Source organism: Nilaparvata lugens, chromosome 3 (assembly GCF_014356525.2).
Source record: "Nilaparvata lugens isolate BPH chromosome 3, ASM1435652v1, whole genome shotgun sequence".
Taxonomy (NCBI): domain Eukaryota; kingdom Metazoa; phylum Arthropoda; class Insecta; order Hemiptera; family Delphacidae; genus Nilaparvata; species Nilaparvata lugens.
The window spans coordinates 82,260,788-82,368,494 of record NC_052506.1 but is presented as its reverse complement, the minus strand read 5'-3'; the positions used below and the strand labels follow the sequence as shown (position 1 = coordinate 82,368,494).

The 107,707-nt window shown below is 34.9% G+C and overlaps 3 protein-coding genes and 1 long non-coding RNA gene across 4 annotated transcripts in view; 2 read left to right on the top strand and 2 right to left on the bottom strand.

The window, feature by feature from the left end:
• The first annotated feature begins 12,626 nt into the window (after positions 1–12,626).
• Positions 12,627–31,813, top strand: LOC111053223. Its single transcript, XR_002606220.2, has 3 exons — positions 12,627–12,956; positions 30,061–30,213; positions 31,713–31,813. It is a non-coding gene; the product is annotated as an uncharacterized LOC111053223 (long non-coding RNA).
• Positions 31,814–33,536: 1,723 nt separating this feature from the next.
• On the top strand, positions 33,537–85,730 carry LOC111055118 (calpain-5-like). Its single transcript, XM_039424795.1, has 13 exons — positions 33,537–33,764; positions 36,002–36,133; positions 39,431–39,639; positions 43,177–43,369; positions 57,965–58,086; positions 59,321–59,395; positions 64,721–64,867; positions 68,408–68,609; positions 69,959–70,084; positions 75,569–75,774; positions 81,106–81,242; positions 83,025–83,161; positions 85,148–85,730. The coding sequence occupies exons 1-13, from the start codon at positions 33,558–33,560 to the stop codon at positions 85,367–85,369; spliced, it is 2,115 nt and encodes a 704-aa protein (XP_039280729.1). The 5' UTR covers positions 33,537–33,557; the 3' UTR covers positions 85,370–85,730.
• LOC111055109 lies at positions 49,941–56,644 on the bottom strand. Its single transcript, XM_039424796.1, has 4 exons — positions 55,827–56,644; positions 54,370–55,054; positions 52,585–52,784; positions 49,941–50,735 (listed from the first exon to the last, which is right to left on the bottom strand). The coding sequence occupies exons 2-4, from the start codon at positions 54,723–54,725 to the stop codon at positions 50,068–50,070; spliced, it is 1,224 nt and encodes a 407-aa protein (XP_039280730.1). The 5' UTR covers positions 54,726–55,054; positions 55,827–56,644; the 3' UTR covers positions 49,941–50,067.
• A 13,021-nt stretch (positions 85,731–98,751) lies between the features above and the next one.
• The window catches only part of LOC111055111, a 9,818-nt gene continuing 862 nt past the window's right edge, over positions 98,752–107,707 (bottom strand). The window contains exon 2 of the mRNA XM_022342282.2: positions 98,752–100,266. Within this exon, the coding sequence (XP_022197974.2) occupies positions 98,937–100,253 (1,317 nt within the window). The 5' untranslated portion in view covers positions 100,254–100,266 and the 3' untranslated portion in view covers positions 98,752–98,936. The remainder of the gene's footprint in view (positions 100,267–107,707) is intronic.

The window sequence follows — 107,707 nt, the reverse complement described above, 5'->3', positions numbered from 1 at the left end:
TCTGAGGCCACTGTCGCCTATTAATCGTTCTAATTGATGTCTATCTTGACACTCAATTCATTGAGGCCACCGATGCCTATTAATTCATTGTATTTAACAGCTACCCTAGGCTTTACAAGTGATTTTCTGAGGCCACTGACGCCTATATAATTGTATTCAATAGTAGCAACTATTCATTGGATTTGACAGCTACCCTTGGCTTTACAAGTGATTTTCTGAGGCCACTGTCGCCTATTAATCGTTCTAATTGATGTCTGTCTTGACATTCAATTCATTGAAGGCCTATGCCTCATATATTTTTATGTATTTTTCTTGTTGAGCATTATTTACAGCTTATTGTCATTTTTTAATCATTAATATTGAACCTTACAGCAATAACTTCCATTATAGCACTCAATTTATATTCATTTCAGGTATCATTAATATTACCTTTTCGTTTATTGTCAGACTTCAATGGTCATTAATGTCATTGACCTAATTTCATTTAAATTTTGTATTTCTCTAACGTTTTTTCACTTGTTGTAATTTACCCAAGATATTTAACTTAATCTACTTACAATTGTTTTTGTATGTTGGCCATTTGCCTATTATTATTTTATTGATCCCAAGATATTTGACTCAATGTTTTTTGTATGTGGCCATCTGCCTATTATTATCTTATTATTATTAAATCTTATGTTGTTGATTCATTTAGTCTTTTATTGGCGTACTTACCACACTTCAAGCTATCAGTATTTTTATGCACAGAATTCAAAGATTTATTTGTAGGTATTTATACCAACTATCATTCACAGTCCACTGCCCTGCCCTTGGATTCTGTCAGTACTACATGAACTTTTTGAAAGTGATTTGAAAACAAAATGTTAAAACAACAGATGAACTGAAAGTTTTCAACCTTATAATAATTCTACCTCCATTTAGAGAGGCTTTTGTTTGACCCGAATGAAATCTTCTATATATATATGGTATAGTTGAGTTCAGTCACTCGAGCTGGATGGTCAGAGATAAGATAGCTCGTGCCGGCCTGCCGTTTCCATAATATACAAGTTGCCTACTGCATAATGTAATTGCTTTCAATACAACCAAACTTTTTGGTTAGTTTAAATAGTGTATTTTGCGAAGTTTTGTGAATTATTGCGGTGAAACTATGTAAAGACTATACTGTGAAACATATTCTTCGAAAATAAACTGTACGTAAGTAAATTGCTCTGAGGAATACTATAAACTTATGATCCTATATAGACTTATGAAACTAAACGATAAACTTAGTAAAAGTATTGCGAATTATACTTGAATTTCTGAAAAAAAAAGTGTCTGAACGTACTGTAGTGTGGTTTCTTATCGATTCGAGGACTATTGTTTCACTATTAATAAAATCAGTACTAATAATTCATCCAAAACTTTGTGCTCTCCCGTGTCGTTTGTTCCTTATTGATTAAATTTTTGATTTACTACTGGACAATATGGATTGCAAAAGCTGTCAGCAGCCTATTAATAATGCCAAAGAAGCTGCAAAATGCGTTAAGTGTGCTAATAAATTCCACCCAGCGTGTTGCCGGATACACACAGCTGCTAAACTGAATGCTATGATCGCCGGCGGAACATTATTGACGTGGAGGTGCGATGAATGCACTGAGAAAACACCATCACAAGCCAACAATGACATTAACGACAACAATGAAGTTATGGAAATGCTAATGACTATCCAGAGTCAGATGGCGGAGAACAAAACAGAGTCGAATGCTAATTTTGCATCTCTTCAATCAACCTTAGCGACTTTAAAAACCTCATTCGACGGCCTTGAAAAGAAATTGATGCGGGTTGAGAACGACAATTCAGAGCTGAAGTCGCGTTGCAGCCAGTTGGAGGAGGCGAACTTGAAGCTGACTAAAGAAATTTGCGAGTTAAAGTGGGTGACTATGGAATCCGAACAGTATTCAAAGTTGCGTAGTATCGAGATACAAGGAATCCCTGAAAAGGAGGGGGAGGACATTTACCAATTACTCAGTGCTATCGCCAAAATTCTCAAAGTGACATATCAACACTGTGAAATTTCGATTGCGCATCGACTGGCGCCCTCGAGAAACAATTTCCCTTCAGCAATAGTGGTGTCGTTTGTACGTCGATCAGTAAGAGCAGAATGGCTTAAAGCAGCTAGAATGATCAAAATAAAAGCGTCTGACGTGATGACCTCATTCCAGCGACTCCAGTGTACGTAAACAAACACCTAACCAAGCGAAACAAGGACCTTCTGAAGCAGGCGAAAAACAGCGTCAAGGCTGGAGACGAGAAATATGCATGGGTGAGAGAGGGCAAGGTGTACGTGAGGAAGACGGCTGACGCGGGGGCGCGACGATTGTACTGGCCGAACGACGACCAGCCCCCGACCGCAGCCGCCCCCGCCGCCGCTCGCAAATCCACACAGTGAAATGTGATTAAAAGCTGCTAAACCTTCTACTCGAGGTACTGTGAAGTTTCTCTTTTTGTTTTTACTTCTTGTCTCAGATTTTTTCAGTATTTCGGACATTATTTTTTTGTGACCTGTGTGTGGTCGGTTACTCTATTCTTTTTATTTTCATTCCTGTGTATTCCTTTATCATGTTATCAACTTGAGAAACTAAAAAATAAGTTGAAGGTTTGTTCTCACCCTCCCCTATTTCTTGATCGAATAATAAGCACGCTCACTTGATAGTCAAATAAAGAATAAATAGCCTATTATGTAAGGAACTATTGCATACCTTCTCTGCTTTTACTACATCATATTATATTATTATATTAATATTCAATATTATAATAATTGGTTTATAATTCTTAATAGTGATGTTCAATTAGTAAACTTACAGAGTTAAACAAAACTATAATTAACTTAGTAGTCTTTTAGCAACGATACATCTCCTTTACTCATTTATTGAATGTCCATTACTAATTTTCGTTCCAATAAGAAACAATGGAAGGAGATTCAGAGAGCTTGCAAACTACTGCCAACTACTTCACCAAAATGTATTTTTTTTATTTATTTTTTTTTAAATCGTAGATAGTACAATAATACTACAAATGTGACTTGGTTGCATGGTTTCTAAAGACATATTTCCTGAAATAACTAAAAACATCCTAATGACTTGCTATTTGATATTTTTCTATTAAAAAATCTTAACTCTATATCATTTATTCAAATATCAACCAATTTTTTATTTTAATTTTTTTTTCTCGAATAGCATACTTGTTGTGTGCATAATAACATCCAGAATAGGCATTAAAATTCCAACAAATTGCATTACATTAACTGATTTGCATATGCATTTCTTCCAGACTGCCCATTACAAACCACATCTAGAATAATGCAATTTTTTGTTAAAATACTATGTATATAATAATATGGAGAGCTTTTAGCAAAATTTTATTTAATTATTTTCTATTATTTATTCATTTATTATTATATTATACTAGAAGAATTTTAGTGAATACTATGAAACTTAAAAAAACCCATTATCATTGTGGGGTTAGAAAAGTGCAATTTACGTATTGTTATGTTTAAAAAAATAGCATACTTTGGAACTTCTATAATATTGTCCTTTCACGCCTATTGTACAAACGATTGATATTGATACTGTATTCATAATCATACTTCATTTTTAGTCTTGTCCTATTATTTTCAATATTAATATGTTGTTTAAATCCAAATCACTGGTGAGTCTCTACTATTGTTGATAAAAATTGTCGTATTAATTTTATAATCAGTTAAAGGCATTTCCAAATTCGATGACATAGATTGCAACTGAGTTGCCAATCAAACGCAAATTGCTTACTTTTCAGTAGTTATCATTCCACTCTCAATGGTCGTAATCGGCTTCAGGATTATCTCTACCTGAAAATTCATTTAATCTTTCAGAGAATATCAAGTAAATGTTTGCCTTCTTAGAAATTATTATGTTCGATATCTGATTAGATGAACTAGGATTTTAAACTATATCTGGAATAAGTTATATAAACTAGAGCCTGCTCTATTAACACATTATATTATATATAAACTAAGATCTGCATCTCCATTAACTATATCTATACATGTTTATTTTTAATTAGGTATGCTAACGTTTTTAAATAATCTGAATGTGAACTACAGTAGGTAGGCTATCTATTTTTTTTGTTATGTACCCACCCTTAACTTCGGTAGGCTGGCATGTCAGTACTGCTTTCTCTTTCTGAAAACGATATGAAAGATATTTTCTCTTTCTGTTTATTACGAAATGATTCCTTAATCTATGAGTACTCGAACAATTCTCTTTTCTTTAATCTTTTTTATTTTCTTTGTATGAATGTTGTACGAATGTGTGCCATTATAATTGATTCCGTATTACATTTTAGCATTGAGCATTTACCTTCTCCATAATATATTGGTTGAAAATAAAATTCTAAATGATTAATGCATGTGAATTAGTGGAGGATATCACCAGGGTTAACTCATGTTTTCTAACATGCGGTGATAATATTACAATTTTGCATCAAAATATTCGTAGTCTGAACAGAAACTTTGATTCCTTTTTACTGTACATAAACTGTTGGAAAGTGAAGCCTGATATAATTGTCCTATCAGAAACATGGTTCCAACCGATAAATGATGCGAACCCTTATATTATTGATGGATATGATAATTACTCCACTGGCAGTGATATAAGTAGAGCATCAGGTATCATGATATTTGTTTCGTCTAGCAGAGGTTTTGATTGTTCGCGAGATGAATCACGGATTGATGGAGCCGATTCTATTTTACTCACTCTGAAAAAATCCAACTTCAAATTTAGATTATTGAGTTTGTACAGATGGCACTCTGTTGGATTAGATGTTTTCCTGAATAGTTTGAGCCATTTTCTGGAGAATCTAGGATGTGAAGGTGACTCAATGGTTCTTGGAGACATTAACATTAATATAAATGACTTGAGTAGTGCTGGTGCTTTTGATTACATGGAAATCATGCATTTCAATGGCTACCAATCACTGATAGATGTAGATACTCGTGTAACAAACCTTAGCTCAAGCTGCATTGATCACATCTTTTATAAATCCAAGTTTAACAGGAAAATAATTCAGAGTTCAGTCATTGAATCGCTGATTACTGATCATAGAGCTATATCGGCTTCATTGTCTGTGTCTGGAGACCGGACCGGTCATGCTACTCCCATAGTTAAAGATATCATCGACGTCAAAAAATTGACGGACTTGTTGATGGAGCATAATTGGTGTGACTTATATGCTTGCGACAGTGTTGATGATAAGTTTTCTGTGTTCATGGATGGACTGCTGGCGTATATAAAGCAGTGCACTCGTTCAAGCCAGAGGCTTGTCAAAAATGTTAAGCGTCTAAATCCGTGGATGACAGATGGGCTCTGCCTAGCAATTAAGCATAGGGATAAACTCTATAAAGCGCATAGAAAATCTCCCCAAAATGAGAGATTAAAAGCTAAGTACTTAGCTGCAAAAAATAACATAAATAAATTAATAAAAAATCAAAAGATTAAATTTTATTCCAACTTCAATACCTTTCCTGTTAAAAAACAATGGGAAATTATAAATAATCATTGCAGTAAATCAGTTTCCAAACGAAGGTCGATCCATCTGCATTGTGGAGATAATCTAATAACAGATGGAAACGTTCTGGCTAACAAATTCAATGAATACTTCATAAATATATCTGATGAAATAGTTTCTTCAATACATGACCCAGATGAATCCATGAGAGAAAATCATGATAGAAAATTTAAAAGTGATTTTATCCAAAATTCTTTTTTCTTAAATCCTATTAGCTATCAAGAACTACTAACTGAAATAAATAAATTGAAAAATGGAAAATCTCCAGGTCCTGATAATATTTCCTCCAGTTTAATAAAATCTATAGCTTATACTATTGTTCCTGTTCTTTGTCACATTTTTAATGCCAGCTTTTTGAATGGCCATTTCCCATCAAATCTAAAAACAGCTAAGGTAATACCTATTTTTAAGAGTGGATCGAGTAGAGAAATTTCAAATTATAGACCCATCTCACTGCTTTCAGTGTTCTCAAAAATTCTAGAGAAACTTTTTAAGAAATAAAGATTAATGAGCTTTTTCAATAAAGTGAACTATTTTAATAGAAACCAATTTGGATTTCAGGAGGGCTTGAACACAGAACAGGCATTATATAAGTTTATGTCAGATATTTATCACAGCATCAACACACCATATAAAAATAGAACATCTGGTCTATTCTTGGACATCTGAAAGGCTTTCGACACAGTTGAACACAGCACCTTGTTGAATAAGCTTCATGCTGCTGGTGTCCGTGGTGTTACCAACATGTGGTTAAAATCATACTTGATGGATAGAAAGCAGTATGTGTCTATTTCGGGTTGTGATAGTGAGCTGACAACAGTTAAATATGGCGTTCCACAAGGATCCGTTTTGGGCCCTATATTGTTTTTAGTCTACATAAATGATTTGTTTTCCCACACATTTTTTGGATCAATTACATCTTTTGCCGATGACACAGCCCTAGCATATTCTGCTAAAAATGAAGAAGAACTGCATGAAATGATGCGGCTGGATTTGTTTGATTTGCGATGCTGGTTCAACTGTAACAAACTAGCACTAAATGCGAGCAAGACTTCCTATATAAACTTTCCATTATCATCACCATTTAGTTTCACTGATCCTGTCAGGTATCATCAGGTCGGTTGCAGATCTGTGAGCTGTGACTGTGAGGTAATTCAACAATCTGACTCTATTAAATATCTTGGGCTAATATTATTGGATCAAAGTCTAAATTGGGATTTGCATGTGAATAAAGTAAAAGGGTACCTCTTATACTTGGTTAGGACTTTCTATCAACTGCGTCAATTCTTCCCTGTAAATATTCTTCGTGTAATGTATTTCTCTTTCTTCAATAGGCTGGAATACGGAATCTCATGTTATGCATCTACCTTCATGTCTCATTTTCAAAAACTTATAGTCCTACAAAAAACAATTGTTAGAATAATGTTTGGAGCTAATAGACGAACGCATACTTTCCCAATATTCAGGTTTTTTGGAATTCTACCTTTCAGATACATGTATGTACTGAAAGTTTTATCTTTGTTTTATAAAATGAGTGGGGATAGGAATCAAATGGGGAATCTTGAACAAAATCAGCAGATAACTAGGCAAACTACAAGGATGCTAATCAGACTCCCCAAACCAAACAGCACTACCTTCCAGAGATGCTTTTTATTCCTTGGACCTAAATTCTTCAATATTCTCCCAGATGAGATTAGAAAGCTACAGAATCTCAAGAAATTCCTAAAACAAACGAAGAGTTGGCTATGGCTTCATTCACCATTAGAAGTAGAAGACTTATTCAAAGTAGTAAGCTGAGAAACACATGGTGCTAATATCTAATCCATTATTGAATATGAATTTCAGTGTAGTATGGTCTTTTTACTGTAGTTACTTCTGTATCCTTTAAAGTTTAACCTTTGCTTTGAGCTTTATTGCCAGTAATTTTTTATTTGAGATTTTATTTGCCATAACATTTTACAATCAGTACTTACATTAAAAATATGATAGATACTATAAGTAATATTATAAATAAGTGAATTTATATAAAAGGCACTACCGGCATAAGTGGAACTTGTTCGCCAGCAGTGAGTGCGATTGAAAATTACAAATATTATATCCTAACATTAATCAAGACTAAAAGTGGATATATACTATAATATCCATAGTAGAGAATCAAGAAAAACGTACTATAACAGACGTATTATACACTATGATCTTATAGTTATTACAAAATTATCATTTCATACACTTATCTTAAAATAAACTCTAGATTTTACCCACTCTTCTATTTCACTACTTAGTTTTTTTGTTATTCTATTGTTTATAAAGTGATATGGGACTATATTAGCAAAGTATTCCATGAAGTATGTGAATTGATGTTTATTTATAGTTAATCTTGTAAAGTTTCGAGTATAAGGATTGAGTACAGACGGATGAAGGTTGTGTAAATGTGTATTCAAAGTAAGATGCTGCTTATTTCTATTGGCATGTGTAATGATTTTCCCTACAAAGACCTGTCGTAGCGTTGGAACCCCAAATTCAACAAACAAATTCCTGCTTGGATACAGTCTAGGCCGTTTTAGAGCGGCTCTAATTAAATGCTTTTGCAGGGTAAAAATTCTATTAAAGTGTGTGTCAAAGGTACCCCCCCATAATTCTATTCCATATTGGAACAAGGAGTGAGCGTATGCATGATATATGGTTCTTATGATTCTGATATCCTTTAGAGTATTAATTTTATAGAAAATGTATATTAGGTATTTTAATTTAGATATTATGTGTTGTACATGAAAGTTCCATTTCAAGTGACTGTCAACTATTATTCCAAGATATTTTAGAAAATTGACTTTTTCGATTGTTCCACAGATACAATTATTGGGTCTAGAGACGATATGAGAGTCATGGTTGTGAATTTTTATATCTAATTCAATAGGTGGTTCACCAGTTTTTGTTGGAGTAAAAGCAATAAATTTTGTCTTATTTGAATTTGATTTTAATTTTAATTTTATTTGAATTTAGCTTTGATCTGCAAACATTGTTTTATTTATCGCTGTTATGTCTCATCTTTTATTTTTCATTTTTCCCCTCTCTTGTCATGAATTATGTTGAAAAAAATTATACTGGTGATTCTTCCTCCCATTTTTTCGCAGTTTTAACTACATTTCATAATATAAGTATATTTAAAGAGAGGAAATGCTACAATCAATCAATAAAATTACTTGATGATGGTGATTGAATGTGTGTGTGTTTGTGTTTGTGTGTGTGTGTATGTGTGTGTGTAGGCTTTTTTCTCCTCCTATATCCGATTAAACCTCAACTCTTGCTCACGGACAAGTGCTTCATGAAGCACTTTGTGAGCAGTTATTGTTCACATTAATATTATATTATATATTATTATATTATATACTATTACTTACAATCTATTATTAAATTTTAGATGGATTATTGTTGTATTTGTCAAGCTAGACTCTATTTGGTTTCTGTATATGTATTTATGAGTGTGAATAAATTTGAATTTGAATTTGAATATTTGAATATTATATATAAAAATGAATGTCTGTTTGTGTGTTTGTTCCTTATGACTTGAAAAATACTTGACATAATTGCATGAAACTTTGGGAATATGTTGTGTGAGTATTGAGGATGGTTTCAGACCAGAAATTTCAATAGGGTGGCTGATAATGATTATTTGATAATCCATTTTACAGAACTAAGTTTTCGAAATTGTCGGCCTAGCGGCTACCCAAGAACGGAAAGATGATCATGATTCAAGATCATATTGGGATAATTGGCCTATGATTTAGCATCTAAAGTTACCAGCTGTAATAAACACGTCACCCTATGATAAATTGTATAGGTTGCTGGTATTACAACGGTAGTTTGGAGTTGAAGTGTAGTTGATTGATACCAGCTGTAGATAATGGTTCCTTAGAAGACCTATACAAATAATTATCACTCCCCTATCAATGAGTAATAGGAAAATGTTGGAAAAAATTATTCACCTCATGAAAAAGAGTTGTTCATATTGCATTCATGGCAGAATATTTTTTTTTTAATTTAGCTTAGCTTATATTCATCGAAAAATGGAAGATGGAAAGAATATGTAATTCTGTGTGTTTAATTGTACATCGCATATTTCCTGGACCATCTATTGACAATCAACAACTATAAGATTAAATGCTTTTGACTGTATAGTGAGGTCCACGTTATAATGGCAGTGTATGATTGATAATAGTGTTGTTATCCTTGTCTAACATGCAACAAAACAGATGGCACTATCTCTCTCTCTAGCTTTGCAATGTTGTCAGTTGGCCAGAAATATTTTATTTCACTTTTGACAGTGACTGTACAGAAGTAGACAAACAATACTCAGCCGCCATGTTTTATTTTAATTTATAACAAAATTATAAAGTAGAGGAGTTGTATAATTGATTTGAAATGTATTTTTGAATGAATGAAATTATTTTTAGATATTACTGTAAGAGAAACACAACTTATACTTGAAATGCAACTTTAGATCAGTTAGAAGGATTATGAAATTTTTTTGGCAAATCGATTCCAGATTTGCCAATTGATTATAAATGTTGATTATGTATGATTATATAAATGTTGTATAAATGTATGATTATAAAAGTTGAGTTCAGTGTGAAACTGCCCCAGTATTCAGGAAGGGTGATCACGAGAGCTACTCTGATGCTTGATCGATTGCTCCTGTGAGGTCACTTGGCAGAGGCTGCTGATGTCCTGAGGCTGCAAAAAAGGGCTGTAAAGTAAAAACCATAACAGGCGAAAACCTTCTTGCCCATACTGTGAGCCCATCTTTGCTCATCTTGGTGTACTGACAGTCATCAGCCATTACATCCTCCTGCGCTTGGTGTATGACAAGAGATACCATATCACTCTCAGCAGTTGCAGCAGAAACAGGGATGTATGAAAAGTCATCAAGAGTGGTACACTGATAATCCTGCCAGACTGAAGGGACATTATGCTTCAAATCAAATCAAATCAAATTTATTTGTTTCCAACATTTACAGTATAAACAATATATAAAAAGATATAATTGAAACAACACTCACATGGACACGCAGGTCTGTTTGTGAGTTGTTTGAGTTCGTAATTACATTATTTAAATTATTATAACTTGAGAGAAATTCCTGGAAATTAGATTTGGCTAGGTACATTGTATTGAAATGAAAAGAATAACTTAAATAAAGAAGTAAATTGAATTATGATATGTTAGATAATAGAAATTATTATGCAATCATAGAAATATTGTAGCAGAACTACACACATACAACTCACACATACAGGGAGGGGGAAGACAGCCACACACACACCACACACATACACACACACCAACATTCTAAAATGGCTGTTAAATGCATTTAAATTCATTGGTTGATTACTGATGGAGGTAGAGAAGATGAAAATTGGAAGCTCAAAATAATAAATATATAGAGGAATAAAATTTGTATAGAATATAGGTCTACAGTAGATAATAGTATACAGTAGTAGTATAATTTGAAGCGAAAGCCTGTAGTTTAACCAACCGCGTTTGCGCGCAGCGGGGCTAGACGTACGCAGATCTCAAAATCAGATCACATTCGTTGTTATTTAAGGCAGATAACCACCCCGCAATACTCTTTTGTATTGGTATATTGAGCATTCCCCCGGCTGACTAACAAACAAAGGTGCATTCCGCAGAACTACGTGAACCAGATATGTCACATTTCTGTCGCAGACAGATCTCATATTACGTGAAATACCAGAATGATGGAGATATGAGCCGCGGGTCAGGTAATTGTGTTGAGAGGAATTATTGAAAACAATCTTATTTTTAAATGCATAGGTCATAACAGATTTGATGAAAAGTTTTTTTATAGTGAGAACATTGAAAAAATTGAACAAGAGATCTGATGAATAAGTCCTTTCAAGACCTGAAGGTTAGATGGGAGCATGACAAGAGAATGATAACAGGTTGAGATACCAACGTGCCAAATCCATTTACAAAAAGCACATCGAGAAGGGCTAGGAAGCTGGCAACTGCTGCAAAGATTGAGAATGCGCGCACCAAATCTCTGTAAAGCAGCATGGGATGTGATTATGTTAGTTAGGCAAACCAATACCTGTGTCCTTTACAAGAACCAGGAGTTTTTCACTATACTAACATCCCATTCATCACCTGGTTGCTTGTCACAATCCAGTGTGATATGCTTGGCAGTCTCTTCAGACTGATTCGTCCTCGTGACCTACGTGAGTTCCACTACTGGCCTTCTTTGAAGGTCCTTCCGCTAAGGAAGGGGTGGCCAAGTTGCCTCTAGGGCGCCCGGCCACCCTTGACTCAGCCTCTTGACCCACATTTATTCATCGAGTTTCACCCATCTCTGTTCTCTTGGGTTTTTCTTGCCCCTTCGAAACTGCCCTGACCCGGGCCCTGAAACGGGCAGATCCCGTGGGTTTGAAGGCAAGGCAACTTCTGGAGTTGCCTTGGGGTCCCTTTTAGCCGCCTCCTACAACAAGCAGAAATACTGTGTGTGAATTCTGGTTTCAACACATTCTTAAGTACGATGTTCGTCTCAAAGCTCCCCCAACCCACAGGGGGCCATCAATGAGCCTTACGATTGTCATACTTCAGCAGGGACCGGCAGTTCAACGTGCCAAGCCAAATAACTTGGGAGTAACCTAGTCAAAAACTATTGGTAATGAGCTGGTTTTACCCGGGGATCTCTAGGCTGCTATGCAAGTACTCTTCCCACTAGATCTCATATCACACCAGCAACACTGATGTTAATCAAATACTGCTATTATAGCCTAATGCGAACACATCTCTTATCGATGAACTGAAAAATTGAACAATTATTGTTGAAGACTACAGAGAAAGAAATTCTTTCGTTTGTGGGGCTGGCAAGAATCGGATTCAATGAAAATTACTCCAAAGAGAAGCTTATCCGTTGTCATAGTAACTCTATACAGCTGGTCAACACAAAATCAAAGCACGCCACTGGTTGAAGTTTGTGGTGGGGATCAAAACATATGTTTGGCAGACGAAGACGGGCTTTGTTTACTGTTATGTGAAATCTGAATCTGAAATGCCAAACTAGCTGGATTCACTTCTTGTTCATTGTTCTTTGTTCTCACAGTATTATCCGTAAAGACTAGATTAGACTTCCATCAACATCTTTCTACTATGAATATGTTCTGAATTTTTCAAATCATGTATTTTATGCAGCTAGAAACGTCGTCTAGTTTTCTAGAATGCGAGGTTAAAAGAACTTGGCTTTCAGTCGGTGGAAGAAGGTTGAGCTATTTCTGGTCAACACGGTGCCTTCTCAAATTAGTTTCTTTGCATTTGATTGCCAATAATCATTTATGATGACTGTTCTGCTATTCAAGTAAGTAATGTAAACGTAATTGCAGTACCTATTTTACAAATGAATCCTGTTATATGTGAATTGAATTTTTGTTGTGACATCTTTATTTTCTAGCTATGTACAGTGTATATTATGGTGATAGATTTTCAATATAAAAGATCATATCTCTAGCCGTTCAGATTGAATTCTGATTTAACTTTTTAAATTTTGAGGCAACAAGCTGATGAATAACCTAAACTATAAGAAATGCAATTTATGAAGTTATCAAGTTACATCGCCACTTCTCTTTGTTTTGCAGTATTGTAGAGATGATGTTGTGATGTATCCTGGGTCTCCGTAAAAGTATAAGATTATCGTGAGGTCCAGGTCCACCTTATAATGGAAGTAGAGAAAAATAGAAGAACAGTGTTGTTGATTCTCTGCCATGCCAATGCTCTATATAGAAGATAGCTGATTCCTGTGTATCCAATGTAATATCAAATGCTCATCCCTTTTAATATAATCAATTACATATGTATTATAGTCAAGAAATATTCAATTAAACATTCTAAAATATCTTTTTCAATTGTCGAAATATTTTGTATATGAATTATATGTCCACATTGTTTAAAAACAATCTGGCAACATTGCAAAGTAAGGTAAGGATAGCGCTATCTGCTGTGACGAATGATATATAATAATAGCAACACCATTATAGTTGAATATATTTATTATAATGTAGACCTCACTATAGAGTCTTGACTGTATTCATCAGAATAATTTGATAGATTGAATTGTGAGAGAAATTATCTAATTATTGTAACTTCTTCAATCACAATATTAACGTGGATTAGCTATCACAACTGAATCTTTACCCGGTTTTGGGTAAACTCGGGCGTCTCGAAGTGCAATTACTATTTGACGACTCTAGCCGTCGTCGGCTAGTGTCGTTATGGGCGAGACCATATTAAGCGTTTTTCCAGGCGTTTTCGGAGTCAGCAAGGTAGGTACCTCTCCAATCCTCTCTAAGGATCTCTAAGCTCCTGAAAAAACGCCCAATATGGTCTTGTTATAAAAACGCCTCAAGTATGGGGGCGACCGGACACGTTCACTTAGAGCGAGGCCACACAAGCCTTTTTTTTCAGACGAGTTGGCAGTGCAGGAAGCTCCCCGATTGGTTGATTATCATCTGATTCCCAAATACAAACTCAATCAAACCTTAAAAATCCTCTTAAAGCCTCATCCTAAGGACCAGAACATAGTAAGCGTTTTTAGGCGCCAACCCAATCAGCCAATCGAAGAGCTTTCTGCCCTGCCGACTTGTAAAAAATGCTTGAAAAAGCTTACTTGTGGCTTGGACCTTATTGTTTTGGGAGCTGTACAAATTGAATATCACAATTGCTTGGAAGCCAAACTGAACTCAAAGTACTAAAATTAACTAGATTGAAGTACCCATAAGTCCAAAAAAACTGTAGTGAGTCCAAGTTTCAAGGGTAATATTGGTGTTGCTATCATTCGACAAAGCGGATAGCGTTATCCTTTTCCATCTTCGTAATTACATCAGATATACATACCGGTATCAGCTATCCTCTATAGATGGCAGTGGCAAGGCAGAGAATCGGCAACTCTGTTCTCCAACTCTCCACTGCCATCATAACGTGGACTGAACTATATAGTTCAATTTGGCGTCCTGAACAAAATATATGGAATACAGTACTTTTCAATTTCTAAGTACTTTCGACTCAAATATTTACAATACATTTTTGCTGTATAATCATTCTCAATTATTTTTCCATTCAGAAAATTTCAATTTAACCACTTCAGAATAGGTTTGCTTCTCTGACGAATAAATTATCTTGCTGAATTCTCTGACAAATACTTTGTGGGCTACATGAGTATATTATTTTAATATAATAAAACAGTTTTCAATTTAGATCAACATGATTATGATTCAAAATAACTCAAAATATGAAAAAAATTTCACATGTTTTTGCTTTTATAATACTGTTTTGACACATCAATGATAATTTATGATATTTTACAATACAATGATAACAATGATAATTTAGATTAATATGATTATGATTCCAAACCTCTCAAAATATGATAAAAATTGTACATGTTTTTGCTTTTATAATACTGTCTTGACACATCAATGATAATTTATGCACAAATGGTGATTATGTTTGGAACAAAGTCAATAGTTTTTCACTACATAAAGAACAAAATACAGACTGTAAATATGTTTTCCAGATTGAGAAATAAAAAGATATTTGTTGAGTTCTCAAATACAAATTAATGTTTGTTCAGTTATCAAAATGAATAAATAATCACATATCTATGAATAGGTAACATTAATGGTAATATTTAGTATTGTAGAAACCTGAAAATAAATTGAGTTTTAAATCTATTGAAAAAATATTAGCAAGTCTTTATGAAAGATTTTGAGTCATATTATGTATGTTTTCTGTTCTGTTATTTCATCTCATAACTCGTGTTGTAAGCATACACCTGTGGATAAATAAAGGTCTCTTGACAAAGATTTGAGAATGTTTAGAATTAGATATCTAAAGCTGTGTTTTCGTAACGGGCAGAAGCAGAATCGATTGCAGCGCACCCAGGCGGGCAGAAACAGTAACATTCAAAGAACTAGTTCTTTGACATGAATTTTGCTTTATGTGTTATGCGTAATGAACTTTTTGGGTTGTCCAAAAGGTAATTCTGAAATGATTATTGGAGATTTAATTCAATAAAGTGAATTAATTGCTTTTTAAAACTCAGATAACTTTTCCACAATTATTAGTTACTTCAATAATTATGCAAAATTCTATGCTTTATAGGCATGTCAATCTATAAGAGTTAACTTTTCATTTCCTATGCTTGAAATTTGTAAGGGTAAATTATTTGAAGTAACTGATTGTATTTCATTATTAATAAGATATTATTTTATTAACTGGAAGCATTCCATTATTAATAAGATATTATTATAATTATTTTATTAACTAGAATCAATTGCCTTCAGAGTCAATGCATGTTCTTTGAATCACATCGTTTATAGGTAGGCCTACCTACTATGAGTACCGTATTCAACTTCAAGGCCTATTGAAGCTCTATCGAAAAGAAAATCAATAAATAAATAACAAATAAGTGCTTTAATTTTGGCATTTTTGGAATCTATGGGATATATTACACCAAGGGATATCAATATTGTAAACGTTTTTTAGGCAATTTTATTTTAGCAGTCCCCTTTTTGATCATTGGATGGGTACGGTCCCGGCTGATATACAATCATGTATAAGAATCGTGAGGCCAATTGACTGCCTAAATCAATATGCCTTCTCAGGCAATGTTCAATTAGGGACTCCTCACCAGTAAAAACTATACGAATATTGGAAATTATTATTATTATTATAGATTAACACATATGACATGTACAAAGTGTATTCAAACAGGCGAACTAATTCTAATAATTATTGTTGAGATAACTATATCTTGCTTTAATAAACGAGTTCTGTTATGGTACTTTAAATAACACATAGCCTATTTTAAAATGGATGAATATTTATTAATTATAGAAGGTAACTAGTACCCTTGTGATATTCCAAAATGAAACATGATTAGTTTCGACATTTTCAATAAGGACTCTCTCGACAATGACATAATTAGAAACTGGTCATGCTTATTTTGAATATTTTAGGGTAGGCCTACTAGTTATTTTCTACAATTAACCATTAAAGTTGCCCTATTAAAATTAATACTTTATTAGGGTATTAATTAGAATTAGAGTAGCCTTTCAAACTCCTTATTCACTATAATGTTCTAAAAGCTTATCAATTTTAATCAAAACCTTGGAAATATAGCCTAAAAGGTAGAATTGAAAGTGATTATATTTGATGTGGCTTGGAACATCATATTTTCAACTTTTGCGTAAGTTATTTTTCATATCCTCTACACGTGTATACGTCTTTAAGCCAGTTCTTTCCTCTATTATAGTATAGAAGATGATAGATAGATGGATATATCATCCATTTATCTATATTCTTCTATACTATAATAAAGGAAATGAATGAGAATAAATTCTCACCATACCTTTTCTCTGGAAATCCTATCATATGACCACCTTTCAATTAAAAAAAGAAGTTGAATTCAAAGTGGTGGTTCCAAAATGGCGGAAAAAATTTGGGTGTGACGGAAAACCTGTTTTTATCATTCGAAAAGGATCCCTAATCTTACCTATCTTCTAATTACCCTTTTAAGAGAATGTTCTGAACTGAAAACTTGATGTAATCAAATATTGAAGAATTTAAAATAGGTTTGTAACCATCCCCGGTTAAACAAGAATCTATATGCAAAATTTCAAGTTAATCAGTCCAGTAGTTCAGACGTGATGATGCGTCAAACATAATTTTCCTATACTACTTTACACCTATATACCTGTATAATAATATTTTTTAATTCCACCATATGATTTGGTGATTTTTAATGAAATCGAATGTACCATTAATGAAATTTAAACATTAATTCTGAAAAATCTAAAAGGAAAATCAAAATTTGGGCTTCCAGGTGCACGAGATTGATATTTTAGAATCTATGTGAAAATTTGGAGATCTAAATCATTCCCGTTTTTCCGGTATGCAATCCACAAGTTGACATGTTTTGATGCGAACAAACGAACACACGAACAAACACAACCCTACTCTCTCTTCTATATATATAAAAGCGAAATGGCACTCACTGACTGACTGACTGACTGACTCACTCACTCACTCACTCACTCACTCACTCACTCACTCACTCACTCACTCACTCACTCACTCGCATAACTAAAAATCTACCGGACGAAAATCGTTCAAATTTGGTAGGTATGTTCAGTTGGCCCTTTAGAGGCGCACTAAGAAATCTTTTGGCAATATTTTAACTCTAAGGGTTGTTTTTAAGGGTTTAAAGTTCACCTTTTAGCATGTATATTCTTCTTCTCCCAATCTCTTAATTATAATTGAAATTTCCATATCATATGTTACTATAGAACTATAATCTAGATAGAGTACCTCTTCGAAACAGTTGTTAACTGGCAACTAAATTAATAATTTTGTCAGCTTGGCATTAAGTTGAGTTGACTTTGTTAGGTTGGCACCAAGTTGAAGATTTAAATGCATTCATCGCGGAAAATTGATTGGGCACTGCTACTTCAATCCTGGGAATATTATATTACTAGCCGTCAGGCTCGCTTCGCTTGCCATATCCGTTTAGCTAGACGTTTAGTCTGAACCCCTGACTGGATTGTCCTAACATGATAAAAATGCAGGCGAGCGAAGCGAGCCTGCTAATCTCATTCTTGGACGATCCAGTCGGGGGTCCAGGGGGCGGAGCCCCCTGGCTAGACGGATATGGCGAGCGAAGCGAGCCTGACGGCTAGTATTATATAGATGTTGCTATAATTTCGAATGAGACGGAAGTTATGGTTTGTATTAAGTGGGCTAGAATGTGATTGATTTTCTTACCTGCCTATATAGTAGCAGCATATGGAAGGAAGTTTGCTAATAGAATATTTATAAAGTTTTAGCGTGACTGCAATTTCAGCAAACTTCCTCTTGTTTTGTGAGTAAATGTTTTCCCAACTTTTCCGAAATACTTCCTTATTTTCTTCTCTGTGTGGAAATATGAAATATTCAACTGTTCATGAATAGCTAAATTGTTAGCATTTGTTGAAATTGTTCAATATTCTTGCCGGTGTATACTTTAGAAGTGCCGGTTACACAAAAGTCGGTTAAAATTTAACCGTCTTTTGTGCAACTAGGCCTAAGGATTTTTACCAAGGGAGAAGCTGAATATTGTCAAGTGGACTCAACATTATCAAAAATACTACTCTTAAAGAATGATTAAACACGTAGCTTTGAAAAGCCCATACAATAGAAGTTCAAAGCATTACTTGTAGTTAATATATTATTAAATTTAGATAACAGTTTAGACAAAGGTTTTTACACAATCTTTGATGTATAGATTGGACAAAAATTCACTACCCTACTATTAACAAAGCTTCATGATTTATAGTGACTTTTGGGTCCCTCGGTATCTACAGTAAACATTTTTTATAAAATTTTATAGTTAGGAATTATCATTATTTTATAAAAGCTTCACTTTATAGTCTTTGATAGTGTAATATCCATTTCTTATAGCATATTTTATTTTATTCGACTATTTCTAAATCCATCATGCCATTATTATATCTTGTATAAGTTGAGGAAAAGTGAATATCTGGTAATGAATAGAGTATGTGCCTTTCTTGAATATCTCTTTCAAAAAAGGTACATACTCTACTCATTACCAGATATTAACTTTTCCTCAACTTATACAAGATATAATAATGGCATGATGGATTTATAAATAGTTGAATAAAATAAAATCTGTGAATTACCAGTCAGAATGTTTTAAAGAAGAATCACTCTTCAAATCTTTCATAAATTATGGACAATGACGTTATTATAATATGGGTTATATCTAAATTTGCACATTGGGTAACGCTAAATGGACTAGCAAATAATGGCGGTCAGACAAATTTAAGTTCTCCTGACCGAAAACTACACAACATCTCAAAAAATTTGGAAATATACAGTGTATATGTAAGCATTTGAGGCTTATGAGCTATATAGGCTATTTGTTGTGTATCTGCCATACGCTAAATAAATATAAATAAATTTTATTTTTAGTAACGAAAGTTAATAGGCTTAAAACAGGTTAAATTGAAAATTGTTCTATTGAAAATGTTCTAGTATAGTATAAACTGATGATTGAATGTAGTTGAAAAAATGGTATTAAATCAAGATCTACTGTCAAATTTTGTAATTTTTCCACCTACTGTTGGGTACTGTATTGATGATGTGGATGTAAATTTATTAATTTTGGAAGAGAAGTAACTCCAGATGCTACCCAGCAATTTATAGCCATCAAAGATATACCAATTTCCAGAGTGAATTTGAACGAGTACAAATTGTACTCATTCCACAAATTTATTCAGAATTATTATTTATGAAAATGTGTGAGGTGACTCTTGAAGTCTTGATTGATTGTATTCATATACTCAAATTATTTAATCAAGAAATAAAAAACAAATGTAAATACCCTTTTGAAAAAATTTAAGTCACAACATTTTTTAACCTCTCATTTTTAAGTGAGTTACAATTTTATGTGACACTAGCCTATCTAGTGTTTGTACATTCTTTGTTGATTAAAGATGATTCAATCAGTTATTGTGATTTTAATTCAAAATAGTCATTTTATTATATAAAAAGTTATAGGCTCACAACTCAACACATCTAAAGGAAGAGAGACAAAGGGAGACTTGATGTTTCTCCTTTTCTAGATCATTTTTATTAGTGTGTAAAGATTTGATGCTATTCCCGCTAGCAAATCAGCTTATTAGCCATCAGGCAGACGACAAAAATCTATGATGATGGCTGATCTAAATTTAAAATTGGTAAAGGAGATGATTCTCCTTTACTAGATCATTTATTAGTGTGTAAAGATTTGATGCTATCTCGACTAGCGAATCAGCTTATTAGCCATCAGACAGACGACAAAAATTTATGATGATGGCTGATCTTAATTTAAAATTTCGTCATGCTCCTAGTTGATTTAAATTACAGTAGTGTTATTATAGTTTCTTTCGCCTTTTATGTTTTCATCAACACGCCACAGTCAGCTAGGGTTACACACAATAGGAGTGCAAAGATGGTCGCCAATTGAATGAATGAGATTCATTGCAAACTGTCAGCATTTTTTGAATGGGTAGCCCCAATGCTAGCCCATTCATAAAGAATGCTAAGAGTTTGAATGGAATCTTACAAACTAGAGTAATTTGATGAATGAATGTGATTCCTGCTAATTTACTACATTCATTCACACATCAACCTTTATCCGGATTTGTCTGAAAGGGATTGAACGATCATCTTGAATGATGATGGGCCATATTCATCAAGGTCCTCAATCCCATTCAATATATAGCCCAGTCAATGAAGGTCCAAAAAAGCAGTTTCGATCCGAAAATTAAATAAAAGCTGAATTTCCCACCATCGATAGAACCCTCCTAGAGGGTCTTTCTCCCAAAAGTCCCAAGAAATCCCCTTGGAGCTTTCCGCCCCAGCCCCCTAAAACATGAAAAATGCAGGTAAACACGGGAAATCAATTATCTCTGTAACCATTGATCGGAAACAGTTCTATTATAAGTCATTCGATTCGTTACATTATAGACTAAAATATTAGTCGTATTAATTTCCTCAATAAATCAAACAGTTAAAATTTAGGGGTTTTTCGATTTGATTTTTGTTTTCTCCGATTAACTTCGAAGCAAATAATCTAAAGGAAATTAGACAAATAATTAATGTAGCCACATTCATTGCGAATCCATTGATGTATATTGTTATTTATTTGCGATTCGATTTGACGCTGTGGAAGGGGAAACAGTCGACGCGGTACGGCGTGGCTGACTCTCTTCACCATAGTAAACAGTAAAATACAGTAGTAGGCCTACTGCTTTCTAAGTTGCATCTTATTCACACTATGGCGCTCCAAACAATCAATTTTGTCTATTGTTTTGACATGTGATGAAACTAGTTTTTCACATTTTAATTCTCTAAAATCATTTTGTTGTTATATATGTGCTAAATCATGCATTCTATGACAGACAAAGATATTGTTTGCAACCGATAAAATATTCATACTATTACATAATATAGTACATATTTAAAATATGTGTGTATGATCATAATTCTATGCTAAAATTTATCATAAGTTATGAATGTCAAAAACTGAGATAAATCATAGATTACAATAGTGTTAACAGTGGCAATTTCCTGAAAAATCATAGCGTGCAGTTTTTGCTGTTTTCTACAGTTAATATTCTCCAAGCCAGGTTGATAATATACCTTCAGTTGAGCCAAATATATATGACGGCTGAGGCATAAAAAATATACATTGGGCTTGTTGAGTTGAAAATTTCTATGATTCTCTCTGTAAAGTAGCTTATCTTCCGTTCTTACTAGTTGAATCTACATTATTTAGACAGTCCAATATGAAAATTCAGTAGATTCTAAAGATGAAAGCCATGCAAACATACAAATTAAGGAAGAGTAAGCATGCATAAAAGGTAGGAAAATCATGTAAGTGTTTCACATTTAACCACAAAGTACCCTACCGTATAAGAATAATTGAAAGATGATTCATCATCTTCTATTAATTTTGTTAGCATATAGATTTTTCACCTCCACTCGCATCTTGTCATTCATTACACAAGGTTGGCAGAAGCTTTTCTTTATGTCGATTAATGTTGATTGAAATTGATTTTGATTAAGGCACCAAAAGAATAGATCATTTTCTATTTGAAGTATTCAAATTAAATCTATTGAACATGATTTCTTATGACTTAGCATTTACAAATTCAGTTGGGTGAAGCTATTTGAAAATTGTACCTGATTATCAATTTCATGGTTTTTATACCATTCTAGTTCATTGTGATCATTGAAGGGTTGAAGTGATAAGTTAGTTCAAGTGAATTCTAGTACACAAGTATATTGTGCTTATAATGGGCTCTTCTTTATTTTCTATCGATGTTTTGCAACAGTAGAGAAAATTTAAAATGTTGGTTTACATTTTATAAGCTTTATGAATAATATAAATTAACGGTAATATAAATTTGATAAGTCCAGTATTAAATTAATCTATGTTGATTTTCATTGTATCGCTTTGTATCAATGTTACTTGCACTGTTTGCAATTTATCACTATTCTCTCAAGAATTAGTTTTTTATGAATTTCATGATCTGAAAATTGAAATTCAATTGCTATTTGGATGACGTTCACATTCCACTGGTTTTTTTACAATAATTGTTACGTAGAAGAGTGAGGCAATTCAATCCATTTGGAAGTAAAAGGAAATCACAGTGCGATTTGAACAGTGAATAGTAACTTTGAAATTCAGTTGTTCAATTCATTTCGGCTCGATACTATCATTTGTAATTATAGTTGATCAGAAATATGCATTGTTTATAATGTTTATATTTCAGTTTGACTAATCTTCTATCACAGTCTCGCTTTCATTCATAAACACGATAATCTAAATACGTTGATTACCTTAAAGATGTAGCTTATCTTACGTTGAACAATGTACAATACAAACAATTCTCATTAAATTACTATTATGATGATCATTGGAACTTCTGCCTGTGAATGAGAAAGAGTCATTTTATGAGCCTTGAAATTCGTACCTAGAAAAAGTTGCATTTTAACTAGAAATTTTGTTATTTTTACTATTTATTATAGGTACTGTACATTGATTTTTGTGATTAAAGAGATCAACTACTTTATTCTGAATCAGGATAAGGATAAATAGGGAAATTGTGAGATGGGGATAACATCCTTAGTTACATAGCATCAATTTGAAAGCTCTGATAATAATGATTTGAACGGAACTGCGATTCTGACTTGGTATTGTCTCTTCATGTTCAGTGAGAATAGAAAGCTTCAGAGTAATTCGTTCTCACTATATGTGATAATATTGGTAATATTTGGTAACATTTGTTAATATTTGAACCGAATGTCCAACAAATTAATCTACTTTCAGCTTGAAAATTTCCAACTTATCAGGAGTACAGTGTTATCATTTATAGTATCTCAGGTAGGCCCACCCTTTTATTTATTTTTTTTTTTACGTGATCTGATGATATTCATTCCATTATCAAGTGTTTAAATTATAAAGAGTGATGAAACAAGATAAAACACAAGAAAAGCTATGAAAAGAAATTTTGAATCTTCATTTTTCACAAAATAAGGATAAGATGAAGGAGTCGGACACATAATATATCATGAAACTTCGTTGAAAAACATCAATATCTAAAACTAGAGTTATCAAATTGTGTTACCTCTGACTCGTATGGAGAAGGCACACTTCAAATTAATATAATAAATTCTGTGAGCAAACATCGAAATCCTGATTTTTATCATGAGCATGGTAAAATCAAGAAAATTGTAATATTTTTTTAGAATATTAAAAAGTGAAAATCTATATACAGCGCATGTCAAAACAATAGACAAAATTAATTGTTTCGAGCGCCATAGTGTAAATGAGATGCAATGTAGACGGCAGTATTATTCTGTTTACTATGGTGAAGGGAGTCAGCCGTGTCAGCTGTTTCCCCTCCCACAGCGTCAACTTGAATCGCAAATACATAACAATATACATCAATGGATTTGCAATGAATGTTGCTGCAATAATTATTCGTCACATTGTTCATTAAAATTACTTGCTTCGAAGTTAATCGGAGAAAACAAAAAAATCAAATCAATAAACCCCTAAATTTTTACATTGTATAATTTTATCAAGGAAACTGTTCGATTTATTGAGGAAATGAATCCGACTATTATTGTAGTCCTTAATTTAACGAATCGAATGACATATGATAGATTTTTTTCCAATCAATGGTTACAGAGATAATTGATTTCCAGTTTGCTGTTTACTATGGCTAAGAGAGTCAGCCGCGCCGTTCTGCGTCAACTGTTTCCCCTTCCACAGCGTCAAATGGAATCGCAAATACATAACAATATACATCAATGGATTTGCAATGACAGTGGCTACATTAATTATTCGGCTCATTTTCCTTTAAAACTACTTGTTTCGAAGTTATTCGAAGAAAACAAAAAAATCAAATCACAAACCCCCTAAATTTTTACATACATATTATTTTATCAAGACAACTGTCAATTTTATTGGAAAAATGAATATAACTAATATTGTAGTCCATAATGTAACGAATCGAATGGCATATAATAGAACTGTTTCCGATCAATGGTTACAGAGATAATTGATTTCCCGTGATTACCTGCATTTTTCAACTTTGAGGGTGGCTAGGGGGGAAAGCTCCAAGGGGATTTCTTGGGACTTTTGGGGAGAATGACCCTCTGGGAGGGTTCTATCGATGGTAAAAGATTCAGCTTTTATTTAATTTTCGGATCGAAAAAACCTTTATTGACTGGGCTAATATTTCTTGAAAGTTTGAAGTTCTATCTGTTCACATTGAATGACTGTGAATCTTTTTTGAGGATTGTACATTAGTATAAATATTAGGCAGTATAATCTTATTCTTAAGTCAGTGGTTTTTCCCTGTCTTTCTGTTTTCATAATTTAATTCGCTGTCCACTGAGAACATTTTTGAATAATTTTATTTATTCTACTATATTATTTTTTTAACTTAATTTTTTCCATAAAAATCAATGGAAAATCAATCAATAACATTACAATTGTTATAATAGATTATGAAGACCTGTATAATACGCATTATGAAGACCGTAACACTGGTAAATTTATAATTATTAATTTTCACATAAATAAAGTTTATTCCATGTGTAGAGCGTAGCGGTCCTACTACTCTAGTCTTTAAATTTATTTTATTTTAAGAGAAGTGCACTCCAATAGGGCTTATGCCTAGGTGTGCTCATATTTATTTCGCTTTATGTTTTTGTCATCTGAAGCAAAACATATAATTTTCATTAGTATTTTTTGTATTGTTAGATGGTACAATGTTTTGTAATAATATTATGTTGTGGGGAATAAATTATTTTTTAAATTGAAATTGAATTGAATTGAGGTTGATCTATAATACAGAGTGAGTCATATGTATGGGAACCGTTCAATAAATTGGATACTGTTGTGGGTATAATACTGCAACTTTCAGGATAAGTTATTGGTCGAATACTCTACCTTTTGACGTACAACTGAATTTCAACCCCTCATAAGGTGGTGACTTAGGGATTGTTAGTAGAATATTTTAAATGTAAACACTCATTGTGTGGTACATCATTTTAAAGGCCTTTTCAAACCAAGAAGGTGGCATCAATTAAAATGTTCTATGATACTTGTATCCAAAATGGCGGCTGATTGAAGTTTTAGTTTTCAAGGAAATGAGGGGTTGTAACATAAATATTTTGAATGTTAACACCCATTGGGTGATACATCATTTCAAAGGCCATTTCAAAACGAGATAGATGACATCAATAAGAATGTTCTATGATACTGTTATCAAATATGGCGGCTGATTGAACTTTATCAATTATTTCTTTGAAAACTAAAACTTCAATCAGCTGCCATTTTGGATAAAAGTGTCATAGAACATTTTTATTGATGTCATCTTTCTCGTTTTGAAAAGGCCTTTGAAATGATGTATCACACATAAATAACCAGATATGTACAGAAATTGCTCGCTTAATATAATAATAGGATAAATAAAATGCCGTTTCGCGCCTCCTCAGGTTTGCATCCAGCTAAAGTTTGTCATGAGATGCATTAAACTATTTGGCGGTACGAAGTTCGCCGGGCCAGCTAGTATTAAACAAAATTCGAAATTAAAATTGAAATTTATTCTTCCAAAAAATACATTAAATTACAATATATTACAATGTATAACTGAAAATAGTGGAAATATATTGCTTTAAACAACCCCTGAGTTACTACAGTGTGGGGTTGTTCATGTTCCATATGCATTTTTTATTCTCTTGATTAGTATGGTTACAGTGTTAAACAAATATAAGAATTAAACAAAAATAAAACAGCAGAGCTCTGCATGAATAGAAACGTAAATATAAACTATAAATATAATGCCTTCAATATGAATAGTAAATATGATCGGATCCAGTACTAGAAACTATCAAGTTAAAATCTGAACAATAATGAGAGAGAATGCTAAATAAAACTGAATAAGATAAAGCTATGAAATATAAGAAATAAATTTAGCTGAATTGAAATCTTGAGCTTAAATAATGCAATCTGGTAATTTGAGCGTGTTGAAATGCCATACATACTTAATAAAATTACTAAATTAATCTACTGAGATAAAATTTATTGAAACAATGTTTCCACTTCATTCCTCTCCAATAGCCAACTCGTGGTCAAGTGTCTGAATCTATTCAAGCGTAATGCATCCTTTATTTCACTAGGCAAAAGGTTGAAAATAGGAGGAGCGACATATAGAAAGAATCTCCTGAATTTTTCCTTTCTTGGACGAGGCGGAATAAAGTATCCTCCTGTACGTAGCACAGGAAATGTGCTACGTATACCATTGTAAATATTTTACCATTGGTAAAATACCATTGAAAAAGAGCCACAAATTTAAATCTGTGGCTTTTGACAATTTCTAAGTGTTTTTTATTCAAGACTTTACTTTTTTTCAACTGTCAGCATCTTAAAAGGTGAAACATTGATGATTTTTATAAAAAATCCTGAAAGTTGAAAGTGAATTTCACTGTAGTAGTATGTTTCTGAGATACAGTATTGTTGAATGTCGTGTAAACGATGTGCTAAATATTCCTTTGTCGTAACATAACAATGGTGCGCACTTTCAACTCGTGTTTTGTCCCCATCATATAGCATTGATTGAATATCGGGAGGTCAAAGCGAGGTCAGAGTTTACACACGTCTTGCAACTCTAGTGGATTCACTCTAAGATATCACCATTGGTTGATGTTAGCTATAGTAAGGTCCACGTTATAATGTCAGTATTTGATTAACTTTGATGTTGCTATCCTTGTCTATCATTCGACAAAGTAGTTAGTACTATCATTTTCTAACTTCGCAACGATGCCAAATCTGTTTTTGACAGTGTTGAAACATAATTAATTAAGGCAGAGAATCGACAACGCTGTTCTCCTATCTTTATCCACTGTCATTATAAAGTGGACCTCACTATATAAGGAATGTTGACAGTTTATAAGATATACAGGGTGTTTCAGAAGTAGTGTCGAACATTTTAGGGTATTGTTCCTGGATGATAGGAACTACAAATGTCGTATTTGAAGTGTCCAAAACTCAGCGGTTATCCTTATAATTTTGAAAATTTACACAGGTAGAATTTTTTTGTTTTTTTAAAGTTTATTATTTATAGCGTAAATATTCATACCAAATTTCAGATCTATACAACTTTCCATTCTTGAGATAAAAATTCCTAAGTGAAAAAACAAAATGGCAGCTACAAGGATAACCGCTGAGTTATGGACACTTCAAAAATACGACATTTGTAGACTCCTATCATCCAGGAACAATACCCTATTAAACATACCTAACAATACCCTGTATATTAAATTTATTTATAAGGAATTCTGAGATTGACAGAAATTCAATCTCACTATCTAATTATATTTTCAACTGTGTCAGCATTGGTTGGAAGGGGAAACGTTGATGTTATTTATAAGGGTTGCTGACAGATTGAAGTGAATCAAATTCATTCTACCTCTGTAACTGAGTAGTGAAAAATTCTACCAATAAATCATATAAATCGGTTTTTGCAATTATTGGGTCACTGTTGAGGCCAGCAAATTGAATAATAAAACAGCAATCATATATCCTCCACTTATCTTTCTTCTTCTTCTTCTCTTCTTCTTCTTCTTCTTCTTCTCTTCTTCTTCTTCTCTTCTTCTTCTTCTTCTTCTTCTTCTTCTTCTTCTTCTTCTTCTTCTTCTTTTTCTTCTTCTTCTCCTTCTCCTTCTTCTTCTTCTTCTTCTTCTTCTTCTTCTTCTTCTTCTTCTTCTTCTTCTCCTCCTGTCTCCTTCTCCTTCTCCTTCTCCTTTTGGACATTGATATGTCCAAAGCTCCGCCAATTTATGTAGATGCATAACAATATAATTATTATCTATAGTTATTATATTACAAATTGCTTTTTCATATCATATACAGTTCAATAATTATTTTCTTAGTCTATATCATGTAAATTCATCTATAATTTTGCTGTATTGTAAGCTATTGTATATAAGTGTATAAGACAGTATATATTGTAATCTACATAAATAAAGTACTCAATCAATCAATCAATCTCCTGTCTTCTTTTTCTTCTCCTACTCCTTCTCCTTCTCCTGTCTTTTTTCTTCTCCTACTCTTTTTTTTCTTCTCCTATCTTCTTCTTCTTCTTCTTCTTCTTCTTCTTCTTCTTCTTCTTCTTCTTCTTCTTCTTCTTCTTCTTCTTCTTCTTCTTCTCCTGTCTCCTTCTCCTTCTCCTGTCTTTTTTCTTCTCCTATCTTCTTCTTCTTCTCCTCCTGTCTCCTTCTCCTTCTCCTTCTCCTGTCTTTTTTCTTCTCCTATCTTCTTCTTCTTCTTCTTCCTTCTTCTTCTTCTTCTTCTTCTTCTTCCTTCTTCTTCTTCTTCTTCTCCTTCTCCTTCTCCTGTCTTTTTTCTTCTCCTATCTTCTTCTTCATTCTATTCTTCTCTTCCTCCTCCTTTTTCTTCTCCTCTTTCTCCTCCTTCTCACTCTCCTAATCCTTACTCTGCCCCTCTTCCAACTCCTTCTTCTTCCCTGCTCTCCCCTTTTCCGTCTCCTCTTTCACCTCCTCCTCCTCCTCCTTCTTCTCCTTCACCTTCTTCCCCTTCTCCTTCTCCTTCACCTCCTCCTTCACCTTCAACTCCTCCTTCTCCTTCACCTCCTCCTTCACCTCCTCCTTCACCTCCTTCTTCACCTCCTCCTTCTCCTCCACCTCCTCCTTGTCCTTTACTTCCTCCTCCTCCTCCTCCACCTTCTCCTACTTCACCTCCTCATTCTCCTTCACCTCCTACTTCTCCTTCACCTCCTGCTTCTCCTTCACCTCCTCCTTCACCGCCTCCTCCTCCTTCACCTCCTCCTTCTCCTTCACCTCCTGCTTCTCCTCCACCTTCTCCTTCACCACCTCCTCCTCCTCCTCCTTCTCCGTCTCCTCTTTCACCTCCTCTTTCTTCTCCTCCTCTTCCTCCTCCTCCTCCTCCTCATCCTTTTCCTTCACCTCCTGCTTCTCCTTCACCTTCAACTCCTTCTCCTTCAACACCTCCTTCTCCTTCACCTCCTTCTCCCTCACCTCCTCCTTCTCCTTCACCACCTCCTTGTCCTTCACCTCCTCCTTCTCCTTCACCTCCTGCTTCTCCCTCACCTCCTCCTTCTCACCCCCGTTTCTAGGTTAGCTTTGATGTTAGAAATGAATCGAATTGGGTTAAGGGGATGCCTGTGAACGCGACTGGAGCAGCGAAAGTTACATTGTATTCTTGTAATAGCCTTTACCTGTTACAAATGTCAAACATTCTTTGTGCTTTGCATTATTGTATTTTGTGAATAAATGATCAGCTGTTTGTGTGGCCTCCATTTTTGCAGGGAGGTGAAGCTCAACTGTGTGCCCAGTGTGGCAGTCCTGATGCATTGATACATGTGACGTCACTAATGTGTCACTTCAACCTAGTTTGGCTGCTACAGTCAGCGACGCACAGTGACGCGGTCAGCATTCAACGTCACTGAGATGTGTTGAAGGTAACTTAAACATTAGATAATTCAACTTTTAAAGATCTCTAACATCGCGGGGATGTGTTGAAGGTAACTTGAACATTTGATAATTCAATTTTTGAAGATTCAACGTCACTGAGATGTTATTTATCACATTGTGTACAAATACTTGAACATTAAATAATCAAAATTTTATGAATGAATTACAGTATATTAATTTTATAAATAGAAAGAATTTTACGGCCATCGAATACATTGAACAAAGGCATCGTCAAGTTTATAAAGCTAAATAGATTATACACAAAATATTACATTACAGAAAGTCGAAAATGAAATTTTCAGTCGAATAACATTATTAGAAGTCTAAAACAACATCGGTTTATTGGTTTTATTCATTGATTTAGGTTACAATAATATTATAATAAATATTGTGAATTATGATAATATGGCCAGAGGAATAGTTTTGTTCAGTAGTATTCATCATATAATTTCCTCAAACTATTTTTTTTCCAAAATTTGCTGTATAGAAGTCCTCAGAGTATTAATTTATCTGGATTGTTTTAATTAAATTGAACAATCTTCTTAAATGGTTTTTACCTTCACTTAGTCAGTGTATTTCAACATTAAATTGTAATTAAATTACTTATTGTGAGCAATTCAACTTCAAAACTAATTAGAATGGAACTAATTAATTAGCATATAATCCTCTCTCCTAAAATGAAATGCATAAATAATTCAATAAACAGTCAATATCCGTTTAATAATTAATTATAGAATACATTACAAAATCTTGAAGTGTCAAAGTTTGGGAATGTGATAAAATATTAATTTTTCAATTGTTTTCTAAGGGTGCATCAAACTTTGTGACTAAAATCAAAGCAAAGCATGGCTTTTGTTAGGTAATAAATGGTACATGTCTGAGTAGGCATCCAAGAGTTATCAGTACCATGTTTAATACAAGTATTTTAAAACTTCACTTTGTAATTTCTATTCAAATAAAAATAATATAAATGTAATATTACAAATAAATAATATTCTGATATTTGATGACAAGGTTATTTAGAGGTATGATGTGAGGACCCCTGTATTTCAAAGTTTTGACGAACTGTGTATAATTTATACAAGTTATCCAACTGTGTATGATTTGTGCTACTCATATGCAATTGAGTGTAGGCTACTCATATGCTATATTAAATTATAACTTACTTATAATAATTACTTTTATTACTTACTTAATAATTACATATTATTACAAACTTATAATATGCAACTCTGGTTTGCGCACAGGCATTTTTTGCCCATGCAGACCATTTTCTAAAGATTTACTTGGCTTACTGTATTCATGAGGTTGATTTTATTCTTTGTTGTTGTTTTATATTGATAATGAGTACATAAGATTATTACTTTGTATGTAAAGTGCATTTTTTTTTTTTTGAAATAAATATCTTTTGTCTGTCTGTCTGAAATATATGCTGAAATACATACTTGAAATGTCGTGAATATGTAATTATTATTTTTTTTTCTAGAAAGCGTCTCAATATCAGTACCTTCCTCTGGTCCACAATGACTGTGCATCAATATAGGAAGCCACCGCAATATATCCTACAAATGGATTCATAATGAAAATTATTATTATTTAAAAATTTTAAATATTGCAATTATTACTCAAATGCTAATGAATTAATTATTATTATTAAACGAAAATCCAAATTAAATGCTGTAATTCACCCCGAAGACTTCTGCTACTGCAAATATTGACAACAGGGTAAACAGCTAGATGGAAATTCAATGAGCGCTACTATTCAAAAATTATTTGTCTGCCCGGGAATCGAACCCAGTACCTCCTAATTGCCGGGCAGGAATGCTTACTCTTATACAAAACTGACAAGCTGGATAGCTGCGCTAAAATGAGTTCGTACTCCGGAAAATGTGGTTCCATTGACGTAAAAGACATTGCACTGTGACTACAGATTCATTGATTTTAAAAAACTGCTCGACAGCGAACACACGATGTTGTAGGATCCAACGCTCCATAGCGACTGGAAGTTAAAAACAGCTACAGCCTGATTGAATGAAGACAGTAAAGGTTTAATGATTAAGAAAACCATTAAAGAATAGACAGGAAAGGTTTAGGTGAAAGCAGGCTATACACACATAATATTATGTGCCTACAACTTTAAATTCAATACATACAACCCAAAAACCACTCTGTACGCAATTTAAAATTATCTATTAATGACTAGCTGGCCCGGCGAACTTCGTACCGCCAAATAGTTAATGTATCTCATGACAAACTTTAGCTGGATGCAAACCTGAGGAGGCGCGATGCGGCATTTTGCATCCAGGTGCTTCTTGCTTTGAATGGAAGCACTCATACATACACACACACACACACACACACACACACACTGAATCGGGCATGGCGTGGAACAGTGTGATAAGGCAATCTCCATAACATCAACACTTTGTATCACCAAGCCGCGCCTCCTCAGGTGTGTTTAGCCTTGGCTTAATCTGATGCATCATCACTATATTTTTATGAAAATTATCCAACAATCAGTATTTACATTCATATCTTAATATGTGATTAGTTATATATTTATCCAGTAATAATTTACTAAAAAACAATTCTAAACAACGAAGACAGCACAATTATTCGAAACAAAGCAATGTCTTTAGAGCATGTAAGTCTTTAACCTCAGGCCGCACTGCTGGATGGTTATACACAGAACAGTCATTTTGTTTTTAGTCGGGGCGTTTAGAATAAAATACATGGGCGGTTATGGAGCAGCACTCACTCTTGTCTACTATCTACCGACGGCTGTTGGATGACGCAATGATTATAACAGCTGATTTTTATTTCTGTGTATGGCCAGCTCACAAATCTTCTCCCATAAGGATTATAATATGTAAACTTTGAAGGACTTTAGGAAAGAGTCCTGAAGTCGGATTATAAATTTGATATGCCATAAACCTGGTCCTGAACATAACTAAAAAATCATCAAATTCGGTGTACACATAAAAAAGTTATTGAATGTAAAAATTTGAGGCTTGATTTTTATTTATATAGATTATCAATTTATCTATTCTAGTCGATAATTTCAACATTTTTAAAATTTCAAGTTGATTTTTTTGAATTAATCTAGTTTCTGAAATGGCATATTTTGGGCTGTCTGCCAACATATTTTGTTCCAGGTGAATATCCCCTCCCGTCGCCGAGTACTAGCGGTTCGAGAAACATGCGTCTCCTCTGCACCACTCTGTATTTTATGTAAATCTCAAGAAAATTACATGGATATGATTGTATTGTAATGTTTTTGGAATAATAATATTTTTTTTGTCGCAGTTTGATGTGAGTCGGCGCATGCACAATGGATGCGCTGAGCAGCGTGGTGGAGCGGGTGAGCGGAGGGGTAGGGGGTGGCGGTTGGGTGGCCTACAAGAAGCAGGACTTTGCGGAGTTGAAACGCCACCATCGCGAGGAGGCCACGCTCTTCATTGATCCCACTTTCCCGGCCATTGACTCTGTGATAGGCACATCCAGTATTCCGCCCAACATCCAGTGGAAGAGGCCTGGGGTGCGTATGAACTTGTTGATATTCTATAATCTATAATAATATTATAAATAAAATTATACATTGTCTTTTTTATTAAGGACCACTTTAAATGTAAATAAAAATATAAATGTCCGAAACATGTTGTGATAAAATAATTTAAAAGGGTAGTGAGATTTATGTTTTTATTTTTTTGTTTTTTAAAGCTTCCCAGAGACTAATCAGAGTACAGGAATTGTCAAAAATTTATAATACATACAGTAATACAAAAAAGAAAAAATCACACAAAGGAACCCTCTCTACACACAAACTCTTCTGTGGTAAAGAATACTCCAAGCATCAAAAATCTATTCAACTCCTTCTCAAAAACATCCACATCTTCACAATTTTCAAATGAGTAGGAAGCTGTCTAATAAATTTAAGACCCTTAAATGTTTTTTTTCTAAAAAAGATCTGTTCTGTGATACAGTGAAGCATAGTCTCCTCTATGTCATGTATTGTGTATTCAAGCGAATCAGCATTTCTAGTCATAGTCTTTCTTCTAACATGCATAGATATAAATAGAGGGAACGGTTTAAAATTATACACGTACGGGATAGGTAATTCACGATTGATGCATCATGACGTCTGAACTACTCTACTGATAAACTTGAAATTTTGCAAAATGATTCCTAATTTACCCAGGATGGTTATTTCAAACTCTCCAAGATTCTACTCCGTCAAGTTTCCAGTTTGTGAAGTTTTAAAATATACCCTTGCGGAGCACGGGTTAACTGCTAGTATATAACATTATAAAGAAAAGAATTGGCTTATACATGTACGGGATAGGAAATATACGATTGACGCATCATCACATCTGAACTACTAGACTGATTATCTTGAAATTTTGCATAAAGATTTTGAATTTACCCAGGATATAAAGGCCTATTTTCAGTTCGTCAAGATTTTAATACGTCGAATTTCAGTTTTCAAGTTCCCAGTTTATGATACTTTGCTTGAGTGGTCACCTATCTGTCTATCTATCTATGATATTATAAAGGGAGGAATTGATTACATATGTACGGGATAGGAAATACACAATTGACGCATCATCACTCTTATGAAATAATAAACTAATCAACTTGCAATTTTACTATAGGATTCTGAATTTAACGAGGATGGTTATAGGTCTTTTTTCATTCGTATTAATCGATCAGTCCCAATTTAATAATCAAATCTAATTTATTCAATATGTATTTCAAAGTTTATGTAACATTAAAAGCCTAACCAAACAGAGCTGTCTCTCAAATAGAGCTTTGGTGTAATTGGTACACCAGACTGTGAGATCTCTCTTTACATGATTGAATAAATGATAAATTTATGCATCAACTCAACCACATGCACTCAACACCATCAAAATCCATCTACTAAATTGCGATAATGATAACTTTTTGTGTAGTTGAGAAGTTGATTTTGTGGTAATTATTCATATTGAATGAAAAAGACTAAGAAATAAGACATAATGATAACTTATGTTCTTGTCCAAAAATGAATAAAAAATTTATTGATTTGATTTGAAATATAGTATATTTCGCACCTAGGGCCGAAAATTAGACTTTTCCGGCTCGAAATCGGTTTTCAAGACCGAGGCCGTAGGCCGAGGACTAGAAAAGATTGAGAGCCGGAAAAACATTTTTGCCCGTGGTTCGAACGCTATTTTTCGCCACACAGAAAAATAAACTATATATATATATAATATATATATATATATATATATATATATATATATATAATATATATATATATAATAATAATTGTTTACTAAGCACTTCTGAAAGCAGAAGTGGAAGGTCATAGCTCTAGCAAATCTGAGGTAATCTGAATATCAGGAAATTGTCCAAGTATTTTTATTTTTTATTCTGATTTGTCCAAATAACCTAAAAGATTATGTTCAATTATGTGGGAGGTTAAGTTTATACTTTTTTATTCTTTCAAATGACAATAAGATGATATTATTATAAATATTTTAATTATTGAATAATGAACACAAATAATGAAAAGTTTTTTGATCAGCTGTTTTTTAATTACCTTTCTTAGTTCCATGTTAGCGGCTGGAAAGGGTACTCTTTCCGGCCTAGGCCGGGAAGAAACCTGTTCTGACGTTAGACGAGAGTCGTCTGCAAACAATGACTTTCATATCTATGTAGGGACTGGAAAACAGCTGATTTCTGTGCAGTGTGGCGAAAAATAATTGATATCTTATTTTGTGATTTGTTTCACAGGACCTGTGCGCGAATCCTCGTCTGTTTAGTGACATTGAGAAGCCACAAGTAGTGAGGCCGGGCGAGTTCAGTTGCAACTGGATTGTTTCTGCATGCGCCGTTCTGTCCGGTGTACATGAGATCCGCAATAAGGTACCCAAAACGTTGCAAATAATCTACTATCCAATTTATCCAAAACTGGAAAATAAAGCCTTCAGAAACTCGATGATGTACAGTCCGGATCCTATAGCTTTGCCTGTCGGCGGAAGGCCACTAGACTACAATACTACCCGTTCAAAAATATAGAACATTTTGAAAATGTATCTTTCCATAAGCAACAGATGCTCTTTTGTATCTTCTCAAAAGCAACGTGTTGCATCCGAAGAGATACACAAGGAGCTTTAATGTATCAATCCATAAGCAACAGATGCTCTTTTGTATCTTCTCAAAAGCAACGTGTTGCATCCGAAGAGATACACAAGGAGCTTTAATGTATCAATCCATAAGCAACAGATGCTCTTTTGTATCTTCTCAAAAGCAACGTGTTGCATCCGAAGAGGTACACAAGGAGCTTTAATGTATCTTTCCATAAGCAACATTAGAGCTGTCCCTTCTCAAATTCATACTACAGTCCAAATCAAAATGTAGGTTAAGGCTGTGCAAAGGCTAAAAATTAACTTTCTACTGGTCATATTTTTTAATTTTTTTTTCGATTTGTATATCATGAAGCTATCAAAATAAAAAAGATTTCTCAGGAAAACATTTTTTCCGATCATTTTACTTTTTGAGATTTGATCGCCTAAAGTTTAAATTTTTGGGACAGAACATTTCAAGTTCGGTAAGAGATAAGTCAATGAGATTTGGAGGATAGATTCTTAATGGTATTGTTAGTTCAATAAAACAAAAATTTTCTAAAAATATCAATTTTTGAGAAAATTATTCAATTTACTAAAACTGACCAAAATTAACTTTTAGTTGAGTTATTTTTGGTAAATTGAATAACTTTCCCAAAAATCAATATTTTCAGAAGAATTTTGTTTTACTAGATCAACAATACCATGAAGAATCTATCCTCTAAATCTGATGGAGTTATCTCTTACCGAATTTGAAATGTTCTGTCCCAAAAATGTAAACTTTAGGCGCTCATATCTCAAAAAGTAATGATCGGAAAAAAGTTTTCCCCAAGAAAACTTTTTCATTTTGATAGCTTCATGATATACAAATTGAAAAACTTTGAAAAATATCACCAATAGAAAGTTTATTTTTAGCCTTTGCACAGCCTTAAGCAAATACTATAGTGAGGTCCACGTTTATAACAGCAGTGTTGGATAATCAATGATACTGCTATCCTTGTCTGTCATTCAACAGAGCGGATAGCGCTATCTCTCTCTCGCTTTGATCTGTTGCCAGATCGTCTTTTAACAATGTAGAATTGATAATTAATAAACAAAATTATTTATAATGGACATTATATTTATTCTAGCAGCAATGCTACTTTCTTATTAATAAACTATAAGTATATAGCTACATTTAGCATCAACTTGCTAATGCAATTAGTAAGTACCCTTATTGTTTTTCGTTTTCTTTGTTTGTAATGTTTTTTGGAAAATAAAGTTCAAAGTAAGTTCAAATATATAATATATATATATATATATATATATATATATATATTATATATATATATATATATTTCATCATAATTTATTATGTAAATTCATGAAATTTTTGAAAAAATTCCTGCTTAATAAAATATAATTGCTTCATGAAGCACTTTAGGAGCAGTAATTGTTTACAATATCAGGGACCGAGCTTCGCTCTGGAATACAGAAGCATAAAAAATTTATAATGCGAAAGAAGAAATTATAATAATATGCATAGTTCATACAGAAATGTTCTATCTAATCACAGTGAATTAAGATTAATTTCCAGAGGAATGCAAAAATTTCCCTCACAAATGCCCGGTTGCACAAAAGCCGGTTAAATTTTAATCCTGAATAATTTCACGTGAACCAAATCACAGAAGACCATTTTAAAAAGATGGATCTACTGGAATAGATCAGGATTGAAAATAATCCGGCTTTTTTGCAACCGGCACTAAGTACCTGATTGAATGATTATAAAATTTCAACAGCTGAGTCATAATTTTGACACAGTCCCACACACATATGAACTCGCTCACTCACTTCCTTCATGTCAACAGACGTCGAAATAATTATTATCAGATGTTTTTCCAAGGTTGAATAATAATTATCCTTTTAATGTCATTCAGCGAGTTTTCCCAGGGATGAGACCTAGTGCAATCGAATTTTTATATTATAAACCTACTATGTTCTGAATTTCGTGTGATTCGTTAGAGCGGTTTTCGAGATTCGGTAAAATACAAACATATAAACATCTAAACATATAAACAGAAATTGCTCGTTTAATAGTATAGGATTATTATTTTCTATCATACATGATGGTATATTCTCTCAATGTTTCATTTTGTATTTTGCTATTTTCAATGTAGTCTATAATTATTTGATGTGTACCGATGTGAACAATAAAGCTTGATTTGATTTGATTGATTATTTTAAACGAGAATGAACAGTTAGTATTACATCAATAAACCTGTATCGGCTACCGTCTATAGAAGGAATTGACAAGACAGAGGATCGGCAACGTTTTCTCCTATCTTTCTCCACTGCCATTATAACGTGGACCTCACTATAGCAAATACTACTTAGCAATAACTATGTAGGTGTAGCATAGGCCTAATACTGCTATGTCGTCAAATAGTGTTCAAATTGATACTATTATGATTTTCTGCAGAAGATAATTGGATGAATCCAATATTGAATACGACAAATACAGAAATTTTGGTAAAGAACTCCCTAGTTATGATGTGTCATTGAATCATCTGTAAAAAGTGATATACACTATTCTAGTTTGTGGTGTTTGATTCTGCAACTTTTCAAGTTTCGCCCCCCTGCAGTTGGCTGACCTGCTTGACCTTAAGACGGCGCCAGGGAACAGTTCCTTCAGTTCAGACTCGCTTTCCGGGAAGGTGGATAGGGAGAGCTCGCCCAAATGCTTGGCCACCACGAAGCCCGGACTAAACCCCTCTGGACTTTTTCTTTTGGAGAAACATAAAAAATGTTGTGTACAGTGAAAAAATCCATTACATTACAGACATACTCCATTCACGGGAAAGAATCTTCACGGCGGTTGGGACAGTTACACCTGATATGTTGGTTAATATATGGCAAGAACTTGAATATCGTCTCGACGCAGGCCTTTGTGCGCAGGGCAACAAATGGATCCCATGTTGAAGTTGTCTGATGTTGAACAAAACTTTCTCTCTTTTATTGTATGCACTTGTTGGTGAAGTTTTCCATTAATTTACACATTAAATTTATACCTAAAACTAGGGAGCTCTTTTTCAAACACTCTGTATTTTGATGTTTGCAGGTGATACCGGATTACTGGGAACAGGAATGGGACCCGGCACGACCGGAAGTGTACTGCGGCCTGTTTCACTTCCGGTTGTGGCGCTTCGGCCAGTGGGTGGATGTGGTGGTCGACGACCTCCTCCCCACCCTCGACAACACCCTCCTCACCCTGCAAGGCCAGCACGAGAACGAGTTCTGGCCTGCGTTGGTCGAGAAGGCTTATGCCAAGTAAGACTTAGTCCAACATATCATATTTTATAATCTCTAATATATTTAATCTAGTGATGCAGAGTGAGCATAAATTATTGAACAAATTTCATAATTCAGTATGGTATATCCGTATGGGGGGGCTGTTATAATTCTCACTTAGAAGAGCTTTTCATAATTCAAAAATCAATAATCAAAACAATTTTAAATAAACCCAGACTTTACCCAACCGACTTGACTTTCAAAGAGTTTAATGTGTTAACAGTTAGGCAGTTGTACGTAATAAATGTAGCGAAATATATAATCAAACATAAAGCTAATTTTCCTTGCACAAATAACACAATCAATAACCTGTACAATCTGAGACCCTCCTCAAATAAGTATCTTATGTACAATACAAACATTGAAACCATCAGAAGACAACTTATATATTTAAGCACTAAATTGATAAATAAAATTCCTGAAGAATATATCTGCTGCGCAAAATTGACTAAAAAAATAAAACATGATATTAGTATTTGGATAAAACGAACTATTTTTCTACCTGTAAATTAAACAAAGTAAAAGAGGAACTTAGTGTTTTTGTGTGCTCACTTACCAATCTAGTGTGGACCTTTTTATTTATTTTTCTTTATTAAATTAACTATCCTATCATCCCACCTCACCTTTTTTCCTAATCCTTTATTTTCCCTCTCAAGGATTGAAAGCATTCCTAGTACATGGGTAACCATAGTTGAAAGAGCTTCAATCCCACCCCTTTACACCAAATTCTGAATTAGCATCTTGTACGGACATTTTTGTTTTTTTTTTGTACTAATTTTGCTAGTTGTTTATTCTTGTTGTAATTTAATATTACTTGTATTTTATGTATGTGTGTAAAGGAAAATACATTGAAATTGAAAATTGAAATTGAAATTGAATTGAATAAAAAAATTTGGTGTGGCGCACTCACACAACTTTCATTGCCGTTATGAAAATTTATCACCTGACGCTAGTGTTCCCGCGCAATTCAAGTCTACTATTCAAATATCTAAGCCAGCTGGTGACAGAACTATAACGCTGGAGACACACGAGGTCTGCTATCTCTTCTTAGTGAATGATTTAATAGAATCAACAGTTGCCAACAGTTTGCAATTGAAATAATAACATTTTCTCGAATTTCGAGCTTATTTTAAATTTTAGGTGAAAATGTTACTGAACATTAATTGTAGAGATTTTCATGCTCAATCTTTTCCATTTGGAATTTTTTGTTTAAATTGTATCTGAAGCCTGATAATTGGGAATCTAAAATCAAACTTTACCTGGATGGGGCGGAGCTCCTGAAATTTTTACTGATATGGGACTTTTGGCAGTTGATAGAGCTTAACAATGACTATTCTAGGTATGAATTTGATCGAAATCGTTGGAGCCATTTTTGAGAAAATCGCGAAAAACCCTGTTTTTGACAACATTTTCGCCATTTTAGCCGCCATCTTGAATTGTATTCGATCGAAATTGTTCGTTTCGGATCCTTATAGGGGAGGGACCTTAAGTTCCAAATTTCAAGTCAAATTTCAAGATGAGATATCGTGTACACAGACGCACATTCACTCATACATACACACACACACACACACACACACACACACACACACACAACACACACACACACACACACACACACACACACACACACACACACACACACACACACACACACCACACACACACACACACACACACACACACACACACACACACACACACACACACACACACACACACACACCACACACACACACACACACACACACACACACACACACACACACACACACACACACACACACACACACACACACACACACACACACACACACACACACACACACACACACACACACACACACACACACACACACACACACACACACACCACACACACACACACACACACACACACACACACACACACACACACACACACACACACACACACACACACACACACACACACACACACACACACCACACACACACACACACACACACACACACACACACACACACACACACACACACACAACACACACACACACACACACACACACACCACACACACACACACCACACACACACACACACACACACACACACACACACACACACACACACACACACACACACACACACACACACACCACACACACACAGAGACCAATACTCAAAAACAACTTTTTTGGACTCAGGGGACCTCAAAACGTATAGAAATTTACAAATTGGAGTACCTTAATTTTTTTCGGAAAGCAATACTTTCCTTACCTATGGTAAGAGGGCAAGGAAAGTGAAAAATAATGAATAAGTGTACTGTACTTTCATGGATATTAATTCATTGAAAAGCCAATTTCAAATAGTTTTATCTATAACACATGACAAGTTCGACAAATTTCTACGTGAGCACTTTTTGTTGCACATAAAATATCTAGACGATATTCAATTTCACACCATACATTGTCGATCTGGAGTAATGTACCGAGATGGTTTTTAGTGACTTTAAGGTAATGACAATACGACAATTATATATTAAAACCGTAATCGAATACTTGATAAAATATAAATCCCTTTTTCCTCGCACTTTAAATTCAATTGTAAATAATTATAATTCAAGGCCCACTGCAAATAGATATGTCACATATCACACCAATATTGAATTTTTAAGGAAACAGTTGTTGATCTATATAAGCACTAAAATTATAAACCTTATTCCGGACCACTTCCTCATAGACTCTAAGATTATTAGAAAAACTAAACTAGAAATAAAAACCTGAACATACAGTAACTTTTTCTTCCATATCAACGTATGAATCTCGATATTTCTGCTCAAACTACTGTTTGCAAGGCTAATTCTTTTAGATACATTTTTGTTAACCGCCAAATAGTTTAATGCATCTTATGACAAACTTTATCTGTATTCACTTCTGAGGAGACACAATGCGGCATTTAATTTATATAGATAGTTTTCCCTCTGCTAAATAAATAATTTACTAAAAATCAATTAATTCTGAATACCGAAGACAACACAATTATTCGAAACAAAGCAATGTCTTTAAAGCATGTGAGTCTTCAACCTGAGGCGGCACTGCTGGATGGTTACACACAGAACAGTCATTTTGTTTTTAGTCTGGGAGTTTAGAATAAAATACATGGGCGGTTATGGAGCAGCAAACACTCTTTTCTACTATCTACCGACGGCTGTTGTATGACGCAATGATTATAACAGCTGATTTTTATTTCTGTGTGTGGCCAGCTCACAAATCTTCTCCCATAAGGATTACATGTAAACTTTGAAGGACCGTAGGAAAGAGTCCTGAAGTCTGTTTATAAATTTTATAGGCCATAAACCTGGTCCTGAACATAACGAACATAACTAAAAAAAATGATCAAATTTGGTGCAAACATAAAAAAGTTATTGAATGTCAAAATTTGAGGCTCGATTTTAATTCATTAGCATCTGAATAAATGCAATAAATCAGTAATTTCCATCAATAAAAAGCATTCGATTTGATTTGTTTTGTGGAGGTTGCACGGTTCATACGACGCTCTGCGTGAGGGTCACCTGAGCGATGCACTGGTGGACTTCACAGGGGGCGTGTCCGAGGTCATTGACCTTCAGGCCGAGGAGTACTCCAGTCACGAGGACAAGCGACGCGAGTTCTTTGAGATTCTGCTCAACGAGATGGCGCATCACTCGCTCATGTGCTTCTCTGTACTTGTGAGTATCCATTTTGGTTCGGAGTGCCCTTAAATTTTAGGTAACCGCAACATGGTCGATATGCATTGAAGTCCCTAGACGACACTAGTGATCTCGTTTTTCCATAGAGAAAAAAAATTCAAAATTTGTCTCATTGACCGAGCGAAGTGAGGTCTAAGATTCAAGTCGACGGTATTTGCATTACTCTTCATGTTTAAATGTTTATTTGTTGCGCATTTAAGGCGAAACGCAGCAATAGATTTTCATGAAATATGACAGGTATGTTCCTTTTTAAATTGCGCGTCGACGTATATACAAGGTTTTTGGAAATTTTGAATTTCAAGGATAATATAAATGGAAAAAGGAGCCTCCTTCATACGCCAATATTAGAGTAAAAATCAGACTATAGAATTATTCATCATAAATCAGCTGACAAGTGATTACACAGATGTGTGGAGAAGCCAGTCTATTACTGTATTTGTATAAGGTCCAGTTTCAATCAAAGAGGTATGCATATTCAAGCTGGGTTCACACCAAATTTACTAGTAGTTCTGTGAACAGTAGACCTCGCGCTCAGTAAGTTACATTGACCTGAAGTCGGATTATAAATTTGATAGGCCATAAACCTGGTCCTTAACATAACGAACAAAACTAGAAAAAACATCAAATTCGGTGCACACATAAAAAAGTTATTGAATGCCAAAATTTGAGGCTCGATTTTTATTTATTGACCGAGCGAAGTGAGGTCTAAGATTCAAGTCGACGGTTTGGCATTTCTCTTAATCTTTAAATGTTTAAATGTTTATATGTTGCGCATTTGCGGCGAAACGCGGTAATAGATTTTCATGAAATTTGACAGGTATGTTCCTTTTTTAATCGCGCGTCGACGTATATACAAGGTTTTTGGAAATTTTGCATTTCAAGGATAATATAAAAGGAAAAAGGAGCCTCCTTCATACGCCAATATTGGAGTAAAAATTAGACTATAGAATTATCATAAATCAGCTGTTGAGTGGATTATAAATTGCATGCCATGACGCATGCGATTCAATATATCTCAATGTAACATGGTGAAAACTCAGCTGCTGTGTGGACTATTAATTGTATGCCTCATTGGATGCAATTTTCATGCACTATTAAATGAGCGCATGCAATATTAATAACCAAAATAACATAGTATTGTCTCTCGACCTTTCTCTGCTTTGAACTTGGGCTGTTCTGTTGCCAGTATGTCTTGATGGAGATCAGCTTTTGATGTTAACATTTTTGATACAACAACCCCAACAGCCATTAGCCGTTTCCACACCGATATCTCGCCGACACGACATACAGACAGGATTTACTCTGATGGACAGTATAATAGAAGGCTGTGGTTTATAACTGCGCGAGGTCTACTGTTCACTGAACTACTAGTCTATGAGACACTAGGACGACACTATAGTGAGGTCCACGTTATAATGACAGTATTTGATTTAAATTCATATTCATTTATTTCGCCTTAAAATTATACATATTATTCCATCTTACAAAATGGCACTACCGGCAAAGAACAACTTTTGCCCCGGCAGTGAGTTCGAACAACTAGGTACAGCAAACATGTCAATAACCTTGATTAACCTTGGTGTTGCTTGCTATCCTTGTCTATCATGTAGACTGTGTACGGCGAGATATCGGTGTGAAAACGGCTAATGGCTGTTAGGGTTGGTGTATCAAAAATGCTAACATCAAAAGCTAATCTCTTCAAGACATACTGGCAACAGGACAGCCCAAGTTCAAAGCAGAGGAAGTTCGAGAGACAATACTATGTTATTAATGGCATGCGTTATTGCACGCAATCAATAGTTCACTTATTTATTCACAATGGAGACAACGGGTTTCCCCAAATATGTTTCCTTAACAATAAAAATTGTACGGATACAAATGAAAAAAGAAAAATAATGATAAAAATAATACGAATTTATACAATAATAAATAATACAAACAACAAAAATACCACCTGATTCAAAATGGAAAATACAAAGATTTCAAATACTTATGAAAAAAGTAAAGATAAAACAAATTGAGAATTCAAAATTCCAAAACTTATATAAAATTATAGAATAATATAATAACAAATAATGAACAAAAATTTTATCAATAAATAACATTTATAACTGAACGACGTCCATGCTTACACAATCATGCTCACACAATATTTAATTATTATCATATAACGCTTTCCGGAATTTAGCGCGAAAAAACCAGAAGACATCTAGGCGCCCAGACAAGCTGTTATAAGTTCTTTGCATCCTATTATTTTAATAGTGCATAAAAATTGCATTCAATGAGGTATGCAATGAGGCATGAAATTTATAGTCTACACAGCTGTTGATGTTTTACCAAGTTACATTGAGATATTGAATTGCATGCGTCATGGCATGCGATTTATAATCCACTGGACAGCTGATTTATGATGAATAATTCTATAGTCTGATTTTTACTCTAATATTGGCGTATGAAGGAGACTCCTTTTACCTTTTATATTATCCTTGAAATGCAAAATTTCCAAAAAAAACCTTGTATATACGTCGACGCGCAATTTAAAAAGGAACATACCTGTCAAATTTCATGAAATTCTATTCCCGCGTTTCGCCGTAAATGCGCAACATATAAAAATTTAAACATAAAGAGAAATGCCAAACCGTCGTCGAAGTGAATCTTAGACCTCACTTCGCTCGGTCAACAAGTAGAAATATGATTAACTACCAAAATATTTATTCTCAACTTCAGGAGCGATTGGTGACGTGGTCGCACTGAAAGCTATCGATAAGATAAGTTGAGCTTAATGCGCTTGCTACTCCCGTTGCAAGGGTGATGAATTAAAGAGCCAAACTGTTCTATATACCTAAAGCTATAGATCCACTCACATCACTCTTCATCATTACATAATCTTCTTTCTGGGCTTGTGTATGTATAAAAATTCGAGGAAGGAGCAGTTTTGAGCACTACATTGTTTATCCTCCCTCAATATTATTTTAATGAATTGAATGAGCGAAGCGAATTCTATGTTTTAAGTCAATCGGCTTTTGTCTGTTTGTTTGTACCGCAGTTACAGTAGCAGTTATGGTCCGATTTGGATGAAATTTGGTATACAAGTACTTTGAAACAAGGCGCAGAAATGTATATATTTAAAATTTTTAAATTCATCCCCGTTTCAAGATGGCGGCCCATTATTCAGAAATTTCACCCCAAAAATCAGCCTAACTTTTCAATACTTTATCGGAGCAGGTTCAAATTAGGCTCATTCTTCTCAGTGCTACAAAGCGGTATTACTTCATGTGTCACATGTTCAAAATTTTTAAACTATCATCATACTCTGAATTCTATTTGTATGTGTGTTTGTGTGTGAATAGGTGGGAGTGTGTGAGTAGTGATGTTAGTGAGTGTAGCGAGTTCTACTGGTCTCTGAACTACTAGTGATAAGTATCTTGAATCAATTGAATCAAGAAATTTCGGAGGAGACGATAAAACGTCGGTCCCGACTACCTAAAAAAGTAGTCGTTATCTCTCATCATCAAATCCCTCTCATTCATTACCCACGCACGCGCCTAAGAGCTTATGTGCGCTCCACCCTCAGTATTATTAAATTAATTATGAATTATTACTAATAGACTATTATTACCCACGCACAAGCCTAAGTGCTTATGTGCGCTTTACCCTCAGTATTATTATTATTATTGAATGAATTTTGAATTATTACTATTATACTATTATTAACCACGCTTAAGCCTAGAACTAATGTGGGCATCATCCTCAGGAAATAAACAATTTTAATTAAACAAATTATATGAAAATTTATTATCAAATCATTGTAAATATATTTTCTTGACAAATAAAATACAATTGATCATTATTTACAAGAATCAACAATTAATAATATTATATCAGATATACTTTAAACATGCTGTCCACTCTGGAAGGTGGTGGAAATCTGTGACTTGGCAACCCTGTAGTCCTAAAATTTTACTGACTTAATAAAGCGAATAGATTGACGTCATACTGTCAGCATTGATTGTATGCTAAGCGGTTCATATTGAATCTCACATACTATTTTTGGATTGATACCTCAAACAAGAATATTTGGTCAATGCTTCTCTACAGTTTTATCATCTACCTTCTCCAAAATACAACCTAACCTAACCTAACCTAAACACATAGTACTATTTTTTTCTTTATTCTTACAAACAATAAAATTATAATTAAAAACAATTCATTCGAAGAGGAAAAATGACGAACCATGAGCAAGTAAATTGTGCAAAATAAGATTAGGTTTTCACTTTCAAATAATTGTATGAATTGGCAACTAGGTGATCGTAGCCTTATGTACTACTGTATCGCCAGGCTAAATAAATTGATTGATTGATTGATTGATTGATCTTGTGAAGGGAGAAACAAGTTTCAAGAAACCTATCCAACGATAGTTAACATTTTAGCTTCAACCACTCGAGCTTCACTCTACTTTTGCTACTGACTATGTTTTCACTCTAAAAAAGGGCCGGTTACAGAGTCGTTACATAAAATCAATCATAGCTATGTGAGACATAGTTTAAAATCACTGACATAAATGGTTGGTCGTTGCACAGACGTTTGCTGAAGCCCATTTAGCTATATCTAGAATTAGCATCACACTGTAGCTCTATTCACTTTTTTCCGTACATGCTTCTATCCAACCAATGTCTTGGCATCGGCGAAAGTTTCAATCGACATCACTGTGAACAGAACTGAAAGACCTCACATAAAATTGATGAACAATATGGTGACTCTTGGCTTTTGGCGAGATTTCTTACCATATTTAGCGATTTGGAGGTTATAAACAATTTAAAAAAACAGGAAGAGAAATAGTTATTTGTGCAACTAGTGCGCAAAGTGACAGTTTGCTGCACCGAAAGAAACGTTTACTTGGAGTGGTTTGTTGAGTGCAGCAGAGGAACTTTGCGCACGTATTTCACATTAAATTTTTCCTACAGTTAATATGAATATGAAAAGTGAGTAATTATGGGTAAAATTGCCTGAAATGCATCAAATGATTTTCTGTGTAATTTTATTATTAATAAATAAAATTGAATAATGTAGTAGTGTTTGAATTCCCCGGTCAATTGACTGTGGCGAAGAACTGAAACTGAACTGAACTGAACTGAACTGAATGAAGGGATGGGTGTCACTGATGTGGAGGCTGTCCTCGAACTCGGTGTCCTTGACATTATTATAACGTGCAGTGAGGTATACCACAGTCACTGTTACCAACTTAATTTTGATTTTGCTGCACTGGTGCTCCATATAACCCACCAACTATTTTGCGTTGCCATGTTGCAAATCTGGAGTGCAGAAAAAATTTTCCCGCACTAGAGCGGAAAAGTGATTCTTTGCGTTCTGTAATCAGTGCAGCAATGGCCACTTTTCAACGTAACTGTAGGAAAAAATAATTTACTTATATACAGATGGTTTCTCGTAAACATCTTTCAAAAAAAAGCTATCACAACCTCTAAAATGCATTTGGTGGGAGTAGATATTGAATTTAACTGCACGACTTCGGGCCCATTTCTCCAGCTGTTGGAGACATAAATAAGCTCTTTCTGATGACTGTGCAACAAAATCATGTGTCTAATTGGGCGTTTTTTGTTTTATGGGAGCTATAGTTTACTTTGACAACTGTGCAACGAAAAGTTGAGTTATGGCTTCATAAATAATAAGTTAAATGCCTGATTTCAACTTTATGTGACGATTCTGCAACCGGGCATAAGGGCCGGTTTCAGAGCTCGTGATTTAGTTACGTTCCAGCAGAGAAAACTCCTATAATATTGTATTCTGTGGTTCTAGACTTTAAACAGCTGGAGTCAGAAAATTGGCTTTCCGAAACGGGCCGGTGTAGCACAGCCACCTCTAATACAAGGCCCCGGCCTACGATACTGCAATGTCGTACTGTAGGCCTAGAATCTAATACATGATTGATGAAAAAGATTTTAAAAAAATACCAGCTGATCTTTTATGCCTACGATATTGCAACGTCGTAGTGTAGGCCTAGAATCTAATACATGATTGATGAAAAAGATTTATAAAAAAATACCAGCTGATCTTTTTCAACAATCATGTATTAGATTCTAGGCCTACACTGCGACGTTTCAATATCGTTGGCCGGGGCCTTGTATTAGAGGTGGCTATGGGAATAGTCGCAGTTTTTATGATAATCTTTATTTTCTAATGTAATTGGAAACGTTTTTCTTTGACGAAATGAAACATTCTTAAATAATTCAAAATAACTAAAACTTTACACTATTTTCTCTTTGTGTTCAATTTTCTAGTTTTTCGAAATTGAATTTAAACGTGGACTGCGGCTACGCCCCGTTTCGGAAAGCCAATTTTCTGACTCCAGCTGTTTTAGGTCTAGAGCTCGGGAACCGGCCCTAAGGAATGTTCTTTAATCTTCGCTTCACTCCACATCTGCTGCTCCACATCTATTCACCTCTGGAATTCACTCAGAACAGTTCTTAAATCTCCGCTTCACTTTACTTCTGCTATTTTAAGGTCTAGAACTTGGTTAAATCCTGAGCTCGGGAACCGGCACTAAGGAATGTTCTTCAATCTTCGCTTCACTCCACATCTGCTGCTCCACTCACCTCTGGAATTCACTCAGAACTGTTCCTCAATCTCCGCTTCTGCTATTTATTCACCTCCGGAAGTGTTCAACTAGCATTCAAATTGTTGCGTACATGAACAGTCCTCGGCTGTTTAAAGGCCATATAGTATGCGAACACTATTAGAGCGAACAGGTGACAGTTGATGGCAGCGTAGGCGGCATAGTTGAACCACCTCCCCCGCCAACCCCCCCACACATACCACATTATCGTGAACCCCACATTTTCAACCACACTCGACACTATGAACAACATGTATAGATAAACAGTGCGGTTAAAGTTTATCCCCACCTCGAGTATCATCACCGTTGACGTGCAGGCTAGAAATATCTTGTTGAAAATATTCACTGATGAGTATGTCGAATAATATAGGTAGAAAATGATCACATGTAGGTTTAAAACTAGTATACAGATTTTCGGGTAAAATCTGAACATAATCCCCACAGCTAATGCACGTCCCAACAAGAACAAAAACCAAAACAATGTCAGGAAACATTTCCCGACGGCAGTATCCTCTTCCAGTCCTTTTTTCCAACTCTGTTGGGTTGGTACCAGTGGTTGCGACTGGCAGCCGGATAGGTTGTGGTTTTTGGTTTGTGTGGTTGGCCACACTGGTGGTCGGCCCCCCACCACTTGGCTCTCGTAGCGGTGGTAGGCGGCTACGCCCACACTGCCAGCTACAAGTGAAACGAAGGCGCAGATGCATTGTGCCGTGTCTGGAAAGTGTTGAAAGTGTGTATTAGTTGTGAGGTATGGTTGGCAGTAAGCAGTTGTGGATTTACAGTACTTGAAATTGTAACAAAGTGTATTAGTCGTACATAAATTAAACTAATAATATTGAATTGAAGGCTTGAAATAGTTTCAATCACTTCTTAGTTGAAATAACGAGGAACTTGTTTTGATTGTTACAACGTTGTCAATCGCTCATCCGCAAATTTATTAACAAACCTTACTCTCCTGTTGATAGATCGGTGATGATTGACAGAAACTAGTTCCCATTTGATAACTTGTCTTTTCTACTAAGAAGGTTTTATTCTTCAAAAAGCCAAACCATGAAAAAACAACAAGAAGACAAGATAAATAAAAATGAAAAGTACAAATATTACTAATAAATAATACAATAATTCGCCTTGAATTAGAAGAAGAAGAAGAAGAAGAAGAAGAAGAAGAAGAAGAAGAAGAAGAGGATGAAGAGGAAGAGGAGGAAAAAGAAAATGCCCTCAATACATGCAAACCTTTCAATGAAATTGACAATACCAACTTAATTACTAGAATTACATTAACCTTGAAATTCGATTATCCACAATCACTTTTTGTAACTGGTACTTTGGTAAAATCTTTCTTTAAAAATTTGATAGTACTATCACTATCAGGCAGCTTTCCGACCCTACTCACGTCCGATATCTCTTTGGGATGGAGGGGTGACGGACATGTATGGCATGCAGTGTCCTAGGCCGTTGTCATCCAACATCGGGGATCGAAGTGGGATCTGAACGCTGCATGACAGTTGTGTCCCCAGCTTAACACAGGTCTAATAGGTAATCCTTGACTAAATTTGATCTAAAGGTGCATACAGATATACGCGCCTCGAACACGCTCCGCACTCGCTCCGATCATGAACGTTACGCCAGATGTTACGCAAGAGTTCGATTGAGGTTCGAAGTATGTTCGAAGGATGATCGATCCGCTCTTTTCTTATTGTTGACTTCGCTACAACCTAACCTCACAAATATGTGAAACGTTCAATCCAGCTGATCGGATGAAAAACTAAATAAAATATTCTGACACGGGGATAGCTGGGTAGCCTAATAATACATTATGTTTATATAATAAATTTATAATAAATATTATGAATATTGCATTTATTTTAATGTTTTATTATGAAAGGTAATGTCTGTCAATGTTTCAAAAGGTGAAAAAGGCTTGATTGGGAGTTCGGCTTCTTTCTTCCAAATGCTAATATGCCGGAACCTATTATAAATGCTTTTATAACTTTATATTATTTAATTCAATAATTATTTAAATTTGATAATTTTATTTGCCAACACAGAGATCGTAACTATTAACAAACATTACAAACAAAACCGTTGACCACGCATGCGCAACTATTAGGTAGTTCGACCTAGGAGCTTGCCAAGCTCGACCTCTGTTACACACTTTTCTCGCGTTCCACTCTTGCTCCACCTTCGATCATCAATCGCTCTGCTCGAGTGACGTTCGATTGCGGAGCAGAGCGAAAGTCTGTACGCACCTTAAGAAAGATCATAAGATCATAATAATTATCATTTCTAAGAAAGATCATAAGGTGCGTACAGACTTTCGCTCTGCTCCGCAATCGAACGTCACTCGAGCAGATCGATTGATGATCGACCGGGGAGCAAGAGTGGAACGCGAGAAGAGCTAACATATCCCGTAACGTTCATGATCGGAGCGATCGGGGAGCGAGTGCGGAGCGTGCTGGAGGCGCGTATATCTGTACGCACCTTAAGATATATTTTAGAGAATATTTAGTCGTTTAGTTGGTCGCTCTTATATAACTACCGTACTTTCAAATAACCAACTCACTTATTGCAGTGCTGTTGGCTGTTCCTCTCGCCAGCAGATAGATTTGTAGAATTGCCTGAGGAATGTTTTGGAGAAATATCATGGCAAACATGTAGGTCAGTGCTGGTTCAGTGCTACTTGCTTCATAGTTGCGCAGGTTTTCCTCGTTGTTTTCAACATCCCTGAGTATCTCTATCACCCAGAATAGTTTTGTTGTCCAGCTGTGAACAAGGGTGGATAGGTCGTTTTTAGGAATTGAAATTGAATATTTTATTACAAAAAATCTATATAAATAAAAATCGAGCCTCAAATTTTGACAATAACTTTTTTATGTGTGCACCTAATTTGATGATTTTTTTAGTTCTGTTTGTTATATTCAGGAGCAGGTTTATAGCCTATCAAATTTATGATCCGACTTCAGGACTCTTTCCTACGGTCCTTCAAAGTTTACATGTAATCCTTATGGGAGACTAAACACAAAAATAAAAATCAGCTGATCATTGCGTCATCCAACAGCCGTCGGTAGATTTGTTTTTCTATTTTCTTTTTACTGATTCACAAAATTTTAATTCTTAATAATGCCGCGGTAAGAACGACGTCCAAACTTGGGTCGTAGAACTCAAGATGCTGTAAATTTAGAATATGCACGGGAAAATCAGCAGCAAGGAGATATACCATCCAATTCCCAGCAAGCTGCATTCAACTATATCTAAAAATACTAATCGCTGCACAACTAACGGAATTCCATATTGAGATATTAAAGTAAATACTGATTGTTGGATAATTTTCATAAAAATATAGTGCATCAGATTAATCAGACTAACGGAAGTCCATATTGAGATATTAAAGTAAATACTGATTGTTGGATAATTTTCATAAAAATATAGTGCATCAGATTAATCAGACTAACGGAAGTCCATATTGAGATATTAAAGTAAATACTGATTATTGGATAATTTTCATAAAAATATACCGTAGTGCATCAGATTAAGCTAAGGCTAAGCACACCTGAGGAGGCGCGGCTTGGTGATACAAATTGTTGATCTTATGGAGATTGCTTTATCACACCGTTCCACGCCATGCCCGATTCAGTGGGTGTGAGTTCTTCCATTCAAACCCATAAGCAAGAAGCACCTGGATGCACCTCCTCAGGTGTGCTTCCAGCTAAAGTTTTCCATGAGATGCATTAACAATTTGGTGATATGAAGTTCGCCGGGCCAGCTAGTACATAAATAGAATGATATCCTAACTTAAACAGTAAACTAGGAGAAATTTTTTTTTCGTGAAACTGGGAGTTGAAGAAATTGAAAAGGAGTAGTATTATGTGGTCTGAGGATGATTAATAGGGTATAGGGTTAATAGAAATTGGAAAAAAGAAAACTGAAAGGAATAAATTAGGAATCTATATGCAAAATTCAAGTCAATCAGTTCAGTAGTTCAGACGTAATGATGCATCATTCGTGAATTTCCTATCCCGTACGTTTATAAGGCAATTATTTCCTTTATTATATAAATTATTGTTTGATCAAATCTTTCTCAAATATGTATTCTACTCGTAGAGGAAAAATTTTACTTTATGATTTAATAATACATTTTTTTATCATTGAGATGAAATAATTTGGTAGTTTATTATGAACTTCTTTAAAGCCCAAAAATGATTTGTCAACAGTGCAGAGCTAGAAAAGGAACGAGCTATCTGCTTAGTCTGACGTCAGATAGCAAACCAATGTTAATCGAGTGCTGACTTTTTAACTTGAATGTCACTATAATTTATACTTAATTTATATATTATTATTATATACTTACTGGCGCACCAGTCTCAACGGGAACACAACAAGGTAACCAGTTTCGGCCGTTATCCATTTCGCTCGTGTTTTGAAACTGTTGTCGGCGGGAGGCTCGGAAATCTGTCTCAAATACAAAACGGCGGCCGGGAGGTACATGAGGGTGAGTGTTGCTAGACCACCGGCGAAGAGCTTCCGGTGGTTTAGGAGCATCAGTGCCACGCCCAGGTCGCAACCTAGGTTTAGGGTGCAGATGGTGCTGGCAGTAAGTGCGGGTAGGATGTAGTGCAACCAGATCTGTTGTCTGATGGTTAGCGGGTAGTTGAAAAGTCGGTTAACCTTGTTGTCGAGCAATGAGGTTTGGCCACTTACTGGCATATCACTGTGTTTAAACAGAGACAAATAATCTAGGTTTAAACGGTATCTTCACTCTATGGTTTAAGCTTGTTCACTCATGGTTATCGGGTAGTTGAATAAACGGTTCACTTTGTTGTCGAGCAATGAGGTTTGGCCACTTACTGGCATATCACTGTGTTTAAACAAAGACAAATAATCTAGGTTTAAACGGTATTTTTACTCTATGGTTTAAGCTTATTCACTCATGGTTATCGGGTAGTTGAATAATCGGTTCACTTTGTTGTCGAGCAATGAGGTTTGGCACTTTCTGGCATATCACTGTGTTTCAACTTGTTCACTCCCTCATTTATCTACAAACGCTTATCATTAAATTAATTGGTAGTAAAAAATGAATTGTAAAAATATTTAATGTGGAATTTCTTTCTTATCTCAAATTCCAATAATTACTAGAGTTTGGTTCTATCAGTTCTCACATATCTTATGAACTGTGTAACATTATTGTCTATTTTTCTTTGAGTTGTTCAACATTGTATTGTGATTGTGTTGAATAAAATTCATTTAAATTTATAAAATGTGTTGGATAAAATTTATTTAAATTTATAAAATCTAATAATTTAATATTAGTAGCCCCTCAGCTCAGAACCTAAGTCCAGTCAATTTATTTGGCTGCATGTAACTAAAAAAATGAATAGCTCAGTTAACAGTCCTTCAAATTCATGTAATCAAAGGAATCTTTAATATTTTTCTACCTTGTTTTGTTATCTTGTTTTCAAATTCATTCATTAATTTGCCATGAAAATAATTACAAATGATGAAATCAATATTATGATTGCAAGAACTTACTGTACTTGTTAAGTATTCTATTGTAGTACACAATATTCTCAATTATTATTTAATCCATTATGATGTGTTGAAAGGGAAATAGTGTGATGTCTTTATTGTGCTCTCATATCGATAATTTTATTACCCAGACTTGAACTTGGTTCAACTAATAATTAGATGGATTTGTGGAGCCGAGTATAGTATATAGTAATTTGCTAGTTATTCTAGCAATTAGCGTTCTAGTATACTATAGTTTTAATCATCTAGTATAAAAATAGTTTTGAATGAATTTATTCAGACCTTGTCAAACATGTTGTTTTATGGCTGTTCATATGATAATTTGTTAGCAGCGAACAAAAACATTGTTATTTATCATTCGTTTCATTTTTTGTGTACGAGTTATTTGTGTCTACAAACTCAATAATTTATAATGGTCAATATCTATTGAAGAAACAACAGAACGAAATCACCCTATGAGTCACATTATTTTAACAAAGTAAACTTCATGGTCCATATTCTTCAGAATTAAGAACTCAGTAGAGGCTGAATGTTTTCTCAAATCTGTATCATAGTACAATCCATATTAACATTAATATTGCACTTTTTATATCAATTTGAAGCCATCTAACATGTCATATCAATGTTTTATAAATGATAATTTGTGTCAACAATCAAGCACTCGCACTATGTGTTTGGTAATATTAACAAATAAAACAGAAGAAGGTTCTGACAATTAAAATTATTCAAAGCATGTGAACAGAACCCAACAATCTTTCAATTGATTTTATGAAAATATCCCAGAATTATGAATAATGTCTATAAATCGGGGAGCAGAACCACAATAGAACTATATGTTTAGTATTCTACAGAACTGAGTTCTCAGTTTAACTGTATTCTGCAAATCTGTATCACACTACACTTCAACTGTTTTTCTTGCTGACTGAAAAATTCAACCTAGGACTCTATTTCGAAGAAAAACTGAGTTTTATGTTAGAAACGTAACACATAATAACTAACTGCACCATGAAAACCATCTTAACTGGTTTGATCAGCACTGTTTCAGTCTCAAAATAGAAAACAATGATATCAGTTTCTGATAATGATAGTAGGTGTGTCATTAAAATGACGAAATAATGCCTCTGTATTGGAATTTTCAAGTGTAAACAATAAATGAGTTACCTTAAAACGGGAATTATTTATCTTATCTAACTTGTGTACTTGAGATAAGTGGTTATTTTTCATTAATCATCATACTGAACTTAGCTATCCTATTTTATTGAGCGATGAATTTTTGTATATATTTTTATATCTGGTTATGTGGTTATTTATGTCCAACGGATCTCGAAAACGGCTCTAACGATTTTCACGAAATTTGGAACATAGTAGGTTTATGATATAAAAATTCGATTGCACTAGGTCTCATCCCTGGGAAAACTCGCTGAAGAACATTAAAAGGATAAATTCATCCTTGGAAAAACAGCTGAGACTTTCGTCGTCTGTGGATAATAAAAGTGAGTGATCGAGTCTGTGGAAAATCAAAATATCTCATCCCCGAAATTCATAAACTGACGTATAGCCAGCTGTAAAATAGAAACATGACCTTCCCTATAATAAAAAATATTAGTCCTTCTCTCCAATCAATTTAAAGAATTGTGTTTTGTTTATCAATAAATAAATATCGAGCGAAGCAAAGTGCCCCGATATTATAGTTTATGAGAGAAAAATAAATACTGCAAAACTTTTAAATCTGAAAGATCTTTTAACTTTTCTTTCAGTTGCAACTTCACCTTTCCAAGTGGTTTCCAAAACACCTATTAAATGACAAAAGCTTAAATTGAAATGTATTTATTCATTTTCAAAGGCAACTTTGTACAAGTAGTTTAAGCCTACTGATTATGATAAGGGGATGACTGATAATATTCAAATTGACTCAAATCAATTCAAGTGGATAGCATAACCTATAATTTTTATTTATTCATAACTCTTCCTTCATTGTATTATCATTCATCCCATCATCATCACCTAGGCTTAAAATACTTTTAGAAAGTCGCCTTTGTAAAATAATGAATAAATAAATACAAACCTTTCTATGTATGATGATTTCATGAATGAACAAATTAAACAGAAGAGATGATGAGGAAAAATGAGTTGAAGCTCATTTACCTCTATCTTAAAATATACCTGTAGTAAACATTTTATTAGAATAAAGTGGATTTTTTGACATTACAAGTCTCTTCAATCACCTGTAGTAAGATTTATTTCTAACTATAAGCATTTCTTCTATAATAATATTATACTTCATACTTTCTTTTTCATCCAATGCTGACATTATAAAGCAAATGTAACTATAGCAGTTGTTCTTGTATTGTGTGTTTTTAGGAAATACCTATTTCCTAATTTTGACCTATTTCAATTTGAACCAAATTTTCAATTTTCAGGCTCCTCTACCGAGTGATATTGGAACTAGGACTTCGCTGGGTATCAACAAGGGTCATGCCTACCATGTAACCGATGTCAGAAGAATACATTTGGCTGAAACTAATCTACGCAATTTATTCAAGTAAGTTTGTCGAGGTTTGGTTTTTATATTAGCACCGGCTGATGCGTTGCACCCTTCATGCCCGGTTGCAGAGTCGTCATTTAAAGATAAAAACAGGCAGTTAACTTATCTACGAAGTCATAAATTCACTTTCCGTTGCATAGATGTCAAAGTAAACTATAGCTCCCATAAAACTAAAAACGCCCAATTAGACAAATGATTTCGTTGTACAGTCGTCAGAAAGAGCTTATTCATGTCTCCAATAGCTAAAAACGGTCAGTTAAGTTATGGGCCCGAAATCGTGCTGTTAAATCCAATATCTACTCCCGCCAAATGCATCTTAGAGGTTGTGATAGCTTTTTTTTGAAAGATGTTTACGAAAAACCATCTGTATATAAGTAAATTATTTTTTCTCTCCATATGTTTTTTTTAGTTGTTAATTCCCTCCAAATATGGTGAGAAATCTCGCCAAAAGCCTAGAGTCGCCATATTGTTTATCAATTATATATGAGGTCTTTTAGGTCTGTTGACAGTGATGTCGATTGAAACTTTGCCCGATGCCAAGACATTGGTTGGATAGAAGCATGTACGGAAAAAGTGAATAGAGCTGCAGTGTGACTTATGTGTGATGCTAATTCGAGATATAGCTAAATGGGCTTCGAAAAACGACTGTGCAACGACCAACCATTTATGTCAGTGATTTTAAACTATGTCTCACATAGCTATGTTTGATTTTATGTAACTACTCTGCAACCGGGCATTAGTCTGCTAGCGCTACCTAGTCGCGGGTTCGAATCCCGCCGGTATGCATGGGAATTTGATCAGCCCCTCAAATCACCCTCGTACTTTCCATTAACTAGCGAAAAGCTCATGTGGCATAATCCGCAATAAAAAATACACAATCGTTAAAATTGTTGGACAAACCTAGCAGACATGGCCAAATTTTCAGGCATTTTCCTATCCCGCCTCTTGTCAACTCTGAATCGCCTGTTTCCAATCCAATGATAATTCAATAAATGTATCAATCCAATAATACGCATTCGTTAATTATGTTTGGGTTAATTGTTTAACAACGGATACAGTATAGCCTAGTTTGAAAAAGTCCTATCTGTTCAATAAGACTTTCGCTCAGATTTTCAACTATTGTATCTTCACTAGATAGTGTGAACTATTGGTGACGAATCTCTATTTTCTTCACTCACATAGAGTTCAATTGATTATGTTTTCTCAATTTTTAAGTATTTTTTTTTTGCAGAGGACGGCACAAGGCAGCCATGGTGAGATTGCGTGACCCCCGTGACGAAGGTCGACGCCCTGCATCAGCTGATAGGTAAAGGTGTGCATTTCTCTCTTTCTTTTCTCGTCTCTCTCTCTCTCTCTATCTCTTTTCTGTTTCCCTTCATAATTGTTTTCCTCTCTGTCAATCCATAAACATTAAAGTAATATTTACTTTTTAAAACCAGTGGAAATTATAGGTAAGGTACCCATTATTATTATTATTTTATTGATTCAATGATACAAAATTATCATGTAAAATAATTTGGGGAGGATCAACAGGCACAGCCCAGAACTGTTCCTCCTCCGAATTTTGATTTATTAAAATAGTCCAGAAAATAGAAAATAGGTTATGTTTTCTTCTCTTTATGAAATTATGTCTAATTTTTTCACCAAACACTTGAAACAATTAATTTCGAATTTAGAAAGATTATGATCTGAATTGATAACAAAATTCCTTCTACTTCGCACTCAAAACTGTAAAATAAATATTAATTTGAAATATGTTGTTCCTTACTCTATATCATAGAGTTTAGAAGTTCAGAAGTTCTCAAGTTTCGAATACTTTATGCAAGGTGCACAAGCTCAATATTCACAAAATTTTATTAATCTATGAAGTTGTACCACTCCATGTGGTATTTTGAAGTAGACTAATAAATTCATTTATTTACTATTAATAAAATAGTAAAAATAGAATTACAGAGGGCACACTCCTCTCCTCTCCTCAACTCCTCACACACACTTTTAAAAATAGAATTTATAAAATAGATTATAGAAATCATTATACTCTCAAATCTTCAAAAATGTTTGTTTTTATTAATCAACCTTTTTTGTCTAGATAATCAAAATATTTCGTTGCCCTAGACTCCTGTAAGATACCTTTTTTTGAACTTTGAACTTTATTTTCCAAAAAAACATTACAAACAAAGAAAACGAAAAACAATAAGGGTACTTACTTATTGCATTAGCAAGTTGATGCTAAATGTAGCTATATATTTATAGTTTATTAATAAGAAAGTAACATTGCTGCTAGATTCAACCCACATCCTTTACAGATAATGCCTACCAATTTATAATAGGATAAAATACATCTTTTAAAAAGCATGATCTATTACACTACCTTCAAAGATGTCTGTCAAAGATCTTCTATTAAATATTTGATAGTCGGTCAATATTATCTACAGAGTCTTATCAATATTTTATGTCTCAATATGTCTTATCGTCCAATGGCTGCTTTACACTCACCGATTGTCGACTGACACTCAGCATTCATTCTCCTCTGATTGGCTGATTCTCTGCCACTCTGATAACAATAATAATTAATACTATACAACTATAGTATTATTAAATTATATATTTGGAATAGTTGTAGTAATTTTGTATTGTATGTATTGTTAAATGGATAGTAAATTAAACTTTGAATTCGAATTCTGAGTGTCGGGCGATAAATTTCAACCGACAATTGGTAATTGTTTACACTATCAATGGTTCCTCAGGTTTGAATATCATGATATGTATACGTACGTACAGTGTCAAAAATACTCTCATCAACCATATATAATTGGTCTAATTTCAATTTAAATTACAATAAATCACTTAACTTTAAAGCGACATTATCGATTTGGAACTGGACAACAGACAGAAAGCTAAGCGTGTGGAGAAAAAGTCGGCGCCATTCAAACAGCAAGCTAGCAACGAGGCAGCTGACAGTGTGACTAGCTCCACGGCCACCCAGACCGAACGGCCTCGACGCAATTCCAAGACCAACTTGAGTAGCCGTTCGCCTCCTACTACCGTCAAAGGCGCCCTAAGTAACCGATCACCTCCTACCGACCGACCTAGACGCAATTCCAAGACCAACTTGAGTAGCCGTTCGCCTCCTACCGACCGACATCGACGCAATTCCAAGACCAACTTGAGTAGCCGCTCGCCTCCTACCGCCGCAAAGTCCAACTTGAGTCACCGTTCGCCTCCCACCGCCGCTAAGTCCACCGCGAGTAGCCGGGCCGCCGCTAAAGTCCCACCAACTCCGCGAAGTCCACCTCGAAGCAAGTCCACCACGACCTCAGCCATTGCTACGGCGCAACAAATGGCGTCCAAAATGGCGGCGGCGGGCAAAAGGGAGCTGGTGACGATGCAGTACGTGGAGACCAGTTTGCCGGGTCAGCAAAACGTGGCCAGCGCTGTTGAGACTGTGGTGTCCGTCACCGCGCCAGCTAGGAGGCCCAAGAAGTAATTCAGTGTTGTTTACTTCACTCAGTTGCATCTATGTAAAAATATGGGATTAACTTTGAACTGTTGGCATTGATTGAAAGGGAAGAATTAATTATTTAAAGACAGAATGCTGACTGTTTAAAGTCAATTTGAATTCACTTGAGACTGTCGGCACTGGTTGAATACGAAGCATTTGAGAATAATTGACGATAGTATCAAATGAGTTTGGATTCACTTTAGACTTTCAGTATTTGTTGTATGAAAAGCATTGATGCTATATGTAGGAAATGTTGACAGTTTGAAGTGATCTCAGCATCTCACTATATATGTAATCATTAGAGGAAAGCATAAAAAGATATCCCATGCTATAGGCGTTTATGTTCCGAATTCCACTGTCAACTCAAGCCGATGGTCATATTAGTTCTTTTTCGTGGAAAGCATAAAAAGATATCCCTTGGTACAGGGCGTTTATGTTTCAAATTCCACTGTAAACTCAAGCCAATGGTCATAGTAGTTCTTTTTCGCGAAAAGCAAAAAAGACATACCTTGGTACAGGGCGTAATGTTCCAAATTCCACTGTTAACTCAAGCCGATGGTCATAGTAGTTTTTTTTCGTGGAAAACATGAAAATATATCCATTGGTACAGGGCGTTTATGTTCCAAATTTCACTGTTAACTCAAGCCGATGGTCATATTAGTTCTTTTTCGTGGAAAGCATAAAAAGATATCCCTTGGTACAGGGCGTTTATGTTTCAAATTCCACTGTAAACTCAACCCGATGGTCATAGTAGTTCTTTTTCTTGAAAAGCATAGAAATATATCCCTTGGTACAGGGCGTTAATGTTCCAAATTCCACTGTAAACTCAACCCGATTGTCATAGTAGTTCTTTTTCGCGAAAAGCATAAAAAGATATCCCTTAGGACGTCTTATGTTCGATAGACGTACAGGACGTCTATGTTCCAATTTCCACTGTTAACTCAAGCCGATGGTCCTAGTAGTTCATTTCGTGAAGCTATGTGACGCCGGTAGTCTCTCATACTTTGCCGTTTTTACACTCTCACCCCAACAACACAGTAATAACAGACAGTAGTCGGCTTGAGTTAACAAAAAATCAGCTTGAAATTTGTAACATAAACTACCTATACCATGGGATATCTACTCATGCTATCTTTTCTCTATGATGTAACCTCATAGATGGAGATTTTAAAAATGTATCTGACCATCCAATCTCATACTAGCTTCACGTTAAGCTGGACACGTTAAGTCGTCGCTCCCGGCTGCCTACAACCAGTCAGGTCATATCAGAGGCCCTAGAATTGAACTGGTGCTACCTGTAAACTTTGACACCAGTTTCAATTTTTCCACAATTTATTTCTTATCTATCAACTTACTTAATTTGTATATCTTTGTCACAATATAATTTTTTTCTTTAGTTGGAAATTGAATGGTGATTGATTGACCATAGAACATCTTACGAAGTTTAATCTTATTTCATGTTTTTCTTTCAATTTTCCAGTTATCTTTTATGTCTTACCACTTTTTGTTTCTTATTATCTTTTCTGAATGTAGCACCTCCCAATAAACTACTGATCAAATCAAGCAATTTTCTATTTTTACAAAATAAAAATCCATTTTACAAAAAGAAAAAGTGTGAACTAAATCAAATTTATCGTTGTCACCTAAGTCTTAGTTACAATATTATTGTAGTCACAGCAGTCACATGTTTCCATGTATGCAAATATTTTTTATCTCAAACCTTTATTATAAATCACAATTTTTTGGATGTAATTTTGTACATAGATGCTTTCTTTGTAGAACACTGAATTACTTCTGATATGTGGCCAATTCAACGGTGCTGCAGCGGCACTTCAACTTTGACTTGTGCAATAGCACATTTGTATTCTTACTCACTTAATAATATATATTATAAGTTAATAGTACGAAATATATATTATGTCATTACTTTACCTACAATAGATCTGTGAATTTTTAATGATGTGATAGTGGATTGATATATGACTACAGTTCTAAACTTTATGTATTTCATTCATTCAATCGTACGGTTGGTCTCTATTTGATACTTACATCGGAATATCTTCCATTTTCAATAAAATTGAAAGGGGGTTTTAAATAATTGAGATAATTGATTGTATTGTAAATTCCTCCTCATTTAGTATTGTAGGTTCTTCTTTGTTATATTACTATAGGATCCCTATGATACTTTTTTATTACACATCTATTTCACTATCTATGACGAACTGATACTTCATAATTCGTTTTTAACTATTTTTGACAACACTACAATCAATTTTTTTAATAATAATTTTATTAAAAACTAGTACTTACGCGACACTACAGTCAAATGTTTTGAATGATAGTTATTAAAAACTATTTTTCATCCATTTTTATCACTCAAGTGTGCTCAAAAACTAAATATTTCATTTTTGACCCATGTATTATATCTTTGATCCTTTGATCCTTCGTTTTCCATTTGTCATATTTACTCCAATATGTTTACCTATTTATTTATTTATCATTTACAATCAACTTAAGGACAAAGAAACAGACTACAGTCCAAAACTTCTTTTCATCCCAATTTCATAAAATAAAATGTCCAAATAAAGGTTATGTGACACTTTGCAATTCTTCACTAATCTCCACATTGAAACAAAACACAAACACTTGAAACAATTAATTTTGAATTTAGAAAAGCTACTTACCTTGTTTAGAAGTATATAAATGTTTCTCTTATTCAAATCCTTTTATTCTATCCGATACACAAGTGGAGCATTTTTTGTTTTATCTATGCTGGAGTTTGATCTCCTTCTTTTATTTATTTTCACTTTTTTAATAATAATATTTGAACTCACTACTCACAAACAAACCTTAATGTTCATGTGAGCGTAGTTTGAATAATTGTGAACTTATACTTATTCTATTAGGTATGCTGTGTATAATAATGTCCATTGCATACTTTCATTTTGTTGGAAACAAATAAATTCAATTCAAACAATAACATTGTCAGAGATTAATCACAATCTGTATTTTCAAAAATAATGTATTCAATATTTTTAGTAGACAATCTAAATACCGACGATAATGATCTAGTATACTTTTTAATTGTTGCAGTTTGTATTTTATAGTGGATTTCTGTGATTGTTTTAGCGGGACAAGGAGTGCTTCAGAGGGCGAGTATGCCTACTCGACGTCAGCAATCACTCGAATGCTATCTGCCAACGGTGAATGGTCCAAACTCAAGGAGCACGAACGAACGAGGCTCGGTCTGCATTTGCGTGACAAATCTGAGTTCTGGTCAGTTGATTTCATTCTATTCTTTGGTCGAGATACCGATGTGCTTAGATAGTTTTTCTATCAAATTGAATGTACCATACTTCCAATTTACCGAGGATGGTTAGGCCCGCCGCAAAGTAGACCCACGCTAATCCACGCCACTCCAACCCACGCCGTGGGAAGTTTTTTAAAAGCATTGCTAGCAATGGCGCGCCGCAAACTGCACCCAGCCGAGAATTTTCCACTAAATTGATATCCACAAGTGGGTCGGTTTGTGATTTGTTCACAGTTTTCGTGGAATGTGGGTAACTCGTTCGTTGTACTGCGCATGCCTACAACTATCGCATGCGCCGTCAACTACATCTCTAATAAATCATAATATCGGGGCTCCGAGCTCTGCTCTGTGGTACAAAAGCATATAAAATTTATAAGAAAGAAGAGTATAATAGGCCTATATTTTATAGTTCATACAGAAAGGTTCTATCTAATCACAGTGGATTGAGATTAATTCCCAGAGGAATGCAAAAATTTCTCTCACAAAAGCATGTTAAATTTTAATTCAAATCAGAGAAGACCATTTCTAAAAGATAGTTTATCAGATTGGTTCTACTGGAATTAATCAGGATTAAAATTTAACCGGCTCTTGTACAACCGGCACTAAGTACCTGATTGAATGATTACAAAAGTTCAACAGCTGAGTCATAATTTTGTCTCAGTTCCATACACATGCTCGCTAACTCACTTCCATCATCAGCAGACGACGAAATTATCAGCTGTTTTTCCAAGGATGAATAAATCCTTTTAATATCTTCCAGCGAGTTTTCCCAGGGATGAGACCTAGTGCAATCGAATATTATAAAACTATATGTTCTGAATTTCGTGAGAATCGTGAGAGCCGTTTTCTAGATCCGGTGAAATACAAACATATAAACATCTAAACAGAAATTGCTCGTTTAATAGTATAGGATGTACACCAATAGGCTACACTACATATTTCTAGCATGTCGAAAATTTCATGTTTTCTGCTCGAAATGTTTCGACATTAATAAACATAATCATTAATTAAAAAATAACTTTGGGTCGGATAAAAATGATTCAGACACCAAAATAGTAAGAAGACATTCTTATATTGTCTAACAATATGTCCAAACTATTTTATACCTACAAACTATACTCTGCCGGCTTTTGGCGGATTTTTTCGGCTGTACTCGGCTTTTGTAGAGGTAGCCATGTTCCACGCTACCGTGGGTTCACGTTCACTTTGCTTTGACAGACCCAGCCTAGCGTGTGTGTTTGCTTGACCTTGAACGTGGATAAGCGTGGTTCGTGGATTGCGTGGGTCTTCTTTGCGGCGGGCCTTATAGGAATATTATTATTATCATATTGACTAATCCATCCAATCCAACATTATGTTTTCTATCTTCATCTTCACTGATTCTTAGTTTTTCTATTAGCTTGCTGAAGTTCGCTGCCTCCTTCCCCAAGCTCTAGCTTGCTCTTTTGGGGAAGCAGTCCCTAATAAGATATTTTGTAGATTAGTTTCATTATTGCAGTGTATATTGTTCAGTTTATTGACTTATTTTGTAATTTATGAGGAATATATGAATAAATATACTTGAGTCAACAAAACTTGGATAAGGGTCTACATTGGTATAGTGAATTCAAGTTTGTAAAATACATTCATTCTACACAAAATTTTTATTAAAAACAACGACTAGCAGTCAGATTTTACTGCAGTCATAATCTGACTGCTAGTTGTTGTTTTTAATAGCAAAAATTGATTTAATAATAAGCAGTTCGTGATGGAAAACAACATTGAAGAATTCTACACAAAACTTGAAAGTAAACCCAACTATTGTAAACACCCCCCTAGGCTGGCCACTAATGTTAGGACACATGTATGTTTATCATGCACACTCACACAGTTTCATCATGCATGTTTTGTCATCTGTGAGAGGCTTCTAACATAAAATTAAAAATAAATAAACCACTGGGAATTTAGAAATTATAATGATAGAGAAATAATTCGACCTAAAATGGAGCAACGAACAAAGTAAAGAACAAAAAATCGAAACTAACATTTTGAAGAGCGAGTTGCCACTGCTCAAATCCTACCATTTGCTTAAAAATTACTGAAGACTGATTCACACGGTGCCAGTCGGCTTGCTAGTCACTGGATGCCAACCACTGGCACTGTGTAAACGGCTCACGCCAGTAACTGGAGCAGCCAGCAAGCCAAGGACGCGCCAGCAGCTGGCAGTTCCAGCACAACAAATATTTTTGTTTTACTGGCGCGCCAGCTTCATGTCAGCCTCATCACAGCTTCATACTGTTGCGGGTCATTAGCATGAAGCTCTCTTATAATTGTCTCTGATGCCCTCAAAGTCTTGTTGTCCATCCACTTTCGTATCCACGTTTCTCGCGTTCTTTACGCTGTAACTCGTGGGTACATATTTCCAAAAGCTCTTCACACAAAACCATAGATATTCGACGCACACACTTTTGAACGGCAACTCTGTGTGGCGTTTCTGCCATTTGTTTAAAAACCAAGATCTGCACTACTATCACATAAACCACGCTCTCTGTGGAACCACACCATCACATACGACTTGTTCCAGTAGCTGGCAACGTGTAAACAGGGTACCGCTTAAAGCTGGCATGCCAGTCGCCGCTTGCCTTTGACCCTCCAGTCAATATCAACCCAGAATCTATTACTACTACTAACACCTACTCTAGCACATGGGTTTCCCATAGTTGAGTACGTTAATTTCCAATAGAATCAAATTCCATATTTTTTCATAAACAACAATGAATCGGCCTGAGGAGAAAGGAAACATGTCAAAATTTTTTATTTTTTTATGGTTGAAATGAGTTGTTTACTGTGGGATACGTCGATTGGCGTTGAAAGGGAATATGTCAGCATTCTCTTTATACGAGAAACAGATATCGTATTTTTGCTGTACTGGAGTGAAAGGAAACTAGTCATGACATACATGTTTCCTTTCAACGCCGAACATTCGAAATTAGCTGTTTGTCAGTTGTGATTTTAATGCTATTGTTAGGTTACCTTTGATTCACGCGTTGCTTTGAGGTTAGATTGCTTTCGGTTGAGGTGTTTATTGTAAAAGTTGATGAGTGATAATTTATAATATCATCATGAGTAAAAGGAAGTTAACAAAAACTCAATTTTTAGGGGTGAATCTTATATAAGTGCTTATACTGGATTAAAATTGTTGTCTTCAAAGAGTTTGCACCCTAATGACAAAAAACAATCTTGAAATTATCAATACTTTCATCTGTATTCAGTTTTTTCTTTTACCTGATTTTTGAAATGTTCCCTTTCTCTTCAGACTACCAGTATTGTAGATATTTTGTACTTTTTAGTTTTAATTGCTTGATTGTATTTTCAAAGGAAATAAATTTATTTATTATTATTAATATCCAAACTGGCATGCCAGCCACTGTCACCGTGTAAATCAGCCTTTAGAATTGCTAGCTTTTTATCAATTACTTAGTGAACGGGGTTTTCTATTCTATTTTATGTGTTTGATTTGATTGCAGGATGCCTCTGGAGGACGTTGTGCGCGAATTCACGGAGCTGACAGTGTGTCGCATGCTGTCGCGCAACGTGTTTGCGGGCGCAGGCGCCGGGCGCGGTTGGCGTGAACAGGCAAGTGTGGGCGCATGGCAACAGGGTGTCCTGGGCACTAGCCAAGACAGGGCCGGGGGCGCGTCTCAGGACACCATGCTACGTAATCCACAGGTAAGCTAACACTGATGCACTCACTTTACAATGTTAATCTCATTATACAGAGTGTTTCAGAAGTAGTGTCGAACATTTTAGGGTATTGTTCCTAGATAAAAAGTAAATTCGTATGGCTTTTATTGGTGGTGAGTCCCTTGCGGGAAGGTCCCACCGCCTGAATATATCATTTAAGCCGTCAATGGGCCTTACGACTGTCATACTTCAGCCGGGACCGACAATTTAACGTGCCCATCCGATAACACGGGAGTGATCTGGTTAAAAAACTTATTGTTCCTAGATGATAGGAGACTACAAATGTCATATTTTAAGTGTTCAAAACTCAGATAGATAGATAGATAGATAAATGACTTTTATTTACACTTTACAATAAAAGTGATGTGGGCGAAATTGAGGCAATAGAAGCCCCCTCTTCCATTTAACCCACGATGATGAGTACAAAAAAATAATAATATACATTACAATTTGAAATTAAATGATAATTAAAAATTATAAGGAAACTACTAAATCAATTTGCTACAAATTGAATAAATTAAGAGGAAAAAAAAGAGAAAACTAAAAGCAAGAAATCTTAATAGTGAAAAAATCTCACTCACACAAAACATTCACACACACACACACCCACACAATCACACTTACACTCACACCTCTAAAGAACATAGAGTAAAACCGCCTAGTTAAGCCCTCCCCCCCCTGATCCGCGCCACGACAGCCGCACTGAACCGGCGTTGACTTTCAAGCAGCCTAATATGAGCTGGCAGTGAATTCCATAATCTAATAGCACTAACATGGAATGACTTATTATATAGCTCAGTTCTGTGAATTGGAACGGACAATGAGCAAGCTCCATGACGTGTCCCACCCCTGCCAACATCACCCATGAAGCGAAACCCTGCCGCCAAGTAAAACTCAGTGGTTATCCTTATAGCTGCCATTTTGTTTTTTCACTTAGGAATTTTTATCTCAAGAACGAGATGATGTATTTATCTGAAATTTGGCAAAAATAATAAAATAATAGAAAATAAAATAAAAAAATCTATGTAAATTTTCAAAATGGCGGCCATTTTAAATTTTTGACACTACTTCTGAAACACTCTGTATCTACATTAGTCCAGTAAACATATACATAAGAAAGGGGGTGTGCTTGCATTATATATTGTAGTTCTGATTTTCTTATATCGAGCTGTAGACAAGAATGATAAGCTGAAAAGAATGATCTACGTAGTACGATGAGATCCAAACACGTCAAAAGTTACGAGTGTTTGAAATCATGATCCTTGAGCTGTCCTTATGCGCGCCTCTCCACTAGGAAATACTGAAATGAAGTGAATTGTGTATTTTTGTTGCAGTATGCCTGTGATATAAAGGAGGACGATGAGTTGGTGATTCAACTGATGCAGTTCCATGACACTGAGAGAATAGAGACTGAACCCGTGGCTTTTCTCAACTTCCTCATTGGATTTTTTATGTTGAAGGTGAAAAAAACTTCTTTAGAATCGAGTTATACCATAGAGAAAATATATAATAAGAAGATATAACATGATATAGGTTGTTTATGCTCTAAATTTCAAACTTTTGTTAACTCAAGCCGATCACTGTCTATTTTTATAAAGTAAAGATACTGTTTCAAGATTTGTATCACTTTTCTCTACTAATGAGCAATTTTTTCCTTATATAATAATGGGTTAAATATTAATAAGATTGGTAGTTCTCACCAGGACTACTATTTCTAGCAACTAATGAGCAGTTTTTTCCTTATATAATAATGGGTTAAATATTAATAAGATAGGTAGTATTCTCACCAGGACTACTACTTCTAGCAACTAACTTGAAATTAACAATATATAATAATAGAAATATATAAATAAAATATCATGTATTATAATATAAACATTCACACTATCAAAACTGCTCTGCTTTTGACATTTTCACTCCACAACACTACACAACTCGAAGGGTTTGGCCCGTTGCTCATTAGTCTTTTTAGACTAGATTGCAATGGGATTTGAAAAAAAAACTTGTCTCTACTGTTATAACTGTTTTGGCCGTGTGAGAGTGTAAGAACGGTGAATCATAGTATGAGAGATTGACTACCAACGTCGTCACATACCTTGACCTATACCATGGGATATCTTCTTATGCTATATTGTCTCTGTGGTTATAATTAATATAATTCTTAATTATTGGTTATAATTAATTAATGCATTCGATATACATTTCATGCTCTGAATACAACAAGAAAAGACTTGGTCTTACAGGAGACAAAATGTCAGCGTTGCCAGATTTTGAGAAATTGCGATTGCCTCATGCAAGCCTATGTTTTTTTTTATTCAACGATACATTGCTATCTAGTCTAGGGACTAATGAGCAACTTTTTTCTGTCCTATAATTCTAATAACTACTTCATACAAGAGAATCCTCCATAGGATCTCCTATTCAAATTCTAATATTATTAGTACACTGCTTTTGACTGGTGGTACACAGGTGGGTTTCACTCATTTGCACTGCTCTGCTTTTCACTGGACACAAGACACTTGAATCAGCACTAGACCAGTTCAAATGGCTTCTTCCTTTTCAGCCTCCTCACCAATCCTTCATTTTCGAGCAGCTGGATTGCTTCGATGTTGTCGTGTTGGTGGAGTCGAGCCTCGTGTTTCTCTGCATGCCTCTGGATTTCGCTGCATACCAGGTCGACTTGCAGGTCTCTGTGTAGGTCGCTGTTTCTGACGTACCAAGGATCATCAGCAATGTTTCTCAGCACCTTGTTTTGGAAGCGTTGTATGACTTTGATGTTACTGTCTTTGGTACACCCCCAAAGTTATATACCATACGTCCATACTGTCATTTTCGATGACTGATGCAAGCCTATGTGACTCAATATTTTTGTATTGAGACAACCCAGCATCAACTGTGTGATGATAAAAAAAAATTGAAAAAAATGTCGATCCTCAAATTGAATATATTCAACCATATGGACTAGGTCGCAATTTTCAACTTTTTGGCAATGCGGATATATTGGTCATGTGAATTGTCTTCTCATCTTTTGTTTTATTGCGAGTATAATGAAATATTAGTGATTTGAACAGCCAGAAATTGTAAAGATTCTTGGACTTGGAATGAAATGTTCAGCCTTTGAAGTGACAAAAATCAGAAATTTGGTCTTTAGTCAATCTTAGCTTATTACTTTCAAAGAATATTATATTTCAATAAGGTTTGAGTCCTTACTCAAACTTTTTGGCAATGCGGATATATTGGTCATGTGAATGTCTCATCTTTTGTTTTATTGAGAGTATAATGAAATATTAGTGATTTGAACAACCAGATATTGTAAAGATTCTTGGAATGAAATTTTGAACTGACAAAAATCAGAAAATTGGTCTTTAGTCAATCTTAGCTTATTACTTTCACAGAATATTATATTTCAATAAGGTTTGAGTCCAGAATTCTGGAGCTTTTGTGAGCGTTTTTTGTCATACTGAATTTAAATCTATATACTAAAATTTCAACAACTCAAATAGCAGAGCATTCAAGAGACAACTGAAGAATTAGTTACGAGTACAAGAGACATGTTTTTACAGCTTGATGGATTTTTTTTCATACACAGTGTTAGAGAACTTTGTGGCGACCCAATTTGAATAATTTAGATGATATCATCTTTATTTTTGCTTCCAATATTCACTGATGACTAATCATGAAATAATGACAGAGACTATGTTTGAAAAAATATTTTCATTGCATCTGACAAATAATGTAAAAAATCAATGTAATGTACAGTACGCGTCCCGTAGCTCTGCCTCTGTGACTTTGAAACGGCATATAGGCAAGGTATGATTCGCGGGGTAATATTCACGGCTTTGCAAAAACATCAAGCTTCAGAGACCCTAGATTTCTAGATGCAGAAAGCTCCCTACACACAGAGATTCTCCATGAATGATGGAGTTGTAATGTATCACCAACAATGGAAAGAACATTTTGAACGAATCGCAGCTGATAGGCTGTGTTGTGCTAAAAGGACGTAACTCTAAAAAGCTCCTTGTGTATGTTTTCGGATGCAACATGTTGCTTTTGAGAAGATACAAAAGAGCATCTGGTGCTTATGGAAATATAGGCTGCATTAAAGCTACCTGTGTATCTTTTCGGATGCAACACGTTGATTTTGAGAAGATACAAAAGCGCATCTGTTGCCTATGGAAAGATACATTAAAGCTACCTGTGTATCTTTTCGGATGCAACACATTGTTTTTGAGAATATACAAAATGTCACCTGGTCATATGGGACATATATATTAATCATATATTTATCTTATATTGATCAGGATTTTAGAGTTTTAAATTGGAAAAGTTCAATGAACAGTGTTTTTGTCTTTGAACAATCTTTGTCATCGACAGAAGGATTGTTTATTTGATTAGTTGTCAAAATTAATGTAGCTTCTCTTTTGTTTTTAATAACAAACGTGCCGCTTGTGCGACTGATAAAAATATGTACTTGAAATGGCTTTCATGTTTGGCATTGACTGAGTTATATTTATATACCCAAAAATTTTACTTTTGGGCAGTGTCAGTGTGTGAGCTTGTTCGTTAGGACTGTGAGTAAAGTCCGGCTGTTCTGGTGAAGGGTATAGATTTTGCTCTTGTTTTATAATACAGTTTTCCTGTCGCAGCTCGGGCAGTTTAAAGAGAATTGTATTATTGAATAGGACGGGATCTGAACCCATTTCATTAGATCAGTTATTTTGATTTTTAATTAATAATTAACGCTTCGAAATACCAGTGGATGCCAAAGTGGGAAGCTATTTCAAAAAGGTAGGTGACTACTGAATCATTGTTCTTAAATTTTTCATAACCACAAACATTGAATCCTCATCAGCAGCAAGCGAGTGTTTCATCAAATTAATCTTGTTTTGTTCAAATGTGAATATGTTAAAGACTCTTTAAAGTTCTAGTTATTCTGTTCATTTCTTGTATTCATAGTTCTTTACCCCTTACATATTGGGTGTAGGCATATCTTGCTTACATATTTGGTGGAGGCTTCTCCCGCCGTCCACATCCTGCTTACAAAAAGAGCATCTGTTGCTTATGGAAATATTTGCTACATTAAAGCTACCTGTGTATCGTTTCGGATGCAACACGTTGCTTTTGAGAAGATACAAAAGCGCATCTGTTGCCTATGGAAAGATACATTAAAGCTACCTGTGTATCTTTTCGGATGCAACACGTTGCTTTTGAGAAGATACAAAAGAGCATCTGGTGCTTATGGAAATATAGGCTGCATTAAAGCTACCTGTGTATCTTTTCGGATGCAACACGTTGATTTTGAGAAGATACAAAAGAGCATCTGTTGCTTATGGAAATATAGGCTACATTAAAGCTACCTGTGTATCTTTTCGGATGCAACACGTTGCTTTTGAGAAGATACAAGAGAGCATCTGTTGCTTATGGAAATATACATTAAAGCCTGTGTATTAAGCCTACCTGTGTATCTTTTCGAATTCAACACGTTGCTTTTGAGAAGATACAAAATCGCATCTGTTGCCTATGGAAATATAGGCTACATTAAAGCTACCTGTGCATTTTTTCGGATGCAAAACATTGTTTTTGAGAATATACAAAATGTCACCTGGTCATATGGGACATATATATTAATCATATATTTATCTTATATTGATCAGGATTTTAGAGTTTTAAATTGGAAAAGTTCAATGAACAGTGTTTTTGTCTTTGAACAATCTTTGTCATCGACAGAAGGATTGTTTATTTGATTAGTTGTCAAAATTAATGTAGCTTCTCTTTTGTTTTTAATAACAAACGTGCCGCTTGTGCGACTGATAAAAATATGTACTTGAAATGGCTTTCATGTTTGGCATTGACTGAGTTATATTTATATACCCAAAAATTTTACTTTTGGGCAGTGTCAGTGTGTGAGCTTGTTCGTTAGGACTGTGAGTAAAGTCCGGCTGTTCTGGTGAAGGGTATAGATTTTGCTCTTGTTTTATAATACAGTTTTCCTGTCGCAGCTCGGGCAGTTTAAAGAGAATTGTATTATTGAATAGGACGGGATCTGAACCCATTTCATTAGATCAGTTATTTTGATTTTTAATTAATAATTAACGCTTCGAAATACCAGTGGATGCCAAAGTGGGAAGCTATTTCAAAAAGGTAGGTGACTACTGAATCATTGTTCTTAAATTTTTCATAACCACAAACATTGAATCCTCATCAGCAGCAAGCGAGTGTTTCATCAAATTAATCTTGTTTTGTTCAAATGTGAATATGTTAAAGACTCTTTAAAGTTCTAGTTATTCTGTTCATTTCTTGTATTCATAGTTCTTTACCCCTTACATATTGGGTGTAGGCATATCTTGCTTACATATTTGGTGGAGGCTTCTCCCGCCGTCCACATCCTGCTTACAAAAAGAGCATCTGTTGCTTATGGAAAGATACATTAAAGCTCTTTGTGTATCGTTACGGATGCAACATGTTGCTTTTGAAAATATACAATAGAGCATCTGTTGCTTATGGAAAGATACATTTTCAAAAATGTTCCTTGTTTTTGAACGGGTAGTATCGCAGTCTAGTGGCTCTCCGCCGACAGGACCCGGGCATTATACTTTATAAAAAAGAGCATCTGTTGCTTATGGAAAAATAGGCTACATTAAAGCTACCTGTGTAGGTAGGTGTCTTTTCGGATAAAACATGTTGCTTTTGAGAAGATACAAAAGCGCATCTGTTGCCTACGGAAAGATACGTTAAAGCTACCTGTGTATCTTTTCGGATGTAACACGCTGCTTTCGAGAAGATACAAAGAGTATCACTGTTGCTTATGGAAAGTTACATTTTCAAATATGTTCGATGTATTTGAACGGGTAGTATGGTAGTCTTCCCCGATAAACAAAGCTACAGGATTTGGACTGAACATGCAAGAATTACTTTAGTTGGAATTTGGTTGTTTGGTTTGACAGGTGGAGGAGAACCGCAGCCTACGTCTGCACAAGCAGTGGCCGCACTGTGCCACCGTGGTGTCCGTAGGTCACAAGCGACGCCGCGAAGTGGTGTACAAGGGCCACGTGGGCCAGGGCCGCTACCTCATTGTGCCCACCACCTACAAGGCCGGCGAGTGCACCAACTACTATCTAAGGGTCTTCTCGCGCAACAACATACGTCTCAGGTTGGACTTAACATCTAATAATATCTAATTATAATTTATCGACATAATGGACATGTAACTGGGTGACCCAGTGACCCCTAGTGACCCCTGGGTTGAAGAACTCGCTCATGAACTGTTGATCTCTGAAATCCGCAACTTGTAATTATACAGAGTTTGTGAGAATTATTATGGAAACATTATGGATACATAACTATGGATACATTTTTATATTCATTATTAAGGATAAATTAATAATTTCCATTATCATGGAAATATTTATTTTAAAATGAAAATTTGACAGTAGGTTTCATTGGGAGTCCTATTTGAAATGACCTTTGACCCTTATATGAATTCAAATTCTGTTCAATTTCAACAGCAGATGTTTTCCAGTCCCTACGTAGATCTGAAAGACATTGTTTGCGGACGACTCTCGTCTGACGTAAGAAACAGGTTTCTTTCCGGCTAAGGCCAGAAAGAGTACTCTTTCCGGCCGCTCAGTTTCCCCCCCCCCTCATAGAACATTCTTATTCAATTTATTATTCTTATATAGCTGATGCCAAAAAGTTAGGCGGCTTCGTGGGTCACATTGTGTAACCTACTCACAGCTGATGCAATGCATCTATTTATTGTATCTTTTGATTTAGGAATCATCACCTAAGCCAAGCTAGATGACAACTCTACTTGACAATATCAGCTGTTGGAACGCACAAGAGACCCACAAAACCGCCTAACTTTTCGGCATCAGCTATACCTGTAGTGTGGCGAAAAATATCGTACAAGAGACCCACGAAACCGCCTAACTTTTCGGCGTCAGCTATACCTGTAGTGTGGCGAAAAATATCGTACGCGACTCTCTCAGAAAGGTGTTTACGGTATTCGGATAACATATTCTCGGGCTCAGCAAGCCTCGCCCGGGAAACTATCCTCATACCGTAAACACTAACTTTCTGTGCTTGTAACGTAATATACTATTTTAATGAGAAGGTGGTCATGTGATACATGATTTCGATACAGAGTTACAAGAGAAAATAAATGACGAAAACCGTACATTGATAATCTCAACCCGTATCCGTTTTTTGATGTAAAAGTTGTAAATTATGTTGTATATTGAGCAGCTGAAATTATTTGTCAGCGCATGAAGGACTGTCTGTGTGATGGACTCACCAACAATGGAAAGAGCATGTTAAACGAATGTCAGCTGACAGGTTGTGTTGTGCTAAAAGGACGTAACTACAAAACGATCATTCTGTATCTTTTCGGATGCAATACGTTGCTTTTGAGAAGATACAAAAGAGCATCTGTTACTTTTGGAAAGATAATGATATCGAGTAACCTGGTTGGCTCAGGTCTGGTGTCAGACGTTTCAGGTCGCAACTGATCAATTTCAGGCCTCTGACATGACCTAACGACAGCTTTTTAGGCAGCAGGGACCGACGACCCAGGCCAGTTCTACAGAGAGGAGCTCCGTCGACTAACCGCCTGGGTTCATCGAATCCATCCGGGGATTGCCGATTCGTGGATCCTCCATCACGCTATGCTCCATCGCACACCTGCCTGCTCGTCACCAAGCAGTTGGCCAAACAGTCGAGGGTAACGTTGTTACATCCTCCTTACAGCCCGGATATGGCACCAACGGACTTCTTTTTGTTCCCCAAGATCAAGAGACAACTTAAGGGGACGCGGTTCGGGACTCTGGAAAACGTTCAACGTGCTACGACGAGGGCTCTAGACAGCATAGAGGTTGCCGACTTCCAGAGAGCGTTTCAGAGATTGGAAAATCCGGTATCAGCGTGTTATCGACTCCAATGAGGACTACTTTGAAGATTTTGAAAGAAAAATTGTACATATTTTGCCAATAAAAAAATAAATTGTACATTATTTGCCAATAAATTTCCTGAGGTCAGTCCGGTTACTTATTATAAATACCCTGTACATTAAAGCTTACTGTGTATATTTTCGGATGCAACGCGTTGCTTTTGATAAGATACAAAAGAGCATCTGTTGCTTATGGAAAGATACATTAAAGCTCCTTGTGTATTCTGTGTTATACACAGAAGCAACTGAAGGACTACAATATTTTTCACTCTTTGAATAATCGTACTCAAAATGATGGAGTAATTGTATATGCAAAGGAAAATCTCAATGTACAATCGGTAGAACTAAATATCAGACAGGCCAACGTTCTTCATCTACGACTTCAAACATCAAAGGAGAGATATAATATATTAGCAGTGTACAGATCACCTTCCTACGCCAGCATAACAGAGTTTTTAGAGGACTTTGAAACAGTGCTTGGTAGACTGAGAGGTCAACTTATTATTTGCGCAGGAGACTTCAACATTAATACGCTACAGCCACATCAGCATTATCAACTTGATGATTATTACGACTTATTGAGTGAACACGGTTTGAAGAACTGCATTAAAAAGGCTACCAGAGTAACAGCGGGAACGTCTTCTTGTTTGGATCATATGTTGACCAACTGTAAAAGTAAAATCCATCCAATCGTGTACCACTCGAGTATCACAGACCACTTCATTACAATTCTTGGACTGGAAGAACATCAGTTAGACAGAACAAATGGGGATGAACAGAGCTCAACTAACTGTCAACTCTCAACTAACTGTAAATCTGTCAACTTGAACGGCTTGAGGAGAGGACTGCGAGTGGAACAATGGACGGAGGTTTTTGAGTCAAATAACACAGACTCAGCTTACGAAAAGTTCCTAGAAATTCTACAAAAACATATGGAGAGCAATACACATCATTACAGACAAAAGAAGAGAATCAAGAGCATAAAACCATGGATAACACGAGGACTTATCTCAGCTATAAGAACAAGGGATTCTCTAAATAGAAGAAGGAAGCTGGACCCAGAGAACGGAGAACTCGCTAACTACTACCGAAGATACAGAAATACACTGACGTCACTCATCCAAACTACAAAAGAAAATTATTTCAAGATGCAACTAAATGAAGCAAACAATGATGTAAGGAAGACATGGAAAATAATCAAGGATGCTACAGATTCAGATCAGAAAAAGGATATACAACTGAATGCTTTGAAAATTAATGGTGACATAGTCACACTGAAAGATAATCCTAGAGAACTATTGAGTCATGTAAATAATTTCTTTGTTAATATTGGAGAGAGTATGGCTAACAAAATATCTGAGAGTCTGAATAAAAATATTAACGAAATTATAGCAGATAATGTACCAGAATTGCATGTACAGAGTAATATGTTTCTTTTCCCCATAGATGAAAAGGAAATAATAAACACAATTGATTCTTTACACATCAATAGTGCACCAGGCCTAGATGGATTAGATAACAGGACCTTGAAAGGAATAAAAGATTTAATTTCTAAGCCTTTAACTCATATTTTTAATCTGAGCTTGTTATATGGTACTTTTCCAAGAGCAATGAAGCAAATCTGTGTCAGACCTATACATAAAGCAGGCGATAAACTAATTATTAGTAATTATAGACCTATTTCACTGATTAGCAATGTATCAAAAATTTTAGAAAAACTAGTTAAATCAAGATTAATAAGCTTTTTAGAAATTAATAATATTCTTTCTCCTAACCAATTTGGCTTCCGCAAAGGTATAAGTACAGAATTAGCTGTACTAGAATTATCAAAATTTGTAACTAGCAATTTAGAGGAAAAGAATAAATGTCTAGCAGTATTTTTAGATTTAGCAAAGGCCTTCGACTCTGTTTCCCATGACTTATTAATAAAAAAGCTTGAGGCAATAGGTATAAGAGGAGTGCCACTTGAATGGTTCAGATCCTACCTCAGCAATCGACAGCAAAAAACAAAGGTTGAGAACCATGTGAGTGCAGAGGGTTCCATGAAGTTTGGAATACCTCAAGGAACAGTTTTAGGACCAATTTTGTATTCGATCTTTGCAAATGAGTTGTGCTCCATTCAAATTCAAGGTAGAGTTATAGCCTTTGCTGACGATACAGCACTCCTTTTTCAAGGAAAAAACTGGGAAGAAGTGTTCCAAACAGCAGAGATAGAACTCACAAAAATCACTAGTTGGTTAAGAAATAACTTATTGTCATTGAATTCAGAAAAAACAAAATTTTTAGCTTTTTCTTTAACAAATAGCACAAAACCACACATGACAACAATGAAGCTCCATAATTGTGATAGAAATTGTAACAATAATTGTAATTGCCCACTAATAGAACGCTCTGACAATATAAAGTATTTAGGAATAATAGTAGATGATTCATTGAAATGGAACAAACACATAACATATACAACTGCCAAAATAAGGAAGCTTATATACAAATTCTATCAATTAAGGCGTATCATAGACAAAGAAATGTTAAAAACTGTATACTTAACATTAGTTGAATCTCTTTTAAGGTACGGTCTGTTAGTTTGGGGTGCAGCTAACTTCAGTTTTATAGATCCATTATTTAAAACTCAAAAACGCATTTTGAAAATAATGGGAAACAGGGAAATCCGGTTTCCAACTGTAGAATTATTTATAGAAAATAGAGTACTCAGCGTTAGGCAATTGTATATATTGTTGTTATTAGGGTATATGAAAAAACATCAAAATAGGAACCATATCATAAATCATAGCCATAATACTAGAATAAGAGAACGTTACAATCAAGAAGTACCAAGAATGAATACAGCGTTTGGGCAAAGATCACTAGGATATTTAGGGCCTACAATATCTAATAGAATACCATTAGAAATCAAAGGAGAGGAAAATTTCAATAGGTTCAAAAGAAAAATTAGACATTGGTTATTCAGTATTGGGATACAAAGTAGTGAGGAACTAATAGTAAGTAGGATTTAGATTTAAGCAGTATTCTTTTTAAATAAGGTAATTTATATGTAGAAAATAGTACCTCGGTTTAGTATCTTTGTACTAGGTGAGGCTTAGGGTAATAGATATAGTTTTAGATTTTTGGAATTTTTGTATTATCTGTTGTAGCATAAATTAGTATTAATTTGATGATAACCTCGACACATATATTATATAGTGAGGTATCATTTTTGTAAACACTGAATATTGTTATATTATTGAAAATATATGAAAAAAAAATATGTAATGTATGAATTTATGAATAAACTCCTCTGGATGTGTCGTCCAACATCCAGAGAAATTATTATTATTATTATCTTTTCAGATGCAACACGTTTCTTTTGAAAAGACACAATAGAGCATCTGTTGCTTATGGAAAGATACATTTTCAAAGATGTTCCATGTTTTTGAACGGGTAGTATTGCAGTCTAGTGGCCCTCCACCGAAGGGCAAAGCTACAGCATAACCCGGGCTTTATACTTTATACATGAGTGTTTTTTGCGTTTTGTTGTAGGGAGCTGAAGGAAGACTTGCCGAAATGTCCGGTGATGTTGTCGTGTGTCACGGGTGATTTCGAGTGGGCTACCGTGGTCACCGTTCATAGTGCCGAGTGCCTCACCAGGGTGGGCGAGTCATACTTCAAGTCGTCACGTGAGTCATACACTTATTTCACATAGTGAGGGTCAAATAATAGTGAAATGGGGTAGGTAGGAACCTGGGGTTTGAAACTCAAAGTTTTCAAGATTTGATTATTTCTTGTCCCTGTATTTAAAATATTGGGACCGTTCTGTGTACATGGAATGGTACCATGGCCGATTCACAATTTACCAGGTAAAAAGTTCCGCGTCCCATGGGAAGAATTTTGACAGATTCTGTACCAGAAACCAGTTCCAGGTCCAAGTTCCTGACCCACAGTCAAAGCCTGGTAAATTGTCCGGCCTGGTACAGTTCCAACTATCTGAGCTCTCATTGGTCGATTGTTGTAGTCTGCTTGCTTCTCTGCACATGCGCTGATAGTTTGTTTGTTTACCATAGCATAGTCATAGAATACATAACCAACAAAATGATGTTTGATAACCATTCCATAAATGAATTTTTCTCTATAGAAAAATTGAGAGTAATGGAATGAAAGAAATGCACACTTTTCTAGATGGTAAGTTTGTAAAACAACCTTCCTTCATTCACGCAGCTATTAAACGTCACATTTTTGTGTAAATCAACTTTATAAGTGCGCGCCAAAAGCTTGAACTGGAAAGATTTTGAAATGGCGTTCCATGCGAACATTTTGCACTAGTCACGTGATGGAACAATTTACGATGTGAACTGGAACAATTTACTGTACACATAATGTACACATTGTGACACATTAATTTCATATTACTGTGTGACTCAGAAATAACAGGAACAATTTTCACAAAAAAAGATTGCAGCAGGCAATAAAAATACGTGAATACTTCCCAAGATTGCAATGGTGTTTGCCTCTCTACTTAGGAGATTGAAATCCTGATTTTTAGGGTTAAACATAGTGGGACGACGCATGTAGAGTTAAGCAGAGAAGTTAGAAGTGTTAAAAATAATGAATATATCTAAATGTTTCCGCTCACTACTTTCTACCCGAACTTCGCAGTTCTGCTATCTTCTGATACAATGCATTGGGTTTTAACACTCACAGCTAACTTCTCCGCTAAACTCTACAATCGCCGCCCCACTATGATTGCAAACACCATTCACGTATTTTTATTGCCTGCTGTATTTTTAAAAAAATTGTTCCTGTTATTTCTGAGTCACACAGTAAGTAATCCTATTATATTAAGCGAGCAATTTCTGTATTTCTATATCTGGTTATTTATATTTATTTATGGTTATTTATGTTCAACGGATCTCGAAAACAGCTCCAATGATTTTCACGAAATTTGAAACATAGTAGGTTTATGATATAAAAATTCGATTGCATCAGGTCTCATCCTTGGGAAAACTCGCTGGACAACATTAAAAGGATAATTCATCATTGGCTGAAACAGCTGAGACTTTCGTCGTCTGTGGATAGTATAGTAAAAAGTGAGTAAGCGAGTGATAATGTGAAAAATCAAAATATCGCATCCCCGAAATTCATAAGATGACTTATAGCCAGCTGTGAAATATAAACATGATAATTTTAGAGAATTGTGTTCTGTTTATCAAATAAAAATAACGAGCGAAGCTTGGTGCCCCGATATTATGAAATTAATGTGTCACAATATTTCAAATACAGGGACAAGAAATAAACAAATTTTGAAAACTTTGAGTTCCTAAATGAAAGGCTACATAAAGGTTCCATAAAGGCTACTCTATTTAAGAAGGAAAACCATTTCTTGGTGAAAAATAAAATCCCATCTATTATTAAAAGTAGTGTTAATCCAGTGTAATGGAGTGAATAATTTACTTTTTATCCAGGAATCTACCCTTATTGCACAATCAAGTGTGAGACAAGGAGATGTTCTACTCCAGTGGCCCGCGATGATCTCTATCCCACTTGGAACAACTCCTATGTCTTCTACAGGAAGAAAACTGACAAGCCGCTCACTATTCAGGTGAATACAACTTTTTTTTGTCATAGTCATTCAATTTCAGCTGTTTTACATCCATGAAATCAAGCCGGTAAATAGCTGATTGTAGAACAAATAAACATATGATTCTCATTACAGCATACTATACTGTAATAAAATCATATGTTTTCTTTTAACAGTCGAGTATGTCTCCTAGTTCCGAATTAGGAACAGCAAAACAGCTACAAAAACCGCCTTTTAGTGCTCCAGGTGGAAGTTTTGTCAACTACAATCAAGAAATTCCTGATTCGAAACTTGTGAACTAGGCTATGTTTATAGAATGCATGTAGTAATGTCAGCACAAGCAGGTAATGTTTTCTGTTTCTCAATTATTCTTTTCTAGATTATTATGACAAAAAATAGTGTAAGTTACTTGGACGTGAATGTCTTTTGCAGTGCTCGAATGAAATTCTAGTCTCGGCTAACGCCTCGACTATAGTTTGTGTAAAACTATAGACTTGTATACTAATATAGAGACTTGGCCCTCCATCCGAAGAAATTACAGGGTTGGCAAATCGTGTAAAATTGCAACTTTCTCAAATTTTCAATTCAACGTCAGAATTGGATGTATAATATCATCCCCGATATCCTAGTAGTGCTAAAAAAGTTTCAGGGTTGAAGGATTAAAAGGAAATTTAACTTTTATGATAAAATTGGAAACATCGCGAAGACTTGTTTTTCTTTTAAATATCACTTCTCTCAGAATCATGTAGCGTCGTAATGCGTAATAATTTTATATCAAATGAACGGGTAGACTGTCTCCTTTCTATTGGTGTCTGGATCATTTTTATCCGACCCATAGTTATTTTTTAATTAATAATAAATTATGTTCGTCAATGTCGAGACATCTCGAGCAGAAAACATGAAATTTTCGACATGCTAGAAACTTCTTTGTTTCAAAAGATAAGTAGGTGGTGAAAGCGAGAAAGTTTCTCAGAAATAATTGAAATTATTATTTTTATTTTTAATTATTTTTTGAATTGGAAATTTGAGAAAGTTGCAATTTTACACGATTTGGCAACCCTGTAATTTCTTCGGATGGAGGGCCAAGTCTTAACTTGTTTTACACAAACTATAGAAACATCATTCTCGCCTGCAAAAGGCCCCTTTCCGTCCTTGTGACTTAATATACTATTGAATTTGCTAATGTAAACAGTGAATGCAACTTTTTTCAGCAGTCTTTTAAACTATTTAGGGCCAGTTTCCGAGATCGGGATTCAGCTAAGTTCTAGACTTTAAACAGCTAGAGTTAGAAAATTGGCTTCCGAAACGGTCGCAGTCCACGTTTAAATTAAATTTCGAAAAACTAGAAAATTGAACTCAAAATAAAATAAAGAGGAAATAGTGTAAAGTTTCAGCTAGTTTTAATTATTAAGGAATGTTTCATTTCGTCAAGGAAAAACGTTTACAATTATAGAAATGAGAAAATAAAGATTATCATAAAAACTGCGACTACGCCCCGTTTTGGAAAGCCAGTTTTCTGACACCAGCTGTTTAAGTATAGAACTTAGCTAAATCCCTATCGGAAACCGGCCCTTAATGAAGCTAAGCTGATTTGAAATAATTTCATTTATTAAATACTAGCAGGTGACCCGTGCTCCGCAAGGCTCTTCTTGAAAACTTGACAAACTGAAAATTTGTCTTAATGAAATCTTGAAGAATTTAAAATAGGCCTTTAACCCTCCTCGATAAATCAAGAATCAATATGCAAAATTTCAAGTTAATCAGTTGAGTAGTTGAGACGTGATGTTGCGTCATTCGAACTACGTATGAACTACTGGACTGATTAAGTTGAAATTTTGCATATAGATACTTAATTAACCTAGGCCTGTGTTTAATTCTTCAACATTTTATTACGTTAATTTTTCAGTTTGTCAAGTTTTAAAATACACCCTTGCGGAGCATGGGTTACCTGCTAGTTTCTAATAAAATCTTCCATCTTGAAACAATAATTTGTACCTTTTTTCTTAGGTATACAGCAGCAACCTGCTACTACCCGACAGTCTCCTGGGGGAATGCGAGATTCCCGCCCCTATCACACGCACCCCCACCCCTCTCGCCACCACACTAATCCCGCGGCTGAGGCGGAGGGGGAAGAAGGACGATGATGGGGAAGGGGTTGATTTGCCCTCCACTACAGCCGGCACTCTGCATCTCACCATACTCACCGAGGACAATTTTATGGCTGTGTGAGCATTTTCATTTTCCAGATTTAGTCATTCTTCTTTGAGTCTAACAATAGTTATTTTCTTCCACCTAAAACAGGCCGAACGTGGGAGCCCGGTCTCACAAGGTGTCAAATTATCATAAACGATAACTGAAAAAACGTCAATACTAAAGCACTACATTTTTGCTCTAAGCTCCCTAGGGAGTAAAAGTAAGGTTTATGCCCTAGGGAGTAAAAGTAGGTTTTATGCCCTAGGGAAAAAAGTGGGTTTTATCATAGAGAAATAATAGCGTAAGTAGATATCCCATGGTAGAGGGCGTTTATGTCGCAACTTTTACTTTTACTCAAGCCGATTACTGTCGATTATTGTAGATTTTTACTGTTTTGGCCGGGTGAGATTGTATGAACGGCACAATATGAGAGACTGCCAGCGTCACATAGCTTTATGGGAAAGAACTACCTGGACTATCGGCTTGAGATAACAGAAAAAGTTACAACATAAACACCCTATACCATGGGATATCTACTTATGCTATTGTTTCTCTATGATTTTATGCTCTAGAGACTAAGTAAAAGAAATTTCATTAAAATTACATGGGAAGACACTCTATTGGTCTATGTCTCTAAGCGCCTTTGTTAGAGATAAGTAATGCCCAGTCGCTGGCCCTGCCTGGCTGCGTTGGTCAATCAAGGTCAGCAGTAGTCAATGTTGGCAAGCGCTTACATCTGAATGCCACATTCAAAATGGCAAATTGAAAGTGGAGTTAGAGATTGGAAATATCAACTGAAAGGAACACAAGTGAAAAAGTAACGCAATAACAATTCACAGAAAATCAATTGAATCATAGGACAGTACACGGAAAAACCAGCAAAGCAGACGACAACACAGGAAACAGTACGCATTGGTTGACTAGTGTGGATGCCAGCGCTGGCCTTCGTTGGGCTGGCCTCCGCTTGGAAGAAAACGGAGCGATGGCCAATGAAGGCCAATGAAAGTCAGCGCTGGTAGAGCACCCATCCTAGCATTGGCGCTGGCCGACGTTGGCCTTCGTTGGGCCAACATGTGGATGGAGCATAATAAGGTAGTAGCTTAAGGGGCGTTCACATTGTCAAGGGCATAAGAATGTAGTAGCGTAAGTGGCGTTTACATTGGCAAGTTGACTTGAATTCAAGTTTTTTTGAAATGAATATATTTTGCAAACTTGGAGTCAAGTTTACAAGAACAGAAACTTGGTCCCACTATACCTATGTAGATTGGCCTTTGTTCGGCCAACATATGGATGGAGTGTAATAAGGTAGTAGCTTAAGGGGCGTTTACATTGTCAAGGGTTGTAGTAGCTGAAGTGGCGTTTACATTGGCAAGTTGACTTGAATTCAATTTTTTTTTAAATTAATGTATTTTGCAAACTTGAAGTCAAGTTTTCAAGAACAGAAACTTGGTCCCACTATACCTATGTAGATTGGCCTTTGTTCGGCCAACATATGGATGGAGTGTAATAAGGTAGTAGCTTAAGGGGCGTTTACATTGTCAAGGGCTGTAGTAGCTGAAGTGGCGTTTACATTGGCAAGTTGACTTGAATTCAAGTTTTTTATGAAATGAATGAATTTTGCAAACTTGAATTCAAGTTTACAAGAACATAAACTTGATCCCACTGTACCTATGTAGATCCTTCTTCAAGTGAACATGTTTGACTTTTGAGGTGCGTACAGATATACGCGCCGCGAACATGAGCAATTCACTTTTAATCAGCTGATTATATCTGTATGTTTACAGAAACGGTAAGATATAGATATAAAAAGCTTGGCATCAGCTGATTAAAAGTGAATTGCTCATGTTCGCGGCGCGTAAATCTGTACGCACCTCTAGATTCAACTTTAATCCAGCCCACAATTATTGGGAAAATGAGAATGTCAATATAGAATGTATAAAAATAGCTAAATATAAATGTATGAAAAGTAAGAAGAAAACTTCAAAATTAATTAGATTCTTATATTTTTGAGGTTATTAAAACTTGAATTGAAGTAAACGTCACTTAAGGGTATAATAATAATTTCTCTGATTGCCAATGAATTGCAACCAGAGGAGTTTATTGACAAAACATATACATAATTATTATATTATAGGCCTACATACAAAAGTTGCTAATACTAAACTTAGTTCCAATTATGATACCCCATTATAATAATATGTGTCGGGGTAAAGGTGGTATGATCACATTGGGTGCGTATATTATGTGCAAGTGCATGCATTGGTCATGCATGAGCAAACGCGCAGATGAGAAACAAAATATGGAAAATGCAATAGTAACATTTACACTGAACGCGTTCATTTGCTGGTTGCGTGCAGTGTGTGAGCAGCTACAGACGAAATACAACGTGTTTTAATGGCTCTTTCCAGATTCTGTTTTTCGGCTCATGCATGATTTGACGTGTACTTGCACTTACACACATCCAATGTGATCATACCCTTTTAAGCAAACCTTGAACAAGATATTACAGAATAAGTTACAAATTAGGTATTCATTGTGATTTGGGTATATTAGGAGTTGGTGAAACCCATGCTCCACAACTTGAATTCAAGTAAACTTGACTAATGTAAATCTATTTTAGGGAGCGCCTTTGTTGGAGATAAGTAGGAAGGTAGTAGGTCTGATAGGCTATCTATATAGTCCAGGAAACGAATGCTCAAATAAAGGTATAGAGGGAAAAGTTTGGAACACAATTTTCAACTCCACAGCTCTTTTAAGGATAGTAAGAGGATTATCATATCAAAAGTCCTCAACCCTACCCCCTGTGCTAAAACAGCTGCAACAGTCGTAGGGAAATGCGTAAAATAATGAAAATATACATCAAATTGAAGATAATTTGATGCTCTATCAGCTCATAATCAGCACGGATTTTTTTCATCAATCGTTCAAAAATTGTAAGGCCGAAAAGATGAAAAAATTGGAGGCAAAAGTGTTTTTTCAAAAAATGTCTATGTAAAAAATGTGAGGGATAAAACTTGTTGGAAATTTTGTAAGCTTCAATTTTGCACAGTTTACAAATATTCATAAGATGCATAGTTTCCGAGATATATGCGAAAAATTAAAAAAATGGTACTTTCAAACCACCCCCACCCCTTTTGCACAGGGGGTAGGGGTGAGGACTTTTGATATGTTAATTCTCTTACTATCCTTAAAAGAGCTGTGGAGTTGAAAATTGTGTCCCAAACTTTTCCCTCTATAATCTTTCGTTGACTGGACTAATAGAGAGATTAGTGTTATAAAGTAATCACCTGAACAACATTAGTTTGCTATCCTTGTCTATGATTAGACAATGCAAATAGCTTCATCCTTTTGTTGCTGAATTGATTGTGAACTGTTTAGAAATATGATGAACTACCAAAATATTTCATCTCAAATACGAACATTTATTATTAAATCATGAAAAGATATGTTTTCTTAGTGGATATAATACTAGTAGTTCTGTGAACAGTAGACCTCACGCAGTTTTCTCATCCACAAGTAACTGGTGTCACCTATTCATCGGCTTCTCCAGACATCTCTGTGTAAAGGTGCATTTTCGTTTGTGCGTAAACTTCCGCAGTCGACGGTGACAAGCATTGTTGACATTCATATTGACCAAATTCCAAGTGTGCTAAAACAGCTGATCAAATAACTTTTCATTATTTGTGTTTATTTTTCAAGAATTAAACATTTCTAATAATATCAACATATTGCCATTTAAAAGTATAAACTCAACTCATTAGAACATAATCTTTTAGGTTATTTAGACAAATTGAAATCTACTCAATCTGAGATCCTCACCCTGTCGCGGTCGACGACGGCATTTATACGAACAAACGAAAACCCAGCTTCATACATGCAATGAATAATCCACTAGTCAGCTGATTGATTTAAAAGAATTCTGTAGTCTGATTAATTTTATCTTCAGAGTAGATGATATCTTAAGCTGCGTACACATATTCGCGCTTCCAACCAGCACCGAGCACGCTCCTCCCTCGTACCGCCCTCGTACCACCATCGAACCACAGTTGCACCGTCCACGCACCCATCATGAACGTTATGGAAGATGTTAGATCTTCTCGCGTTCCCCGGTCGAACCACTCTTGCTCCCCGGTCGATCATCAATCGCTCTGCCGGAGTGACGTTCGGTTGCGGAGCAGAGCGAAAGTCTGTACGCACCTATAGAGAAACAATAGCGTAAGTAGATATCCCATGGTATAGAGAATTTATGTCGCAACTTTTACTGTTATCTCAAGCCGATTACTGTCGATTATTGTCAATTTTTACTGTTTTGTTGGGGTGATAGTGTATGAACGGCACAATTTGAGAGACTACCAGCGTCACACAGCTGCATAGGAAAGAACTATGTGAACTATCGGTTTGGGATAACAGTAAAAGTTGCGACATAAACGCCCTATACCATGGGATATCTACTTATGATATCGTTTCTCTATGATGATACATAGTGATATCGGACTATGGAGGAAATTCCTTTTCCTTTCATATTATCCTTAAAATGCAAAATTTCAAAAACGTTGTGTTCATCGACGCGCAGTTAAAAAAGGAATATTCCTGCCAAATCTCATAGAATTCTATCAACGCATTTGACCGTAAATGCGTTACATACAATACATACAGACAGACGAAAGAAAATCATAGTCAAAACATACAAGAATCACATATACCGGAAAAACTGGTACGGTATTGTAGCCATCTATTATAGAAGGCGGGTGGTAATAGAAAATTTACAACATTGTGTTCCTATCATTTACACCAACATTATAGCGTTATCCTTGTCTATCCTATACCTACAACACAGGCGAATAAGAGACAAAGAATAAGAGAGTTACTTCCTATGTTATTAAAATGGAGTTACCTACTTTTAATCTCTTGGGCGTAAAGTTATTATTAATTTACATTACTCCATAGAGAAAAAGCTCTCTTCTTTTGCAGAAATTAGTATGTGGTGAAGGAGAATATTTTCCAATTTATTCAGCTTCCAGCCAGCATTCTTGAATGGAATGTTTTTAAAATGTTTTGACAATACCTACAAACTGTAAATAATTATTAGGACAATATAACAAACAAATCATCCTCAGCACGAATAATATTGAATATGTTTAAGCTTATTTTGTATTAAATAAATGTTCTAATTCTAACCGTTTGCACAATTGGATGTCATCTTGTGATAAAAACTAGTTGAATTAATTTTCATGTAGCCTAGAAAATTGTTAGTAAATAAGCTGCAACAAAATAGTCAAATATTGAATGGCATTTTGAGTACTACTAGTAGTGGAAAATTGCAAAAATGTACAAGAATATTTCTGTGGTTTGGTGCAAGAACTACCTATGTCAAAATATCAACTTTCTCACAAATCAGCTTGAAAGTTCACCTTGTATTTTCGAACTACGGAATTTCGATTCGGAAATGCGAGTGCTAGAAGTGCAGAAGTCGACATTGGTAGTTCTGGCATGGAGTGTGAATGACAATCGAAAAACATTATGTCTTCATTGGTAGTTTTCGCACTCTAAGAGTGGAATAACAGTTATTTTTAATTTAGTTACTAAATCATGACATTGGTAGTATAAATTTTATAACTTTTTATTGCTTTGAGATAGTACATTGGCACTTCTGTAACTGAAAATAATCGATATTAGTGATGTACTTATTAAACTCATTTTTGAAAAAAATTAACATTGGTAGTTTTAGCACCAAGTCATAGATTTATTTATTGTAAAGTTGTAAGACAGTTTGAAATTAAGGGCAATAGATTTGAGCATTGATATTAAGTAGCCTACTTCAAGTAGGTACCAAGTAAGTTAGTTAATTATAGTATTATAAGGAATTTTATTCTCAGTATCCCACTATTGTTATTCAAATTTCCTATGTCATCCACACTCATTAGTCAAATATAAAATATATGTCAATTAATTAATATTTTGATATCACTTTTATGGTAGTTTTTCATATTTCTATTTAAATAGAAATGGTGATATGATTCACTCCTCCATTATTTTGAGTCATGTTTTTCTAACTTGTTATGTATGTTTGTAAATAAATAGATGATGCACTAAGTGTTCCAGGTAGATTGTATTTTATAGAAATGTTTTGAATGTTGTTTGATGTTATTTAGAATTTTATAATTATTACAATTAATAAGAAACATTGGTTCCTATCATTCTAGTTTGAATTGCTGTACTAAAATAATGAAAATTATAGCTGCAGACTTGAATTTAATGTACTTTAAGGGCCGGTTTCCGAGCTCGGGATTTGGCTAAGTTCTAGACTTTAAACAGCTGGTGTAAGAAAATTGGCTTCCCGAAACGGGGCATAGTCGTAGTCATTGTCAAAGCTACGTTTGAATTAAATTTCAAAAAACTAGAAAATTAAACACAAAATAAAATAAAGAGAAAATAGTTTAAAGTTTCAGCTATTTAGAATTATTTAGAAATGTTTAATTTCGTCAAGGAAAAACGTTTCCAATTATAGAAATGAGAAAATAAAAACTGCGACTAACTTACGCACCGTTTTGTAAAGCTAATTTTCTGACTCCAGCTGTTTAAAGTCTAGAACTTAGCAAAATCCCGAGCTCGGAAACCAGCCCTTATTCTATCTATTAAAATAACGATGTATTGAATACTGAATTAAGACTATACATATAGATCAGACATACAAAGTGCCGGTTGCACAAAAGCCGGTTAAATTTTAATCGTGATTAATTTTACGAGAACCAATCACAGAAGGGGGTTTCAAAAAAGAATGCTTCTCTGAATGATTCTAGTAAAATTAATCACGATTGAAATTTAACTGACTTTTGTGTAACCGGCACTAAATTATTAGCTCAAGCTCTTTCATATTTCAACTTACTGTTACTGCTAATATTCCAAAGATTTTATTTTTATATTTCGGGGTGTTGTTGTGAATTTGATGCTGTAGTAGATATCCATATTGAATGGAAACGACTTGATATTGGTCAAAACCTTATTGGTCAACAACCGAAACTAGTATCTCAAATTGTTTTAATGAATTCGTGGTTTTGACAATATAAATTCGTTTTTATTCATTTATTTATTTGTATTAACTCTGTAATAGAATTTGATTTATGATATGAAATTAACTGTATTTTCGTGAAAAATTATTGATTATATATATTTTTTCAAGTAGTTCAATATATGAATATATAGATAGTTAGAAAAAGCAGATTGAAGTTTCTAGTATCTTATCTGTTTTCAACTTGAAATATTAGTTATCTATTTTACCCCAAAAATAGTCCGATTCAAATAACGTGGCAGCAGAAAATTTAATACAGTACTTATTAAGTCCGCCCATCATTTACACACTGTCAACTTAAGTGAAACGTACTATAGGATTGAATCATATTATCACATGAGAAATTCTCTCTACCTCCAACTCCAACGTCTTCTGAATTTATTAACATTTTTAATATTATTTTGATTATAAAGTAGCCTATGTTATGATAAATTTGTTTTTAAATATAGAACTATTTATAGATTGAATGTATATTTGTGATATCTTAGTACTTTAATGATATTTTCATTTATTGTATTATGAAATAATATCTCATAATGTTTATGATTAAGACAAATACTTTGGTAATTACAATTTCTTGAACAAGAAGGGAATATTTGGGGATAGGGAAGTAAGTGGAAAACGTATAGATGTATAGAATATAATTAAAAAAATAATAATTCGCATCTTCAATATTAATGAGTTCATATTCAACTGACTTGCAAAGTTGCAATAATGTCACCAAAATACTGTTATTTGTTTGTTTGACTTCTTGGTTTGGTATCTTCTTGTTATTAATATCATTTTATATATAGCTGATCATATTCTATGATCTACGTTGCTTTGGATTGTTTTGAGTTTTTAATAATGATATCAAACTAACAACATCAATGTATTTTTATTGCAAATAAATGGTTTTATTACTACTTGAAAATTGTATTTTTTAAATTTCCTCATCAGAGATTATAGTGACTCAACACTATAGTTTTTATAGTGACTCATCATGGGAAATATTGATGTTTATCTGTAAGGAATGCTGAAGTTTGGTGAAGTGAATATCCTTACAATTCTATAAATACATTACTGTGATATTGTTTTTAAAACGATAAAAAGGTCGGACTTGGGCTGGCCTCAAACGACAGGACTTGCATGATGACCATGTGTGTACACATGATGTACATACTTGACAAAAGTAGAGAGTTTACTACTTTGATACAGGGGGTTTTGCGGTAATATTACTAATGCATGGTATTTAAAAACTTGCATTAAGCATGACTTTGAAATAATTACCCACATAGTGCCCATAGAATGGCAGTATTTGATTAACATTGGTGTTGCTACACAGCAGATATTGCAGAATAAAATCCATGATGAACACAGTGGCCCGGTTTCCGAGCTCGGGATTTAGGCAAGTTCTACACTTTAAACATCTGGAGTCAGAAAATTGGCTTTCCAAAACGGGGCATCGTAGTAAATAGTTGCTCAAAATAAATCGTTATCTTCTCATTTCTATAAGTAGTGGAAACTTTTTTCCTTGACAAAATGAAAAATTCCTAAATAATTCAAATTAGCTGAAACTTTACACTATTTTCTCTTTATTACTTTCCTTGCCCTACTACCATAGGTAAGGAAAGTATTGCTTTCCAAAAAAATTTAAGGTACCCTAATTTCATGTTTTCTATACGTTTCAAGGTCCCCTGAGTCCAAAAACATGATTTTTGGGTGTTGGTCTGTGTGTGTGTCTGTGAACACGATAACTCCATTCCTAATTAACCGATTGACTTGAAATTTTAAACTTAAGGTCCTTATACCATGATGATCCGACAATAATAAATTCAATAAAGTTCAATTCAAAATGACGGAAAAAATGGTGGATAATAACTAAAAAAAAACATGTTTTTCACGGGTTTCTCGAAAACGGCTCTAACGATTTTCTTCAAATTTATACCCTAGATAGCTATTTATAAGCCCTATCAACTGACATGAGTCTCATTTCTGGGAAAATTGCAGGAGCTCCGTAATATTATTGAGAAAAATGGCGGATAATCACTAAAAATCATGTTTTTCACGGTTTTCTCGAGAACGGCTCTAACGATTTTCTTCAAATTTATACCATGGATAAGCCCTATCAACTGATATGAGTCTCATTTCTGGGAAAATTGCAGGAGCTCCGTAATATTCTTGAGAAAAATGGCGGACAATTACTAAAAAACCATGTTTTTCACGATTTTCTCAAAAATGACTTTTTGTCAAATTCATACCCTGTATAGTTATATATCTGCTCTATTAACTAGCATGACTCTCCTCCCTGAAAAACTAACAGGGGGTCCACCCCATCCTTGAGAAATTTACTTTGTAACCTCCTTCTCGTGCATGAGGTAGGTGGGTAGAGCAGTTTATTCAAAAGAACACACGTCGATATTTTATTTGTGGAACAGCTGTTTCGACAACTTTTAAAAAATCCTCAAATTTCACAATTCAAACAAAGGAAAATATACTCTGAAAACAATAACAATAGTATAATCGTAGTTTTAATAAAATTATTTAACCGCCAATCAGCATAATTTTATTCCCCTAGATTATCCTCGTTTAAGAATGAGGCTTATAGATCAATGAGCAAGGATAGTTGTGTGAGTGTACCACACCAGATTTTTTTATTTTGTGTTCAATTTTCTAGTTTTTCGAAATTTAATTTAAACGTGACTGATGACTACGACTACGCCCCTTTTCGGAAAGCCAATTTTCTGACCCCAGCTGTTTAAAGTCTAGAACTTAGCTGAATCCCGAGCTCGGAAACCGGCCCTAACACAACATTATTCATGGATTTCATGAAAAATGCAAATATCCCAGATTTGGATGATATTCGGGCTAAGGATAGAGGTTGACCTAACAAGTGTTGTGCTATAATATGAGACATTCCGCTACAATACAGGGTGTATAGTATACCCTGTATACTGTAATGGGGGGGGGGAAGAGCTATGATAACAAAAGAGAACAGAATAACTAGAACTTTAATGAATCTTTAACATATTTACATTTAAACAAAACAAGATTAATTTTATTATAAAAACATTATTGATATGAATTAATGGGGAAAACACTCGCTTGCTGCTAATGATGAACCCAAAGAACCCAATCTTTGTGGTTATGAAAATTAAGAACAATGATTTTATCCAGTAGTCACCTACCTTTTGAATATATGGCTTCCCCCTTTGGCATCCACTGGTTTAATCGCGACTTAACAATTAGTATTTAAAAGAACAAAAAGATTTCCGATAACCCAATGCTGCCAATTCATGAAGACCTTCCCGACCTAGAAATAGGTCGCCTCAGATCTAGAAGGCCTTCATTGACATCTGCAAAGGATTTGGTTAGAACCAATTTCAACATAGACTCAGAGTGGAATGCTTCTTGGAATTTGCAAGCACCTGACCAATTGGCACGGCTTATCAAGCCAAATAAAGAGCCAGAAGGTTTCAGCCTTCCCCGTCACCTTTGGAAGGGATTAAACAGGGTGCGAACAGGGCATGGTGTATGTGGGGACAGTCTGCATAAATGGGGGATCATTCCATCACCTGAATGTGACTGTGGAGCTCCAAAACAAACTTTGAAACATATAACTGAGGTCTGTCCTGTCAGGTTGTATCCCCATGCCGTTGAGGATTTTGTGAATGCTGTACCAGCAGCTCTTGAATGGTTGGCTGATTTGGACTTAGCTTTATAATATGTCTAGTTTTATCTTTTGATAATTATGTTAATAAAACTACTGGCTCTCTCCATTTGCATAGTTTTATATTTTGACTTTTTTAATTTAATGACAATCAATTATTATAATTGAGCGCATAATTCATATTTGAGAGGTAAATGTGTCAAAATGCCATACGCTATATATATATATAGTGGCCAGCCTCAACAAAAGTAGAGAGCTTACTATTTTGATACAGGTGTTTGAAATCTTGCATGAAGCATGACTATGAATTAATAATTACCTCCATAGTGAGGCACACGTTATAATGACGGTATTTCATCAACACTGGTGTTGTTTCTATCTTTATCATTCGACACAGCAGATATTTATATCCTTTTCTAGTTCCGCTAGTTTTTTTTTAACAATGTAGAAGACACAATTAACTAGCAGTTCTGAGAACAGTAGACCTCACGCAGTATTCTCATCCACAAGTACCAGATGTCAACTGTTTTAAATGTTAACAAACTCAGTTCTCGTTTGAATTTATATTTCATATGATATAATTCATCCAGTTCCGTGATGATCTTTCTATCTGATGAAAATTATTTTTTTAGAATCAAAAATATTATAATTTCTCCAGCATTATTTAGTCCATTTGTTTATTTTTATTCACCTATTAAATTAGTTTTTTCGAATGTGAGAATATTGATACTGATGGGCACGCATAATAATACCATGACTGCAAAACAAAATATTGAAACCAAAGACCTTAAAGCTGCGATTAGATCAAATTTATTAAAAAAATGTTAACTCAATCCTTTCAGATTATATTAGATTGAACATAACTTATCATACACATGATGAACATATGTGTTTGTCAACTTCCGTTCAATCTAATAGAATCTATAAGGATTAAGTTATAACCATTTTGTTAATAACTTTGGTGTAAACCCAGCTTAAAGATGCATACCTCTTCAATGTCTTTGATTGAAACTATAGACCTTATACAAATACAGTAATAGACTGAATTCTCCACACATCTGTGTAATCACTTGTAAGCTGATTTATGATGAATAATTCTGTAGTCTGATTTTCACTCTAATATTGGCGTATGAAGGAGGCTCCTTTTTTCCTTTTATATTACCCTTGAAATGCAAAATTGCCAAAAACCTTGTATATACGTCGACGCGCAATTAAAAAAGGAACATACCTGTCAAATTTCATGAAAATCTAAAGCTGCGTACACATATTCGTGCTTCCAACCCGCACCGAGCACGCTCCTCCCTCGTACCACCATTGAACCACAGTCGCACCGCTCACGCACCCATCATGAACGTTACGGAAGATGTTAGATCTTCTCGCGTTCCCTGGTCGAACCACTGTTGCTCGCCGGTCGATCATCAATCGCTCTGCTGGAGTGACGTTCGGTTGCGGAGCAGAGCGACAGTCTGTACGCACCTTATTACTGCGTTTCGCCGTAAATGCGCAACATATAAACATCTAAACATTCAAACATTAAAAGAAATGCCAAACCGTCGACTTGAATCTTAGACCTCACTTCGCTCAGTCAAAAACATGACAATAGGGGTGTTCACAATGTTGGAGTTAGCTGGTTAATAGAGCTATTCGCTAAGTCCTGCTATTTGCTAAGTCTGTTTAGAATTAACTCAATACTATAGTAGTACGTTACAAAAAAATTAACAGACGAGATAGCAGATAGCAAAGGTTTGAGTCCGCTAACTCTAGCTACGGTAACTCTGTTAAAACGGCGGCCATATTTATTTTGGTAGCAAAAGTGAGGTTATAATCTTTGAGTTACACAAATTATCCGCTTGGATCGCTATTGCAGTTAGTTAATAGCAGTTGCTTTTAGATGGGGCGTTCACAATCCAGACTTATCAAATAGCACTTTAGCTGGCTAAAACAACATTGTGAATACCCCTTATGAGTTAATAATTACCACCATAGTGAGACCCACGTTATAATGACAGTATTTGATTAACACTGGTGTTGTTTCTATCCTTATCATTCGACACAGCAGATACTTCTATCCTTTTTGAAATAAAATAACATAACTGTTGTAGCAAACACCCACGGATGCACAATACATGTTTATCATTATAGTCTGAATGAAGCCCCAAAGGTAATCCTGTGTGGGGCCCTTCTTCGTATATTTAATCACAATAGAAAATTATCAAACAAAAGATAGAAAAAATGAAAAAAGGAATATATAGAGTCTTACATTAATAGTATACAAAATCTTAAGAAACTACAAAATTTCAAAAAAGAATCAAGAGACAAAATTTGAAACTAAAATAATAAATCATATTGCAATTTAAACAGTTCTCCGTGCGGGCAGCACATTCCAAATGAAAATTAACTGTTCTTCAGTCAACAGATGAAGCCATGCAAAATATAAGTGCTATGACACAATATAATTACATAAATAATTCAAATTCCCAACCATACAAAAACTAAATCAAACATAAAAAACAAAATATCAAATTTCGAGCATGAAAACCTTCATAAAAACAACTGCGTATCATCAATCGCAACAATGATTTTTTTTAATCTGGCCTTTACTATTTGGCTATATTGACACTCCTGTAAGTCAGGTTGCAAGGCATTGTAACCTGACTTACAGGGGTGTAAATTAACAAAATGATTTTATTTATACCAATAAATTATTGAAAAATATTATTTAATCATTGAAAAATACATTTTGTTGACATTACGAGCCTTGAGGCCATCATCTAAGTTTAACCTGATCTAGGATTACGGATGCAAGATGTTACATTCCAAGTTTTGAACCAACAGAGCTGATCAATCTTAAGACTATCTATAGGGCTCTTAACACACAAACCTCCCTAACTTTCTAAATTTGGTTCAGTTCTCAGAATAGTAATGAATTCATTGAAATAGAAAAAGGTGTCTGGATTTTCATCCACATCGTAACAGGGCTTCATACTTCTGAACGGATTAAGCTTATGTTTCTCAACGATTTTCACTTGTTCACAAGCACAATATTTCAGGAAATAATCGAAATCTTTCTGTGTCTCGCTTTTTGTGAAGGAAGTGAACGCAATAGCCGTATTGGGATGCTTACAAAAATAGGGAATCGATGCTTTCCAGGTATCGACATTTGCTGGCGAACCATCGAACTCATGGAAGCCGCAATTGAATGATATTATGAGATCGGGAGGTCTAGATGCCACGTTTTCCTTCTCGTAAAACGTGTGATAGAAACTTTTGATCAATTTCAACTGAAATCTACTAGCAGGATCCCGATCATAACCATAAACACTTGCTAACTCTAGATTCAGTGAAGGTCCTATGAGAACTACATCAATACAAGCAAAATCAACTGGAATAACTACATCTAAATACTTCCATAGGTTGAGATTACTTGCTTCCATGTCTTGTGCTCCAACAACATGGATCACCAAATCTCTACAGCTACCAATCCGACACAAAACTCCAGACTGTTTAAGAGCGTGTATTGTTGTCAATTGGTATGAAAAGGAATCACTTGCATGAATTTTACTCAGATCTTCACCTAGATAACTTGAGTATACTTTCAGACGCACTAAATCAGTCATGAAACTCTCTAACGAATCTGGGGGTGAGACTGTTGCAATGCTGCCCTCACATACAAAACGGTTCGGGTCTGAAGTGTATGCATTCAAATGTATTTTCAATAGTTTTGAAAAGTTTTCACATAGTTTTGAATGGGTATCGATGTCGAGGAGTTTGTGCTCGCTACAACAGTACAAAACAAAGCTGCACGTGTTGCAGGTTATCATGGATTTGTCGTATCGGAAACACACCCTGCAAACGTTGGCTGAGATTAGAGTTTCATGCTCGAAATTGGTGAGGTCGCGGAGCAGTTCTATGATGAGAGCGTTGACGATTCCCGTACGGTACTGCCTCCAAAGGGTTGGGCTATGGAAAGGACGCTCGAAAATGTGCGAGTAGCCCAGCTTTGTGGCTATCTTCCCGACCGCCTGGCAGAAGCGACGGTGACGGGGGCGGTCTAGCTTCTGGTGTGCCCGTGAGCAGTAGACTAGGAGACGGCAGTCGGCGCACGATTTTAGTGCGCACTGGGCGGCCGTTTTGTCGCACACAGCGCATACGGTCGGCAGAAACGGTTGCCTGGTGTGGTTCCGCACCGAAAACTCAAACATGGCTGTTGACTCTCTAAAACATAATTGAAAATGGATGGTCAAATAAACGAAATAATCCAGGTAACGAATGATCAAAATGAGGTAAAGAAGGAAATGTTTGAAATATAATTTTCTACAATAATTATTATTAAATGAAAATCCAAATTAAATGCTGTAAATCACCCCGAAGACTTCTGCTACTGCTCAATTGAATAAATAATGTTTTATTGACAAAAATAAAAAAAAATTACAACATCTAAAGGTGCGTACAGACTTTCGTTCTGCTCCGCAACCGAACGTCACTCCAGCAGAGCGATTGATGATCGACCAGGGAGCAACAATGGTTCGACCGGGGAACGCGAGAAGATCTAACATCTTCCGTAACGTTCATGATGGGTGCGTGGGCGGCGCGACTGTAGTTCGATGGAGGAACGAGGGCGGTACGAGGGAGGAGCGTGCTCGGTGCGGGTTGGAAGAGCGTATATGTGTACGCAGCTTTAGAAATACATAATAAAAGCAATACAAATTTTACAACATGGGAAAATATTATTACAAAATAAAATGAAACGCCAATTGAGTACTTGCATCTCGAGGTACTAAACCTGTTTGAGATGATAATATTCATTCATTCATTTTATTGTATAAAACACTATAATCATAATACAATTATGACATTGGAGAAATAACTAGGCTGAGCCTGTACTATTTCTCTCCAAAAATTTTGTCCAAAAGTTAAGGTTATGTAATCACACACTACTTCTTAACTTGATTTTCGGTCCAGGATTAATTATTTGAAAATTTTGAATTTTCAAGGTTGATGTTATACTCTAAATGAATCACAGAATATAAGAATTGATTACAAAACTAGCGCTAAAAAGTAGTTACTGAGGCCAACAGTCGTCTATGAAGTGACACATATTACATAACGGTATCGATGATTTATCAATTATAGATTCGAAGTATAATTAATTTTAGACCCTTTACTAAGACAGAGGGGTAGGCTACGGGTATATTACGGCTCCAAGATTAAATTCAACCTACTGTAAAGCATAGCTCAAAAATGTAAATAACTTTGAATCTTGAAAGATTAATATCTAAGATGGAAATCAATGAGAAATTGCATTTATTCAAATGCTAATAAATTATTGTAAAGCGAAAATCCAAATTAAATACTGTAAATCACCCCGAAGACTTCTGCTACTGCAAATATTGACAGCAGGGTTAACAGCTAGATGGAAATTCGATGAGAGCTACTATCCAGAAATTATTTGTCATCCCGTAAAATGTTTCAATATTTGCAGTATCAGAAGCCTTTGGGGTGATTTATAGCATTCAATTTTGGTTTTCGTTTAATAATAATTAGGCCTATTCATTGATTAGCATTTGAATAAATGCAATTTCTCATTGATTTCCATATGTATAATTTATTTACCCCACAGCTTTGTTGGGGTTAGTAAGGTGGTAGACTTATCAAAAGTCCCCAGCCCCACCGAACCGAACCCACTGTGCTAAAAGGGGGGGGGGTTGGTTTGAATATACTGTTTTTGGGGATTTGCATGTATCTCAAAGAATATGCGTCTTACGACCACTATCATCTTATACAAAATTATTGAAGCTTACAATATTTGCTTTATCTAAGTCCCATTTGATAAATAGTTCTATATATTTCATAGTTTTTGAGATATAATTTTTTGAAAGTGTAAAATTCTCTGAAAAACACTTTTGCCTCAACGTTTTAATTTTTTTTCTGAGAAATATTCAGAATTTTTAAGAAGACTGTCAAACGTACAATCAGCTTTAGCATCGGCAACCTGTGTTCTTTACAAGAAAATAAATCCTTCTTTCACTTTAGGAGAGCTACTTAGCATCAAATCACTTTTTGCTAGAACAAGAATCGTAACTCAGCTGCGCCTGGCATCGGATAGGGGTATGTATTTGTTCAGAGATAGAGGAACATGGATAGACTCTTCCAAGAATTGTCCTATATGTAATTACAGAGAGTTGGAAACTCTGGAGCATTTTATGATGCGCTGCCCTAAGTACAGATGCTGTAGAATTCAATTTTTAGGTAAATTTTACCAAAATATGGTTAATAATGAGGACAGGTTGATGGTACTGTTGCCAAATCTGTCAGAAGAGAAGATAGAGTTTTTCTTTGTATTGTGAAGTCTTTAGAGATAAGAGAAATGATATTTTATATGTAATTCAATCTGTGATATTTTCTTCTACGTGATATAATACTAGTAGTTCTGCGAACAGTAGACCTCGCTCATGAATAAAACTTTCAATCTAATGAGAAGGGCCAGTACAATAAGTACAGAATATTGTGAAGATTTAGCCATGTCATCTATTATTTTCTCCATTGAAAGTGCTAGAGACACTGTTTGAAGGGACACTGGACTCATCAAGGAGGTTCCTTTATATCAAATACATACAAATTTTACCTTTTAAATGAAAAAGACTAAGAAATTGTCAAAAAACCACAGATTCATTGATACTTAGAAAGACCGGTTTCGGTCTTTATCAGAGTTTATCAGAGGTTGACAATGGTGTAATCACCGAAACCGGTCTTTCTAAGTATAAATATGTGGTTTTTTGACAATTTCTTAGTCTTTTTCATTCAATATGAATAATAACCACAATATCAACTTCTCAACTACACAAAAAGACAAACAAAATTAACCTTTATACCTTACCATACAAATTTCTCTCTACAACTGCAGTATTGGACTCCAATACAATAAAGATTTTTTTAAATAATTTATCCAATTAATTTGATAAATCAAATTAATAATTAAAATATGATTATTCAATTTAATAATTCTATCTAATCATAATAATTTATTTTATAATTATATATTATTAGAATAAGATAAAGCAATTAGTATCATCTGCAAAAAAAAAATGGTAGGAACGAGATTTGAACCTGGGTCCCACAGTGTGAGAAGCCACGGTCTAACCAACTTGGTCACCATGTGCTCGTAACAAAAGATGCGAAAAAGTATGAACATGAATTGCTGTATCTTCAAAGACCCATCCTTTCTGGATTGAGGTTAGTTTAAGGTTTTTTTAAATTACAAAAAAAACCAGAGGTCTTATCAAAAATCGTTACACATACATTTCTGCGCCTTGTTTAAAAGAACTTGCATACCAAAATTTCATCCAAATCGGACAATAACTGCGACTGTAACTGCGGTACAAACAAACAGACAAAAGCCAATCGAGTCGAAACTGTGACCTCAGCTTCACTTCGGTCAATAAGATAATAAGGTTAATAATTTGTATCCACTACTAATAATAAACTACTACCACTACTCCTTAATTCTTATTTTCTTTTTCTCTTTTTGTATTATCTGAATAATGTTAATAAAGTTCTATTCTATTATATTCTACTCCTCATTCAATTTGTGATTGTTTTGTAGTATTTGAATATAAGTATATTCAAAAATGTAGAGTTATTGTATGTGTTGTGAAATTTTAACTTGCATACAAGAATATCTCATATAAGCTCAACTCTATTTGTATGTTTTTCATGAACGAATAAATTGATTTATTATTATTATTGTCATAACTTTTGTTCCACCAATGAAAAATATGCAAGCTAATAATCATGAGCGTATAAAAAATTGAATTACTTCCAACTTGATGAATAATTTCAGGTTTTTTATTAATTTCCCTACCACTGTTTTAGCAGTTAGTTAGTACCTATAGTTTTTAATGTAAAATTCCAAATTTTGCATTAATAGATCAGATGATACATAATAAATAATGCAGTTGAGAAAGAAAGAAAAACAGTGTTGCCAATTCTCTGCCTTCTACAAAATATAGCTGACACCATTGTATGTAATAAAGTATCAACTTTTCATTCTTGTTAAAAATAATCAATATTTTACCGGTATTCGTCAATAAAGTATATTTTTCAATGATTTAAAAATCAATTTTCATAATTGATATGATATTTTTACATTGTTGAAAAACGATCTGGCAACATTACGGAGCTAGAAAAGGATAGCGCTATCTGCTTTGTCGAATAATAGACAAGGATAGCAATACCAATGTTGACAAAATACTGCCATTATAACGCGGACCTTACTATAGTAGGAGGAGAACAACATAAAATTCATAATCTCTACCCCTTGTTCTGAAGAAAGTGATAAAGGAAGTTGAATGTTCCATTTCTCATTTTTTGCTGACACGCTTATACCTTGGAAAAAATGTGTACCACCAGCATGACTAAAAATGAGAAGCTTGATGAATTTCCTTCAAGTAATGTTAAATCTTTGATAGGTATCAAGATATCCGTTCTTTAGTTTGTGAAATTTCTGAAAACCCAGAGAAGCCTCGACGACTATGGTTCTTCTCGGATGTTTGCGGATGATGCATCTCTGCTGTCATCGGGTGCTGAGATTGAGCAGGTTTTGGAGTCGTCTGCAGAGCATCTTCGATCTGCCACTTTATGGTTCCTGCAGTTCCTTGCTAATCAATTCCAACTAAATGAGGACAAGATTCAAAGGATCATCTGCAGCTAGTCACGAGAGCTGTGTGACCATCAGAATCCAGTGTATGTCAAGAAGATACAACATACTCCAGCTGCCCGTAGTGACATTCACCACCACAACACCAGGTGCAGTGAGCTGTTGAATGTCCCCAGGAGACGCCTCCACCAATCACATGCCAGTTATAGGATTTCTGCCCTGAAATTCTACATTCTACAACAAGATGCCTAGTAGTGTGAAGCAATTGGATGAGGCCGCTTCAGGAGAAGCTACTGTGTGACAAGGCATATTACAGTGTAAATTTACAGATAAATGTAAATTTAAGATTACGTCCTAAAGACTCCAGTCATGGAGTATAAGACAAGTCATGTTATTACATAATAATTCTAACACTAAGTAGTTCAACCTAGTTTAGGTTTGAAAGGAGTTCTTGTACACTATAAAAAGCTTTATCAACTAAATATTTTTTCATTTGTTTTTTGAAAATCATCAAATCATCATTACTTTTCAAGATTTGAGGTAGCTTGTTATAAAATTTCCTACCAATATAATCTGGTTTTTGTTCAAATAACCTACTATTGTGACCCATTATATGATAATCTGCTCTGTTTCGCGTATTATACTCATGAACATCTGAATTCTGGATCACACCACTCGTTTTCACATGCATTACAACTTCATATACATACAAAGATGGCACAGTTAATAGACCAAGCTTTTTAAATAAGGCCTACAAGAGTCTAACCTATTCACTTTCTCTATACATCTGAGTGCCTTATTTTGAATCTTAAACACTCTGTCCATATTTTGTTGAGATGAATTACCCCATACTAAAATAGCATACCTAATATGAGATAGTATAAGTCCATGGTAAGCAGTTAACAGTAGTTTTTTTATCATTCAGCCTAGCAAGCTGCCGCAGGACAAATACCCCAGATGATATCTTATTACATATCCTCTCAATGTAAGGATGCCATGTTAATTTCCTGTCCAATAAAATTTCCAAGAATGCTACTTTCTCTTCTTGGTCTAATTCATTTTCCTCTACAAACACATTTATTTCTCTATCCTCTACTGAATTATATTTACTTTTGAATTGTAGGAATTGACATTTCTTACTATTTATTGTTAATTGCCTTTGCTTCAAGAATTAGACAATTGACTGTACTCCAGTAAAAGCATTTATTTCTAGACTATCTAATAAATAATTGTTAAAGATAAGCGATGTGTCATCAGCAAACAACAGAGCTCTGTGATCTTTTAACTCTTTTGGTAATTGGTTCACATACAACAGAAACAGTAAGGGACCCAGAATTGAGCCTTGAGGTACTCCAGCCTGGACCTCCAGTTTTTGAGATTTAATTTTTACTATTTCATTCCCATCCACCTTGGTAAGCTCAACACACTGGTTTCTACCTATGAGATATGATTCAAACCATTTTAGTTCTATACCATTCACACCTATAGTTTTTAGTATTTCCAATAATATTCTATGGTTCACACAATCAAAAGCTTTGGATAAATCAAGAAATATTGCGGCTGCCTTCTCACCTGAATTTATTATATCTATTAGTCTTTCAACAAGGGATACTATTGCAGTCTTAGTAGATTTCCCTTTCTGGAACCCATGCTGTTCATCACATATGAAATTAATTTCTTCCAGGTGCATCAATAGCCTATTTAAAACTACTCTTTCAAAAATTTTACTTATTACATTTAGAATACTAATGGGTCTATAATTTTCAACTCTTTCAGAATTACCGCTCTTGAAAATTGGCAAAATTTTTCCTTGTTTCAGATCATCAGGGAAAATACCCTGCTCTAGTGAAGTATTAAGGAGATGCAATAAAGGGTCCAGTAATTCATTTTCACATTCTTTTAAAATTTTGCTTGAGACCCCATCCAATCCTACTGTTTTTTTGTTATTCAAATTTTTTATTATTCTTGACAACTCATCTCTTGATAATGGATGAAATTTAAATACCTTTTCAATTGGCTCAGCATTTAATGTAGTTGTATTATAAGTATTAGTGTTCAGTGACTCTTGGAGATTATATGCAACCTGTTGATAATACTTATTGAAAAAGTTACAAATGTCTATACTATCATCCATATAATTTCCATGTTCATCGATTATCCTAGGGACATTAGTAACTGTATCTTTTTGAGCTGCTCTCCTATTTCTATTAATTACCTCCCAAACAGCAGAGTTAAAATTGGTACGGTACTAGTTGTTAATATTTCAGCTGTTTTCATACACTTAGCTTTCCTCACTTCTTTTGCATAGTTTTTCTTTAGACATTTGTATTTGACTTCACTCGGAACATCCCTCACTAATTTAAATTCCTCATAAGCTACCCTAACAATATTTCTTTGAGTAAGAATATCTTCAGTTATCCATTCATCTACTTTGTTTAATTTACTTTTTACTTTGACTTTTTTTATTGGACAGCATACACTAATGTGAAATCTTAGAGTATCAATGAATTGCTTATATTTGTAATTTAGGTTACAACTGTTATAAACACTACTCCAATTTTCTTGAAGCAGTTCCTGCTTCAAACAATTTATATTTCCTAGCTCATATTGCTGAATTTCTTTCACAAAAGTTTTTTTTTCTGCTTGGATTCTGGCCCTGCAACTTAACATCTAAAATTTGATAGTTATGATCTGATAGATCTGAGCTACCTAACCTGACATTACAACCTTCTATATTTGTGAGGATATTATCAATAATTGTCTGTGAAGTTCGAGTTACTCTTGTATATTCGTGGACCTTAATTTCTAAATTATTCATATTAATAATATCTCTAATATCCTCTGTTATTTTATCCTGCCTGGCAAAATCAGTATTGAAATCTCCTACTACTATATAACATTTGTGAAACGAGCGGTTGTAATTTCCAAAAGTGTATGGAGCAGCTCACAAAATTTTTGCCAGTCTCCATTTGGTGACCTATAGATACCTAACACTGCTAC

Excerpts from the sequence above, each read along its gene's own strand:
- LOC111055109 (XM_039424796.1), bottom strand. The coding sequence starts at position 54,725 with ATGCCAGTAAGTGGCCAAACCTCATTGCTCGACAACAAGGTTAACCGA. Across the intron at positions 52,785-54,369 it reads CCGTTGAGACTGGTGCGCCA|CTGGACAACAAAACTATTCT; the intron begins GTAAGTATATAA and ends CCTTGTTCACAG. Across the intron at positions 50,736-52,584 it reads AGCCAACAGCACTGCAATAA|ACACGGCACAATGCATCTGC; the intron begins GTGAGTTGGTTA and ends AACACTTTCCAG.
- LOC111055118 (XM_039424795.1), top strand. The coding sequence starts at position 33,558 with ATGGATGCGCTGAGCAGCGTGGTGGAGCGGGTGAGCGGAGGGGTAGGG. Across the intron at positions 81,243-83,024 it reads GTCATACTTCAAGTCGTCAC|GAATCTACCCTTATTGCACA; the intron begins GTGAGTCATACA and ends CTTTTTATCCAG. Across the intron at positions 83,162-85,147 it reads ACAAGCCGCTCACTATTCAG|GTATACAGCAGCAACCTGCT; the intron begins GTGAATACAACT and ends CTTTTTTCTTAG.